This window comes from Lipophrys pholis, assembly GCF_963383615.2.
Source record: "Lipophrys pholis genome assembly, chromosome: 4".
NCBI classification, from domain to species: domain Eukaryota; kingdom Metazoa; phylum Chordata; class Actinopteri; order Blenniiformes; family Blenniidae; genus Lipophrys; species Lipophrys pholis.
This window is the reverse complement of record NC_137637.1, coordinates 22354780-22482509: the sequence shown is the minus strand read 5'-3', so window position 1 is coordinate 22482509 and position 127730 is coordinate 22354780. Positions and strand designations below refer to the sequence as shown.

Here is a 127730-nt window from a genome sequence, read left to right as displayed (position 1 = left end):
TTTCATGTGAAATTGAAAGTTATTCCTGATCCATGATGTGAGAGGGATTACACAACTCTGTTAAGGTGATAAACTGCTTAGCCCATGTGTACAAATCCCTTATATGCAAGATTTGTTTTGTTTTAAAGTCAGATTTTTGGATGATCATTGTTTCTCTTCTATGAGGTATTTTCATGTTTTAACTTCAATAACTGAAACAGATTTCAGTCTTTGAGGTAACACTGTCCTTCCTAATGGAATAGTTATTTATGTTATGAAGACTATGTCTTGAGGGGAAAAGCCAGAAGTTGTGACTGGTATAGACTGAGTGATGTAATCCTTTTTAAAACTCGGGGTTATGATGCAGTGGCAACGTCATGCGGTGTGACCATTAGGAATCTGTAGAATGGTTTGAGACTCTTACTGTAAACAAGGAATATTATTAAAATAGTGTGACACAGTTGACACTGTGTGCTGTTTTCTCCTCAACGTCTCCTCCATCCATCCACCTCCTTTACAGCTTGATCCAATTTATGGATCCTAATTGACAGTGAGTGAAAGCAGTGTCGACCCTGGAGAGGTCATCAGTCCTTCACAAGGCAAACACAATACAACCACACGCCTTTACATCTGCAGGGAATTTAGAGTAATCAATTAACCCTGAACCCAGAGTACCAAGATGAAACCAATGCAAGTACAGGGAGAACGTGTAATCTTAGGGCACAAATACAGCCTGAAGATGGAATGTGGAAAACGTGAGCTTAACCACGACAACGTTGCGCCCTTAGATATAAATACAAATTTTGTCACAGTTGAACTGTTTAATTTATTGAAATATTGTACAAGCGCAGAGCTTATTCTTAGTTTTTTGTTTTTGTGGAAGCCTTACTTATATGTAGTGCCACGAGTTTCAGTCATTGAGTGGAGCACTTCAAGCAGGGTTATGGATGGTGTATAAATACCCAACACCAGAGGGCACTGTTGTATAGCCTGAGGTTTGCCCCTTTACAAGAACAGGCTGTTTGTCCTGTCCGATAACGCTTGGTCTTATTTTTCCTTTTTCTTTTTTTTAAACGACAACGAAACATTCAGATAACACAGCCAGACTCATAGCACAAATTCTGGGTTATTGTATTTTATTAAGCATCAGTCAGTAAAAGGAAAAATGCTTCAAAACTCCTCATCAGAGACCTTTTCATACAGCTTTTTAGATGCTATTTACAAGTTCAGTGTGTCAAAGTTTAATAGCGCTACATGCTTGGAACCACGGGAAAACACAAAGATAATATTCTACAAAGTCAACTGGTACAAAGTATGAAACTTTACAAAACAAACATTTCTCCTGATACAGAAAGGGCAGCATCACAAATCTATTTGAGGTGAACAAAGAGATCGTTTCCCTGAAAAAGGGTGAAGAGTCAGGAAATTGGATTATTTGTCTGTATTTGGCTCAAACCTCTCATGTAGCAGATTGTTTTCAATGAAAAGGGTCATTTGACAAGTTGTAGTTTGTGCTTTGGATGATTGTATTGAAACCAAGTGTGTTTGCTTATACTTCTGTCACTGGACAGCAGAGGACTTAATTTAGAAATAGAAATGAATAAAGTGCAGTTTGTAAAACAAGGGCGAAATATAAAAAGCAAAAAGATCATTGTTATAACATTCATCGGACAGAAAAAGAAGTTGTTTCTGTTCAAATACACTATGGCTTGTTTATACGAGCGTCCATTGTGGTTGGATTCTCATTTTAGAATATTATTTACTGCATGTCCGACCGTTGTGTGATGAATGCTAATAAACCTTCATTTTTCATCATGTAAGAACTCTACCTTTTCTTTTTTTGCATCTGTTTGGTCTTTTCTTCTGTTCCTAACATCTTCGACGTGGAAAGCTGTGTGACCGTTCATCAGTTTGACATTTTTATCCCATTACCATGCAGCGTTAAGGGCAGGGCTGCAAAGCAAACATCCCACTCAGCAGTGACTGGGTAGTTCTCTGTAAGCCTTCACGCCTTCCTTCTTCACCCAAACTCTTTTGTTGCAAAGTTTGTTCAACTGAACTGCATGACACCATGGGACTGAACACGCTGTTGTAAATGAACGTTTCCTGCAGGCCCAGACTTTCTCTTTGCATGCCCAGGATGTTATTTATAGAATCCCAGTTTTGAGCACATCCTCAAAAGGGTGCTGCAACTCATCAGACACTTTTTTTTTCTTTTTTCGTTCTGCACTAAAGTAACTCAAGCTCTCACACACACGTGCTGTGTACACAACCCGGCTGTGTTTCTTCAATACAGAATATTAGGACAGGCATTTTCCAGAAGGAGTGGTTTACTCCTCTACCATGAAAGAATAAAATAGTTGTCAAGGCTCTGCTTTGAATGATCATCATGTGTTTGTCGGAGGGTTCTGTGGGCTGGGACTGAACACGAGGTGAAGGGGCGCTACAGCCATCATTAAGGACGTCACCTGAAAGCAGGCTGACAGTTCTGCCGCACAGCTGTCTCTGTCACACTACACGTGTTCCTATCCCAGTCGCATCTCACAGCCACTTCCTCCAGGAATGGGGGAGCTGAAGTGTTTGAATGCCATCGTCGCAATGGCACCTTGCGTTTCAGGTATGTGTTCACGCGCTGATTTATTTGCTGAAATGATTTCCCAAAAAGGGCGAGTGAAAAAAAAAGAAAAAAAAAAAAAAAGAGAGAGAGTGACACAGCAGTCTGATTGAAATGGTCTTCAGTCCAGTTTTCTGTTTACAAAACTTCTTCAGGCTTCACCACACGAAAGTCACAAGTGAGCAGGAAACCACTGAGATGAATGAGTGAATGCAGGTGGAATAGCCGTCTGTTTGCAATATGCTATTTGAGTCTTTAAGGACTCTACAAAATTAGGCTACTTGCTTGCATCAAATGTGAACCATCCAGTCTTCTCAAGCATCTCCATGGAAACAGTGGTTATTCACTGTCTGCACCTGTTTGTTTTTTTGCGGACTGGGCCTTTTTCATGTAAATGTTTGGTGCGTGTAAGTGTAACTGCACAGGGAAAAACATTAGCAGGAGGACGGCGGATGTCTAACATATCAGTCTGACAAGCTCATGACCCAGTTTTCTGTCGGTTTAGTTGCTGTACAGTTTGTTTAATTAAGCGGGGCACAGCAACAGAGTAAGAGTGCATGGTAGGGGTTTGTTAAAATGAAAGGCACATAAATATCTAACTAATATATTGTCTTATGATCCCAAACTATTGTACAGAGTAAATTCTTGTACATTGTTTAAGCCTGAAACGTTCACGATGGATAAACATCTCCGTTGTAGCATGCTTGCATGATATGTTGCAGAGTAATCTTGTGAAACCATGCTTGCACCATTATTGTAAGACAGCATGAGAGCACCATGCACACCCAGACTCATCGGTACATTGAGACGAGGAGGACGGGAAATATTCGGCGGAACTAAAGGGGCCTACAGACTGTATGTGCCACCGTGCTGCTTCTGTGCCTGAGTGGCAGGCTGTACATAGCTGTGAGGTGTCTTTAAGATTATGAGTGACGTCATGTTGGTTCACAAGAGAACAATGTGTTGAATTTTTAGGTAAAAAAAACCCCCAAACACTCACCACGATCCCTGTTGTGTAAATAATCTAATTAGCTTTTGAGTGTAAAAGAAAGTGCTGCGGCCCCCTGTTCTTTGACTTTTCTCCTTTTTCATCAATAACTGTCTTCCACCGAGGACGATGCATTATCTGGCTGACATATTTGTCTCAAATGCAAATTTTATGATTCCCTGAATCGTGTCAATATCTATGGTTCAGACAAGGAATGCTTACGGTTTTGAGATAAAATATTGAAACTGACAACTATCTGTATGTTATTAGAAAGAACAAGTCTTTGGTTCTTCACATTGCACAAAGAAACAAAGGGACAGACCATTACAGGGAGACAGTAGCAAACAATAGATATTTACCCATCACAGCATAGTGTCTAACAAATGCAACTCCATAAAATAATGCAGTACATACACTGAAATGCAAAACTGAGATTTGCACAATATATCCATCTAAGAGCTTATTCTTTTAGAAAATATCTTAAAAATATAGATAATTTAAATCTTTACCTTGTACAATAAATGTGTGTTATTCATCATAGACTCTACTTCTGTAGTTATACATTTACAGTATTCACACTCCTACAGAACTGGCAGATCAACGTTGAAAATCGACTGATTTTCTCTATTGTCTTTCCAGTTATAGTGATGTTTATTTCGTTTTTATGCAAAGTTCAATATATCAGCTACAACAGGAATGGCGTCTCCTCCTTGAGAAACTTTTTGAATAACACAAAAACTTTGTGTTTTTCTTCTAGATTTCAAAAGACTTCCAAACAAACCAATCTTAGGGGAATACACATACACTTAGAAACAACCAAAACGAGTGAACAGGAAAGAATACCACATTGTTTAGTCCTGTGTGTTCCCAAAACAAATGATGATCACATTAAGGTGCGCTCCCTTGTTTGCAGCACGACAGGAACAAAACGTGTACGGTTGCAGCCTCACAGTGTCTTTTTGCATCGTCCAAGTGTAATTCTGTGCAGTAAAAAATACAAAGGAGCAAAAGACACTAAACTCCTGCTTCACAGAGAGACTGATTCACCTAACAGTCGCAAATGAGACAAAAGAGCGCCAACACTACGTAATAAGTGGACTACACTTTAAAGCTAATAGTTGCACACACATGTCTATGCATGTAATCCATCTGTTCATCTCTGGTTTTACCTCACACATATATAAAACGGGTAGACAACATGAACTAAGGCCAATTTTGAAGAAAGATGTTAAAGGAAGCAAACTACACTTTTCCCATTAGTAATATGCTTTGTGTAAAGAAAAACTAAGTCTCCCCTCCGACCGCCATACAGTCATTCAGAATATCTCTGCTGCATGTGTCATGTTTCAATGCCCTTTGTGGTTTGCTACTGGCAGCCTTTGCTATAGTCGTAAGGTATTATTTAGCTTATAAAAACAATATACTGTGCTCTCATAATTAGCTGGTAATTATTAGATAACCATATAGGCTAAAACAAATGTATACATGATAAAAAGAATCACACTGCATTTATTTTCACTTTCATAACCTTTTAAAATCTTATGTCAAATATTCAAGAATCACTGGAAGAAGAAAAAAAAAGAAATAGAACACGAACTCCTCCCCATTGTCCACAGTTGTCTTTTCATAGGAGATGGATTGTGAATTGTTCAGTCATTCAGGGAAAAGGTTATCAGTGCCTTTCATATTCATGGGAAGTTCACTGTGCTTTTTGTTTCCTCCATGGTCTCTTTTTCTTTTTGTAACCTGAAGAGTTAAGAGTGACTCTCCTCTCCCTGAAGTGGCTGTAGTTCCTGAGCCACATGGTTCTCCTGCCCCTCTAATGGCTGTGTGCTCTTCCCCAGCTTTCTCTGGAGGCCCGCCGTGTGGTTGGAGCCCTGCTGGAAGCTGGAGAGATGGCCAACTCTGGGGCTGGCTCTTTCCAGGAGTCTTTGGGTTGTGTTGGCGCTCGAACCGTCATGCAGGTGCTCGTCCTCATCGGTGTCAGCGTCAATGAACTTATTGATGGACGCATCGTGGAATGTGAAGATACTGGGCAGTGCGATCTCAGGGCTCTTGCTGGGTGTCGTGCTGCTGGCAGTGGCGTAGACCGACACCTCGGGGCTCTGAACTGATGAGCTGTCTGAGACGACGCCTGTCCCCGAATCCTCCTCGCCTCTGAAGTTGACCCTGAGTGAACGACTTTTCAGCGGGTTGTTGCAGCGCAGGCCTGCAGGGCTGTCAGAATATGGGCTTGGCTTGGTGTGCTCCCCTGTGAGAGGCGTCACGGTGCCCTGTGATCCTTCATTTTCATTTTCCAAGGTGGGCTCCAGGCTGGGGTTGGTGCTGACCCTCCCTGTCATGTTGCTGATTGGGCTGTGGGAAAAGCGAGAGCTCTCTGGAAAGTCAGTGACACAGCTGATAAAGCTGTCAATGCTGGACATGCTCTTCATGTCCGTCGCTGCCTCCACTGTGCTCGAAAAGGCTTCAGGAGGAATGCTTCCCATCTCAAATTCAACTTTCTGCCGGGCAGATTTGGACAGAATTCCCTTTTCCTTGCTGTTGAGGTCAGGTTGAGACCGTGTCAGTGCCATCTTGTTGTACATCTCCTCCAGTTTCTGTACACTGAGATGCTGAGGGCTGGTGGATGGCTTCGCCTGCTCCTGATAGCTCGACTCCAGGGTCTTTGTTGGGCTGCTGTCGCTTGCCTGTGGCTTGAGTTTGGGGGTGCCTCTCCCTGGAAGAGGAGACACGTGGTTATCGTGCTCTTTCTCCATCTTTTCATTCGTTTTGTCCACCATCACATCCATGAGCTCTACGCTGCGTCCAAAGGTGTCTTTAATGTTCATAGAGACGATGCTCCCATTTCTTTTAGCCCTCTCCAGAGCCTCTCGTCTTTTGATGGCTTTTTCCTGACGCTTCTGCTCTTTGTAGAACTCAGAGAAGTTATTCACAATGATGGGAATAGGTAAGGCGATCACTAGTACTCCTGCAATACAACACAAGCCCCCGACTATCTTTCCCAACAAAGTTTTGGGGTAAATATCACCATAACCTACTGTGGTCATAGTGATGGTAGCCCACCAGAAGGAAGCTGGGATACTTTTAAACTTGGTGTCCTCTTCATCCTTCTCAGCAAAGAACACAAGGCTGGAGAATATCATAATACCCATGGCTAAGAAGAGGATGAGCAAGCCCAGCTCATTATAGCTTCTTCTGAGGGTGAAGCCCAGAGACTGAAGTCCAGTGGAGTGACGGGCCAGCTTCAGGATACGCAAGATCCTCATGATTCGGAAAATCTGAACAACGCGGCGGACGTTTTGAAACTGAAGCACGCTCTTGTTGGATTCTGTTAGGAAAATGGTGACGTAGTATGGTAGAATGGCCAGCAGGTCTATGATATTCAGAGGACCCTTAAAGAACTTCCATTTGTTGGGAGATGATAGAAAACGAAGCAGGTACTCCATGGTAAACCAGGCAATACACACAGCCTCCACATGGGCCAACTGTGGGTTGTCTGTCGATTGGCCAAACTCATCAGTGTCCTGCAGCTCTGGAAGGGTGTTCAGAGACAAGGCAATGGTGGACAGCACAATGAACAGGATGGATATGATTGCCAGGATCTGGAAGAAAGTGGAGAAAAAAGGCAAACGTTAAAATTTTTTAAACAAATAACAACAAATATCCAGTGGATTGCTACTAGATGCACAGAAATGAACTGTTCATGACAAATTCATGTCATACGCTGCCAGAACCATTACAGCAATTTTCATATTTTCCGATATCAGATCAAAACACAGATATGTATACAGTTTAAAATATCTAATGATGCAGCAACAGTCTTATTGTTTGGTTTTATTTAGCTTCTTTGAATAACTGATAATTGACTGATTTTACACATTTAAAAGCCATTGGTAAGCATGTAAATGAAAAGAAAGTTATTGCAAGCAAAATGTGGGTAACGTTTGCAAAACTGTTTTTATCACGAATTATAAACCAAATGTGTGTGTGTGTGTGTGTGTGTGTGTGTGTGTGTGTGTGTGTGTGTGTGTGTGTGTGTGTGTGTGTGTGTGTGTTTGACCTTATACCTTTCTGACCCTACTGCACTAGTAACCCGACAGTGATATAAGTGAATTCCACTTACTACTTGCTATTTACCTAAAACTCATAACAATGACAACATGAGAATATAACATGACTTGTAGAAATAAAAACATTGCAACTTTTTTTTAAGTGACATCTATTTAACAACAGATTACATTTTTTTTTCATGCCTATATTATAAAGCAAGCCAATATGAACTTTTTTATTCAGGACTCCTACTTTACAAAGAAGGAGAGTGTCGCCACTGTATATTGATGCACGTTTAAACTCCTTGTCACATTTCTTCAGTGTTTGCTCCTTTTTCTATTCAGCCTGCTGCGGTCCCTTGGGGTTCAAAAACACATTGTTTGACATCTTTTTTACAAAGCACACCATATCTGACTGGTAAATCCAACTCAAAGGCTGCTGGAAACTTCAGAAGAACTGAGCTACTGACTAATGATAGAATCTGCTGAGTACAATAGAGTCTAGTCACAGTGCTAGGGGATTACCCAGGTTGCACAGTTGTACATGTGTAGGTGTGCCCCACCTATTATTACTGTCCCGAAGTCAGTATGAAATCCAACACAAGGTCACTGGAGAGGCTCTCCCAGGTGAGTAGCAGGTAGGATTATTCTCTGGTACCAATCAGCCTCCATAAGCTTTAATTAATCTTGACAGGTGTACATCTACCATGGCATTTGAAGAGTGAGGGACTAAACACAGAGAAACCCAGCTGGGGGACAGGACAGGAGGAATACCAAACAGTATAAACTTTACATGCCAGATTGCTTACATGTTAGAGGGCACACGAATGATTCAAACTCTACCAGCACTGTCCCTGAAATAGCCTGCCCCCTGTTTTGGATCCCACAAGACACTAAATGATAAATGAAAACTATCAGGTGGAACCTATTCCTGGTGCTACTGGATAATCGCACTCAGGAGAGTAAAACATCCAAAGTCAATATAGACATTAGTAAAAGGTAAAAGCAGAGACTACGATTCCCAGTACTTTCTGAAGAAGTGGTGATCACAGAGTTTGTCAGAAAGCTCCATGGTGAAGGCATCAGTGGCCTCACAAAATGGATCACTGGATATATCATCTTCTGTGTGGATCTGGCATTATCCCATTCAAGTCTGTCCATCGTTATACTAACAAAAAGCCATGAATAACAAAGGCCATCAAGGCCATCCTCAACAAAAAGGAAAGGGCCTTCAAAGTTATTATAAGGAAGAGGTGAGCAAAATACAGGAGGAGCTGAGGATGAAGATCACATATGCAAAGGAAGAGAAATATAGGAGGAGGCTGCCGGAGAAGCTCCAGCAGAACAATATGGGAGAGATCTGGAGTGCCACGAGGACCATAATAGGGTACAGACAGAACACCAACAGAGGGGTGGGTGGATCTATGGACAGTGCTGGTGAACTTGATCTGTTTTTTTTTTTAATAGATTTGACACTGAGAGTCATTGTGGACATCATGGAGGACTAAAAATTGAAGGGGACTAAAATAAACGGGACTGGGTCAAGAACTCTGAAACCCTTTACAAAAAGGGCCAAAACAGGCAACTGAGGTCCTTTAACATCTGCCACACTATGCTGAAGGCGTTCTATGAGTCTGTCTGGTGAGTGGGCTCCTCTATGCTATTACATGCTGGGGCAGGAGGCTGAGGATGGTTGACACCAATAGGCTCAATAAAACCATCAAAAAATGCCAGTGACGTGGAGGAGGTGGAGATGAACTCTGTACAGGTGGTCTCAGAGAAGAATATACGTCCTAAATGAGGTCCATCCTGGGATCCATGAGATCCTTCATTTCTGTTGCCTTAAGACTCTATAAATCCTCCTTGTTAATAGTGATTGTTGTGTTTTTTCTGTTATTTCATTCTTCTGTGTCATATTGCTATATTAACTTCTATGCAATTTATTCTGTGTTCTTTTCTGTGTGGAATTATGCTACAATAATTTCCCTCTTGGATTAATAAAGTATTTCTATTCTATTCTATTCTATTCTATTCTATTCTATTCTATTCTAAACCTCCGAAAATGGACCAGGGAAGGAACACACGTACAGCAAGTGCACTGATTCAACAGCAGCACTTAACAATGAATTGCTGTTGCTCCTTGGCCCCAGGTTGACAATGAACTATCTTGTGGAATCCTCAGTTATCAGATCTAACCAGGCTAGAGTGCTGTTCATAAATCATGCTGAATGCCAAAGACAGCACTGAAACCAAACCCTCGCTGTGCTTGGTGTGTTGTGTAAAGGGAACACCTGAAGAATGGCCTGCTCCACCTCCCATCAAATTCTCTGTCTTACTCACCTTTCCCCTCCCTCCCACCTCCAGAGTAAGCCAAGTGGGGTCAGCCAAAGAGGAGATTACAGGGAAGTGATCTCACTACAGAGATACAGAGAAATTTCTACCGGTGACAAATCGGTGACAAAGAGACTCTGTAGCGAGCTCACCAGGTGCTTTGCAAAATGAATTTGTGAGTTTCCTCAGTCGGGCAACATGAGGTATACTCTATCCCAGATGAGGAAGCTCAATATTAATATTTATATTTTGCTGATAGAGCAGAGCAGGAAGAGAGGAAGAGACATCTAATGTGTGCTTTTGCATGCTTAAAAAGTCCCCCACAGCTAAAATGCAATTGAATGATCACATTTTGTAACAGGGGCAATAGGAAGCAGATGCACTGCTGAAAAAGAGTCTTATGCTTGGTGTTGCATTTCCTCATCAGCTCGTAATGACAAGAAGTGGGGTCATGGGGACAACTGGTCCACCTTCCTGTCTGCGTAAACATGAGATAAAGTTGCTCGAGACCTAACCCTCTGCTGCTTTTGCAAAATCACGGCACCCACTCAACTCTCCCAAACACTCAATAATATTCAAAACACACACTCGTGTGTATAACACACACACAGCACAGTAATTAGCCCCAAGGCTTCTTTCCACACAGGCCTGGAGAGAGGCAGGAGACTGAATATTTAATATCCTCCTGAAGTGCATGCTGTCCTGGAAAAGGTGTGCATGAGTAGGTCCTCACTGGGCCATGACGGTCTGCCGGGTCAGAGAGGTAGCCTAGTTTTCACAATACTTTCACCACTCAAGGTTTTGCTTCATGCTCGATCAAGAGAGAAAGGGAAGGGAAACATGAGTTCCTATGAGTACTTGACAAAGAAAAAGAAAGCGAGTATCCCATCAGGATCGAGGGGTTCTCTGGTCAAAATTTATTAACAGTTCTTCCCGCTCTGTCTTGTCATTCGTGTCTTATTTTGTGCTTTAGAGGCTCTACTTTGTAAAGTTGTAATTTAATGCAGAATTGTTGCAACTCCTCATGTGTATCACGAGAGGACATTTAAAGTACTACACCTTTAAAACAATTCAACCTGATGGTGGCGCTAGATTAAAAGTCATGGAAACATTCAAGTCGCTCCAACTGCTCAGGACAAAACTGGCTTTGAACAGTGGGGCAACCAGCCAGGAGAGATGAGCATTCAGAGCCCAGAGAAGAGAGCACGATAAAGAACGGAGGCGTGCGAGGATTATTAATAAAAACAGAGACACAAGAAACACAACTGACATTTGAGTCTGAGAACAGATGAGAGGAGGAACAAAGCGCCTTTGTCTTTTTGTCCATAATTTAGGGCTTTTCCCTTGCGTCACGAGGTGTGAAATGTTGATTCACTTGTCTGATCTCCTCTCAGCTGGATTTGCCCTTTTCACCACATGAGCTGAATCAATGCAAGTATTATGTCACACAGTGACTCACTGATTTTTTATTTTCAGTGGACGTGTTGCGCTCAAGATGGCAACTTTAATCCTCTTATTGTACTACTTCTGTGACTGGCAAATAAGTATTTTCCGGGCCTGTGTTGCTCCAGCCGGCCTACTTCCTACAGAGGCTGCTGTTGGTTCTGCAGACAATCCTGCTGTGGGAGACTGGATCAGGTTTTTGTTTTCAGGAGGAACTTCATAGGAGGAGAAAGTTTGAATTGTAGTGCAAGTAAACAAAGTGGGAAAGTCTTCCTGCAAGAGTGGAAATGATGGACGGCTGCTGAGACGGCAGTATAAACATTTCCCCTGCAGGCTCATATTCTTGAAACGTTCTACAAAGAGAGAAAAACTCTACAACAATCTGCTGATATCGTCACTGGTTACTATTGACCTCCATCACACGGGTAAAATTCAGGAAAAATCACAAAAGCAACATGGGAACATTTAGCATTTAGTTGTGTTTTATTATTTTCAATTTGCTCGTTTTGCAGAACCAAGACGCTACTGGAAGAACCCTTGACTCACAGGAGTGACTCGCAACTGAATGTATCGTGCATTGACTAAATATAAACCACTTTCCAATATTCATGTTAATGAAGGCCCGTGTCACATAGTGACATGTTTTCAATAGTTTCTGATTGAAGCTTACATCAGACCCACTAAATCAATTCACAGCAGTCTTTGATTATAAATAACCAAACAATGCAGTCAATCTATAAAATCCTCATTGGTAGAATCCCAAACTTTATGTACATGTATGTTTATGCTGAACCGAGAAAACCAATTTTCTATTTAATAGCATGACCTGGTAAATGGACAAAATTCAAATATCACACACTGACATTTACAAATGTTATGATTATTTTCAGAAACTTCAAAGTATTAATTCAGTATTGTGGTTTAATGAAACACAATGCAATTGTTTAAAGAAAATCTACATTTGGTCTTAAAGTGCTTCATTTGATTCTATTTTGATGTTGCATACATAATACACATTAGTAACAATCTTAATTGAAAATTCCACAGGAGACATAGTTATTAGAGTTTTCTGCAGGAGTAAAGTCCAGTGAAACTAACTCACCGACAATGTCACTGCAGAAAAAGGCTAAATGAGGCATTAAGAAAAAGAAACAATAACAATGATTCACTTACACAAGTCTCCCATTATGAGAAATATGAATTATTATAAAAACACCAGACAATAATCATGTGAGCTAAAGTTGTGGTTTTTCTGCTGGGAACAAATAAAATCAGATGTTACAGCTTCAAAATTACGTAAGTGCCCCCTAACGGTCCCATATGGTTGTGAACCAAAAAGGCAGTGCCATTAAGCATCTTCCAAATTGACAAGACCTCCTGTGTGCTGCACAGATGTGGCCTTGCCTCTTCTACATGTTTCACCTTGCTGAACAACCTTTTCTGTCCCACCTCAAAGTCCAAAGCAGAAAGCCTGTGTTTATCCATGCAATGCACCGAGGAGAAGGCGGCGAGATGGATTACTGTGCTTGCGGCTCCTCGCAGGATTTGTCCTTTTGAAAGTGTGAAGGTGGTGCTAAAATGATGTGGCACACAGACACTGTGCATTAAGTGTGTGTGTGCACTGACGTATGGCTTTTGCCGGCTTGCCGAGCTGCTATGAATCCATCATGCACAATGGTGGTAGGCGTAGCAAATTCTTCCTGTATTTGAAGCATGTCTTAATAAAACCAAGTTCAATACAACAGAATACTTTTATCCTTTTTCTCCTGGTTCCACATTTCTTTCCTTTTCTGCCAAACTGAAAAAAATGATGACAGTCAATACCTACAGAACTGTCACATGACAGTAATTACAAGTGTTCAATGCTTTTAGGCAAGAATTATTTGATTTTATTTATTATCTGTAAAGCATGTCTATGCATTTGCTCTGAACACAGAATAATAGTGAAAGTAACAGTATGCATGTTTTCACTAGTTATAGGATCCAACAACAAGACCCAATAACTTTTGTACGGTTTAATCAGAGCATTGATTTGTAAAATAAATATTACACTTTGCAAAATTATTTATTTAGAAGTCATGTGAGGGTGTACAGTTAACAAAGGTGGACCATTTAAAATGTTAATGTTTGTTTGACAAATATAAATGTAATGAAATATGTAAAAAAAAATCAATGTGCAACTATACAAGTCTTTCTGAGTCCTTTATGTCAGAAAATATCAGGATACGAGTAGGGGAGACAGAATGTAGAAATGAAGAAAGGTTACATGGGAAAGTGAAAAAAAAAGAAAGAAAGTGAGGAGGTGAGAGACTGAAAGAAGGTTTTTCCCTGTGGCTGAAGAACAAATCAGCACCAGCGCTGTTAGCCTGTGAGTGTCAGTCCCCTTGACAAAACATCTGTTCTCTGCACTGAGTGCAACAGAAAACCTTGACCCTGAAACATCTGGCGCACCTGTTTTATCAGGTGGACCCAGACAAATACACGGCACCAGGCTAGAGGAACAGATGTGAAACACCTTATAAAGAGATTAAGAAATTCTTCGGAGACTTTAACAGCTAAAGTATGTAATGGACAAGCGATGGCGCATGTGATGAAAGGTGAAGTGCGTAAAATGTGTTTTACCACAAAATCTTGGCGCATAGAGTTGACTTATATATAAGTATATAAGTGTGTGTATACGTATATATATATATATATATATATATACTCCACAGTTAAGCTATAAAAGTCTTACTAATAAAATAATAAAACACCTCACTATGATTCATCAATTTCCAATTCTGAGAATCCAAAGGTGTTTCTTTTCTGTGCAAGTGCTAAAAATGTGGCACACTGGCAAGAATCCATCGTGTCTCCAATCAGTAAAGACAGATCACGCCCAGTGGAAAATGACAAGTACTCAAAATCTGGCTTTGTTCTCGGTGCTTGTTTTTTCGCAGGCCGGAGCTCCAGCTGTCTCTTGTTGCTATGGTCTTTGCTCACACGGAAACTGGCAACGGTGTTGGCAAGAGAGAGGGGAAAAGACAGAATATACCCGGCTGGATTACCACCAACTCAGCCAAAATGTACCATTTGGCAGTGTGGCGCATATAACAAGACCACATTTTTTAAAAACCTGTGGTGTCGAGACGATATAAACACAAGACAGTAAGTACTGGAGGAGAAAGTAGTTGCAACAGCTTGTTGGAATTAACATGTCAACCAAGTCAAGTTTAATCACAATTCGAGAAGGTAATCAACTTCAAGATGCAGGAAGCCTAACGAGACACGGCAGCCACAAGACACCACTATCCAGTGGCAGCTGGTGATTATTTACCCGAGTAGAGGCCTCTGATTACATATTACCAATGCTGTTGTCTTAGCTCGGTGCAGCTATAGTAAACTAAGATTTACACAACAGAGCAGGAAAAACAAACGCACTTCATTCATTCGCTCAGTCTGGCTGTTTATTTAATCTCTTTTCTCAGTGAGTGGTGAGATCTTTGAGGAAGCAAATGAAACTTTGAACTCTTAGTTAATGGTCAATATTTTAAATGGACATACATGTTAAAATATTAATAATTTATGAGTCTAACAAAATAAAATCTGATGATAATGATGATGATAATGATAATAATAATAATAATAATAATGTATGAAACTGTTGACCTTTTGACCTGCACATACTGCCACTTGCTGCACCATGCGGGTGTCAACCAGGATTCAACCAGGGGTCATGACCTCTTACATCAGAGAAGAATCTCATGACATCTGGTCAGAGAAAGTAATTGATGAGACATCTTTCAGCTGAAGATGAGGATCTCCTGCCCTTCATCAAGCCCTGCTCTGTGCTTGACCGTCATCTCTATGACTACAGTGCACTGACCCTCATCACAGGGTCTTGCCTCGGACCTGAACCTTGATACAAGCCGCTGACATACAGTGGACACACAGTGGACACACACGGGCCGATAAAGTGGCTGTACTGGTGTGGCGTCTGGTGACAGCTGATTAACATTCACTCATTCCCGTCACCAGTGACCTCTAACTGTGACGCTACAAGCCTGAAAGGTGTTTACCATAAGGACCATATGTCACTGGCTTCCTGTGACATGATTGGGTATCAGCTCTGGATAGAGAGAGTTACCAGGTCTGCTTACTGGGGGCGCCAGCTGAAACAGGAGAGGCCTGATCGCTGACCATAAACCTACCTGATCCCTCATCAGGCCTACACTACTATTTCAAAACTGCACATTCAACAACATCCAATACAGACAAACGTGATACTCAGGTGTAATCGCTTTCAAATATATTGCAAAGTTGTTTACATATCTCTACAGTTTTAAGAAATTGCCCTCCTCGGGTTGAGTTTAATGGTGAAAATAATACAGTTTGTATAAATACAAAGCAAGAAAACGGTTGTATTTGAGCTCAGAGACTAGAACCAGAGAGATATTTATTTTGATTTTATTCTGAATGTACTTATTTTGATTTATTATGTAAATTGTTTCCTAGATACTTCATATTCATCAATCTTCAATATTCACCATAGGATTTGTGATTATCTGTCTCTTTGTTTTTGCCTCGTGATGGACTGGTGACATGTCCAGGGTGCAGCCTGCTCCGTCCCACTGTCAACTGGGATCAGCTCCAACAGATGGAGCAATACATCCAATATATATATAGAAGATGATGGATCGATGAATGGATCGGGTGGAGTGTTGACATTGATTACATGGGACCCAGGTTCAAATCCTGGTTTTGTCAGGACGTGCATCCGCTAACTATCTTTCAATAACTTGCTTAAACACTAAATAGATACTTCTCCAACTTGATTATTAGAGAAAGCAGAGATTTGAGTTGTGGAGGTACTGCTAACTGGACATTTTCATCTTTGGTCCTTTCAGGCAATCTGTCTTCCTCTGTTACCATCCATCCATCCATCCATCCATCCATCCATCCATCCATCCATCCTGGCAGAGTAAATCCTGGTCGCCAGTGTTAGCAATCTTCCTTATCTTCATTACAAATAAAAGTAAATTGTTTTTAACTACCATTCTGACTGACAATAGTGTCATCCACTATATTGTTTAATTGATTGCAAGAGTTGAAGTTGCATCCCCGGTAAGAGTTTTGCAACTAAAGAGTTGTGTAAAGTTTTATGTTCTCAGCTTTACCTTTTTTTTTCTGTTCTAGCAGGGAAACTCTGTCACCTCACTGTGTATGTGTGAATCTACTAAAGCATCAAAACTAAAATTATCCTAACGGGTCCCATTGTGCTAGGCCCACCACTCGCTGTAGCCATGACAACAAACTCACCCGGTTGTAATTATAGAAAGTGCTGTGCCACTGGATGTGTGGCAGAACAAAGTTATTTCCCCCTGTACATCTCCACTGTCCGTTTCAGTTTGCATTGTGCCTCTCCTGGTGAATATCTCACGCTCTTCTCTGACTGGGTAAGAAGACATGAGATGGATGACGAGCTAATTGTCGGTTGTAAAGCCAGATGGCACATTCAGTGTGCTCCATTTGACACTGTCAGCTCAATATGAAAATCTGCAATGAGTGAGATGAAAGCACATGGACAGAAACTGCCCGGAGTCTTGGTTTAAAGCACTTGAGCCTCAGCATCTTGTATGGAGAGATGATCAGCCAGCTGACTCAGCACTAAATGTCCTACTCGTTATAACAGCACGGCAAATTTCACCTCTCGATTTAGTTTTTTCACATGTGTTCGGAGGCTTTTCACCAGTGGTTCTTTCTTTTCCCCATTTTTTTATGTTTTTGTCAGAAATAAGAACAAGTTAGTGGTAAAAGTATTATTCATCATACATTGGTATCTTTTTGAAACTGAACACAATACAAGCGCAATGACAAAATAAGATGTAATGCAAATCTTTTGGTGTAGCAGGTCGGACAGCTGCAGACTATATGTAGAAGCCTTTTACTAAAACTGTAGGAAATGGTCAGTGTATCTTAAAAAGCAGTAGCGTCACTCTGTTTCTGACATGTAAAACACTTTGTGCTAAACATTTTGGTTACAAAAAGCTCTATCAGTGCTCTTTAAAAATGATTGATCAATTGAGAGTGGCTGTGGCTCGGTGGGTAGAGAGGTCGTCTCTCAATCAGAATGTTGCTGGTTTCTCCTGTCCTCATGTCGAAGTGTCCTTGAGCAAGACACTGAAAAGTAACAAATTACTGAGCGAGTGCGTGTGTAAATGTGTGTGTGAATGGGTGAATGTGAATAACTGTGTAAAGTGCTTTGGGGACCCCTCAAGCAGTGAAAAAAGTGAATGACCCCTGAATACTGAAATCTTCACAACCTCAAGATGCTTGTTGAATACCAAAGGGCCATTTATCACAAGGCTAATACAATCTAAGAATATTCATTTTTTACGCAACAAGGCTTACCTTAAATAACATAAAGCCAGCTCTTTCTCATTCAGAATCAGAATCATAAATACTTTTTATTTTGTTTAATTCTATGGAAGTGAAACTCCAGTCGCCAGTGTCCCTTTTGAATTATTTTGCACATAAAAACATCAACTCAGCAGTTGTTAAGCTTACATATCAGAAGTATGTTTGATTAATATGAGCATATTGACTTTCTCTTTGTGAAATGGTTAATTCTAAAGTAGTTTGTTCAGATAATATGATTAAAAGAAATTCAATCCACCCAATTTGAATAGATACATTACATTATCTCAACAAATTATTTTTGTGTGTCAGATTAAGGAATTTCCTGCTTGACAACCAACAAACAAAACTCCTTGCGTCTCTCTGCTCGAACAGTATGTGTCTTACATCAGTTTCAGAGTATTAAATGTCTCCTCGCTCTGCTTCTAATTGTCTAAATATCATTTACTCTGGATACCACAACACTCAAAACTGAGGATGCCCACTCATTCTCTCTGGTAGAGCGGGAAAGAAAGAAAGAAAGAAAGAAAGAAAGAAAGAAAGAAAGAAAGAAAGAAAGAAAGAAAGAAAGAAAGAAAGTCTGACATTTGGCAGGAGAACAGTCTTGAGGAGTCTAACCTTTAAAATGAACATTCATTCTGAGCTCAGAAGCCCAAGATACCAGGGGGAAAAAGCCATAATGCCTTTCGGTGCAGGCTTAAAAAGAACAAGAAGGCACAGTGGGAACAAACCTTACATTCAGTACACTATACAACACATTGTGTGTCTGTGTTTACAATGAAATATGAGAATGGGAGATTTTCGGCACACGCCAGCGCGCCACGGGGGCCTTTCAGTCATGCAGTAATAAGAGTGGACAGAGATCGTAATGAGACAGAGGAGCGTGCCCAGCTGTCTGCCACAACATATGGCGAGTGCAAACAATGACAGGCAGCTGCATGCGATCTGTGTGACTGGCTGGACCAGGATTTACACACTCTGTGATCAGAAAGAGGGATTTTTACAGGAGAAAATGAAACAGGCTAATCCATTCCTGGTCACTCTCACACACTCTCTCCCTCCTCACTCCTCCTCATATAGACATCATGTACACATGCACACACATGTCCTGACAGACCAGCACCACAGAGTGCACACACACACACACACACACACACACACACACACACACACACACACACACACACACACACACACACACACACACACACACACACACACACACACACACACACACACACACACACACACACACATCTCCAGGGGAAAGCACTGCAGCTTGGTGTACATCTCCACTGACAGTTTCGATGATAAAACCAGACTTTACAATCTACATCACAGATGTGGGAGGATATTCACAAATACCATGGAAAACAGAGGCCAGGGCTAATGTGATCAGAGCGGAAGAATTATAATTTCCCATTAGAACACGACACTCATGCAGTGACTTCTGGTAACACGATGATGAGTTTGGGTTTCGGTGAGACTACTTGATATAATTTGATAAAACAAATCTGTGAATGAGAAGATCCTGCCACTACAAAGTTAATAAGCTTGACCTCTCAAAAGTCATCATTCCAAAACTTTAAACACATAAATCACTAAGATAAGATAATGTTTGTGGCGAGCTGATCATAGCAAACACTGGATGGGAGGCAGGGTACTCCCTGCATGGTTCATCAGTCCAACACAGTGGCAAACATGGAGACAGACAACTATTCACCTCTATGGTCAATTAAGAGACATCAAATTACCGAGCATACGTGTTTGCACAGAGCGAATATGCAAATACCCAGAATATATCACTCACTGATGACGTGCAGGTTTGCTTTGGTGTCATTGATGAAGTGACTATTCTCTGAATGCGGGTTCAACAGTTTGATCTCCAAGCCTCTCATACGGACACGGAAAAGTCACGGCTCCTAATGGCCAGCAAGTGCTCTGCAACTTTAATGCCTTTGTGTGTGTGTGTGTGTGTGTGTGTGTGTGTGTGTGCGTGCGTGTGTGTGTGTGCGTGTGCGTGTGCGTGTGTGTGTGTGTGTGTGTGTGTGTGTGTGTGTGTGTGTGTGTGTGTGTGTGTGTGTGTGTGTGTGTGTGTGTGTGATGGATATGAGCAGCACATTCACAGCACCCAAACAGAACAATGTGTATCCATGAACAAAGGTAACTGGCAGGAGGACTTCTTTAGTGAACACATTAATCTTATAAGGCTGCTTGATGTGGTTTAGTGCTTGAGGGGGCGCTGGAGCCAAACCCAACCGATAATGAACTAGAACAGATTACACAGAGAACTTGATGTCAGTTGATCACAGGACCAACACGGAGAGACAGTCACACGCATTTTTTACATCTGTGGGAAAACGTGAGTCAACATGTAACGTCTAATGCATGTTTTTACACTGTGAGAAGTAACTTGAGGAAAAATTAGGAGCACAAAAAGAAATAGCAAACTCCACATAGAAGGGACTCAAGTCCAGAAATTAACTAGGGTATAAAATATAATTTATTTAAATCCATAGTATGTCTAATTTGATTTGGTGATTGTGTGAAGGATTGCCCTCTGTATCCAGTCAACACTTTGCTTTCATAATACTAGTTGTAAGAACTGTTTGGAAGCTGATGACACACAGGGGGTATCATCTGTATCATCTGGATCATGCTGCGTTCCAGTCTGGGATGGCCAAGCTGTTCCCAGCTGTGCAAGGCGATAATGACAATGATTTGCAAGTGGAACAAAACCCTAAATTATGGAGGGTTGTGTTTGATCTCACTGCCATACACAGGATCTTAAAGTTCAGACATTACACAGAAAGAGAGAGACACCAGCCTCTGATTGGAGAAGGTGTAATCTAATCACGCCAGACAAAATAATCCTTTGAGAAAATACACTACTGCCTCATAATAAGCTGCTCTCACTCCAGTTTCCCAGGCAGAGAGAAGCACTGGCTGAATAAAACGTTAAACAAACGTCAGACTGGTAGATGATGCTCCACACGCTGCCTATATCCATCCAGCCGAGCTGTAAACTGTCCGACAGTCAAGCATGCCGCCCCGGCCCATCACTGCCATACATGGACATTCTGACCCCAAATTATAACACAGCGAACACAGCTTCTGCTGCTCCTCCTGACCCTGTGCTCGCCTCAGACAAACATTACTGTCTAAATCTGTTTTACCTCCATTCCCACATATTTAAGATTAATCTTAATTTACCTAATCTGAACTCAGCTCCAGTTTCACACCACACATACAGCCCCGGCCACCGATCAAGCGTCTCTTTAGGCTGAATAAACAGCACTTTATGGTTTGTCCGATGGACCGTCACAGTGCTTCCTTTTATGAAAGAAATCAATCAGGGAGCTGTTTGTAATTCGCAGCTGTTATCCTTCCCACTGCTAATCTGTTTCATCTGTTGCCTGTGCAGCAGTCGTCCTTCCTACCAACTACAGTACTGGCTAATGTATTCTTGAGGAGCTGTAGTGAGCCTTGCTTGGTTCAATTATATGACTCATTCACGTTGTCTTTCAACACTGACTTGTAGTCAAGGTAGATCTTAAGATGGGTCGAGCATTGCTTCTGCCCAAACCCTTCTTTGGTTGTGATGTTTTGGTTGTGTTCTTGAAGGGAATATACAATTGTTAAATGTGAACAACCAAAATAAAACTTTATTTCATTTCATTTCAATCCGTATAACCAAGTTTGTGAAGTGAATCAGTAAAGAATCACGACGAAATAATAAATACTGGCCATGATCAATCACATCACTTGACCTTTCTTTATATTTCCTCATAGGTAATAATTTTACGCTTTCATCTGCCATTATTTTTTTGGTATTCTCTTAAAGTGCTAAAACCTATAATTCTGTCAGGAATCCATCACCACATACCAAATTATCTTTCTTGTTTCAGGATGGTCGGCTATGGTTGTATATCTAACAACAAGAACTGCAAGCATTTCCCTAATTACTTTTTGGCATTAGACTCAGAAAGTGGGAGATCACACCCAGATTAGAAAGCAAATCCACTGAGATTTGACAACACTCCAGTTGGCATTATCCACAGAGCCAAGGGTGCAATGGGAAAGCCCCTGGGATTTCCATCTAATACTGATTTTGATCTGGGTGGAGGGTTGATTAAGAAGCTCTAATAAGCAGTCTTCCGTCGCATTTCCTCACAGCCCCGTCCTGCTACAACCCCCACGGAATGACCCAGAGAGGATGAGTCTTGCATCAGGGCATAATAAACTTTCAAAAAGGATGTGGGCGCGTAAAAACCATGGAAACCTGCTTGCAAATTATAGAGTAAACTAATATCAAGCAACCCCACTAAAATGATTTGTAATTTAAGTTCTTAACTGTGACAATCCTATAAAAACCATTGGCAATGCAATCCCTTGACATTTCAACATTTATGACAATGTAACCCTTCGATCAGTTTTGATCATAAAAGGTCTGGATATTGTGCATAGAGAACATTGCATCTGTTTAAAAACAAACAAACAAACAAGCTGGTGTCTTTTTTTAACTGCTCAACATTTACCTTATGACACCAGCTCAGTCCAACACTTCAGATTTTGGGGGTTTTATTTTGAGTAGCCACACATTTTTTCATCATTTTCATATAGAATATGAAAGAAATTATACTCATTCAAAACAATAGAATACAGCATCCAGTTGACTTGCTTTAGATCATTGTGGAAAGACCTGTGTTCATCCATCCATCCATCCATCCATCCATCCATCCATCCATCCATCCATCCATCCATCCAGCCATCCATCCATCCATCCATCCAGCCATCCATCCATCCACTTCTCTTTCAGCCAGCAGGTTGATATGAGGCATTTTTTTGTTGTGAGGGCTCAAACCACCATCCTGTGATGTTACCTTAAAGGAGACATATCATGCTTTTAAATCCTTCCTTTTTACATATAAATCATACAGTTGTGGTCTATACAACGCGAAACTGCAATGCTTGGGTCTGAATTCCTCATTATTATAGCTCCACAGGCCCCTTTTCAACCCCTTTTCTGATGCGCTTCTGAGAGCAACTCGTTTTGGGGCGGTCTCTTCAAATGCAAATGAGACACTTCATACCCCGCCTCCTCTCCAGGTTGCAGAGGTCACACTCGGTTCAACGTCACCCTGTTCGGCCATCTTTGTAGTTTGATAGAACAGATACAATTATCTAGCGGCGCAGAAACTTTATATTCACACATTATTTACAAAATGTCAACAACGGAAGATTTGTCCATCCAGCCATACATGTTGGAGCCAGAGTCGGACCCGGCGGAGCGAGATGAAAATGACGATGATGCACCTTCAGAACAACGTCTTCATATGGATGTAACGCAATGGTGTGTTACTATATTTACACTAACTTCTCCATCCATGCCCACTACTACAATACTGCCTGTATTACAACGACTATTTAACACAGAAGTTACATTATAATCTAAAACGAGCACACAGCGCTAACATATGAAGACGGTGCAACTGCTAATGCTAACAAAACAATGACAGGGACGTCTTATCATCACACTTTTTAGCGTTATATACAGCTTACCGAAGTGCTCTGTTCGTCGTCTCCATAGATAGAAGGAACTGACCGCTCAATCAGACGAAGTCTTTCGGCAAATCCTTCTTTATACTGGCGGAGGTTGCTGAAGCAGTCGTCCTTAAAGTGCTTCGCGCACACAAAAATGACCTTACCCACAGATGTGGGTACATTTCTGTGAAAAATAAAACTCAACCAGGCACTTCGAAAAGGTTCTGATGCTGGGAGACGGTGTAACGAAGCTTGTGGGTTACTACATCCAACAACCGAACATTTCGACTTATCCTCTCGTAACTTCGGTTGGACTACAAAATCGCAGCGAGAAACAAAAATGGCGGATTGCTCGAAACGTCGATGTCCTAATTTGGCAGTTCCGCTGAGAATACTGTGACGTCATTGTTCAAAAAACGTAATAGAGAATAGAAAAATCGAAACCGATCGCAAAATATGACCAAAACAGAATATAAAGATATCAACGGAGCACCTGAAGAGACTACTTTGAACTTTTCTGTACTTCTAAACACTCTAAATATACACCAAAATGCATTTAAGGGCTAAAAAAGTGGATTTAGCATGATATGTCCCCTTTAATAAATATAGTCTGCCCAAAATGAAATGGTTCAAGAGCAGCTTGATAATATTTAAACGCTTGAACACAAATAAAAACACATTTCCTTGAGGTTTGCTCTATAAAATGTCATGAATACCAGTAGAGAAGCAGAAGAAGTGATCCCACAAGTAAAAAAAAAAACCATCAATGTGTCTTAATCTAAAATCTTGTAGCTATTTCAAAACGTTCCCCATATCAGCACGTGGACTTGAGAAACTGGTACAAATGGAGCACGAGTCTCATGGGTGACTGAGTTATTGCACAACAAGATAAGAATGGATGTATGTAGGCGTGCATGTTTCTCTCTTAACAATCAAAAGTAGACTTCACCAGTGAACCAGAAATCTAATCTACTGGAAAGTATGAAGCAAAGTCTGCAATGGAATAGGAGAGCACGGGACCCAAAGCATTGTCTCATCTGATTCTCAAACCTGATTCTGGCTGCCAATCTCACACATTGAAATAATGAGAATTTGGTGCTGAGAGAACCAACAGGGTGAACAAAAGGTTATACACAACATGTCATATAATACCTTAAAATTCACAATAGTTTTTTTAATCCAGTAGGAACGATAAATTGTAATTTATGTTTGTTAGTATCGCGCAAGTGTGTGATTACTGATAAGGAGAAGTGCTTCATTAATCCAGATCTAACTCTGCATTAGCCACCTAAAGATTAATTTCTATTTATATGCCTCCTCTATGCTTATTTTAAGAATTTAACACAACTTCAACAATTCAACAAACACGTGCGAAGAGGTGGTCAAATCGTCATGGTCATTTTTAATGAACTGCCATTTAAAATGATATGCAATGGTATAAACATGGACAAATCCCACAACAGAATATATTCATTTTAGGAATTTAATGAATTTTGAAACCTGATGGCATATGCTGAAGTAGGTATTTTTAATTTCAGCTTAAGCACCGTGCCAAACAAAGTGAACTGGGATCTATTCACAATAACATTATGACATTTGCTGTAAAAGATGTTGGCAAAATTAGTCAGATGGCTGCAACTCTACTGGAATTAGTCAGCAAAATAGAAGAACTTTTCTCTGTTTGCCTGAGTATTACAGTTTAAAAGAGTATTGTAAAAAATAAGATGAATGTGTGTTTGGCTGTAAGGATACATTGTGGCAGGCACACTTTCAATCTGTCTGCAATCCACTGAGATGAGCTTAGGTTGTTTAATCAGTTCTTCCTACAGTTTTCAGTGCTGCTCTCCCAGGTCTGGACACCCATTGTTTCGTCCCACAGTGCCCTGCATCTGGAACCACAAACGTGCTAATGTAACAACAAAGGAGTCGAGTTTCGCACAGATCACTAACCCTTTCAATTTACATCACGCTGCTCAGTTTACACAGGACCCTCGGACTCTCAGCTTCTTCTTCTTCTTCTGAGCTGCCTCAGGTGGTTTAAGAGAGAGGCATGACAAGCAGAAGGGAGTATCCAGAAAACACATTTCCGACAATTATGAGCTTAAACCAGCAACTTAGACTACATATTGTGTGACCATAACCTAACCCACTGATGCTTACCAGCATGAATGATTAAGTTGTCAGTCTGTTCAGGAGAAACATTATAAAAGAAAGTGGAGGAAATATAAGTTAGAAAAAGACTTTTCTCATGAAGTCTCCTATAATTTCATAGCCTGCAACCTGCAACCTGCAACCTGCAACCCATTTCCTCTCCCCTCCTGCTTGGCCCACTTATCTACTGTGCATGCTGATTATATGAGACCTATATCTCCCTTTCCAGACAGAGGTAAAGCGATGTGCGGCTTACTGGTGTAGGGTAGGTGGAGGAAGGCACGCGAGAAATGAGAGCATCACCATGGCTCAGACTCAAGACTGAAGAAAGGCACTCCTGGGACTGCTGCCTGGAGAATGGTATAGTGACCGAAACTCACACAGTCCTCCCCGCTATACACACTTGGCCTCACTGTATCTTGGTGTAATATCATGCATTACATTTGGAAATGCATTTAAATTCAAGTACATGCAAAGGCTTTTTTAATGAGAACCACCTGGGGGTCAGTCATCCCATGTGCTGAGTGACCACAGGGTTTCAGGTGAGTCACCCGAGGAGGTGTACTGCTGTCAGCTGCTCCCACAAGACTTCCTCTATAGTGTCGTCCTGGCAAGCAGTAGCGTTCCACTAAAGTGATCCCCAGAGGCTCGTATGGCTCGTCTATGGCTCTCCCTTCTCAAATCACTGCTCTTGAGAATAATTACAATAAATTAACAATTGCTCCCGCTCAGTCAGCACACCACAGGAATCCCATATAATTACCGTCAATATTAGCATACAAATGCGACGGGAAGGTGTTCCTTTTTTTCCACACAGCCATACGCTCAATTTGGATCACTGGATTTTAAGCAGACTTCTGCTCTCTCGTCTTCTCAACGCCTCTTCATCGCCTCTTCATCGCTGTGTGTGTGGTTGGCAGGCCCGGCAGTGGAGCTGTGGTCCGATTTGCTTCACGGTATGACAACTGAATTTAAAACCTGAAGGATGAAATACTCAGCTGATTGGCAGCAGAAGCCAGACTGTCACTCAGACAGGAACAATATGTCATTCTATTCTGTACTATATAGAAGGAAAATCAGCACAGTCCTTTGCTGTATTGACCCCGGCAAACTTTTTCACTTGTCGTATCACACTCTTTTGCTTGGATCCAAAGAAGCTGATGAAGACACACAACCAGAATTTCTTCAAGTTAATTTCACTGCATAATACAGGACACACAAAGGAATACATATTGCCGTACGAAAACAGGTGTTATTATCATTTGCAGTTTCATCTTCAAATATGTAACCTCTAAACAAATCATAAATGTGTGAGTTTTTAAAAAAAATACCAAGAAATATCTATTGTATTGTGGCCCTTTCTCCATCTATACCCTCCCTTTCCCGTCTCCCCTCCTTATTACTTCCGTGGGATTTCTTTGGGAAGTGTCTCATGAGATCAGTTTATCTCTTGCCAAGTGCTGTTCTGTGCATCCATTAGTTAGCACTTACAGCAAGCATTTGGCCTAAAAGCAAAAACAAAGCCAAAAAAGCTTGCTTGTACTTTTGAAGGACTCATCATTGCCTATTCTTTACTTCAAATAACTGTACAAATATTGGGAGTTATACGTATTTAGTTTTTAACAGGCAGCTGCAATCATTGCACAATTGCGGAAGACAACTCTTTCTCAGGCACGTTTTTTTTATTTTATTTTAATTTGATAGATTCCACATTGCTTTACACTTTCTTTAAAATTACACGAACGATGGTCTCAGAATATGTGGTTGAATTGTTATGCTAAATTCAATAGATAATATATTAGATAGATTTGACTTCCCTGAGCTAGATTTGCAAATTTTTGAAAAGAAAATGGCAATGCATGACACCTATACACCTATACATCTATACATTATGACAGTGGTATCAGCATAAACAAACAAAAAAAACCTTTAAAGTGTGAAACTTAAAAAGAAAACATGAAATAGAAACTATTCAATCAATTTAACTACCATTTCTACTATAGGTCATATTGTTTCAGTAAGAATAACACAGACCCAGAGATGATATGGCCCAACTGTATGTGGCTTCTGAACCGATTATTGTTGCTACACATTGAGAAAGTAAAGCTATGAGATCATCTTCCCACCTAAAACATAAACAAGAAAGTATTTGAAACAGGTTTTTTTTATGATTGAAAAGTAATGTGCAGTTCTTTTCTTGTCCTCAGGAACAGTGAAACCACCACCTTCCGACCACTTTCCATCTCCGTCGACACTGTGCGATCACACCAATTAGTTAAGTGTCAGCCTATCTTACATAAAACCTTCCATTCTCACTCCCTTCCTCTTGCTCCCTCTCTTGTGTGTGAAACTCCTCTGCTGCACCTTCTGCTGATTTAGGAACAAAACACACCTCTGAATGTGCCAGTGTGATGATGGGAAATTAGATGACTGCCAAACAGTTTGATGTAGCCCAACGAAAAGGTTCAAGCCCGTCACAAACGATCATGGAATTGACAAGATCAAGGTGTTTATTTAAAGATGCTCGTGCACATTCTCTTCATTGGGGAAGAATGAGTGGGAAAAGTAACAGAGTCGAGAAGAAAGCCGGAGACAAGGTGGGAAAATTTGCAACTTAGAGGATCCAGGTGTGTGTGTGTGTGTGTGTGTGTGTGTGTGTGTGTGTGTGTGTGTGTGTGTGTGTGTGTGTGTGTGTGTGTGTGTGTGTGTGTGTGTGTGTGTGTGTGTGTGTGTGTGTGTGTGGAAGCGTATTTATTTATAGAAGCCCCTCGGGAGTGGAGCGCCATTATCCTGCTAAGGTAGAAAATCTGGTGTGGCTGTGCCGGGATGTCACACTGAGGCAGTTCCATCGCTCCTCGCAGGCTGTGGCTCATTAGGGTGATCAACACCCTGTATAATAATAACAAGTGCATCTATTTTCCATTGTCCTTTTAAATGTCTTCTTGTAAACACTATTGAATAAGAAACGGCTTGTCAAGGGACTGGAGTTAAAAATATGTCAATGTCACTGTTTTCTGGACATTTGTGTGGGTTTTCTCACAAGCACGAAGAATTAACAGATTGTCAGATGTTTCATGCTGTCTATCATTAGTGATTGCCTTTGTGTGAGTGAGTTGTTCGGCACGTGGGAGGATGCATTGATCCAGAAATCGAATTGAACTCCCGGTGACAGTTGCTGTGGAATAGAGTATCTGAGTCCTGGTAACACACAGACTGGCTCCTGCTGCAGCTGCTGCTCCTTTTGAGTCCACTCAGGTAAGACGAGAAGCGAGGCGATCAACAAACACACAGACAAAGCAAAGCAAAGATCCAATCTCCCTGTCCTTTCTTAATCTGGGGCAATCGTTAGAGGTGGGGCCGCTGGGAAAATCCTCACACCTGACACCCACTCACAACGACCCGACCTGAGGCGCTGCATTATCTCTGCACAAAGCTCTGTGTGTGGTTTGATGAGTTCAACATCCTCGGGGTTCATTGTGCACCATATTTTCACTTTTCTAATACTTTGAATTTTTACACAGGAATGAACACAGCTCGGGCTGAGTTAGAGTTGTGAAATGAGAGCTGCGGATGTCGGGGTTTAAACACGAGTCCTGCGCTTTTTGCGTTCTCACTCCTCGTGCTGAAGATCAAAAGCTACTGAGTGGGACGTGCTGAAAGAACAATGGGCATTTCTAACATCCGCCTGTCATTTCAGTTCTCAACACATAATGAAGACGGCCCCAGTTTTTCCCTTTTTAAAGTTTATCATCTCATTTAGAGAGTCGGACAAACTGTACTTTTCATGTCTGCGCGTGCCACCAGCATCCATAAGAGCAACGCAAGAGGATCTGCTCACCACATCTGTAACCTGACGCCTTTTTTTTTTAATTCAGCCCGTCTGCCACGGCTGAGTCGATGACCCTCACAGAGAGACTAGAGGTGTTCTTGTGTTAATTGAACCCTGTTGTTGACTGTTCATCTATGCAGCGTCGAGGTGTTGGGTTCTGTATCAGGTTCAGGTAATTACTGTTTCTCAGTCTGGGAGCCTCTGGGAGCAACACCACCGTCATCGGTCATCAGATGCTTCTTCTAAGGGTAATTTCATTTTTAGCCAAGGAAATGCTGCATTTGGAATCTCTGCACACTGATACGCAGTGTTTAGCTTCTGTTCATTACTCGTGATGACGTCTGAGTCACTCTGAAAACATCCATGCATCATAGACGCCACTGATATTTTAGCAACACATTTTCCTTTTATTCTCCTGCAACAGAGCTTAAAGCATCTTGGGACGACACAACAACAGACGAATGGACCAAGTAGAAACGAGCTGCTTCAAATACATGCACTGAACCATACTTACCCCTGTACTGTGCATCACGTGACGACTCCATCACAAAGGGAAAGACCGATTACACAACCATTACTCAAAAGACAGAAACAGGAAGCCATTAAAGCAGGAAGAACCTGCAGGGAATTTTGTTGCCTTGTATTGGTCTCAAGACAAGAGGCAAGAGGGTAATGCAAAGCATCTGATTACTGTACTTGTGTCTAGTATTCATCTCTCATTTTGAGTGTATATTTCCCTTACAAATTTTTGCTTTTACACTTAAAAACACTTACATTTTCCACTCCTAAGGCTTTTTATGTTTGTTACTTCAGCTTCAATGTTGGTATCAATTGGAAATATATACTGTACTTATATATTTCTCCACCATTATTGCCCGTTGTCCCACATTCTCATTTACAGATACTCCAAAAGTAATGAATAACTGATTTATTTAACTAAACGTGAGTAAGTACTGGTTCCCTGGTGGTGAACATTCAGTCTGCAGTGAAGACCACACAAAGTGTTAGAATTACAAAGTAAATATAATTGAAAAACTTTTAACAAAAAATAAAGTGTTTGGAATTAATTCACAGTGGATCACACTGTTTGAGTAAAAGAATAGATTCTATTCAACATTGTAATTCAGAACAAACTAACATGCCTTTGCCAACATTAGCGAAACTTGAAAATGTCCTAAAACATTTCATCCATTTTTTAGTTTTTAGTTTTTGTAGAAAAATAAACTTTATTAAATATAAACCTTTTCCTCATACATTTTTAAACATCCCTCATTGTTGTTTTTAGCAGGTTATTATTCTCTTATTTCACTGGCCTGACCCATTTGATCTGTGACTTGTACTTGTACTTATTTACTTCCCACCTGACATGAAGAACAGAGATGTTCTGTACGGATCTTTTCGTGGAATTTCATCCAGCAGACACCAAAAGAAAATTATGTTAAAGATTGAATTAGATGGAAATTTAAAAAAAGAGTGAGAAACTGGACCACAGATAAAATATGTCTATTTAGTACGATGCCTGCGACAAGGAGAACGAGTAGTGATACGCCTGAAACCAGACAACAGTGACGACAGAGCAGATTGACAGCATCAAGAGAGTCCCCATCTTTGGACATATTTAAGAAAAATCTCTGAAGTTGACGGCTTGAGAAAGAGGCAGGGTTGGTACAAATGTCCTTCAAAGGACTAATTTTGCTTTTATGAATTTCCAAGCCTGTGCTGCCTTACTTTGACTTTAGTAGAGACGACTCAGAACTTCTTCTTCGACCATTCCTTAGACACCCATCTGTACTTTCACCAGAATCTGCATTCTTTTGTTACATCTGCTTGGGATTAAACTGAACTCAGTCTTAGGAGAAAAACGGACAAGGGATGACTGGGGTTTTTTTTTTTTTAGAAAGAGAACACTTTCAATAAAACATTACACTGAATAATAGCGCTAAAATGAAACTTAGGGTTTTTAGGGTTTTTTTCTTCAACAAATTAAAATCAACAAAAATTGTGAAAGAATGAATGGATGGTTTATTTATTTATGTATTGAAATATTCACATTACAACAAATGATCAAGAGTGTAATGTGTATGGATTCAAGAACATTGTTTACCTTGAGTTTATTTAAGATTTAGAAGGGGAAAAAAAAGAAATCTGGGTACACAAAATCTTATTATCATAAAAACTCAGTTGATCCTTTGCACTCCAGCCCCACACGTGGTCAAAGCTCCAGTTATAGTGTCATTGTGTTGTGTTTTGTTATTATTTCCTTGACAGCTTAGTGCCGGAAGATGAGGTGTACATGACAAAGATAGTTGGTTAAAAATGCATGAGGCATCTTTTTGTCCTGCTGTCAACCGCTGATGACAAGTAAGGCAAAGTGCATGTAGCGTTTGACTAAAGATGCAGGCAGAAGAGCATCAGTGAGTGTCACGTTAAGAAAAATCTATGAAAGCTCAGAGAGGAATTGCATTGATTTAGGAAAACACAAAAGATATAAAAAAAAAAAAAAAAAAACCTCTGCTGTCAGAAAAATGCATTGAACCAGCAACATCATTTGATTCCATTTTTCAGCCCTGGTGCCATTTCTTCAAGGCTGGCTGGAAACTGGAAACTGACCTTTTCAATCTCAGCTCTAAGTGGGCAATGGAAATCCTGACATGTTGCTGAAGAAGAAGTTTTTGCACGCAATGTTTGGGGTCCAGATGTTTGTCTCTCTGGAAAGTTTTACTCCACTCTGCGGATGACCACCAGTCCCCACACCACTCTACATCTTTCCTGAGTGATGTTCTCTTGCTGACAAGTCTGTCTGAATAATGAATGAAGTTCTGCTGCAAAGTAGTTCAGCCTCCATCCTCTTACTGTTGACCTCTCACCTTTTAAATGTCAGTGTCAGTGAAGACCTCCTCTGCTACGACCCTGGCAGCATCAATGTGTGAGGAATATAGAGGAAGCCAGATAAACACTGCGCTAAAAATAAAGGGTGTATTTTGTAGGTCTGTAAACCAAAGATATCCTGTAGTGAAGATGTGTGTGTGTGTGTGTGTGTGTGTGTGTGTGTGTGTGTGTGTGTGTGTGTGTGTGTGTGTGTGTGTGTGTGTGTGTGTGTGTGTGTGTGTGTGTGTGTGTGTGTGTGTGTGTGTGTGTGTCAGGCCGTGTTTCTCCAGCTGGCTTAAACGATAAGCTAATGTAGTGTCCAGGATCACCTCTCTCCAAGGAAACGGGCAATAAAATATTTCAGAAGGCAGCGGTCTACTTTTTTCTTGAAACCATATCTACTGAACTGGGACTATCAGAAAGAGTCTGTCTTTGCGTTATTAAACAAAGCTGACATATTTGATACTGGTCGCTTACATTCTCTGTTCAAACTCATACAGGCTACAAGCAGTAACTATGACTGTGATTTCATACTAGTGATTCATTTTAATTCCTGTTTAATGTATTATTTTCAGCTGTCCAGGGTGCAGGCTTTCTTTTTTTTCTTTTTTTTGCTCCAACACCGACAAATACTAATCTGGATTTAAAAAAAAGGTAAAGAAGATGGAGGTATGGTTGATAGTCATATTGTAGCTCCTCGCAATGAAACCAAAACAGATAGACTTCCCAGATTAAACTATCGTTGCAACCAACACAAAATTAGATCTAATCGCACATGAATTTTTGTCATCATTGATGAAAAACTCTTGGCTGCAAAGGAGAACTTTTTTTTTTTTTTTTTTTTTTAGAATATTTCGAATTCACAGAATGAAGAATGAATATGTTAGAGGGACCACTCATGTTGGACAGTTTGATGAGGAGGAGAAGGGCGAGGCTGAGATGGTTTAGTCATGTATGTGGGAGAGATGACGGCTATGTTTGGAACGTGATGCTGAGGATGGAGCTGCCAGGCAAGATAAAAGAGGAAGGCCAATGAGGACGTTGGTGGATGCAGTGAGAGAGGACATGCAGGTGATTACTGTGAGGAAGAAGGGTACAGGAGACAGGGGATATTGGAAGAAGATGATCCTCTGTGGCCACCATTAACAGGAAAATAGTGGAAAGAGGAAAAACTTCATCTGTCCATTATGGTCTTTTATAGCTTCATTTGTGGAATTCTCTGAGATGAGTCGGATGTTTTCCTGCCAAATAATTTTGTTCACTTGTTTTTTTGCACGTTGAAATTCAGTGTTTTGTGAATTGAAGATGTCTTAGTTGTTTGGTTGTTTCAGTTCTCCTCATGCTCGTTGCAACTTTAAGCTCACGTGCTACTTTAACCTTTTCTCCTCTTGCGGGTATCACAGACACCAGAATTCACAAATCAGATTCTTTTGGGTCATTTATTGCAATCTGTGCTATACAGCTTTCTGACAGGACACATGTACATGTTGAGAGCATGATTCTTCTTGTTTTTGACCAATTTGGGAATTAAATTGGACTATTTTACTTGTCTGCCTGTTTAAAGTTCCAACCTGTAAAGTGCAAAGCATCAAAGCATCAGTATACGTATATAAATGGCACATTATTTTTCTCTCCTCTTCATGAATTTAAGTTCATATTTCACTCTCATACGTGTGATTTCTATCTACAACTATTTGACATAAATAATTTAACTGTTAAATGTTTGACTGTGTCCATAAGCTGTTTTCAGAGTGTTTGTCAGCTGTTTCACTTCAAAGCTTGCAGCGTGTAATGGGTTTTCAGAGCTTTTCCTCTGAAAACAGCTGACTGTGGCGCGGCTGCTAATGAGAACGAGCTTGAGAATGAGCATTGTAAAACTTATCACACACATAATGATCTGATCAATTAATCCAAAAAGATATTGATACCAGTGACTTTAAAAGTTGTACTTTATTGGAACCCTGAACTGGATGAAGTGGTATGAAACATGGATGGATGTCATAACCTCTGAACTGGCTTTGCTATGTTCCTTGTTAAATCAAAAAATGAAGACTATTGTGCCTTTATATAACCCATAATCTTATATAACTTCACCCCTTTCATGGTGGTCCTACTGAGAATCTTCAAAGATACATGAAAACCTTTTCTTTCCTCAAAAAATACGCTTTCATCAGTCAACATATTCATCTGGGTTCTGTGTGCCAAAAGATGTGAGCCAGTGTCGGACCACACAGGGGAAATTAAATAATGTATAGCCAGTCTGTGTAAGAGGTCATTTGTGTCGTCACATAATTTGTCAGACATAGAAGAGGTCCGGAAGGAAAAGACAGTCGCTGGCAGGCAAATTCTGGTGAAACTGGCATCTCCGTCAGTGAGGGATTCATTTCTAAAAGAGAGGAGCTGAATCCTGTTTTTGACGCTGTTTTGATGCATAATTTCAGAGAAAATAAAAGAGATAAAAGCTATTTTCCCATTGGTAAACTCTACCGTTCCCCCAGATCTCAATTTCATTGCAAAGAGAAGTGTAACTTTCAAAAAGAGCTTTTGCACAACTTTGGATTGTATGCGTGTGGAACTTCTATAAGTCTCTGAAGTCTGTGATAAATCATTCCGGCTTAGGAGAGAAATGCATATGGAGCCCCCTCTGACCACTCCACAAACAATGTAATCCTTCTCCCTGCAGCTCACAGATGGGCAGATTTTCTCTATAGATTAGCAGCCACTCTGGTGGGATATGAAACTTCCTTTAGGTGAATTTCCACTCATGTGTAGCCACGTGCTGATTAAACAGCATCAAAGGCATGCTTCGGATCAATAATGCTAATATGGTTCTCTGTTTAGAGCACAGCTTCATCACACTGTATGGTTGCTATCGCACGAGGAGGATTTTCTTCCAAGTGAAGACTGAATGACGGTGAAGTTAAAAATAGATGAAACAAGAAGACAATCACAGGATTTGATATTGTAATGAAACACGTTGACAGTTTGGATATTTACCGCTGCTACTAAAAACTGATGTCGAAGGGCATAAACACAGTCAGCATAATGTGTGTAAGTAAAATGCATGTAGCTGTTTACATGTGCGTGATGAATGGCAACTTGTACATTCTGACTAGATTCAGACTTGGAATTGTCCTCTTCTGAAAGCTTAAAAAGCTGAAAACAAAACAAAACCAACAAAAAAACCACCAACAACCCTCCACCCCCCAAAAAAGAGGATTTTTCAATAAGCAATAATAAACACATTTTTTCTGTGTTTTCTAAAGTTATTTCAATCCTTAGGACAATAAAGGCCAAACGCTGATCAAGGTACTTGTGTTTTAATAATGGCAGGAAGGAATACAATGGAGGAAAACTAAAATCTGCAAATGGGATGGATGGCAGCCGAGCAACAGTGAGGATGAGAAACCGAGCGACTCCTTCTCTATGTCAATCTGCCAAACAATCCCTGTGACTCTCTGTAAAGCGGCTTGATGATACACGGAGTCACTCTGGCAGCTGGGAAACTGAGCACCATTGATTGTGGCTATTCAAAGCTCACCTAGAGCGCGGTGTCTGTCGCTGAGGAGCAGTTCTTGAAAATAACTTGTGCAGTGTCTGAAAGTCCCAAGCATGACTGCTCGCGTAAACACAAACACTCGCTTGTTTTCTGAGACTCACAACAAAGACCATAAAATCATTGTGACTTCACCACCACATCTCTCCCCATCCTCCTGCTGTTCCTGCGGCACACTGCTGGAGGTTCTTGTTTATGCAGAGCGACGAGAAGCCAGTGGTCCTCTGGAAGTCACACGTCGGAGTGTGTCCTCACTCAACCCAGCTTGCTTTACGTCTTAATGTCTTTGCCCTTGATTTTATTTTATTTTTTTACAAAAAGTGTCCAGCGGGGGCCATATGGGGAGAGTGTGCAGCAGGTAACGGTCAGTAGGGGTCTCACCCCAACCGGCGCTACACGGAGTCACGGCCCAGGCACACCGGGCGTTCCACAACTTCATGAACAACAAAGCAAAGTGCTTCCTGTGAAGTCGGTCGGGCATATCTGATGTGCAGAAAGGAGTGCAGTTAACTGCCTCTAGTCATGACAGTCTCTGGCTCGGTGGGAAGAGAAGTTTCCATGCAATTAGTTCAAATAGCCTCCACAGCCAAAGCAAGAGAAATAAGTGTCAGTTTTTATTGCTCAGTATCCTACTCTGGTCCAAAGCTCCAGTGGGTAGAAACAGCACTGCAAGGCTTTTAGGAGACATGAATCTATATCCCCACAGTGAGGTGTCAAAAAAAAAAATTAGAAAAAAGAAAAAAGAAAAATCTGTCAAGTGAAGGCTGTGAGTCAACATGGCTTTTTAATATCTCTGGAACCCAAAAGGGCTGCGATGACAAAACCTACGCTCTTAAAAGTTAAAATTAAAAATGAGTCTGCATCTCGTACCCCACAGAGAGTTAGAGACTGTACAGGATACACCAAAAATATAGAAAATCTTTCAACAATTAGCATGTGTGTCTTTAGATTGTCAAGGTGACTACTATAATTAGAGAAAAACTCAGACAGGCACAGAAGGGAAACGCAAACTGCACAGAGAAAAACTCCCCATCAGCTGTAGGAAGTTAAAGGCAGGAACCTTCTTGCTCACCACTCCCCCACTGGGCTGCTCCAATCATTTCACCAATCAGCAATCTATCATCTGATCATTTCTTTTCACCATTAATGTAAAATGTAATCATGGCTTTCCTCAGTTTTACAACGTCATCATTCACGATGAGTTGAGCTTGAGCTGAGTAGATACTCAGAGTGAAGCACACCATTTCTCAGGAATGTTGTTGCTTTCAGCCGATCATGTTAACCACCATGCCGGACTCATCATTTCATCATTCATCTCCTTCACCATTTTACCCAACTTGAGGTGACCAGTAGACTTGCATTAATCCCACTTTAGAGTCAAAGAAAAGCACACAGAACTGAGACCAAACCAGAGATGTTATTATTCTTAAGGAAGTAATCATTTCAACATTAAGCTAAAATATAAATATGATGTCTACTATGCTATCGTAAACTTCTAACCTGGCTTTGCTTTGTAAGTCTGAGCTACTGTAAAGTGTGTGATGAATATTTTAAAACGTATGCCTTTACATTGAGTTTTGAGCAATAAATTTATCATGACACATCTTAATTTATCTATTTTTTTTCTTCATTCTGCTTCATGGATGCCTTTATTGTAATGACTGAGTAATTATGTATTCACTGATCTTCTCTAGCTCTTCTATTCAGAGTAAGGCTGTAGTCTACCTTCTAAATCCTGCACAGATGTGTGTACAGTTATATTGTAGTATTATATATATATATAATGGCTTTGCAAACAGAGATACCTGGCCTTTTGATAAAAAAGAAAGAAAAAAGCCCCAGCTTCAGAGTTCATAACTCTGTCTGTTCCAATGCTCAACCCCCAGCTGAGTGATTTATCGGCTTACTGCCACCCCTCTGGGACAGACCTGCACCTGAGGGACAAATAAGCATCAGAGGCATGCTGAGACACACTGTGTTGCACAGGGTGGTTTCATTCACTACTGCTTACCCTCTCACATCACTGAGCCAGGCTACTGTAAAAAAAAAAAAAAAGACAACATAGGCATTCACTACCTGCTGTTGCATATCAACAGGAGCTCATTTTATATTGATGAAACCGTTGCATGCCAGTATCCTCCCTTGCTGCTCCCGCAAGAAACAAACAAATAAACAAAAAAAACACGTGGCAGATTCAGAAAGGTGGTGAAGAGTTCAAACTGGTAGCCCGACAATCGGTAGATGCTAACAATGTGTCCTTCATCTTTCATTGCTGCTTAAATTTATAAAAAAAAAAATTTTTAAGAACAAGACAGAAGGAGAGAGGTAATGACTCCGAAAGATCCAGATTTAAAAAAAAAAAAAAAAGAAAGAAAGAAAAAAGACATCCGAAGATAGATACTCTGGATTACACCTTCTCTCCCTGCCATTAAGTCAAGTGTTATTAATGTGCAATAAAAATTTGATCAGCACTAAAAAATAAATGAGGCAGAATATATGTTTGGTAACTCGCCATCGCACAGATGCAACCCTTTAATTAAACTGCTGAAACAAGACTGCATTTAATCGCTGTCATTTAGCCCCAGTGTGACATTTTGTTTTCCTTTTCTTGTTTTCCCTTCATCAAACTAAGAAGAAGTGATCCTGTTATCAAACACTGCCTGCTTATCATTCCCCCCCCCCCCCTCTCTCTCTCTCTCTCTCTCTCTCTCTCTCGCTCCCTGAAAACTTCCTCAGCCCCTAAACTGTACTCACTGTGCGCCAGGGAGAGCGCTTGTGCGTTGAGTTACGTATAACGGTTTGCATGCTAGTTTGACCACGGATGAAGGACAGAAATCGCGCTCCCATTTCCAACTCTACTGAACTGTGTAAATAAATGTGAGCTGAATGGCACAGGCATCAGAGATGGACGACACCGACCAGCACTAAATGCACAGTGAGGAATGTAAAGACCCTGGAGTCATTTCATGAGGTGGGAATTGTGCTTGTTAAGATGTTTTCCAAACTGCTGGACAATATATTTTCCTAAATATCACACGAAGAGAAGTGGAACAGATTGTTCATTATTGTTTGTTCAGCTGGCCATTACACAATCCTATTATGATTTGGAAATGTAAACATTGTTACATGATAAAAATCATTAAAACTTGGTATTTACTTCATGATCCCCCCTCCTCATCACTTGGGCTCAGTGAACAGCAGCAGAGCTGAGTAAATAGACAGATTCAAGCACACATTTGCTCATAAACTCTCGCTGCAGTGGCGTCGACTTTGAAATAGCAGAAACCAGCAAAACAAAGGATGATATGCACCTCTGAATTATAGTGGAAAAAATGACCCGCCTAAAGGATTTCTCATACAGTAATGTGTACATGATCAATACGAGTTTACATCCTTCACACCGGCTGGTGAAAGGTGTCTAAAAATACAAATGAGAAAAGTTTGATAACTGGTGTTACTATATAAAAGCTTTTATAGTCACTTTCCATTCACAGTGTATTTAATATTACGACTGTAATCACGGAACAAAGAAAAGAGATGCTATATCCTGTTAAATCTGGCTGTAAGTGATGTTTTTTCTAGCAGAAATCAAATATACTTACCATATCTCTATTTGAGATACTAATATATGTTGTCTGAAAAGCAGAAACAAGAAAAAAAAAATGGCCTTAAAGCCTTTGTGTCTTATCAACTAAAAAACACAGCCTGGGTGAATCCTTTTGAAGAGGGTTGTTAATAGGTGGGAAAACGTACGTAAATCCATGATTGTGTGGAAATACACGATTAAGTTACTAATTTAAAGGGACAGTAGATTCTAAAAGAGATTGAAAATATAACCTTTAAGTTGACTGTTAAAGTTATGACGCAAATAATTATAATTGTTTTTAAAGATCTCAGAATGGGCTGAACTGAATGTGGGTAATTATTCTGGGACTTCTTCATCAGCTTACAAATAAATGTGTTTACTTGAACGTACTTCCCATGTATAACCTCTGCATCTTAGATTATCTGTAAAAATTGGTATTCATCAAAGAATCTGACTAAGTTGAGCTCTCTCTTCTTGGTTTGCAACGTTTTTGTGGTGCTGGAAGCTTGAATTATGTCCGCAAATACAAATGAGAATGAAGGTTTGATAGCTGGGATATTAAATATGTTTATGGGAGAGTTCGTTGTAGACACAGTTCAACATCAAGAATTAATCAATATCATTTACTATAAATACCAAACCAATGGGTAGTCAGTCGCCACACAGTTTTGAGCAAACTAACTAAATATTTCAGAAAATTAGGTGGAAAATTCAAAGTCAGGAATAGAGCAAGTTCCTTGAGTGGAATATTTTTCTGAATTATATGAGGAGCACTGTGTAGAGGAAACGTTTTAAAACTTCTTCATGACACAGTTTGAATCAAATATGTTGCAACCATATTGAAAGATGTTGGTGAAATGTGTTGACGTCCTCCTTTATCTCTCTCTGATAATCGCATAGAGACAGGGTATAATTTCGTATTGAGCAGAATCCCCATAACAGTTGTTGTGGTAATATACAGCTGGGCGGCTATTTAACATTTTAAGTGAGTATTGACCCCGCCACATTTCCAGCAAGTTAGTTCGTTTAAAATTGCTGTTAACATCACAACAGTCATTGATCCAGCAAAGGGAAGTTGTCTTGTTCCTGGACTGTGAGCTATGAGCCTGTTAATGAGCTGGATGATTGAATACTGGACTGGAAATGAGGCAGGGGTGGCTAATGTAGCTGAGAGGGGAGAGTGTGGAAAGGAGGAGGGGTGTTATGTGATGGCGATGGTCTAAATATACATATTTTGCACAACAGGGTCATCGAGGATTCTGACATGGATTAAATTGAACAGGCATTAATCAGTGTTTATCTTATTTGTTGACCCAACAGAAACACCAAGAGGATTTTAAATTACCGAGTAGAAATAAGTACCGGCACAAGTTTGTAAAGTCATACGACTGCATGCGGAGAGACGAATAAGCTAAACTTTTGCAGATAGCTTTGGAGTTCACCTTCACAAAAACATGTTCCGCTCCACCCATCTCTCATCCTCCCCCTCTCCAGCTGCTGGAAGTGACAGATTAAAAGCAGTGGTTCAGGTTAAAATAAAGTCAGACATCACATCAAACCAGTTTCAAAGACAGACATGGACTAGCCGCTGGAAGGTACAGTGGATTTCTCTTGCCGTCAGTTTCTGGTTGTTGTTTTGGCTCAAATTTAAACTCCATTTATCAGGAACCCAAAAATACTTTGAAATGTAAGTAACTGAACACTGCTGGCTGCATGCCAGTGCCACCAGCTCTCAAGTTACCGACTACAATCACTTGATCTTCCCAGACAATGTGACACAAGTAAAATGATGAGGCGGACACTACCTTGGCTGCAAATGATGAACTCGGCTTCTCCAAGAGGTCCCAGAGTTTCTTCCTCTTCTCAGAACAACATGTGGTGGTAAACTCCTCGCCTTCCCTCTCTCTCATGTTCTCAGCTTCTCTTTTGAGCTCTTCGTTCATTTGTTCCTTCTTCTGGTGATACCTGGCCTGGCAGCAGGACTCCAGGTAGATCTCGTCGATGCCCCAGAAGTCCAGCTCTTGGCTGAACGACAGTGCGCACATTTCCTCCATCATGTGCAACTTCCCGGTGCGGTAGAAGTTCAGGATGGAGGTGAAGGCGCCGGGGTGTCGGTCGAAGAAATACTCGTTGTTATCCAAGCTGTAGTCGTCGCAAATCTCCATGATGGAGTCGTGGGTGTTGCAGTCCCTCAGCTTGCCCAATCTTGTGCGGGGCAGCCTGTCCAGCGTTCTCCACAGGACTTCGTGGAGAAGCCCGCCGACGTTGAGTTTCACCCGGCGGGAGTGGTTCTTGCTCCGGATGATGTCCATCGAGTCCGGCGGCACCGTGGTGGCCGTCCGGGACACCTGTTTGATCATGGTCGCTCTCTCTCGAGTCACTCAATCACTGGGAAAGACTGTAAGAGGCAGTCTGCTGGGTTAAGAAGACATAGTCCTGGAGGTGACCGCATCAGGGGTCCTGCTCTTCTCTTGTGTCTGAAAAAGAAAACAGAGAAAATAGAAAGTATATTGTTATTATTATTATTATTATTATTATTATTATTATTATTATTATTATGATTGTGGCACAGCTGACCGGGCCACTGCCGGTGTCCTACAGCAGCAATGTCAGGTGGTTTATCCACTCATCAGAGAACCAAATAGATATTTTAATCAGCTTTAAGAGGCATAGCCGCTTTTCTTGCTGACACGGTGGTGGTGGGGAGGGGACGGTGGGGAGGGGACGGGAGGGGGGTGGGGGGGGGGGGGTAAACTGGACCCGGCCGGTGCACGCGCGCGCTGTCCGGTGCTGAAAGCCGCCTGTCACTCCGCCGGAGCTGTCCGCGGTGCTGAAACGCCTCATTAACCGGGGTGGGACAGCGATCCCTCACGACTTAAAGCCACAACAGTAGTGTTGATATGATACAGTGCTGAAGAAATGTTCTCCAGAGTGCTATTAAGCTGGACTAATACTGACACCGATTATCAACTTTGATTAAGAGCCCGTAACCCGCTGCATGATCCTCACTGATCAGTGTGCACACTGCCCTCAGAGAAACCAGTGGTTTATGTCTGTTTTATGTAATGGACATTGATTTTAGACCAAAAACAGACAATAAAAACTCATTTAAAAAGTGTATTTATTTGAGTCAAATGCGCACAATTTGAATCACGCAACAGCAAAAATAATATTGATTTGAGATTCAAATAAAAATACCTGAAAACCGGTCGATATCTCGGTTTGAGATGCCCCCCCCCCCCCCCAAAAAAAAAAAAACAACAAAAAAAACGCAAAAATAGTTAAATAAACAAACCAACAAAAACCCAACATGACTTCTTTCCATAGGCTAAAAAGCCGCGACACTTAAAAAAAAAAAAAGAACTTGCAAAAAAAAAAAAGCAACTTCAGACTACAATAGACGCAAACACGAGAAACAAATGATACATACGTGTCTTCCTTATGTCCCGATTCACATTATGGAGCAACACCAGCAAGATTTCAAGAGTAAATAAGCTCAAACTTGTGCCTGTGCAGGTCCCCGGCTTTCTGCCGGGAGCTGATGGCGGCATCATGTGCGACGTACCGACATGTTGAAAGACGGATCTGTTTTACACCGATCTCCCGAAGTGCAGTTTGGTCCAGACGCCAATCAACAAGTAGATTCCTGACAGTAGAACGAGGATATCTCCCCTCCACCTGCAGGCAGTGTGTATGTGAATGTGTGTGTGTGCTGGCCGGGACTGTGAGACTGGAGCGGGATCCTGCAGAGCTGATTCCTCTGACGGCTCAGCCTGTGTGAAGTTAACCCTCACCGAGCCAGCGGACCTCATCTACATCTATTCTCTCTCATCTGCGGCAGCACACAACAATGGGAATATTTGTTCAATATTTCACCTGATCGTCGAGACCAAAAGTAACAAAAACAAACTGCCAACAAGTAAGCGTGGCAATCTTGAAGTCTCTCCAACAACATGGCCACACAATGTGGACCTAGAATCGCTGAAAATACATGGTAGAGACATCCTGGCTTCGTTGGTTTAGGTGGCACAGTGACGTTTACTGAAGAGGCACATTAAGAGGTGTTCAATGAAAATCTGCACTGTCTTAAGAGTCAAACCCCCCTACGTGTGTTCCCATTAGCTGCTTTTCAAACTTTACAGATCACTTGACAAACATGTCTGTCCTATAGCCATAACTTCTTCTCATAGTTGATATATCTTGATTTGAAAAGCAGTATGATACTTCATTTTCAGTTCAGTTGAGTTTATTTGTCTCCCTGAAGGGCAATTTTTGTTGCTGTATTTTACAAAACATAAATAACACACATACAGTACATACATTACATACATTACATACAACATTTAAAAATTCCAGGGGGTGGAGGAGGTAACAGAGTGTGCTGAAACAACATCAGTATTAGTGACACAGTAGAATAAATAAACTAAAAGCCTATCAGATATAAAATCAAGACTGTTAAAGTGCCACCAGAGCATATTATACGTTTGACAGAATGTTTCCTCTGTACATCAGTCAAGTTCTTATATTAGGAGTGGTATTAATTGCAATATGTCAACACAGCTAAACTGGGTAAAAATTGCCCATATAAGCTAAAAACACTCAAGAATAATGCCGCTACCTCCAGAACAAAAGTGAGGCTGTTGTATGACTGTGTCATGGACATATTTTCTTTCCATTCATTAATTCTTGTAGAATATCACACAGGCCGATCAGTGCCGAAAGTGCCCTGTGAAACAAGTGTGATTTACTCTGAAAACAGCAAGTGTGAGTGTGTGTGTGTGTGTGTGTGTGTGTGTGTGTGTGTGTGTGTGTGTGTGTGTGTGTGTGTGTGTGTGTGTGTGTCATGAAGAATATTTATTTTATCATTTAGGTTTCTCTGAAAAAAAAAACAACATGAAATAAATCTAGCAAATGTCTCCTATTTGAGGACCAAGTAAAGTCAACCAAATACTCTGTTGAAAACTCAAAATAAGTTGGGGAACATTAGATCAGAGCTATGCAATATTTACATTTATTGATAAATAAAAATGTATACATTAATATATAAATATAAAATATAAAAGTACAAAAGGTTTATTAACACAATATACAATGTTTCATACTTTGAAATGTTGATATTGTTAGTTTTTCCTCATTTTCTTGTGTTTTAGAGTGTTTTTCTTGGTTTGTATCGAACAAACAAGTCTCCATCAGGTTGCAGCATCCCAAATCCATAACGACTGGCATTTATCTCCGGCATGGAAGCATTGGGATCACAGAGCTCCAAGTCAAAGCTCGTCAAAAACTTGTATACAAACCTGAAAGAGTAAACCAAGACAAGACACACAATCAGTACATTCCAGCGTGATCAGTCACGAGTTGTAAAGTTATATAAATAAATCTAGGCCACTCACTGTCTGATGGTATTGATGGCAAACTGCTTCCCCACGCAGCCATTGGTCCCGGCACCCCATGGCATGGTGTAATATTTCAGCCGCCTCCCTTCTTTATAAAAATCCTCTTTCACTGATCCGTCCTCATTCAGGAAGCGATTGTATTTGAATTTCTGGAAGGCACACAGTTTTTTTTAAAAGGCAGTTATTATGTGCAAATAACCACAGTGGAACACCTTAATCACAAAATGGTTGTTTTTCTCGTCACTCTGGGTATATTTTTTGAAAAGCCTTACAATGTCCATCCCACGCTTATCAGCTGTGCTTCTGTTCCTGTGCTCTACTAATCCCTCAATCGCTCACAACTCTGGGACTGACCTCACTTTGACCAGTACAGGGTCAGCCTTGTGTAGGTGTTGATTCCACTTTACATAAACAACTACAGATGCTAATTACACTGAATGTCGAATGCCTCAGAAGAATCACTAAACTAATTACTATTCATACTGCTGCTGGAAGTCTTGGAATGTTTTGAGTAGAAATTCTTAAAGCAGCATTGGGGTTGTAAAACAAGACTGAACCAACCTGTGGCTCGTGGTGGATCTCAGGGTCCATTTGAGGGCTTATGAAGGGGAACAAACACACCCTGTCTCCTTTTCTCAGTAGGTACTCCCGGCCATCAGCCATGCGGAGGTTTTTTTCCTGCACTACCTCTCTTGTGATAAAGGGGGCAGCAGTGAGTCGGAGCGCTTCTTGCAAGGCACTGTCTGAAAAGAGACAGAGAAAAGTCATTACAATCAAGTAGACATATTCTATGTTCTAAAAAAAAGCCCCCACTTCTACAGTATTTCCATTCCTTTTGAGAATCATTTGCACATGGGCATACGACCGATTGTAGGAACAACCCTCAAGTATAGATCATATGATTGAAAAACCAATGAACCTTTTCACAATAAAGTCACAGAACTACCAATAAATGCTCCTCAGTTTATACAAACTGAGGCAAAGCCCTTACCAAACACCGGCGTGTTCATGGGATTGTCCTTGACAGGAATCTCTGTCGTTTCCTGTCGTGAAATCTGGCTAAACTCTTTCTTCACTGCTGCCAGAGCCTCGGGATTTGTCAACAAGTGCCCCAGCAGCCAGAATACAGCAGGGCCCACATTACCCTAAAAAACAAACAAAGGCACAAATGAGGACAGCGATAAGGTCTGTCTTTCTCTGGCGTTGCATAGTGACAGCACAGGTGGTTATTTGGAGAAAGCAAATAATCGCGTCAGATGACATCGATGGTTCTTTCACCCACCGTCTGCTGGAGCCATAAAAGAACGGTCACATTAAATCTAAAAGCCCAATCATTTTATTTAGTTTTGGCTATATATATATATATATATATATATATATATATATATATATATATATATATATATATATATATATATATATATATATATATATATATATAATAGTGTGTCTTTTCATGTGTCTGTGGATGAGAAGAAGGACCCTGGTCTGGATCGTTTTACTGCTGGTGAAGCAGAGTGCAGTGACGGTTTTCTTAAAAAGGAAAGCCGTTGAAAACCTGAGGTCTCCTGCCATCTGCCTGCATCCAGGGGCAGGACAGTGCAGCCATTAGGTTTTATGGAAAAACGAACACAGTCGAAAGACAACACAGTGAAAACATTAGAATCTATTAGGCTATTCAAATACCTGAAAAAGACTAATTATGTGATCATCAAACATAATTGTTGATGAACAAAGAACTTGTGTATGCATTTAAAGACATGAGCAGATTTGTATCTACAGACCTGAGTGTAAGAGACTTTCACTCACACAGACACATTTCACTTCTTTTTCAAGCTTGAAAGAAAAGCAGCTTATTACAATCCTGTTTATCATGTGCATAGCAAACCTTTCACACGTGTTAATTTAATTTCATTGACTTTTTAAGGGGATTTTGAAATGAAGTTAATGCTATACAAAATTAGTGTGTTAATAATTTGCTTGGTAAGGCAAAGTATTTAGTTTAAACTCTTTGACGCAATAAAGCCCCCAAGCTGTGCTGGTGGCAAAAACTTTCAGAGTAGACACCAAATTCAGTTATATGCAACACTCAACCCTCTAATGTGACAAAAACCAGTCATTGCATGGATATGCAGGTGTGTTGCTTTATGATGTGACCTGTACATCAAACAGCTCCATATCAGAAATACCTTCTCTTCTGGATTATAATGGCAGAAAATATATAAATAGCATTCTGAATTTTGTGATTTTTACCATATCTGTCCTTGCAGTGAAAGCCATCCAAAGCCGTTAAGAAGCATTCTGGCTGTAATAAGTGTTTGTAGACTGTTTTATTGAAACCTAATGGGTTCCCCACACAGAAGGGCCTCTAAAAGCAGAGGTAACGCACACCCATGTGGCAAACAGGAGTACTGCACCTCTGTGTCACGGTTTTACTAAACTCAAGTTGCCTTTGGTGAAAGGGTTTGCACTCCACAACAAGAACACCTCCAGGTCAAATCTGGGTTGGGTGGCTTTTCTATGTGTCATTTGCATGTTCTCCCTGCACATGCACGTGCACGTGGTTTTCTGGTTTCCTACCAAAGCCCCAAAACATGTTTGATGTTAGGTGGTAACATCAAAAACGCTCATTAATGTGAAAGTGAGTGCCAGTCTGACTTTGTGTTTGCCAAGTGCTGCCGCCCTTGGATAAAGCTGTACAGACGATGGATGGGCGGACGTTTCCTTTAAGACATGTGTGACAGAAAACAGGCTCACTGCGGCATCAGTCATTTGAGTGTGCAGGAAATTAGCCTAATCCCCTGATGTCATCTCCAAAATGAAAGACTTTATTGTAGTATGACTCACCTGTGTGGCCCAAAGTTGCATCAGCACAGCTTTTTTCTGCATCTCCCTGTCGACTCCCTCCTCCTGCAGGAGTTGCACGTAGGCGTGGAGCCAGGGGCTTGACTCCGAGTCTTCTGTCAGACCTGCTGGAGCCAAAAGCTCCAACAACCTCGCCCGGACACTGTGTGCAATCTTCTTCTCTTCTGTCACACATGGATAAACACCAGAAAGTGAGGTGGTGACAGACAGACTGACATTTTTGGTCAAAGTGAAAATCAGAGAATGAAATGTAAATCTCAACACTAAAAGGGTGAAATAATATGAAGTCATGACATGCAGGACTGACAGAGTTGAATGTGAGAGTATGAACAGTGACACAATGTGCAAAGATAGATGAAGCTTGAGGAAATGTGGTGCATGTTGAGACGCGAAGCTGAGCTCCTACATGTCTGATGATGAACTGTGAAACCCCCCCCATGTCTTCTGCAGTGCAAACACTGAGACACTATGTAAGAAGCTGACTAAGCGCTCCTCACCATGGCAATCACTAAACAAATCCAAGGAATCACCCATAAGTGATGCAAAATCACATTAGCCATGTCATAATAAACAATGAGGATACATAACCAAGAGTCTGACTTTCTCCTGACTCACACCTTCCAGAAAAAAAACTTTGTCTTTTCATTTATTGAGGGTCGAGTGCTTCGGAAGTGTCAGATGAATGGATGATGTGAATTAGAGAAAGTTCTGAAATGACGGGAAGGGTCTCTACCTGCTTTCAATGTGCCCCTCGCCAGTTTAGTCAAGAGGCCATCAAACTTCTTGTACTCCTCGTAGACACTTGACGGATCGGTGCCGTTGTTGTTCTGTTCACCTCCAAAGAGCGTCAGGTACCCCGCCCTGCGGAGAGACGTAAACTGTGGGAATGTGTGGGATGTATGACGCCAACTTTTTGTTTTGTTTGTTATGATGCAAAGATAACCAGCCCACACAGTGGTGAGAAGTCATCGTTTTCCGCTGTCACATCAACGTGCAGCTCACTCTCGTGCCGGAGGTCCCACTCCTCAGCGTCATCATATCGTTTCATGTTCGACATGAACTGCCATGACTCTTTTATCTTTCGTTTACTTGTGATCCACATCAGGCAAGACAAAATTTGGATTTACGTCTCCTGTGCTAAATTGGTCGCCCGGAACTGTGACCCTGAACATTTCTGTAAAGAGTGCAATCTCCCTACATTTTTCAATGCCACGTTTACAAACAGCACCGGCTGGTGTGTAAACTGTTTAGCTGAAGGCTTTTGAACCATGAATGCAGCGCTTTCCTTTCACATACTTAAGAGCATTAGTGTGTGGGCGTGAGTGCATGAGGTGTTTTTCTTTTTCATACTTAAAGAGTAAGCTGTAGCAGAGGTTGAACAGTCCTTCTTCTTTCCAGTCTTTCTGGTTCGGAGGCGTCTTGGCTTTCAGCAGGGCCCTCATGTGTCTGCTGATAATGCTGTTAAGGGTGACTACATTCATTCCAAGGAAGTGCCTGAGGGCAAAAAAAGGTTGAAGGGGTGAAGAGAAAGGAAGGTTAACCACACTACAAAGCAGGAAACTTGTAATTAAGGTGATGGAAAACAATGGCATTGTGAAAACAAAACAGTCGCTCACGGACAGATTAATACCATTTAGTTTGACGTACTTGGCGAGATAATATATCCCAAGGGCTATATTTAGCACATTTCTGCATGACAAAACAAAACATGAACAAAGGAAGCTGTGTTATATTTGTATATTCTGGTGGAGCCCATGCTCCTTTGAAAGTTCAAACATTAAAAAAACAAACAAAATCAAAGTTTTCCTTTGGATGCAGCATTGCACGCTGTATTTAAATACATTAGCGAGCTTTCTCTTCAGTAGATTGAGAAGAAACTTAATTTAAAAAAAAAGACTAAACAAAAATAGCTTCACTAAAATCACAAGGTTGTTACACATGATTATCTACAGTTACTCTATTAGTAAGGCATGATTTGGGTGTTTCCCACACATATTTTTAGTTCTACACTTACATGAAATGAAAATGGAAAAAGAAATGATACCTTTTCATCATCTCTTTCGCTTTCGCAGGCTGATCATGTGGGAGCTGCAGGCTGAAGATCCTCTCCATGAGCACCTGAGCATAGCGTGTGAAGTCCAGGGACTCAGGGTCACTGAGAACAGCATCGTAGGAGTGAGGATCCAGCAGCACGGTCACATAGCGGCCTGCAGCACGCACCTATACATCACCAGCCCGACAGGACACACATGAGACACATGATGCAGACATGTATTTTCTGTCAGACATGTTTGACCCACAATAATCACTAAATGTGTTTTATTGATATATTGACTAGTTTAAAGTTGTTATTTTGGCAAGTTTCTGCAGTATTCATTTGTTCCGTCAGCAAACTTTCACATGACTTTGGAATATCTGAGAATCACAGAGCAGCTTAATGGAAATTTATGACGCACAATTGCAAGTTACGTTTTCCCCCCAAATGTGAACATGTTTTTTTTTGTTTTTTTTTTTAAACATTTCAGTCAAATGTATTAATATAGAAACAAGACGAAACCTCCTAAAAAAAGACTGGTTTATAGTTCACTTCCTCTTATCAAATTTAGCTGGTCTCATACCAAAGCATGACATAATCTCGTCCAACAATTAAAGTTCCTTCTCTGAGACTTTCCCATGAGATTGTCCATTTTGTTACTTACAGTGAAAATGTTGCCGTGTTTCAACTTCATTCGAGTAAGAAACTTTGAAGCGTCTTTTCCAAACTCCAGTGCATGGCCCAACCAGGGGATAATCCCTTTGTCCAGAGGTGGCTCTCTCCTCAATCTGAGTGGATGAAACAATGAACAAGTCATTAAATGGATAAATAGTGCAGCACATTTTGCGTACTATCAAATGATATTTGACGTTGCTAAAACTCACATTTATTTAACACAAATGTATTTACACACTTTGGTATTTAATCGTTTATCTGTGATTTGCAAGATCATGGTTATGCAGGTAGTCTTTACGGATGTCAGGCTTAAGCGCTGAACAATAACAACGATTAGCTGAAAAAGATCATTACATCACAGATTTATTTTAGTTTTGGTAATGACCCCTCAAGACAAAAAAGCTAAAAAACAACAACAAAAAAAAACCTCCCAAAAAACCTGCTAGTTGTTAAGAGTCTTCTAAATTGATTTTTGTAGTTTACCTACATTCCAGAAACAAGAACAAGCCACTAAACAACTAAGTGGGTTTACTTCCTGGCTGTAAAACACGTGGTGCGTGTCATTATTATTATTATTATTATTATTGTTATTGTTATTGTCATTATTATCATTATTATTAAGAGTAATAGTAATTTGATATGAATAGGAATATGAATATTAACAACTTCACCGCTTCTTTGTTATCAGTGTAGATAAGCGCAGTGAAAGTAGCCACACCTGGATTTTTACACGAGAAATCACTGGCGTAACGCAAAAGACAAACGAACCAGAAATTAATAATCTGGGTTTAAAAGCAGGTGCATTTTGCAGCAACGCTCCATTGAGTGTGTGTTGGCGCAGGTGAAGCGCGCGGCCACGTACCTGGATCTCCGCGTGCGAGTGAAGAACAGCAGAACGAGCAGCAGCAGCAGCAGTGTGGTCAGGATCATGTCGCGTGTGTTTCCCTCTCTCAGCCCCGGGGAGTGATAGGAGTCCCCTCAGCCTTCACGTCGTCTTCTTTTATTCCTCGCCCACACTACGTCAGACCGGCTTCCCTCGTGTCATCATCATCACCGGCTCAATAAAAATATCCTCGAGTTACCTCATTATGGCTGACGTCATAAGGAACGTGAGAAAATCAATCAAATGTTATCCTTTCTTTATATACATGCCTAAAAGACAAACGCTTAAGAGAGATTTGATTCCGTTAAAGTGAATGGCCAGGTTGTGAATAATTAAACATATAAAATAAGAAAAGTATAAATGTTGGAAAACAAATAAAGAACTGTTGATGTATGTGAACTGCTGTTAACTGATTAAAATGATAGAAAACATAGTAATAGAATACTAGTAAATAAGGGGGAGGGATTCATTAGTTTCTCTACTTCTCCTTTTCAATCATTCATTTTGTTTCTTGAGGAAACATTTAATTTAAGCTTTGGTTCAAACTAAAATCATTCATTCAAAACAGTGTGTCTTTTCTTGGTATTCTTTTTTTTTTTTCTTGTAATGGTAAGTTTAGCAGTGCCATTTATTTTATAAACAGACATGTCTATATGAATACCTCCATGTAACATGAATGTAATGAATAAAGAACTAAATGATAAAATGAGCTCAAGTGAACATAACCATATGTTTAACAGTTATGACAGCTACCTGTTCTATGGATATTCTACTTACTCTACGGCTTTTGGACTATGAATACCAACAACAATAAAGTCCCCTGGTGTGAAATTCTTTATGAAGTCTGACAGAAAAGAATTTTAAACTTAGCTTGAGACTAAACCTGCAGAGTGTCAGCATGACCTTCACTCTCTGTGAGGTAACAACTCTGCTGGCTTCTTTGGGCTTCAGGAGACATTAATTAACCAGTGAATGACAGAGGAATACCCCCCCCCCCCCCCCCCCCCCCCTCCCTGTTTGTTCTAACTTAATGTCTTCACTTGCTTTACCACCTTGGAAAACACCTGTAATTTAATATTTTTTTTCCTGGAGCCTAGGTAAATATTCTCAGGAAGGATTTTCTGTCTTCATTTCCTGCTAGATGCCAAGCTTGGCAACTAATTCTACAGAATGTTTCCTATTTGGAAATCTCCCAAAGACCTATGACCCACAATGAGTTCACCAAAAAAATTTAAGGAAGTGCGGTTTCTGCCTGCAAGCGTTCACGTACCACGGAAAATGACACCTTCAGGATCACTGAGTCACTCAAACACACTGAGGCACAACTTCCTTTTGGCCATACATGTCCTGGACAGACATTGGCCAATTTCAAATTGAATGCCAGTGAAAGAGTTCGAAAAAGCTGACAGGGTGGGATGTTGTTGCAGCTGTAATGTTTTTACCTTCATGCTGGGCTTTGGATTGTAGCTGCTCACCAGTTGGAGTTCTCTTGTTAATAAGATGGTACTGGAACTGCAATACATGTTTTCAGAAGGTGTGAGGTCCAGAGTGTTAAGTGCAGCATGATGCAGGTATCAGTGTGGCAACTCTGTGTAGATATTATTCAGCAGCAAATGAGCCTTTCACGGTCAACCATAAGCTGTATTCAAACACACCAACATCACAGATGACTTTTAAAATAGTGTCTGGTAAACAATGTGGGAGGGTCTTCTACACAGAAGACATGGATTCTGGATATCCAAGAGTGTAACAGTTAACATTTTTGGGGGGCACTTTTGGATTTCAGTCCATTTTGCATGAATACGAACAGCTTCATCTCGGCAGTGTGTGAAGAGGTGGATTATCTTCTGCACAATTGCTTTCTGTTGGTATTTGTAGATGCACAAATAACATTTGATTAAATTCAATGACCTTCAGATTTTTGTTGGTTTTTGTTAACCCTGAATCGTGACTTGCACCAATCATTCATGAGTGTTTTTTTTATTTTTATCTCACTTATACCAGAGTTAGAAACTCTAACAGCCAGTGCTGGTAAGCTTAAGGGAACATTTATATGAAGTTACATTAAACGCTTGCACCATTCCTTATTTTTTAAATCCACATGCCACCCCTTCCTAATCTAATTATGTTACCCTCCCCTTGGCAATCAACTGGTAATAATTCCAGTCCTGTTGTTCTTTTCTGAACCTTTGAGATACCCGTTTTCATATTTTATTTCATAAGAATATTGAAAAGTTTACTTTTCATACCCTATATTGACAACCTGGGAAACAAACGAGCAGCAATAAGGCTGTTGATGCTGCTCCTTTTATACCATTAATAAATGATGGAGATACCAATTATTCACCTTTATTTTGAAAGTAGTTACCGAGCTACATCCATCATGCCTCACTAGTTTGCATTCTTTGGAGTTCTTATCTGCCTCGATATCCAGAACAAAGTTTTGCAAGAGGGTATTCATGTACTCTGCTCCCTTTGCCTGGAAATCTCTCTTCAAAAATCACCAAAATTAAAAGGAACACATCGCTACCGGGTTTAGTTAAACTTGTGTTAGTCTATTAGCCTTTGTTTCTAATGTTATTTTGGCCAGACCTTGCTTGTTTGATCTCAAGCACCTGCCTGGTAAAATCAAATTGTTATATATTATTTTAAGGTTCAAGCCGTTAATTGTATTTCATTTTCTTTATAAATATAGGATCTGGTTACAAAATGGCAAAAGTAGAATATCGGATCTTTTTTTAATCTAAAGTCACACTATATATCAAATATTAATATATTCCCTCTTGCGGCAGGAGATGAAATCTTCCAGGTTTAATGTTTTATCCCTGCAATAAATTGATTTTCACATTGTGGCTTGTCCTGTGACGGCGACTTGTCCAGGATGCAACTCGCCCTCGAAAAGATCCATGGATGACTAATTTACACCTTCGTAAGAGGCCTCTCCCCAGTGCAACATCTACCTGCATCACAGTTAATATTCACTAAAACAAACTTTCATGTTGCATGACTGAACCTTTATTGACCAGCCTGAAGGTCACATGAAGTGAAAACAAATCCCAGGGGATCTATGAAACGACTTTCAGTAGGTTTCTGAACAGCAATGACACAAATGAACAGTGTGGGAACCACAAACCTGATAAACACAGCCTTTGAACAGTTCTTAACCAATGCAAAATACAATAAAATTATAAAATAAAATAAAATACACATAAACTGCATTGGCATGCCTGAAGGAAGAACCTTAAAAAAAAAAGCTAACTTTGGTGAGACAATAAAGAGCAAATATTGGCGGCATGTAAACTAAGACGGCTCCTTATTGTCCATCTCGTCCCCTTGTGCGTTAACCAGTCCACGTGATTCATAGACATCCTCTGGAGTTTGGCCAATCAGACCTCCGGTCCGCTTAAGGAGGTAGACTCCGGCATGTAAACCCCCAACATTGACCCAAACAGTGTGCTGCTTCCTCCAAAGTCCCCCCATCCTCGAGATAGCCTGGAGAAAACATAAATCTTATGAGGGCAAACTAACAAGTGAGACATGTGTTTTATGTAAAACATGATCTTTGCTTAGACAAAATGCAGCCTTTAAAAGTCTGCTTCCGTGATGCAGTGACTGAGCAGAATTAAACTCGCATTAGTCAGACCATTGAGGGATTATTTAGAGATTATTTGGGGATGAATTGATATGACATGCAAGCTTTTAAGAGAAAGAGCAAGATTAGGTTGTTTAAAGTTTATAGAGGGCTGCATAAACATTAAAAAGTACCACTTTTACACAAGACCACCACTACACAATTACAAAAAACAAACCTAAGTAACCAAACATTGACTTTGATCCGCCTTAGCAGTCTATGCATGGAGAGCCAGTCAAATATTCCAATAGAAATATTTCAATTTTTATATTTTTTGTGACATCATTCACGTCCACATTGCTACTGTATAGTTAGGTAATAATTTCGATAAGCTGTGTTTGCCATTTTGAATTTAACTTGGCAGCACACCCTCGCCTCAGTGTCTCCATGAACCAGACAAAAGGTCAGAACTGCAGTCGGGCCGATAAATATCCCAACAACTATTGAACAGGCTGCTATAGATTTTCCAGACATGTCTGCACCCTAAAGGGGGAAACCCTGTGACTGTGGCGTTGGTGGTCTGGCGATTAGTTTGGCGCCATCATCAGGTCAAACTTACAACGTTCCCGCTGTAACTTAAGTCTCCGGTTGAGAAAGTATTTGGTATGAAACGATGACAAATGATAACGTTCACATTAAGACTAGTAAATGCTCGGTAAAGAAAGCTTTCAAGCTACAAATATTCTCACTAGTTTTTGCTGTGCTTTGTATTTAGACGCAAATAAAGACAACAAACTAAATGGATAATAAACGTTAGACCTGCCTCACACCAGCAGATTAATATTCCCACATTAGCGTATAGATGAGTCACAATGTTATGTAAACTTCTCACAAAAAGTACGAGATATTTGGCTGGAAAACTTAAAAAGTTAATGCTTCAGTGATATTATATTATTACATCATGAAATTAGTAAATTTAAATAGAAGCATGAAATGGTGATTTCAAAACTAAAGAAGTGGATTATTGTGCAGTGTGTGTGTGTGTTTTTTAATAGTGTCGTCAGCCAGCTGGGGAAGCACATGTTACCGATTACTACTGACTGGCCACAACCAGAAACAAATTGAAAACGTAACATTCATAGACTTACTGCATGGCAACAGGTTGTATATTTACACACAACATCGTACTCTATTTAGTCTGGACACGCCTCCTTGTCGCACCTAACGAGGTGTGTAGAAAGTAGAACAATAAAGGATAAATGGTGCCAAATCAAACCTGTATAACTGTGCTTGGGTGGAGCATGTTAAGTCTCTCTATCGTAGTACTGTCTGTACCGTACGCAGGATGTGTGTCGAAACGTCAGTGAGAGTCTGAGGCGATCAGGTGCAGCCGTGCAATCAGTAATTCAATACGAAAGTTACTGCGGTCAGTAGGTGCGTCTACATGTCCCTACCCTCTATTAAAATACCTGTTTAATAATGCATTAATACTCTGTTGTAACTGAGTTATTTAAATGAGAAATGCTGGTTAAGAATTGCAGTTCTTGATGGCCATACAGGATTAAAGTTAAATCTCCAAAATATTGGCGCCTTTTCTAACAGCTTCAACTGGATCTTGTTTTGTTTCTGGATCAGTGCGACAAAAGAACGAGCACGTTTTGGTTGCTTGTGATTGGCTCAACTGCAAACTGCTGCTTTTTAACATCGACTACGTTCTCCAGGAAGGGAGTTGCTCTACCTCTAACTGGAACTCTGACGAGTGTGGAGGCTGCCCACAACTGTGAATCCAGATTAACATTTGCATGAAGCAAGACGCAGCTTGTACACCTCTGGGAGATGACAGGCATGAGCTGGCACTCACTGTGAATTTTTTTCTTCTTCATTTTGAAGAAATGAGGCCTTATTTCTCAGGAAAAATTCAACCTTACCGGATTTAAGTTCCTGGCATCTCCTGAATCAACATGATTACCTTGGCAAAACATTTCTTGTCCTGGGTCAGGAGGATCGCCTTCCCTGAGCCTGGTCTGCACACACGGGCCATTTCTCTGAGGCATGATGGATACAGGTCCCAGTTCTTCTTCCTGGAGCCCATTCTTTTAACAATGACACACAAAAAACACAATCACATCTATAGGAAGAGTTCTGGTATATTGTTAAAACCAGGGCTCAACTAACCTAATCTAAGGAAAATCTTTTGAAATTTGCTTCATCTTCAGTTAAAAAAGGCTGAAACACTGAAAGTCTGTTGCTATATTTCAATCAGCTTATGTCGACATGCAAGAATAAACATTAGATAGTAGTACATCCAGATAATAGAAAGTTAATTTGCTTTTCTAGGTAACGACATAATTGCCAAAGTAACTTGTGGTTTGTCTCTCAGGATGTCTTGGTAACTCCAGATTAGTGTTGACAAAATAGACAGACAATCACTCACATTCTCATCTTTGGGCATTTTAGAGTCATTATTTAACATCAAATGCATCTCTTTGGACTGTGGGAGTAAACAAAAAAAAAAACCTGAATAAAAACCCAAGGATGCAAAGGGAGAACATGTGAACTCCACACAGAAATCTCTCCTCTAAGCCCAGCCTAGACTCGAACTGGGGGCTAGTATTAGCTACGACTCACTGAGGATAATATAGTATGTAATCATGTCATATATAGAAGTATATTTGTCAGTTCATATACTGATTGAACTACATTTGTGTGAATATTCTCTATGTAACAAAGTCCATTTTTACCTCGACAATGTGAGCTACTCAACTGTGGCCTGGTGAGCTAAACTCTAAACTTACACAAAGGGTTTATGTGTTCTTTAACATTTTTTAATATTTTGTAATACAATAGCACAAAAACACACAGACGGAGAACCACACCCACTCACATTCACCCCTAAAGGCATTTGAGGGTCACCAATTAACCTCACTTGCATGTTTATAAACTAGGGTGACTGTATATCCAGAGAACACGCAAACTCCTCACATAATAGGCTGGATTTGAACCCTCGACTGTGCAAAGAGAACACTTCGCACTCCACCGCCGTGAGGCCAGTGAACCGTCATGGGCCTGTAGAATTTGCTGTGAGTTTGAGCAACCCCTCAGTGCATCTATAGAGTATGTCAGCGCTGCTACATTACCTCTTTCCAAAGGGCATGTCAGTGATGATGATGTCTACAGAGCTCGTCTTTATGGGCAACTTGCACAGATCCCACTGCACAGTGTCAATCGGCAGGCCAGGTGTGCTGTTCAAACCCAAAGAGTTGACGACATGATGATGATCATCAGCAGCATGAAGACCAGTTCCTCGTCGGCTGGCCACGCTTACCTGCCCTTGTCTGCTCGCCGTTTCTGGATGTGACATACATTGTTGACTGTGCGGTTCACTGCCATGTCATTGTTGTCCCCGGCAATGTAGAAGGAGCTGTTAAATTCGATGGCACCCTGGAGAAGAAGAACAATTTGTATATTATTGCTCGCTCTTCTGCTCATTGGTTAGTAAGTTTAGTTTGGTAATTTCCTGCTGCAGCTGCATTTAGGTTATATAGGCTGTGTGTATATATATATATATATATATATATATATATATATATATATATATATATATATATATATATATATATATTATGAGCAGGCCCAGAGAGGAGAAGCATCAGACATAAATTACAAGCTTTAGTGCTGCTGAAACTTGGCGGAAAAATGTTGATTTTCTGGAAGCTTCAAGATGCAGCCTAATGTTGTGATTACAGCTCAACAGATGCGAGATAACTTCAAGGAAGCACACATGATATTTTTGGCAGCAATTACTCAAATTGTCATGAGAATTTACATGTTAACAGGTACAAGCAGGTCAGGTGAAGTTTGAACTCTGCTACCTCCCTGTATTCTCCGAGGGTCCGGACGATCCCATGGCTTGTAATGCCTGTGCAGATCGTTTCAGTGTGATGATGAACATCACATCACTGTTTACCACTAAGAAGATACATTCATCCAACAAATTCAACATCGAGTCTCACCTCCAGAGGTATAGCTCCAGTCCCACACATAGGATCAAGTATGATATCAGCTGGCTGCGGTTTACACAACCTGGTAAAAGTGAACACACCATGACTGTAACTTTCAAGCAAACACACTTTTGAACACATTTCATGTCAATCAACAGCTGCCAGCATTTATGCTCAATTCTCCTCCAACATTTCTATCACCTGCACTGTTTTCCCTTTCTGCAGTGCTGACACTGACATCACTGTAATGATGCATTCATTTCAGTTTTATTGGTCTAGACACATGTGAAAACATGCTTAAATGAGTGCTGCTCTAACTCGCACACACTTTGTCAACACTCTCTGTCAGGTAGATCTTATTAAAAACTTCCTATTTACTTTTTATCATCAAACAACATTTGTTTAACGTTTACCTCTTAAGTCAATTTTCACATTTCAAAATCCGGAAAAGCCATTGTTTGACAGCAGCTAAAAAGATCATGGGACCACAATCTCAGTGAGCGGTTTTATTATTTACATAGATTAAGTCAGAAAAAAAACACACATTATAATCTGACTTTCACAGTCAACATAATGTTGAGTTATTTTTAGATATTTAGCATTGTTTTTATTTGATACATAATTTTCAGCCACCAGTAGACACTAAACAGATGGAATATTTCATATATGTGGCTGAAGTAACATTTCAGCCACATTATTGACACTGCCATGTGTTGCTCTGTTCATCTATGGGAATTAACACAAGTATCTGTACTGAAATGTGTCAAGAAATACCTCAAAAGTTTATTCTGGATAGAATACTGACTGAACTGAAAGTTTAACTTTAACAAGACCTGACAGGAGGAGTTTGAGGGACATGACGTTTTCACAGAGGTGTAGCTTCTGTTGTTTTTACGTACACCACGTCTGAACCGCCTACTTAAGTAATGACTCAGAAGTGTTGGAGCTAATTATTAGCATTACTGATGGGAGTTAAAAACCAGCGTGCCATCCCAGCCATTTATTGTTTTTAAATCATCTTGGTGCTATTATTATTTGTATTGTCGAAATAGCTTTTAAACTTAACTGAGGCGCCAGATATCTGGCAATACCGTTGCTGATGAATCTGATGGCTCAGTCAGTGTAACTAGAAAGTCCTAACCCTGTGAATGCACTTATTGACAAATATTCAATATAACTCCATAATATTAACTGCTCAAAACACATTGTGACTGTCATAACTGGTGCTCGGACACCACTGGGAGTGAGTTTGGATTCAGTGTCTTCAAACCACCAAAGTGGACAACAGGAGATCCTTCTTGTAGCCAAAAGACTTGATAACTCCTCCATGTAAATAATGTTGGCTGTCATGGAAATGACAGATGCCCACTAATTCCTGACTCAATCTTATGACACAAGCTGAATCATGATCGGTGTCTTTGCCAGTTATCAAGCTGCTGTATCCACAAGTGGGAAAAAAACAACAACTCACTTTTTAGATGTGTGGCATTGTGCTGTTTGATAACCTGCACATTTTAAGGTGGCCTTTTAATGATTTCAGCCTAATGCCGTACTCACGCGGGATTAGTATTCTCTCTGTACCAATGGTAATTTGTGGATTCCCCCTCTACGTCTGTGTTTTTTGCAGTGCATTCGCACGGGATAAGCAAACTCTGTATTTATTGACATTACAGCCCGGATATGATGTCACATCTGTGCATGTCGCAACACCCGCTGTCGTCATGTGGTATGTAGTCGTCATGGCAACAGTAAACATGTCAACGCTGCAACGTAACTTCAGCACAGTGAGCGAGAGATATGTGTAGAAAAAACACGTCCTGCCGTCATCCTTCTAAATATCGCCCAACATTTCCCTCTTCTTCTTGGTCTCATTTTGCCATTTCTTCAAATGGTTCATAGGCCTGTTGTGTATCAACCTACTCCTTTTCTACTCAAATGTATGAATATTTAGGCTTTTCGTATACATAGAGAGATTAAGAGCTGTATCGTGATTATCCAAATTTTTACTTAAAAATAAAAAAGCTCAATCATCCGTCAAACATATTTCTTGTCTGTGAAGTCAATAACAATACTGTAAATTTTGAGAAAAACAGGAGGCAAAGTTCAGAGTTGATACTTGAGTTTCACTGTCAATACAAAGATTTGCTGGAATGATTGTTGGTAGATGTTTGTGGTAGAAAATACAATGCGACTGCAACATTATGAATACGGAGTTACCTGAGCATGCCATAGCACAAGGTGGAGCGCAGGGTGGTGGGTCCAAAGTGACTGATGTTTCTCCTGTGCAGACTCTCCTCAGTGAGAGCAATCCCTATCACCACCTCTACGTTATGGATGTTTAGTAGGACCTGCAGGGGAATATCAGGAATCATCCATTATTAGTGAAACATGCAACACATTTTAATAATGATTCGCTGAAGTGACAGAACAGAAATGCAATTGTTTTAATCATGGATTCATGTTTTTCCTTATATGTTGAGAGACTGTATGATAACTGATATTTATGGTTTATGTGCAAAACGTAGATGGAATAAAACTGAAAGTTCTTTACATAAAGTCGAGCCAGGTTATTGTCGGTTTTCAATTAGAAAAATTATTTTGTTAAGACTTGCATTGTGATGAGTGAAAACGCATCGTTAATTTTATATTTAACTTTAAAACAATTGAGAGATGCATGTGTATTACTTGAGCAACATTCCCATCATGATAGGCCTCCATCCCTCGTTCACAATGTACTTTCCAACTAGTCACATCAAAGCTGAAAGTGCTATTAATGTTAAAAGGGACTCACTAAAGTGGTTAGTCTTTCTTTTGTTAACGCCCTACAAACAACATATTAGCTCACACCATGCAAGATTATCAGAACCTCCAGAGTTGTTTTTGGCCTGTGCGATGTTATTCACATTACATTAGTGCCTCCTGAACAAGCACGCCTACCTCAATGTCAAACTTCGTCATGTCTGCTTTCCACTGGAAAAATTCCTGTACGGCTCCACCAAAGTCTCTGGCTGCCTCATTAGAGGAAAAGCTGTGTTTGTCACCGGCCCTGTTACACGTCACACGGAACTTGATGAGCTTGGCCTCGGGTGCTGCCTTCTGCGTGTCCGGTTCACAGGCGCCTGATTCAGGCACGCTGTCTGTCTTCGTGAGGCCTTCGTCAGCAGTCGCCCCCGGATGTTGTTCTTGTTCGTCAGTGTCGGCGACAGCTGACTCGCTGGCCTCACCGTTGGGTTTTGCTTTCCCTCCTCTACGGTGGCCTTTCTTCTTCTTCAGGGCTCTATTTAGCTTCCACACCTGGAGGGCATTCGTCCAGGGGAGTTTGGAGGCAAGTTGCTGTAACTCCTCCAGTGTCTCCTCCTGTACAAAAACACCCCAATACACACAAGGGTTACAGTGACATGCATATAGAATGTTGTTTTTCAAAAACTCAAGAGGAATTGGGAAAACCTGGACTTTGCAGAAAATGTCATTTCATTCATTGAAACAGTACGAGTCAACTGTGAAAATGTATTTCTGATTGATGCATCCTGTCATCACATTGTCATCAGTAGTCTCCAAAACTAAAATGACAGTCAATACAATGAGCAACAACAGGTTTCGGAGTCACTACCAAAGTTAAATTCTTCCCATTTAGCCAACATAGTTCCCTTACTGTTGTGATGTGACAGCAAAGAGAGAAAACCGGTTTGTTTACTGACTTCCCAAGTTAGTTCATATGGAAGATGGCCCCACAGATGAACACAATATTATCAATTAGTGCAATAATAACATTGAGTATTTTATAGTATGATTTGCGACAAATAGAAAAACTTAATTCTATGATGTTTATGTCTTTGTGCTTTGAGATTTGTTCTTAATAATCTTACTGCTAACCTACACCAGCTGTGACTGTTTTTTTCCAATCACATGTGCCTTTGCAGTTGCAGAGAAAGGAAATGACATGACTTGATTCTAATTGGCTTTCTTGTTTCTAACTTCTGCTCAGTGGCCACTATTTATGAAATATTTAAGGCTGCCAACTAAAATATTTCTAAATGGTTAATGGGACAAATGTAGTTAATTGATTTTTCAGCCAGTATATTGTGGATGCTGATATCAATATATGTACTTGTCATTTACTGTACAGCCTGAATGAGGGTCACATTGTGAATGCTCTCAGTTTGTAGATGTGAACTCACTAACACAAGGTCTTACCTTTGAATCTTTAAACTGGTAATGATCATATTCCTCAACCACGACAAACAGGTTGTCGACGGACTTCAGAAGATGGACCTGCAGACAGACAGAAAGACAGATGCAGGTTTTAATGGAAACTCTTAAGATTCCACATCAACAGCAACTTCACCTGGATGCAGCTGCACATTCTCACCTGGAAAAGCTTGTCGGTAGTTATTGGGAAGTAAATGCGGCCGCGGTCTTTGCTGATTCGTGCATCTACCCCGATCTTCTCCTTCACCTCCTCTGCTGCGGTCTGTTCAAAGCCCGTGGGCACGGTGGCTCCCACGGTGACACTGATGATTTCTTCCCCGATGGCCTCCAGCTCGACGGGAGGACACGTGCCCGGCTCTGCGGCTTCATCCCCGGGGGAAGACATGCTGGACGTGCGGGCTGAGGGCAGGTGTGGCCGGGGAACAGGTGAGAAAAAGCTCTGCAGGTCACCTGGGAGAGAATATTCAAACTGTCAACTCTGTGTATTAAATAAAGGTCCACGTTGAGAATCTGGACACTGAATGAACCTCTGCTGTCAGTGCAGATGCTAACGTTAGCTTGAAGGAGCTAAAAAGTTGTTGACAGTGTGACGTCAGTCTGTGTTTCGGTTTTTGAACTGAACGTCTCCCACACATTCATGAGTATTTACACACTGAGCCGCCCGGTGCACGTATAACAGATCATTACAGTTTTATGAATCAATGCGGCTAACTGTGGGACCAACCTGTCACACACGAGGCGACAACAAGCTTCCTTCCTACAGCCGACTTCCGGTTCAGGACTTTCACAGTCAAAGCATCACCTCCTGAAAGCTGTTATGAAACAAGATTATTATTATTATTATTAAAATGTTAAAGTTACAGTATTTAAAATCTGATACTTTCAGAGAACATATCTAACGCATTGGAAGTTATTCTATGTTAAATGGGCGATGAATAAAGAATACTTGGATAACAGGTTTATAAAACGACATTGATGAGATAGATTGGTGTGATGCTTGTCTAAAAGCAAACAAATTAACAATAAACACAAGGTTTCATCTACTGCAATACAAATTGTCGATGAGAATTTACAGAACCCCTGTTAAACGCCACCATATGTCTGTCAACACCCTGGATGTATGAAATAAACCTTTATTCTATTGTCTGAGGAAATGTGATAGGGTCCAACATTTTTCGAAAAAGATCATACAACGTTTGTCAGAGATATTTCATCCCAAGATGCAATGATAAACTATGTGTGCTCGGGAATATTTTTCCAAAAACTATATACAAAACAGTATAAAGTTCTGGACTTTGAGAGCTATTGCACATTGTTGGAAGAGTATGTGTAGAGGAAACTTTCCATCAGCATCAGACTTGAAAGGCTGACGTACATTGCCAAAGGCAAACCAAAGGATTTTTTTCTTTTCTTTTCTTTTCTTTTTTTTTTAAACTTTGGCAACTATACATGAACATCATTGATGATGAAAACATTATGAGCTGAGACACATCCTTATCTTCTCAATAACATCAATAAATAGGCAACAATTGTGAAAAATATATACTAATTCATAATTATTCACTGCTCATATCTCAGACATAATCGAATACAAACAACATTTTGAATATTAATGCAAGACCATTTATTTGACCGATAGCTGGAGTTTCAAATTAGGTAAAGTCTTTCTTTATTAATATTTGTTGTATGGTGTGTCAGACATTTACATTCAAACTGTTTAACTGTAATGCTATACTGCTGGGAATTATGCAGTATGTGGCTTTGTTAAAATATGAAAGGCATTCCCTTGAGGAAATTCCCTCTCTAAATGATAAGTATGTATGGGCTTAGTGCTTGTTTTATTTTGAAAGTCTAAACCAATAGCAGGAAATCTGTGTATTGTAGACTGGATATCGGATGATCATGAGTGGACCTCCAATCTTTCACAGGGAAAACTTCCGGGTATATTTTACCATAAGAAATAGACAGGGGGCGCCAGAGCATAAAGTTAGGACTTTACGCGCACGAAACAAAAGGGGCAGAATGAGAAAGGCTGACACATACATTGTGATCTTCAAACGCCACAGTCATACACTGAAGCTGTCTTCAAAATCAGACTCGAGGTTATCAAAGAATCAGTTCCTAAATCCAGTCAGTACAAAGACTAAAAAATAAAAATAATATTTCTGTCACTGTCCTCGTGAATTTACGTCACGTGGCATTAATTTCCACCAGGGAATAATAGTGAATTCTGATGATTAATGATAGTTTATAATTCATGCTTTAGTTGACAGAGAAGGAAATAGTTTCCGTGTATTTAGGTGATATATATTGTTCATGTGACAGTGTGGTCAGATACAATTTCATTGATTGTTACAATAAAAATTATTCTCCGGTCTCATGACCACTGCTCACATCTCAGACCTCATCCTCTACAGTCAGCCTCCATCTTCTCCAGCCATTAATCTTGTGTGATTGATGGACTTCATACAGTGGGTGATAATAAGAATAAATGCCATCCCAGTTGTTCCACATTTCCTGTCTGTGATTAATTGAGTCTCAGGGCAGTGGCCAGTCAAAGATAATATCCACGCCCTTTTCACAAACCCTTTCCTTTTCTGTCATTGTCTTTAGGAACAAAGGGCTTCATAAATCCTACTTCGCTGTTTATCTGTGGAACTTACAATAGAAAGACGAGCGGTTGCATGCTGTACTCATTGAAAATGTTTTGTTGATCTCTAAGTTCTTCTTCCAGGTCAAATGATGAGTCAGTGTGAAGTTTTAGGGACAAGTGGGCGTTTGTTCATCTCAAGGAACAAAAAGTCCGACACAGCAGACGTCCAGTCAGTGTTACAAAGTACAGTCAGTGGAAAGAATTTTTCTGAACCTGTTTTTGTTATTAAGACAGTGGCAAAGACAAATCTGTGCACAAATAACTTGGATAACGATGCGATATTTTTGTGTTAGCCGAGCACTACACAAACCTGACGAGATGCTCCCTTTCTCAGCTGCAAGAACATGCAACCTAAAGGAAAGGCATGAAACCCGAAAGAAAGATTTGCAAGAAGGGAATATTATCAGAGCAAGCATGTGAAATCCTGTGGGATTATTATTTTTTTTTTACCAAGCTTCTCTCCTGATGTTGAGAGAATCCTTGCTGTGATTATTCTTCAGATCCTTTTATTTGGCACCACATTTCCTGATGTAACAGGAATATGGACCTACTTGTTGGTAGAAGACAATCCAGTGCACAGATCATGAAGTGCTTGATGACTGAAATATAATAGTGTAAGTCTAAATCAAGACATGACTCCTGAACCATTTTACTAATGTTAAAAAAAAGGTCTCCTGTAATGATAAATAAATGTATCATATTTGATCCTGTGACATCATGTGAACAAACCATGTAAAACAGACAGATTACACCTCTATGATGTTGGAAAACTTTAGGTTTCAAGACTAGTTTTAGACATCAATGCTTGTAAATGACGTTGGAAAGTGTGGCAGTTTATTTTGAGGATTACAGTTTATTTCATTGGAATACTATGTATTACACATGTACCTAGATATTTGTATTGGATTGTGTAGTCAAAGACTATTCCTGCTGCTTTTCTAGTGTTAAACCTGAAATGGTAGAATTACTGCCACAAAATCACAAAAACTGCAAAGTGCCTTCATGTAGCGAAATCCAGTACAAAAAACTGTATGGTGTACACCTTGTAAAATGTGAATATCAAATACTCGCTAATGTTGTTCTGATAGAAAATGTGAATATTCATGATTATAACACATTTAACATGAGACATTGATGACTCCCATCGTAAAAGGCTGCATTGTCGTGGTTAAAAATCTCCCCTCACAACAAGAAGACTCCAGCTCAATTCTCAGCTTAAAGGCCTGTTTAGGTGCACTTAACTATGCACATTTCCTCTTAAGTTACTCTGGTATCCTTCCACTGATGTGGGCATGGAAAGTGTTCACTAAATAAAGGCTCTTTTGATGCAGGTGTGACTGTGTTTGTGTGGTTATTTCTGTGTTTGCCTTCACCCATTGTCAGCTTGGATCAACTCCAGCCCCGCCATGACACTTTCATTAATAAAGCAATAATTCAAAAGAACTTAAATCACTAAACTATACGGCGGCATTGCCTCAATTGGCAGAGCGGTCATCGACCAATCGGAATCTTGTAGGTTCGATTCCCATTTCCACCTGTCCACATGCCAAAGTGTCCCAGAGCAAGTCACTGAACCCCAACTTGCTTCCAATGGGTTGCTCACGCAGCTGAAAAAGCGCTATGTAAGTGAAGTCCATTTTATTTAAAATGTGGTCATAGCTACACTGCCACATTCACCAGTAGACAGTGCATGTCTGATAAAACTGAAGCTTAATATCCAAACAAATCCAATATTCTGATCCAGAAACTTTCATCCTCAACTCCTATTAAAGAAGTTGAAGTGGCGCCTCTTAGGAATACCTGCAGGACTGGGTGCATTTTGAATAGATGGACTTATGGATTGGCAAGGCAGTTTAATAAATCTTCACATTTTTATTCCACACTACCTACTTTTTTAATATGTTTTTTTAATACACTATAGTTTAGGTATTTTTAAAAAACTGAGCAGAGATGTCTGAGCATCTGACATCTGTCTGAGCAGCAGACCAGCATGTTTTTAAGGATTTAAATGAATCTCTAATCATTGAGCACCACAGAGGAATAATAACAACCCATTCTTCTTGATCAGCCATCCAAGAGCAAAAAGATATTCAAACCATGCAGCGCAACATCTCCAGAGACATCTTACATGTGCTGTCACTTTTGCTCGGACTGTGCCGTCGAAATTCCAAATACAATTTTAAAACTGTACAGTAGAGGATGACCTGCAGGATGTGGCGAGACTGGCAAAGGGACACAAACACACAACTACTCCTTCAAAGATATATACAGGCCAACTGTAATCTGCAAAGAAATAAAATAGAACTACTTCATTAGTAGTGGTAGAGCATGTTTGCACAACCAAACAACCTGAACTATATACAACGAGCGAGAGAAGAGTAACCTTTTACCTACTTCTCTGTGGTAAACACAAACAGGCACAATCCACCGTGCTGTCACTGCAGCCCCGTCTCAGTTGGTGTGTCACGACTGAAGTGCCAGCTCTCTCATGGCTTCACTCCTCAGATGTGTAGGTGACAAGTAAGGTCTGGGGGAAAAAACAACTTCAGCTCACAGCCAAACTGTTGCAGTAAAACTCAGAAAAGATTCTAACCCCTTTTAGTTTCTCTTTAATGGGCTCATTGAACGCAGACATAGACACAAACACCAACACCTACACACAAACACTGCTAAAGGGCATGTGACGCTCTTTAGAGACTTTCAGTCTTGTGAAAAGGATTCCGCCTGCATATGGCATTTCACTTGAGAAGACTTACAAAGAATGCAAATCTGATTTTTTTTTGTTTTGTTTAGTTATAGGGTAGATGAGGCTGGATATCTCAATACCTGTTTAATTTATTTCTCAAGACAAAATAAATCACATTAATCAATTTGGTTGAATTATAAACAACATGAATAATGTTGAATTCCAAAAACAAATCATTACCAACAACCTTTTAAAGGTTTTTCTGCGACTGAGAAGGTGTTCATAATCTAAGTATAAGTATAAAGATATGATCTTTTGTTATCGCATGAATGAAACAGGTTTCACAGTAATTTGGTATTTGCGTGTATTATGGTATTGAGTTGCACAAAAGGATATTTTTCTTATATCTTCTGTAATAATTGTTGAATTAGGTGCATGCAGGGTGACTGACTTACTGTTCCGCCTAATCTGTGCTGCATAATACCTTCATATTTCATTGTCTTTTAAATTGGTGTCAGTGCCAGCATACTAATTAGAATCTCTGGATGACTGTGAATGTTTCAAGCAGATAAAAATAATATTTTTTTATCAACTAATTTCACAGGCTAAAACAGACTTCCAAAATATTAAATCCTGTCAGCCAAAAATCTGAAACTAATAGCACCATGCACGCTAGATGTATGATATCCTCATTAATGACTGATGAATCAATCACTTAGCGTTAACAGGGATCAATTATAAGCCTGCTTTAACAACAGGAGAGCGATTTGATAGATTAAGAAATATTGTTGCACTTGTTACAATAGTGGCAGGGCTTACATCAAAACTCTGTCATAAATTTCTTTCCACCTGTCAGCTCGAAATAGACATTGACGCCTGGAAGGTGCTGGTGCGAATAAAATAGCGAGATCCTCTCCGGCGTGCTGCATGCAGGCGTGCGCCGCCTCATTGTGAGTCAGGTCCGATCTGAGCTGAGAACAGCGAAGGTGGCAGACAAGATTTCTGGACTGTGTGAAGCATCCAGAAGAGAGTATCTGTCACAAGAGACACGGTTTCTGTCAACACAATGCTTAAGGAAGGCTTCTCCTCCTCATGACATGAATTTAAATCCTCCACTCAATGTAAAGAATATAATATTGCGATCAGGTAGGCGGGAGTAGATGTACGTGATTTATTTCAATAAAAAACAGAAGAAATACAAGCCAACCTTTCTGAAAATAGCATCTGCTTTGCAGTCATGTTTTTTTTTTTTAAATATGTATTGATTCTGCTCAACTAATGTTTTGAAAGTAGCAAAGAAGTAATGCTTCCTGTGTACAGTTTATTCTCGTCTTTATGGATTTTCTTTTTCTCTTTTCTTCATATCTTCTACAAAGAAGGCAAAGCACGTTGCTGTGATTAATGCCATTGTTACTGTCACACCACAGGCACATTTATCATTTCTCTTAGTGAGAACAGGTGGAGTGACAGTGCATACAGCAAAAGCAAGAACATGTCAGTTGACAACTAACGAAGAAGGTGCAATTTCATTTTGTGAGGCCATGGCTTCAGGGGCACTCTCGCCTCATATTGAACAGGTCTCCCGGTCCAACCTGGGTTTGGAGGGGTAGGTTTCCTCCAGTGCATGCCAATTCATACTCCACGTTTCCTCCCACCATCTGAAAACATACATTTGAGTTGAACTCATCAATAAATTTCAATTCAGTGTGTAACTGTGAGTGTGTGTGGTTGTCTGTCTCTGTGTGTGCTCTATGACGGTCTGGCAACCGACCCAAGGTGTACCCTACCTCCATCCACGGTCGGCCCTCGGTATTGATAATGTATAGATGGAAGGTAATGACTTGTGTGCATTTGCATGTAAAACAGCAGCTCCCTCTTTGATTGGATATTAAATCACTGGTGTAGGAGAAGCTTGTAAGTTATTGAAGGCGAACCAGTTCTTCACCATCCACCAGGCTTCTCACTTTTCCAAGGATTGTCCCCTGAGATGTGCTACACTGTGTGTGTGTGTGTGTGTGTGTGTGTGTGTGTGTGTGTGTGTGTGTGTGTGTGTGTGTGTGTGTGTGTGTGTGTGTGTGCGCACACACGTGTGTGTCAAACTCCAAATGTCAAGCAACGCTGACATGAGGATGTATGGAGAAGGAGAAAAGTAGAGAAGCTCAGCGCATCAAAGGTCTCCCACTAGTCTAAAGCCCAAAGCTGGTCCAGGCCAGCACTCAGCATCATTTTGATCCAGTAGGAAAGCTTGAGCCTAATTATGAAAGTAGAAAATGTGGGAGCATGCTGAACTGCAACTGTAATAACTTCCAGTACTCAAAGAAAAGCTGGGTTATTATGGTTATTACTGCTCTGTAAGTAGTGACGGAGCCTGGTTGGTATGAACTTGGAATTATGATTGGAATGTTTTGCATCCTCCTGTTGATTTTACAGAGGGAAACCAATATGGAACGTAAGATCTGTGTGGCTCGTTCATCAATCACCTGTTGTTAATGAAAGTGGACAGATGTGACAAAAACACAGGAGCTGGTATTTGATTGAAAGCAATTACTGTTGGTCTCTCTATACGGCTCCACAAGTAAACTTGTGCTTTATTGTTCAGACTTGTACAAAGATTCATGGTCAAAGAGACGACGTGCTGATGCAGCGCATGTTTGAATGGTCACTCTTGAGAGGAGCAGAAAATTGTAGCAGCATACTGAGTAAATGATCTTCTGTCCTCTGGTAGAAGATCCAGTGGTTGAGAGTGCAGACTGAAGATGCTTTATACTGCCCCTCTCTCCATGAACATCCTCCACAAAATGATCATGGCTGTTTGATTTGACTAGTTTTTGAGTCAAATCCACTTGTTTTGACGATAGTAACGTTTTACATTTGGGGCCCAATGTACTCAAAGGATTAATTAAGCAGTTTTTATTGCATATCAAAAAGATGTAAAGATTATCATGAGCATATTGAGTTTCTCTTTGTTAAATGGTTCACCCTAATACATGTTGTTCAGATAATATGATTAAAAGGGATTTAATCTACTTAATCTGAATAGATCGACATGTGTGATATGATTAAATTCCATTAACTCAACAAATTATTTTTGTAAGTGTCATTTTAATGCAATTCATGACATGCACTTTATAATATTGGTGCCACAGCTTTTTTTGTACACAAACTGCACAATTTTTGCTAAAATGTTCTTATGTACATGCGTACTATTTGAAATGTTTTGAATTCGCTTGCAGTGACTGCACGTTCTGCTGAGCTATTCTAATATGGACTGAATGTGTTATTAAAGAATATATTTAGCATTTGCACCTTCCCAAATTGAATTTCCACAATAAAGTGCATCGTGTTGTATTGAAAAGTTGTATGTGACTGCATCTCTAACTTGAGAAAATATTTTACCTTTTTTTTTGTTTTGTTACATTTGTTACCTCCAATTACCAGACAACTGTGAATTTGCAATTCAATAAAAAAGTAATGTTGGCTGAGGGTGGAACTAGACAGCTGTGGTTAGTTAAAGTCCTCTGAAGTGATGGAGAGTGGTCTGTGAGGGGGGGGGGGCGGACGGGTGGAGGGGGTTTGACAATGTGAGGAGCCTCACGTGACACTCTTTTAAAATTCCTGTTTCCCTGCAGCGCAATTTGTCAGAGTCTGAATTGTGTGCGGTTTCCTCACCCCCCGTATACGCATGCCTGCTCGTCTTTTTTTTCTTGCGGGCACAGGACGCACGAGGACGATCTGGACTGCTTGAAACCTTCAAGCGTCGCTCTGCCGCCTTCATCATGTTGTTGTCTTAGTTTTGCGTCCGTTTCTGTCTTTGATTCTCCCCGCGAGACCTCTTTCACTTGACTGGTACCAGAAGGAGACGGAGGAGGAAGAGGAGGAGGAAGAAGAAGAGGACTCCTGCCCCAGAGAGCACAGTCTGAAAGAGAAGAATGCAACACGGGACTGACGCTCAAGTCTTCGCCCCGCACTGATTTGAACGAGAAAGGAGATTTTGAAGTGAGCAGAGCAGCGTTTTGGTCATTGTTGCTACTGGAGAGAAAGACCCGGAGGAAAAAAAAAAAAAAGAAGAAGAAGAAAAAAAAAAAAGGAGGCTCGCGCTGCAGGCTTGCAAGTCGGAGATCGAACCTACAGACCCGAGAGCGAGTCCTCGTCCAACGGGGTCTCACCCTGCAAGCACAGGAGCCATGTCATCCACCAGATACAAGAAGGATAAGGAGATCATCGCGGAATACGAGACCCAAGTGAAAGGTGCGGCGTGGATCTGGGGTTTGTGTGCGCGGTGCGCGCATTGTCTGTGCAGAGCTCGTCCGTTGGTCACATCTTGTGTTTTCATTTCACTCCTGCTTTTTTTTTTTTTTCCTTCCTCTTAACAATAGGTTAAAGGGAATTCACTGATGTGTGAGTGTTCCGTGGTGAAACAGAGCCACAGCAGTGTGAGACTCGCTCCTTCAGATGACAAGTAAACCGTGACAGTCAATTCAATGACACGACCCCCCCCCCTCTTTTTTTAATTCCCACGTTTTCTTCTTTTCCTCCTTTGCAAAGTCTATCGCTTCACAAATTCATCGGCAGCCGATGGAATTTCTTGCCTGCTGATTGTTCATTTGTCACGGTGTGGTTGCAGGGCTGTGCTTCTCCAGGCTTTGTTGCTGGGTAAGATGATCAGTGTTGAAAACAGTGCAGGATGGAGGTCTGCCTGCTTTATTGCCCCTCGTTCTTTCATACAGTGGGGCCCGATTTGGCTTGTTGTGGCAGTCAGGGGGAGATGCAAAAGACATATATCTTGCACTCAGTGTTTATTAGCTTTCCATGTGCTAAATTGTACATTTTTATTGAAGTTCCACTCATATATGGCAACATGGATAATAGTCAGAGTTAATTATTTGATTGAATGAGGAGTCTAATACTGTGTGTGTGTGTGTGTGTGTGTGTGTGTGTGTGTGTGTGTGTGTGTGTGTGTGTGTGTGTGTGTGTGTGTGTGTGTGTGTGTGTGTGTGTATGTGTGTGTGTGTGTGTCATCTTTATATGTCAGCTGGAAGCCAGACTATATATTGCATATTTTTGTTTAGAATGATTTTTTTGTTTTTTTTAACATACATTTGTGAGCCTAATATACTATACAAAATGTGAAAGGTACTCTAGATTAAATTATTTTCTGATGAGTTTTGTTAAAACGATGAGAAAACAACACAGATGGTTCTGGTGAAGAGGGAACAATTTACCAAAGCCGGGTTGGATTCAGTCTCAAGGTCTTGGCTGATTACCAGCTCAGTGCCTGTGGTTTTACTTTGGTTGACTCCGTGGGATTTTAGCAGATCACCCTTTACTTCACATAGCAGCCATTGGATGCTGGATGTTTCAGATGTGCAAATTATTGGACACAAAAGACATTCCTGTTTGTGTGGACATTCATTAGATTTTAGTTTTTAATTAGAAAACATTCCCCTCCTTGTGTTTGGGGGCTTGTCAGTGTGCCAGGGCTCATCTAATTCACTTGCACTCCACTTTACTCCAGGCTTTTTTTTTCTTCTTGTTATTCAGTCATCATTTATTCAGCTTAGATCTCACTGTGTCATGTGAGAGTAGCTCTGATTTCAAATTTGAAGCTCTGTCTGGTGCCTCTTTGCATTAGATTGGGTCATTTAGTTGTGTGAGGAAGAAGGATGATAATTTATGGAGAATGGCGCCTAGTTCTCATTCACAGCTGGTGTGTGGCACAGCCTACAGACACAGAAGACTCTGGACTTGACATCCGCCACCTCAAAACAATGGCAATGTTCTGACTTAAACCAGGCAGTCAGTAAATGGTAATGAAATTCAGATTGGAAATTGCACCTGTCTCATTCTGAGTTATTGCATTGTGGTTAATGTGTACATGGCAGAAGAGGCCAAATCATCAGTGTGCCATTGATTTGGTCATAACAAGATGGAAGACTTGCTTTATTATGCATGAGGACTAATATCCATATGACAAAATAGGAAATACTTGGTTTCACCAAGTATTAATAACAAAGAAGATTTATTTTTCATGCATCGATATTGCCATTAAATAAAGATTTATGTCCCCTGTTACAGTGTTCTGGTAAACCACTGTCTTCAATGAATTCCTGACAATCCCTGAGAGTGGCTGCTAAAGCCAGGGACTCTGAAGGACCCTTGGAGATGTTGTTCACTTCATTCAAGCTGCTCAGCTGCTGGATTTTTGCATTAGCATGTCAATAGTGAGGATCCATACACCAGAGAGAGAAAGACTGAGTGAGGACCTTGGACTCTGTTTGTGGATAACCACCGTGCAGTTGTTGGACTGCAGCTCTGCCTCCTCCTTGTTACCGTTTTATTGCCTGATTATGAAGTGGGCTCAACCACCAGCAGGTTGCAGCACCATTGACAATGGGACCTTCACAGGATACACCAGCACCTCCCCATTATTTATGTATACATTTGTGGTTTATAAGCATTGTGTTGTAGTTTAGCAAGCTTTCAAATCAAACCTCAACGCTGTCTTTGAGAGGACTTATTTTGTCTGTATTTATGGTTTCATTGTATTGTATTTTGTCCCAATGGAGAGGAGTTGCCCAGATTTCAACTCTGCAATGAATCATCAATGCCCAGGATTGACTTTAATGCGTTTCTTTGTTACGGTCATTTTCCTTCATACTGTCTCAGTAGTTATATATCAGTAATTTACTGCACGTTTGTGTAATGGTTAGCACTTGGGGAGTCCTTAACAGGCTTTTTTTTATGGCTTTTACTTGTCCTATCAGTGTTTTTTTTTTACTTTCCTGAGTAGTCTGGTTTCCAACCACTGGCAACCTGTCCAGAGTGTATCCTGCCCATAGCCCATAGGAGTTTTGTGATCGAAGGGTATCAAATTTTCTTAAGGCTGAACAATATATCTGAAATTTATCATCCTCACAATATCCACATTAGCAACATGTAAACTGAAGAAGACTGAAATGTACTACATGCACTGCACTCGCGCCAAGATATGTGGCAAAGGAGCGAGAGCTCTTCTTCCTGTAAACAAAAAGCAAACATAAAACCAAAATTCTATTCAAAAAGTGGCACAGTTTCATCAGGTTAAAATAGGATCCAATGAGAAAAAGACCACTATCATTTGGAAGAACAAATCCTAAAAAGCTAATATTTTAAAGTGTTTGGTCTTTCATTGAAGTCATCATGTGATTGCAATTCAACATAACTATGTAAAACATTTAACTAAAATCATGCATCCCTAGATTTTGTGAGGAATTTCATTGTGATCACTCTCTTCAATTGATGGCTTAGTCCAAATGTATATGGCCAAATCCACATGTGTATCATATTTTTGGTTACTTCATTCATTAATGGTAGCCATTTCTGTACAGCTCGTATTGGTAGTAATTTCATAGTTGTAACGATTATTACTCTGACTGACTGAATACATCCAAACAGGCCCGGAGACATACACACATTGCTCATATTACCTTTGGACCAGCACAGTAAAGTGTCATTCAGTAGAATTGCAGGTTTAATGTGATGCAGATTACTTGTGACTTCCATTTGTTTCTCCATGCCTTCTCTGATTGCAAACAACGGCTCTGATCAGAAAAATTAATGCAGCTACTGCTCATGGAAAATGTTCACTTTCCTCCAGAGATGCACATTAATGCCCACCCACACCGGGCAGACACCTGAGGTGATTGTGCAAAAGAAGCATGTTTTCACACCTCTGGGGTCAAGTTTCCTTTTGTCATTCATTGGTCGTCTCCACTTTACCCAGACAAAATGCAAACAAATTCAAATATCCTGATGAGAATATCACTTTTAATGGCACACCAATTAATTCTCATATTACAGCATCATGAATGAAACAGCCCTTTGAAGTTACAACATCAACTTGCTGGTCATTATTAAACTAGCTTAGTGTGGTTTATTTCCGTCCAAGACACTGTTATCAACAGAAACATGTCAAATAAATTGTAAAATGTCACATGTGTGACGTTAAGATCAAATGTTATTATTTATCTATATTAAGTGAGACACCATACTGTATGTGTAGTGTGTCTCTGTTTGTTGTCGCTGCAAGCGATGCAGAGTGACTGAGCACTTAAATGCTGGAAAATGCCGTTTGGTGATGTTTATTTGCAAAGCAACGATCATCACTGAATATAACCTCACTGTGCTCCCCCCTGCAAACTGACACTGGTTGAATTGGCATTATGTGCACACTGTTTTTTCAGTGATATGAACTGATCAGCCGACGCCGGTGGTGTGTCTGAATGCCATGTTGTTTGATTCGCGATAAAGAGATTTGGTTAGTCACCAGTCAACATCCCACTGAGCAGCAGGAAGCTGACTGTGTAGCGGCTGACATGTTCAGAGTTGAAGAAATGGTCACACTTAGTCGGTGTCTGATGATCCTCCAGCTGTCCGGTTGTGTAGCCAACCAAGGAAAAACATCTACGGGCTGTTATTAAGGAAGAATCATCCTCATGCGTGGGACAGCCTGTTTATTCTGTGGTCCAATAAATGTTGGACTTTATTCAGGTTTGGGTTGTTTGTGCGCGGAGGCAGCGCTAAGTGGAGGAAAGGAGGAAACACAAACACGTCGTAGGCTTGTCCAGTGAATGTTTATATTCAATAACGCACCTTATCATGCAAATGCAAATATTTTCGAAACGATACACACAAAAAATACGGGTTATATTTGTACAAGGTGTGGAAATGGTTTAGATAAGTCGAAAGACAAAGAAAAAAATGGATCGCATCACAAGGCCTAATAAAAAAAGGTCATAGCTCCTCTTCTAACTTATCAACAGTTTTATGTCAAATATCACAATGACTTTACTACTGGCGTCTCCACATTTTAAACTCAAATTTGAAGATGCAGATACCAAAAATTTCAACTTCTATTTTGTTCTTAAAAATAAAACAAAACATCTGTTCGAGAAACATATGATGTTGATTGACAGAAAGTGTATTTCTATGGTACCAACAGTGCAACAGGCACCACCGTGACTAAATCATTCTGCACAACCTATCATTTAGGCTCGTTGGGCTTTATTTTTGTTGCTTGAGCAGTAAGAAAAGTCAACATATAGGAAATAGAGCAAAGATACAAGAGAAACATCATTGTCTGTTCGATAAAAAAAAAAAAAAAAAGAAAACGTGGGTGGGGTTCTTACACTTTTACAAAAGTGGGTTGATGAACGACAGAGTTCAAACCACATTGTGCAACCCAGCCTCCGAAACTCTCGTCCCCGACACCTTTCTTTCTCTGGCCAAAACAGTAATGTTTCGTTGACTGGCATATTTTCCAATGTGTTTTTCACATTATATGATATTATTGTTGAAGGCTGTGATGGGAAATAAAAGCATTTTTGGTAGGTATTGACCCATTGTCGCTGTTGAACTTTTTCTTTTTTAAAGACTTAATTTATAATTCCAATTGGTTTCTATTACATTTCTGTTTAATTCTTTCTTGAAAATATTTCTTTTGATGGTATAATGAATTTTTCCCCACCATTTATTACTTTGGAGCATATTTTTTGCTTAACAATTGAACAGAAATAATCATTTAAAGAGCAAGTATTTTCTCCCCGCTCAGGGGAGACTTGACCAACACTTTGAAAAGCACTGTGGCATCATCCTGGTACCCGCGAATATAGATTTGTTTCCGAGTTTGTGCAACTTTGTCCACTCTTCTCTGGTCCCTTTAAACTTGGTACGATGGACGCAGCTGTAACTCGATTCACTGAGAGTTTATTCTCACCATTTCCAAGTGTTCAGCGCCATAATTGGCCTTTCATGGAACAACGGGTCATAGATGATCATTTAACACAGGCTCAGAGTAGGTTTTCAGTTAATGTGCAGACGTTGATGAAGTGCACAAAGGTCCATTTAAAGATAAAATGGGTTTCATTTCCTTGGCTGTTCAGTGCCAGTCAGTGGATGATTTCACTTCTCATTGAACTCCTTTGTCTTTGCAGATTTAATCTTCACTGTCTGGAAAAGTAGCTTTTAATGACCTTATTTGATTAGAGGTCCAGTGTTACACTGTTGTTTGTAGGGGACTGAAGCTCAGTTTCAGACTTTCTACACATTTAATCTACAGAGTGATCAATTTGACAGACAGAATCTGTTAATCACAAAGTATTCTACCCTCCTTTAACCCTTTTCTTGTAATCGGTTGATCTGACAGTATTTGTGGAAGTGCAAGGTTTATGCTTGAAATATTGTATTTTAAAATTGAAACCATTTTGTCTACATGTTTGGCCGCGTATGAAGATTTTGTGAAGTCTCAGTGTCAAACATGAAGGAAGGAAAATGAGCAAATGTCAGTTTGGCAAAGTTGTGAAATAGCTGATAGAAAAAATATATATATCTCGGTTTCGAGAAGGTCTTCCTGCTGAGAAAAACTCTTCCTGTGCGAGGGAGTGTTTTCTTGTCACTGTCACTTATGCTTGCTCATGTTGATTTGTTGGGTTTCTCGCTGTAAATAGCACCTAGAAATGACCGTTTTCTATTTGGTTCTACATAAATAAAGCATAAATTGAATTGAATCGAGAGACTGTAACCTTAGAAAATGAGGAAATAGGGCAGCTTTACAGAAATAACTGCAGCAATAGTTTGAAGAAGTTAGTATTTGGTGAAGTAATTAGTTTAGGTCTTTCACTGTAGGCCTGGGACCTGTCAGATTAACTTTATCATGTATCGGTGTCCCACAATAGACCTTAGATAATTACAGAGTGCACCTATTTGCAGCTCCCAAATCCCTCTCATGCAGCGCTGATGGTAGAAATAGAAGCTTATGTGGCACAGTCTCTCTATTGGCTATTACAAGTGCAAATCTGTGCTATATAGAAATGTGCGAATGAAAAGTTTACTGTAAGACAGCAACAAACAATTATTTTCACTAGCAGTTATTCATGAATGTGTACTCACTAATTAAGATCTAAAATGTTTTTTTGTCAGATCAATAGCCCCAAATCCCCACATTGCTGTCATTGTAGATGCTGAACCGCAGAAAAGGGCAGTTGAAAAGGTATTTTCTTGCTATTTGCAATGCTGGATCAAACTTTAAATGTGGGTGACAATGCAGGACAAACAAAGGTGACATGTATCACCTCTGATTTCCAGGTTTTCTATACTTTGTTTCACTTTGAGCCAGTAAAACACCAATCTGCTTTTGGTGTTTTGGGAAGCATGCGCACTAATTACAGCTAAATATTGTTAAAAGAATTCAATCACTTAAACACTAAATATCTTGGTGCGTTCCTAAAGACTCTGTGCTGAGGGAGCTTTGATCTTCATTATTTTGGTATTAGTGCTCTGAGGAAGGTGGGAAATGAGCTTTTATTGCTTTGATCAGAGGCTGCCGCGCTGTGTTTACTTTATCACCTCCAATTCTCAGATTTACGCAATTTGTCATCGTGCACACAAACAGCACATGCCTCTTTACTCATTGCTGTCACCTATCCACATCTATCACAGTCCACCTCTCCTCCAATAAGCTGCTCCTTGGGGACTGGTGCACGCCCATGTTGCCATGGAGACACCTCTCAGCCTGGTCCTGCAGAGTTGGATGCTGGATACAGAGAATGGTAGACAGCGAGAATGTTAAAGGATGGTTCCCAAGCTCATGATTGGGCTTCCCTGCAGTATACGCCATGATGGTATTTGAGAAGAGATGATCGGGAGGTCGAGGACGATCTTTCTGTTTTTTTCAACTGTGAAGCAGAGCAATTATTAAATGTCTTTTGTTGTTATAATTGTGTTTTGTCCCCCAAAGTCTGCAGTTTAAGGTTTTTCGTCTTTGTGCAGTGAGTCTCCTGCGATCACATTGGTTATCACGTGTTTGTTTCAGATGAAAAGAGAGTTTGAGGTAACATAAATTTGTATTTCGTGGGAATTAGAATAGGAAAAGAAATAATAGGGGAAGATAACACACTTAACATGAAGTTTTTCACAGTAGAATTGATTTTTGATTTGAAAGAAAGAACAGCCAATAGAAAGTCCAGTAAACCAGCAGACAATTGGGAAGGTCGACCCAGAGACTTGACAGCTGACATTGTGCTGAAGGAGGCTCCATCAGCTCATCTCTGTGCAGCCATTGATTGGTCTCAGCTTTTGTTGTCTTATCTTTGACTACATGTGCCGCTGCACAGTCTGAGCTGAAGGCGAGATAGGGACTAACTGAGAGGAACCAGCACTGACATGAGGAGCATGCCCTCATGAATCCAAAATTGTGTTAATCATTAGAGGATTAAAACAGGACACAGAAGTGGGAGATTAGCTCAGCGGCTGGAACTCATATAACGAGACTCCGTATGAGGGGCAGAGAGCGTGAATTAAGGTCTGGCTAAGGGTTGCAGTTGTCTGTGTGTCTTCTTTTCAGTTGAGTTTGGCTCTGCAGCGAGCAGCTCAGATACTGCAGAGCTGAGTTGGGGATTAAGTTAGACAAAATTGGCTCGGAGTTGCTTTTGTGAGCGGTGTGTGTGCATGTGTGTGGAGATATTGTACTTGTGTGTGTTGCTGCATGGTGATGTAAATGCCTAAAGACATTATTTTCAAAGTATTTAATACCTTCTGAGACTGGCTATGATTTATAATTTATACTAAATGCACAGAGAGGGACGTAGTCCTTGCCTCAACACTTGCTGCACCAATATTAGTGCAATCCCCTTTCCCAACCCCTTATTTGTATAGACTGCTGACTGTAACTGAGACTGGTAACCATGAAGCTCCACTATATGTCAGCTCGTATTTTAGTTTTATTTTCCTGCAGTGGGGTGATCTATCTCTCCTGCTCCTCCCAGGTCCGACTTCCCCTGCTGCCCTCAGCATGCTCTGCAGAAAATCCCTCTCATTCACTGCACTCCAGTTTTATCTCGGCCTCATTGCGTCAAAGTGTCACATGGTCTTCCCAAACAGCACCTTTGCAGTAAAATACTGCACCAGTGCATCGCCTCCGGTGTCCCTAATTGACTCCTGAACAAACTGCAAGTCTTATGTTTTTAACTATGTTGAACACGATAATGTTAGCTGGTTCCTATTTTTGCAGAAAGAAGACATTTCAAAAGTTGCTGCATTCAGATGAACCAAACTTTTGATTTAATCATTGGGAGACAAATGATGTAAACTTTTTAGACAATTCCTGAAATCCATTTCTCTGTGTTAGCTGATGCATTATATTTTTGGAGAAAATAAGGTATGTTACCTCGACTTCGATCACTCAAACAAACAAAAACAAAAAAATAGCAGATGTTGTCTGATGTTTTTGTCCATTTGGTTTGTCTGTAGGACAACTTGAGTAAGAATGGCCAAAAAGCTGTTGGACAATGAAAAGCTGTGGGTTAATGTAAACACGACAGGTAGTCCGGTAATGGACTTTTTTCTTACCCAGTCATGTAAAAAGTATAAAAAAAATTTCCTTGAATTTCACACACGTGAGGAACAGTCAGACAACTGCCCACCGAGGTCTCCAGTACATTTTTTTTTTTATCCAGAGGACTCTACTTTACCTGCATATTGAGTTCCACAGCAATCATGCAACTTGAGTATTTTGCTGCCTTCACCTTAGAGACCTGTGACTGATAAAATCTGATGTGATCTGCAGAAATACAGGTGGGAATATTGAAAACTAATGTATTCAGTGTTAAAGGGCACAGCATACAAATATACAAAGCAAGAAAATATAACGTAATTTGCTTGATGGACTACAAAAGCAACTGAAAGCTAACGTCCAACTGTTATTAACCTTGTTGGTTTTTTCTCAAAGCACTGCATGGAACATTTTTAACAGACAATTCAACAGAGATGACTGTTAATAAGATATTTTGGAGAAAAAAAGCTACAAAAGTAGCTTCAACCTATCCCTCATTTCATGGAAGAAAGCCAGAATGTCTGTGTGCTGTAACACAGCTGTCAGTGCAGGATTGTATCGGTGGGCATCAAAGTTCAGAGATGTCCCACAACCTTCTATTGTTCTGAGGTTTTCCTGTTCAGAAGTAGAAGAGACAAGTGCCCACTGTGCCTTCAGTTCCTGTCCATAATCGTTAGAGGATAAATTACACTGTGGAACAGGTGTAGAGTGTCGGAGCCCGTATAATCACGATGAAAAAACTGAAGTCAAGAATGTAAAGTGTCTGTAATTTTCATGTTTCACATAGAGCAGCTCTGGTGAAGCTGGTTGGATATTTGTAGACGGAAAACGGATCCATATTAGTCAAATTACCATGAATAAATGTGTCTCTGCAGACACACACATTCTGTTTTAGGCCAACAAACGTTCAAGTCATTAAACAACATTTAAAAACAGATGAATTATGCTTCAGTTGTTTGCAGCTTTTGATTTGGGCATCTCAGTCGGTTATGTCAAAGTATTTAAGGAGCCATGATTAGAACTGTTGTTCCATTAATGCTGCCTTTCAGGATTTACTGTTTGTACAACATTATTGCAACGCTTGAGGTTAAATTAGAGGCCTTAATTATAGCTGAAGGATCAAACAGCTTAGGCACGGGGTTTGGTATTATTAAACAACAAGTGATAAACAGGCAAAAACAATAGATGCACATTTCAGAGGATCATTTGTTTTCATTACTTATAAATGAACCAGTGACAAAAAGTCTAAATTAGACTTAGCTTTACAAGCAAAATTAGATTATAAAGCTGCTGTGTATTGGTTATTCAATTACAGACTGCTAAAAAACCTTGAGGGGAAAATCTATTCTTCAAATAGTTCTAGCGCCTTTTTTTGATCCCATTGTTTCATCTGCTTCAGGCTTGCCCCCCTTTTGTGTCAGTCTTTTTGTCTGATGATAACCCCCCACCTTCTGACAAAAAAGGAGATCTCTCTCTCTCTCTCTCTCTCTCTCTCTCTCTCTCTCTCTCTCTCTCTCTCTCTCTCTCTCTCTCTCGCTCTCTCAATAGAAACAGCAGGTCAGCAACAGATATTACCTACATGCCTAATCAAGCATCAACAAAGTACTGAGATTAAAGGTTTGACTTGCTCACTGTGAATCAGGGGAGTTGTGTTCTTGGTAAGACGCCCAGACAGTCCCACCTAAACTGTGGTAGTCCCCCATCTGTTGCCCAAGAGTGTGATAATAAACACGTTTTCCTTTCAAATGACAGATTAACAGCTTCAAATATGCCTGTGGTATACAACCCTGTGCTCCTTGCTCTTGAAATTAAGTCTTGAAAGTCATAAATGTATTTAATGTCACAATTATATTTGAGCAACAAAACCATCTTTATGAAAACCAGAGCAGCTAAGCCGAAAGTGGGGCATCCATGTTTAGTATGTATAACCAGAAATCAGTGGGTTCAAAGCTTTGTTACAGGCAGGGAAGTATAGCACGAGAGGGTGGTGTCACCTTTCTGTTGTATTATGTGACACAGATAAGACAAATAAAAGAGCGAACAAGTAGAGACATTAGATTTGTTGAAACGGCAACGACTCCTTAAAGCATTGCCAGGTTGAGTCCCAAATTGGTGTTTCATCTATATCATAATTGGTGGTATTTTCCCTCATTTGTTAACTAATCAGTACAAAGACTGTTATGTTTATCAGAAATATGTATTCATGTAAGAGGTGGTAGTTGTTTCCATACGTAATGTTTAAAAAGAAGATATATTCTGTGTTCCTGCTTCTCACAAATTGAAATAAACCAAGGAGGGGTCCTTCACTCTGAATAAAACCCAGCAAATGAAGCTGCACATGGAGCTGGGAATACTTAGGGTGTAATTCTCCAATTGCACATGGTTTCTCAGAGAGAAGGAAGCAGTGCTGGTGTGCATGACCTATTTTTCCAATCTCATCTGTCAAAACCATGGCTGCAGCTGGTGGTGCAGAGTTCCCTTGTTAAATAGTGTTTTTAAAAGTCCTCCCTGTCACTCACGCAAGTCGTTGTCACAATTTTTTCAGACACATTTCTTGGCTTGTCTGATTCGGCGCTGCTTGTTTCCTGTTAGAGTAAAGGAAAAAAAACAAAATAGTGCAAACGGTGAACGTAACTCCATGCCTGGCAAAGCGAGACATTCCTGACAGGACTGAAGTAGTAAAGCGGTATCGGTCCCTGAGCTTCCCTCGAGAAACTGAGCTTTAAGGCCTTCGAGATGGGAGAAGAGGGAGGCCCCTGGATGACGGGGAGGGCTGGGACAATGGTTAACCACAGAGTGGAGCATGCTGCTCGGGGCTGAGGCCAGGCGGCACGACATCACAGGGAGAGCAAAAGGCTCCCCCACACAACACGGCTGTTTCCCCAGCAGTCAGAGCCAGCTTATATCCACCACCGGGGCTAGGCTGACAAAATTACACCCCCGAACGGCCAGAAAACACAGTGTGTGTGTCACTGCTGTGGTTTTGCCACTCAGCTGCAGTTCATCTGCCTGCACGGTGTTACTGCCTGGGTTCAAATACTTGGATTCATCATCTCAATATTTTTTTGGGGGGGTTTATAACTTGCAGTGAGTCATGCTGGAGCTGAAGGATGTTACAACATACTTACTAAGAAGTACTAATACTAAGAAGTTACATGAAGAAGTTACATTTTCAGTTATTGCTCAAGTACTTTTCCATGCAGCTCTTTTTGGAGAAAGAAAACAACTGAGCAGAGAAAAAGTTAATTAGTAAATAAAAAATGTCTTTACAACAAGCACGAGGACTTCGAATAATATTATTGCACAAATTCTTGTGTGTTGCAAAAAAACCAATAAATAAATAAAGAAATCCTGAAAAATAAAAAGGCATGTATGGTTGTTGATATTCATTTCCACATTTGCCTCAACAACTAAGGAATCCTTTCTTTTTAATGTGGCAGTAAAACAACTTCAATCTTTGGATGCGTCTTATTTCTAGAGGTTTCCTTCCTCTTCTGAAGTGACACTTCTCATCCTGTTTACGGCAGCTCCTTCTGTAAAGTCGTGTTTTTGTTCTGCAGAATAGGCCTTTTGCTGTTCCTGAGTCGAGGCGATCATTGCTGCTGATGACAGCACTATAAAGAGGAATCAAGTTTCGCTTGAGGCTCCCACTGGCACCGGGGATTTGTAGTTATCCTCGTAGCATCAGGTTCCCCGCCAGAAGTGTTGCATCGTCCAATCTGAAGACTGTTTTAGCTTCTTATTCAGACACTTTGCTATCACAGCACATACACACACAGCCCATATTATCAGCATCTGTGTTTATAGTTTTACCTGGCACTAAATGCTCTAAAGTACTTGGGGGGGAAAAAAGCACCACTGAGTATACAAATGACTTCTGCAAGTCAACTTGTTTGGGGCATTGCGATGGACCTGCCCGGGGTGTACCCTGCTCATTGCCTGATGTCACCTGGTATAAGCGCAGCCTCTGAGATCTGAACCTGGATAAACAACGGTATAGAATATAGATAGGGTAGATGTTCATATGGGAATAGGTGATGCGAGCTCAAGCTGTCACATATCTTTGTAGTATTCGGAAGTGCAACAGCCTAATTTACTGGGTGTATCCTTTTTTAGACTGCAAATTGCTTGAGGATAATACTTATGTGACTCATAATCAGAATCTTGAGTCAATAAGCAAAGAAATGTATAAACTTGAAGACGAGCAGAATCTGTGAGACAGCTGCTGGAATTAATTGACACCCGTTGAACAGATGCCTCACTTTCCTATTTATGCCGCACCAGTGTCTCAATAATAAGAAACTACTCATAAAGTAGAGACAGGCTTAAAAGAAATGCCTATGGAAGATCAATGCATTTATTTTGAATATAAACCTCTGACTAATGTCTTTTCTTTTTTCTTTTTTTTTGGGGGGGATGGACAGAGATCCGCAACCAGCTGGTGGAGCAGTTCAAATGTCTGGAGCAGCAGTCCGAGTCCCGTATCCAGCTGCTGCAGGACCTGCAGGAGTTCTTTCGCCGCAAAGCAGAGATTGAACTGGAGTACTCCCGCAGCTTAGACAAACTGGCTGAGAGGTTCTCCTCCAAGATCCGCAGCTCCAGAGAACACCAACAGTTTAAGTGAGTTTCTCTCGTCCCGGAGGGCTGACAAATATGCACGCAATCATACCGAAACTGTGTTGTGTATATGCATTTGGGATTTTGGAAGCGTGTGCAATTATTTTGACGGAGTGCAACAGGGCTTTCATGTTTTACTTTACCTGCTTCTGGTTTGAACACAGACGTGTCTAAAAGCTGACTGTGGGATCAAGCCTTCATGCGAGCACAGGAACCACATTTGATCTCAGTGTATGATTAAATAATGAAACAGGCAAGCTGTCAAATTCCAGCATGACAAGATAGTTTATTAAGGAAGCTATAGTGTGCAGCAGGGTGGGGAAAAAGGCCTCTATTTCACTTGGTTTTGTACGAAAAAACATTAGTGCAGCTTTATTATTGCTTACATTTGGAGTCTTATTCAAGTGAGATTTTCCTCAACGTCTACATCAAAAACCCGAGATCTAATTATTAATTCAAATATGGGGCATATTTATTCGGAGATATTCAAAGAAGTTACATGCACGAGATGCAGTGTACCGTAATCTGTAATATAACCAATTTGGTTGATAATGTGAGGGATATTTGTTGGCATAAGACACGTTTCTATTACTAGTCATTATAGATGGACACAGTTTGAAAAGTACTTGGTGAAGTTAGTGCATTGCATAGAAGAAGACAATCCCATGATATAATCACACATGCAGGTTATAAAATTGGCATCGTAGATGAAGTAATTGCCTTTTACCTTTTTGAACGCTTTATTGATGGAACATTAATTATGTGTCATAACTACAATGGTAACAAGAGCATAATGCAAGTGTGATAAAAGCAGTGGATGAAGAAGGTCACCAAATGTCATCACGTCAAAATCGGGCCACCGGTTGCTTTGACCCATTTAGATGTGTAGCCCTGGATATGTGGAAGCTTATGCAAGTACAGAAATGAGACTTAATTTGCCCTGAAATCACTACCAACACATTGGTGCTTGACTCATGCAGGGCATGAAATTGAGTTATGCCGCTCCCAAAATCAAGCACCTCAGGCAAGTGGGCGAGATTAGTTCAGTTGGTTTTGGGAGCTTTAACCCAGCTGTGATCTGGAAGTTGATCTCAGACATTAAGACTGCATCAGAATATAAAGTATGTAGTTCAACACCAATTCCAATTCTTCCAAATGAAAATAACAATCTTTGAATTTTAGATTTTGCTTGCTATTTTTTATTTTTTTTTGAAACATCTAACCGAGTTTTGTGTTTTCCTTAAATGTAAAAAATACCTGTTGGCAGGAAGTCGGTATTAACCTTTCTATCATTAGCAGTGTTCTTGACTGTAACTTAAACAATAATTAACAAATAAATAACAAGCAAGCAAAATGTCATTTATTGAGACTTCCGGGAGTAGCTTGTTTGTAGATGTGCATCCTGGACAGGTTCAGCCCATCTCAGAGAAATCACAGTCACACACATGCTCACATTCAAACATATGGGTGATTTAGAGAAACCAACTTTAACCGAATACCTGCAAACTGGGAAACGTCCTGCAGTGAGGTATGAGCGTTAACCACTACACAAGAGTGTAGTTCATTGTTTGTAACTGAAACCTCTGTAATGTTATTAAATATTAAAGACTATACTTTTTATTATTAAGGTATTACATATATTGATTTGGAAAAAGCCTACAAATAGTATTTTGTTTAAGTGTAATAGTCTGGGAGTATTATTAGAAGAGTATCATTTGTGAAAGGATTAATTATACTCAATCAATCCTCTTAGTGTTATGTCTCTATATATTATTTAATAGGTGGTAATGCTGCATCAGAGAACATGAAGCCTTTTAATATTCTACCTTCCTTCAGTGACTATCAGTTTTATGCAGTTGCATAAATGAGGCATTTTTTTTCTTTGAAAATTGTAAAGTCATGTTTGTAGGTACAGTTTGAAGACAAAACATCATGCCTCTACTTCAAATATACTTTATTCACGATGTCACAAGCAAGATCACTGGAAGCTTTTTTAAACTTGTAAAGTACTGAGACTGTCGTGACAGTGTAAGGTTGTGTCGTTACAGCATATGCACATGTGGGGGATGCAGGAGAGTGATGTTTGTGTGAAGTGAAAGAGGATTTGCCTGGATAATTGGATCCAGCTGTGTGAGACTAGTCAGCTTTCGCTCTGACGACAGACTTGGCTGATAGTCAACAGAACTGCACTGCTGCTGCTGCAACACACCAGCTTAACCTTTGGACTGAACAGTTGATCTTATCCACACAGTGTGGAGGAGGTGTTAGTAAGGCACGCCTAATGCTGGGACACATGTTCACATAATACTTTACACTGCTGAGATCACTGTGTCTTTACAAAGACCATGAATACAGACACACACATGAACTTGTGCAGTTGCAGAGTCATACAATTGTTACTACACAAACAGCCAGGTTTTTAATGGCATTACCATAATGTGAAAATATTTTAACCTGGATTTTTCAAGATGGTGCAGTGGGAAGCATTCTTGCCTCACAGTGATAATCTCCCTCGTTGTAATCCCGGCTGGGCTTGAGAGCCTTTTGGAAGCTTGCATGTTCTTCCTGTGTGTGATTGGGTTTTTACTGGGTATTCATCCCACAGTCCAAAAACATGAATTCAAGCTTATTTGGTGTCTGCAAATTTGCCCGTAGGAGTGATTGTAAGTGTGTGTGACTGTATGTCTCTTTGCTTTCCCTCTGATGGACTGGCAAGTTGTCCAAAGAAATCTTTACCTTTGCTCAAAGTCATCTGGGATCAGCTTCAGCCCCTGACGGGCATCAGTCGAATTCAGTTCAAACCAACACGGCATCCAAAGTAAACTGATAAACCTTTGATGAAGCTAATGAAATGTTTAAAACATCAGTGCCATGAACTCCTAACCTGCAGGCGTGCAACCACAAATCTTGGTAATCAGCTGTGACTCGCCCTTTACTATGCCTGCCCTACCAGTTCCAGCTACAGTATTTAAGTTAATGACGTGCGACTGAAATCCCAAATGGACTTGAGCATGAAAATATTTACGATTGTCCAATAAAAACATTCTTGCAGGCATGCAGCCCACTCGTGCAGGCAGCACCATCAACAACTCAGAATCCTTCAATTCTGACTGTTATCATACACAGTTCTTTATGTTTGCAATAGAATGGAGAGAATAGAATACAGTATATCCTTCACTTCTGAGAGGTCCTCCATAAACAACTTGTTTGAGTATGATACTACACTACTAAGAAACATGTAAGCTAAACTAAAGGGATCTTGACTAGGATGAACTTCGATGTATCCTGGCTCCGGTCCTACAGTCTACTGGCTGAACTCTTCCAGTGCAGATTCATTAGCTCGCTGAATGCAGCTGTGATTTACAGCTACTGCAGCTCCAGCTACACCGCAGCAACCAGACCGAGAATCATTCTGCTCATTTACTTCACCTCATTTGCCACAGTGAGAAGAAACATTGAATGGTTACTTAGCTGCTCTGTGCTCCAGTTGCAGTGCTATTGTCATCTCAGTGGATCACAGTTATGATGTCAAAATCTGATTTAATGATAAATATTAGAGTCAGCTTGTGCAACATTGGATTATGACCAGTCTGAAAGAGATATGATAGGGTGTAAATTTGTGTGCGTTGACCCAGTAATTGCTCGAAGAAGAATATGAGGAAAACATTGTTTAGCTTCTTAGTAGTCTGAGGGCTTTGGGTATGTGAGATACTTTAGTTTGAATTTCCCATTCCAGTGGATTGATGTGTCTGTTCATGTCATGGTCAGTGGATACTGCTGCAGGTTCCAACATCACATATTGCACCGCAGCTCATGCTCAAGCACGCACCTCTTTTAAGGGCCTCTAAAAACCATTATATGCACTCCGGTTGCAATATGAACTAGTGAAATGAGTCGTAGTGATACAAAGTGGTCTCGTGGTTGCCTCACAGCGAGGGCATTGGTTTTCCATTGACTACTCTAGTTTCCTCTTACAGACTAAAAATGTGTGATTAGGGTTAATTTGTGACACAAAATTGTCCTGTGGTTTGAAGATGTGTAATTGTTTTATTACATCTCTGTGTTTGATGTTAACTTGGAATTCAACACTAAATTCAGCACTAAAACACCATAAACGCCATAGTAGACAGGCTCCCCACTGAGTGTATCTGTGTTTTTGTTAATGACTCTTCACTGGGCTGAAGGTCAAAGGGTAAAGCAGTCTCTCTCGAGACCTGGCTTTTCGGACCATGGCAGTCTATACCCTGCTCCTGTCATGTTGAAAACTCCAGCTGGAAGAAATGGGAATACAAAACATCTGCAGCGTTGCCGAGTTGTGGTTTGCCTTTTAGCTCTTGTCAAACCAACGTCTCTTGTTCACTAATGCTGCAACATACTCTGCCGTGCTCTGGCTCATGTGTCTGTGCAGCTGTGCATTATCAAATGCTGGCAGCATGCTTCCTCCCTAAAACAGGGAGGAAAATTGCTAAATGTTGTGCAAATCAGCAATGTAGCGTATTGAAGCCCTGCTTAGAAACCGGGGCAAAATGAATATAAATGGCTAAACCAGTGGCATGAGCCTAAGTGGCCCTTGTCTTTTGAAACTGTTTGGCTCTTTCGCCTTTCATTGGATGTTTCATTGATAAGCAGCAGGCAGGCAGTGTGGAGGGGATTAAAGGCCTTTCGTAGAGCCGAGCTGTGGTTTGATAAATACACACTTCCTTTCTTGAAATCCTGGCTCAGACACATCAGAGGCTGTGGGTGATTAGATGGTGGCATTCAGTGCAACCGTGACTGAGGCATGGGCACCATTCTATACAATGCTCACTTGTTCAGGGTATGCACATTATGGAGACAGCTCGCGATCAATTTATCCTTGAATCAAAGGATTTTTACTGTATTTTCCTACCGTCTGTCTTTGTTTCCCCTTTTGCTCACATGGTCTTTGCTTCATGGTCATCAGGTATTCTACAGATTATGGAGCCTGTTTCATCCTGACAGCGATGGGGAAGGAGAGCGGGAATCGTAAAAACCATGCAGACAGTCAGACAGTGCTTTGCAGGATGAGACGGATGTAATAGGATGCCAGAAAGCTGCACTCTTCTCTCCTCCTCCTCTTCCTTTTCACTTCTCTAGAGACTCTCGGAGCTCATCGTTTGCCTTCTGCTGCATGTTAATGATATCCTGTGGATAAATACCGAGGGCACAGAGCCATCCTAAACCAGCTCGTTTGAAGCCTGAGAGACTAATTGACCCACAGGTTCTCTACTGATATTCATCCTTTGACGGGAAATCAGAAAAGGAGCAGTGGGAGTGCAGACTTTGAGATAGTGCCTGTCTTTTGCGATAGACACACCTTTGTAAAATAAAGACTATAGACGAGATGCTTTACAACAAAACAGGGTGCGACATTTGGAACAATGTTAACTCCCTCCCGGACATGTGGTGGGTACAGAGGCCTAATTACTGACCTTCTGCTCCTAATTCCTGTAAAATGAGGGCAGAAGTGAAAGGAAAGACATCCTGTTTCCGTTGTCTTTTTCTTTCTAATATTTCCAAGGGTGTAACCCAGAACATTAGCAATATGTACCCTCCTCATTTTCTTCTTTTAGCATTTCTCTCCTTGGATGGCTACTTTGGTACATTTAGGTTGCTCTATCTGACTCATTGCAGAATATATGAAGATGCATAGAAAATTAATCTATATCTTTTTTGACACTTTAAATATGTGGCTCTAGGGATGATTTGATCTACTTCTTACTGAAATATCTAATATATAATAGCTGAAATCTCTTCATGACGGTTCTCACAAGGTTTCGTTGGAAACTACAATCTACAGGATTTAAAGGCTCACTAGCTTTGCTGTAGTGTCTCCAAAATGTAAATGTATTCACCTATCAAACATAAATTTTGTATAAATTGAAAATGCTTTCATATGAATCCATTGATCTGAACACTCCTTTCGCCACCATCAGGTTGATTTAAATATAAGTGAAACTAAATATATCACAGGTTAAGGAAATAGGATACTCAGAGAAAACCAGGAAGAACATCCAAACTCCCCACAGAAAGGACTCGGTCTGGGGATATGTTGGCCGTGAGGTGAGATACAGGTTTTGTTATTATAGTTCCATAATCTCCCTGTCCTGTCCCAGTCCAATTTAACACACATTAATGTAAAAGAATAAACGGCTGAAGGGTTTTATCTGGGACCAAAGGTCCACAAGCACTTTAAATCATCAGAGGAAGGTGAAGGATTTTCTGTGGACAGTGTGCACGGCTTGTAGTAAAGCTGATGCAGATAAAAAAAAGGGACTCAAATAAGAGCTTGGCTGTGCTTTGGGAGGAGATGAAGCATCTCGGAGCATTTTTAAGGATTATCCAGGAGTAGAGGTGCTTCTTCCCTAAATCTCTTTACCACAAGCAGCAATTATACACAAAGGGGCAGCTTCACTTCCAGGCAGAACATTCAGAACTGGTTCAAAATGAGAGATGGTTAGACAGGAGAACTGTGCCAGACGAGTTAGGAGGAATATGTTCATAATCCGGCTTGCAAATGTTGATGAAACACAAATTTTACTTGACTTTTACAGAAGTAGTGATATCGTATTGCTATGCTAAACAAAATTTAGCTCCCTTGTATTTTTTGTATTTTTCACATGACAGTTTGAATAAGATGATGACCGACTTGTAGCAGCTGTTTTAAACGGTCCCTACATTGTTGCAATCATGAATTGATAGACTGGGACTATCAGACAAAGTGCATCTCGGAACACCACGCTCAGTCAGCATTGAAGAAGCAATGAAGTTTTCTAGCTAGGTTACCCTATTTTTTTAAAATTTTTTTTCAATTCACACTAATGTTATGAGGGTGATTTGCTGAGGTTTGTGCCAGGTCAGCCTGGTGTAAGTGTGTTTAGGTGCAGAGTTGAGTAAAGACATGATGGTGAAAGCACTCTGGCGTAGCTAGATATCATCTTCATTAGATGTAATTAACATTATGGAAGCTCTCTCTGACGGGGACGTCTTTGATGTTGGTGCTGCTCAACCCTTTCTTCTGCCTCACAGTGAAACACTATCCCCCACGCTGCTCTGGTTCTCTCCCTCTTGAGCTCTCATTTCCCTCCCTGTCTTTGTCTCCTCCTCAGGGCTGGCGGATTGATTAATGCTTAGATAGGATCCAGACAAGGGTATGGGCTTGAGAGGATTTTGTGTGTGTGTGTGTGTGTGTGTGTGTGTGTGTGTGTGTGTGTGTGTGTGTGTGTGTGTGTGTGTGTGTGTGTGTGTGTGTGTGTGTGGCCTGATGTCTATGTGGCTTGGACTTTCCTATTTCAAAGTGCTGGGGGCAGAGACAGTTTAAAGTGATTATGCAGCAATCAGGGCTCAAGCCTCTCTGGATCATTATGGTCACCAGCATTGTAAATTTAAGGAGTTGATGCTTTACCAGTCGTAGCATTGTTTGAAGTGATTTTTGTGGGGAGGAGGGCAGCATTAAGTCAGGCAAAATGGAAGCAGATGAAAGGTTGTGGGATTTCATGCCATAGCAGGTTATCTATGATGATCTTATGATATTTGACGAGAGTTGTTTTTTTTTTTTTTCATCAAGTGATCTCTTTTTTATTCAAACCTTAATTTAGTGCTGACAAAACTCATTTGGCGTGGATTATTATGTTAAGAGATAAAGAAAAAACTATTGAAACATTATCATCATGATAGTTGTTAAACATCATTGTGAGAACATTAATATATTCTTGTTTTCTTTACTTTTGACAAGTTTTTTTTGTATAGTTGGAAGGCCCCGTCTTACATGGTGCAAAGCATGGAACAATCCTTTTACCTCATTTCCAAATAGTGATCTGTTTGTGGTGTACCCATGGGTCTGATTGTTAGTGGTCAATTGCTATCTTGGGGCAATAGAAAGCAATGGTGCCACAGAGATTATACAACCAGGTTCTGATGCCGGGTTTTCATGTATTATCAAGAGCACAGAGCACAATAAAGTAGTGATTTATAAGTCATGGACACTCTTACACTTGAGAGTTTTACCAAAATATAATCTGAAGCTGTGTTGGTTTATTCAAGCCGTTTTTGTTCGTCGTTTCTATGAGTTTACTAAATACCTGTTGCAGAATTTCTCTGTGTCTCTACAGAACAGGGGAGTGTGTGTTTATGCATGTAACGTCATTGTTTACTTACCCCAAACATGGGGACAGGATCGAAAACAGAAATATCATATTTCAAACACTACTGCTGTCATTAGTCTTAAAACTCAGATGTCTCTTTCATTACTCTTTGTAAAATCCGCAGTTGAAGTAGCAAGTTTCTGCAACATTATGAACAATTTCTGCTTCTGATTGACTTAGACAATGAGCGTAACTCTGTTTCACATTACTCAGATATTATTTGTCATTAAAACAAAGCAAAGACAAATGTTGGACTTTAGTTTATTTTGTTTAAATCACTAAAAACAGGCCTTGATAATTGTTTCACTTGGGATCATACTCACGGTGATTTTAGTCTCAGTTTGCTTCCTGCATTTGACTTGTTTTCAATCTAAAAGATGTTCCTACAGTTTTGTATTTGTCATAATATTCCAGAAAAGACCAGCACTTGCTGTCATCGGTGAACTGCTGGTATTTGGTGCTGAACCAGACGAGACGGGAGAGCCGGGACCACGCCACTCTCAGTGACATCTACACCAACAACGTTATCGTTCGCCTGGCTCAGATCTGTGATGACGTCATTCGCCTCTTCAAGAAGGTCAGTGAAGCAATCACCTATCCCTTTATTATTGTTTCCAGCGACACTGTACAATATACAGATGCCAAAAAGCTGTTGTGGAATTGAAACAGATTTGAGGGAATCCACACTTTTCCCAATGCCAGTTGGAAGAGTAAGGCTTACACATAGAGTTAGTAATATACCTGACTTGTGCATGGCGTACAGAGCAGTAAATGAAGCTGGGACACCTCCAGTCCAATACTATACAGGCCCCACCTCATGTGAGCAACATCTGGCACACTGTCAGCACATAGCAGAGATGACTGAGGTCTTATCCAAACACCAGAACCCTGTTTTCACCTTGCAGGCCTTCCTGTAGGTGAGCTCCACTCCTCTTACTAGGCTGCATTCAGATACTCTGTGTGTGTGTGTGTGTGTGTGTGTGTGTGTGTGTGTGTGTGTGTGTGTGTGTGTGTGTGTGTGTGTGTGTGTGTGTGTGTGTGTGTGTGTGTGTGTGTGTGTGTGTGTGTGTGTGTGTGTGTGTATCTGAATATGGAGACTCTATCTTTTTTGAGTCAGGTGGTATTTGAAGCTTGTTACATGTTTGAAAATATGAATGGACAGCTCTGCTACATATTACTGGCAGTGGTATTTAGAGGCAGTGAGTAGCATTGTGCTCTGGAGACATCCATTCATCCATCCATGGCCTAAACCTCTTTATTGGAGTGAAGGTTGCGCAGTGATGGAGCCGATCGCAGCTGAATATGGTTGAAGGTAGATTACACCCTGGACAAGTCGCCAGTCCATCAACAGGCAATCACAGCGACACAGACAACCACACACACACTCACATTCACACCCTTGGGCTATTTTGAGGGACCAGTTAATCTCAGAAAACAGCCACAATAAGCTTTTGTTGAGCTCACAGAGTGAGCCAGAACAGAGTGGCTGAGAAAACCTTAATCAACAACAACAACAACAACAAATAAAGACTTTCTGGGCTTCACAGTGACGGATCATTAGACACATAAAGAACACATGTTCGTGTTGTTAGTCAATGTGTGTGTTTCTCCCTTTAACCCTCTTTGCAAATCATTCCACTACCAGGGTGCACTGTCCGAACATGCAGTTTTTATTCCCACATCCGTTCACACCCTTGAACCATTAAAAACCAACCACATGGAGGAGAGTATTCGGTAGCTTGCTGAATTTAAAGGGATAAAAGCACTGTGGTAGTTTGGAATTTTACTCAGTTTTGCTTTGGAGACAAAAATCAATAGCTGATGTGTCATGGCTTTGTTGAAAGACTGATTAGAGCTTAAACACTTTGTTCAGAACAAGAAAGAAAGATTGCCGCCCATAATTATCTAGGTGTGGCAAGCATGACTGTACAGAAGGCAGCGTTTCCCTGCTGTCTGCTCAGAGTTCCATCGCGTTCACCAATTGCTTTCAGAATGCATGACAACCTACAGTGGGTCAAAATATTCCGCTTTGTGCCTTTCATCGTAGAAAGAAATATTAAAAATGTATTACAGGCAATTCCACAAAGGCTGCTACTGTCTGACTTGCCACAGCTCTTACAGTGTGTTGCATCACAGTTGTTCACTCAGTGAATGAACCCTCCCTACTCTCCCGTTCCTCCGCAGTGCACGCTGCAGTCTGTCTCATTTCACAGCCTCTGATGCATACAGATGCCATTCACTAGTTGCTGGACCCCCACGACGTTATGTCCCATTCATCACACTCAGTCCACTGCTTGTTGGAGGAAGGCTGAATGCTTGCTTTCAGATAAAAACCAAACAAAGACATGACAGCTCTTCTTGAAGAAGGATGTACCATAATCCTGTTTTAGGGCGAACATGAGTTTATCCTTCTTTTGATAATCATTTGAATTACTGAGTCATCAGTTGCACGTTTTTTTTTCAAGCACAGTCAGTAAAGCCGAGCAGGGTGTGGACAGTCAGGTTCACTTTTATGTCTTTGAAACGTGAGTCTGTATGGTTGGATTTGATGTGCGTGCATGTAATTGTAGCTGTTTTATTGATGTCACGAGGACATGGATTAATCACAAACTCACACTCACATTGTTAGGTAGGTTATGCCTCTTTGGTAAAGTCGGAACATGAAATGTGGTTTTATTAGGTTTAAGGCTGGTTTAATTCTGGTCTGTCTGTCTGTCTGTCTGTCTGTCTGTCTGTCGATCTGACAGAAATTGATACATTTTGATATATCAAGTTACAGTTTTATACACAAAAAAACAACAACAAAAGATGTGTCTCAAAACATAGTATGCAAGGTTTTTTACAAAGCATTTCTATGCTTTTAAATATCATTTCTAACAACAAACCACTTCAGAGTGAAGCATGCAGAGCATCAGCTGTTTTCAGCCATATACTTACAAGTCACTTATCTAGTCTGCCTAAGCTGTTGTCTCCTGCTCATCTTTTTTTGATTCATAAACATGGAATATTATTGTACTCATATTAGTGAGATGTTATCGTTCATCCACCCAAGCTGCTTTATTCATTTTCGGCATTGTTGGGTCTCGAGCCAATCCCGGCTGGCATTGGGTGAAGGCAGGGTCCATCCTGGACAGGGGCACCAGTCCATTACAAGGCAAACACAGCGAGACAATCACAAACATTCACATTTACTACAACCTACTATTTACATCAAGTTAGACTCAGTGGAGGACATGTTTTGAGACTGGGAGAAAACCAAGAGAAGACCACCCGCTCTACCGCCTGAGTCACTGTCGATGTTTTTGTGTTTTTGATTCCTAAATGTTTTCTATTTGGGACTACCGAGTTGATTTTTCACTCTCGTTCCAACACGTCAGGTTCCAACAGCTCAGTGAAGTTAGTAGAAATGTGGCAGCCTGTGCTACTTATCCCACATCCCTTTAAAATAAAGGCTTCCTGTCTTACTCTTACGCAAATAAATGTTCTTACCTTTGTTCTGTCAGTTATTATCTCCGTGTAGTCCAGGGGTGTAACATGTTTTTGAACACAGGTATGTTCTTCAGTTGGGTGACTGAGCAACATTCAAAATTGTCTTATCACCTTATTACTGCTCAAATAAAATATTGAAATGACAGTTGGAATCCTTTGCTGAAATTGTTTTATTAAATTAGCATGGACTGCTAAATGAATTTAGACAGTGAGAAAACTTTGTACACCAACACCCGAAAGATGGCCGGCCAGAGTTACCAAAAAACACAAAGATTTAAATCTGCTAATAAGAAATGTCTGTTTGTTTAAGTTATTGAGTACATATTCTAAGTGTTGTATCTGTGCTGCATACCATATGAATATTCTATGGTTAAACTCTCATAACACCTCTGTATCTTACAGTTTTGGACCTGAGCTTTTTGTTGAAGCTTGCTGATTCACAGTACAGTAAATTCTCTGCATCAAATTGCGGTGGCCATCCATCCAGTAGCTGTTGGGGCATTTCTCTCTGAGTCGCCGAACTCCTTGTGTCAGCATAATTGACTGAGTTAGTTTCTTCAGCTCAGGTTATTTTTTTTTCAGCCCCGTTTCTTCTTGTGACTGTTTTTCAGAGCAAGGACATTGGGATCCAGATGCACGAGGAGCTGGTGAAGGTGACAAATGAACTCTACACTGTAAGTAATGGAGTGTGTCTCCTGCAGATTGATCTTTCACCTCTGGTCTCATCACAGAGATCATCCAACGAAATATTTTCCCCCTCTCTATTTTTGACATTTTCTTTTATTTATCTTATTGTTTTATTGTCTTTCACTCTTGCTTCCACTCCTGTCTTTTTACCATTTCTCTTAACCTATCTTACCTTTCTTATTTATTTGTTGGCTTTGAGTGCTTGTACTGATCTTGCTTTTAGTCCTGATTTGAAAGTGTTTTTCTTTTTTTAAATATAAGAAATATTTCTTTCTCTGTTTTGACCACTCTGGTGGTGTTGAAAATTACAAGAACCAGCAGCAGGTCTGGACTCTGTCCTTATCATACACATATCCATCAGTTTACCGCTATGTTCTTAGCAAACGGCCAATCAAACTGCTCTGCGGGAGGCTCCCGAGTGCTTTCTGCAAAAACATCATTAGTTTATGTTCCTATCAGAACTTTGTTTCTTTGTTCTTGATTTACTGTGCAGCTGAGTTGGAACGGTCTTCAGTTTATTAATTTGCAATTCACTGAGTAAATGTCTCAGTTTAGCGTATCAAAGACAGTCCTGTGACTAATCCCCCAGTAATTTCTGTCTTTTATTTCATACTTGCTCAGTACGAATGGCTTGATGATGATTGATGATAGCAAGTGAGTCAGGTTGGTGCAATTGATGAAAATAAATGTCACATTTCTCTCTAATTTGAACATCTTAAATCACTCTCTCATGGCTCCTTGAGCTCTGGTCCCGATTCAGAGTTCACTGCTGCAAAGTATCTCCCTGCATACACAAATACTGCACAAACTGGAGAAATGTTTTGTCATATTTCAGTGGGTTTGTTCCTGTTTAGTGTGTTTGTTGTCTGGGATATCTTTACCGGTTTGTATTAGGTATGTAGCTGCTGTGACAGCCCTGCTGGTAAGCCATGTTGTTTTGATATTCCTTGTGAAGCTTCACTTCAGAATTGTTTGAGGAACAGTAGCATGTAGCCCTTTTTTTTTTTTTTTTTTCCATCGGAAGCACTTCTCAGGCATCCTGCAGCTGCTTCCCATATGTTTTAATATAAAGAGGTAACATTGAATGGCATTAATGATTGACGTATCCTGTTGTGCATTTTAGCTATAATAGGACAGCTTTCTCCCCAAAAGATGCAATGATATTAATATTTCATTGTGTTGATGACTACGATTTGGATTGGGTGGGCATCCTTTTGACAGTTTTGGTTATCATAAATCAACATAACTAGATCTAATTAAGGATTCATTTAAATAAATAAAGCGTGTCACCCCCGATGACCAATTAAGTCTTGAGCTTGACTGTATTTGACCTGGATTTAAAACCCAGTTACCGCAGGAAGGACCTCCAGGATATAAACTATCCAAGTCCACAGATCAAGTTGCAATGGCTTGCTGTGGTTAGCCGTGTAAAAGACAGCAGCAGAATAGAAGTTTATCAACATTAACACAAGACAGCATGATTTCCATGTAGTTTTTTCCGTGCTGTAGTTTTACTCTCACTCAAGCTCGTATCAACAGTTCCCAAAAAGCTGGATGAACTTCAAGCAAACTTCAGCAATCTTCTACCCTTGAGGTGAAACCAAAGAGATGGCAGGCCTTCGTTTTATAACATTCATCTGTGCAGTGGGATGGGAGTAGAAGTACCAAAGGGCAGAGCTGGAAACATGCCCTGATTGAGCCATCTGTAGAATTGGACCCAACAGACAGTGTTATTTATGGGCAGCATATGATTACCACAAGTGTATATATGTTAATCATATTCAGACACATTTCTATGGTCAAACACTTTGAAGCAAGTCACCATCACTGCTATATTCAATGCACTTGAGAATCAGTGAAAGTGCATTTATTCTCCAGCTTCTGAGGAGTCTGCCGCCATTTTTCAGTCTGGCTTCAAGAGTGTATTTCAGAATTACTGTTGCATACATTTTACTACATGGTCATTCACCCCTTTGAGACTGAGTAATAAAGCTCACATGGTTCAAATTTTAGTGTTTCAACTATTTCAACTGCTTTCAACTGCAATCTGGCAAGCCATTAAAGGTCTGTATGTTGGTTTGCTTCTGTAGGCTTGATATATTGTGAGTGTGAGAAGGATTGTCGGTGTGTGAAACTCACAGCTGAGGTGAAGAATTGAAGGCTCCCAACAACACAAGTAGAGCTCTTATGAAATGATTGATTTTAGGCTAAACCATGTTCAATAGTTGTTTTTCTCACTGTATCTACATGTCACATAGTTATCTGTACCTTCAGGGTGTCACACCATCACTGTGCCTTCATGAGTCCTTTCTTCCTCTAATGACTCTGCGCTTCCTTGCCAATGTTATAAGGCCTCTATTTAATTTTTTTTTTATCTGTAATGTTGCTACTGTGTACATATTTACTGTAAAGTAAGCGTAAGTGTATCCAACTGTGATAAAATGCTATAAAATGTACTTTTTTTCATTATTTTTTTTAAGTTGTTCGTTATATTGTGTCATAAATTTGGAGGGCTACGGAAATTAAGAATTTTCCAAAACATGCCCAATCCTGGTGACCGGGTGGCAATAGTCAGGAAAAAAGACATTGTGTTTCATAGCTGTGATCCTTGCATGTGTTTCTTTGTACTGAAATAGCAGAACCAATCATGTGGCCACATGGTGGTTGCCTTGTGGTATTTTCCAACACTTTTCTCTGGCTGCCAACCAAACAAATTATGCTGGAGAAAACTGTGAAATACTGTTTGGATGTCTGGCAGCTTGGAGAGAGGTGAGGCGAAGATGTAGCTTCTACAAATATTGTTTAAAGGATGATGCTGCACTAGGAAGTATCGATGGGAGTGAGAGTGTTATTGTCTGTGGCTTGATAATAATAACAACCCTAAAATGAGAACGAGTGTCCAAAAAAGTCAGGCGGGTGCTTCCTGATGTTGCTTTCACCGACACGTTTGTGCCTCCACGTGTGTTAATTTCCTGCCATACCGACCTAATATCCTCACTGGGATCAATAAAGCTTTAGCTTATCTTATCCTTCTGATCTCCCATGTTGTGTCTGATGTCTGCTCTTCAGTCTCGCTCACAGCTTTTCATTTTGTTTTCCAATAACAACAACGCTGGTTCTGAAGCTGTCTGTTTAGTCATTCATTGTTTCCCTGAAGCCGTGTTTAACAACAGCATAACAATTCAGTCATGATATAGTCGAGTCACAAAAATCTATTCTTTTTTAAATTCATTATTTAGACACAATATTTTTTATGAATTATTTTCTGAAGCACAAGCATCATATGCCACTCCCAGATGGGTTTTTTTTCTTCTATATTCTAGTCAGAAGGGAAAACATTTTGAGTTGAACTAGGGATAATACATACTTTGAATCCAAAAATAATCATCACCATGAGAAAAATCTATATGTTTTTCCTCTGCTTTAAACATCAGCTGTTCTCCCGCTGTGTCTGCCCCCCCCCCCCCCCCAAGACTGTGCAGAAGAGTGATATAGCTCTGGGCTGTTGTCAAAGGACTCTAACTATGCATACATCTCTTGTAGACACAGCTCAAGCTGGCTCTTCTTGCAAATTATTCTGCCTTTAGCTGCAGGTCCTGTAGTCAGATGGTTTAACGACAGCCAGCAATTTAGAGTATTTTCAGATGAATGTAAAAACAGTTTGACAGGCTGCAGAGGGACAGTGGGTTAGCTTTTTTTTTGCCGTTGTCCCTGCGTAGCTACGTTACAGTCACACCGAGAATAGACTACTCTGCTTTCTTCGATATATTCCTTTTATGTTCAGGTGTTCTTAGTCATTGTATTCTTGAAAGTTCTGCGTTACTGGGAAACAAGTAGTACTTATTCCAGCCGAGACAGGGGACGATGGAATCATTGATTGATAATGACTTTCCAGGGTTGGAACTCACTACGGGGTTATAGATGCAAGTGACCCAAACATGTGATTTTGCTCGGTAGCAAAATGTGACAGGAACCCTACCGTTTTAGTGCAGCATCCAGCGAGCATGCGTCGCTTGATCACAGGAAACAAATAAATTACTGTTTATGTTGACTGTCTTGACATCCTGAAATGTTCATGGATCATCATTAATGCTTGAGACGTTTGAAGATGGAGCTCACATCTGGACGTTTCTTTATGAGGCTGAAGGAATGGGCCTCTATGAGTAGAGACTCTCAATGAGCATCTGTGACGAGTTAAAGGAGACCAAGGTTGCTCCTGTCATGTCATACGAGGGCTTTCTGTCACTACTGCCTTGTCATCGCTGTGTTGTACAAGAGGTGGAGGGTGTTGTGGTTTGGGCGCTTAAGTAAAGATCAAAGTGAAGAAGCAACTGCAGAGGAAACGGAAAACAACGCTGTCACTTCGCTTCACAGAGAGGCCAGAATGAGCGAGCAGGAGGTAATGAAGAGTTACTGTTGAAATGATGTGAAGGGCAGGAAAACTGCAGTGACGAGGGTCAGAGGGAGCACGTTGGGAATTTGACAGCCGTGAATAAGCCACATGCAATCCCAGATTTACTTAAAATCTTCCACATGTAGTGACATCTGTGTTACCGCTGTACTGACGGACCAAACAGTTCGTCAAGGCTTTCATGAAAAACAAAACCAAACAACTCAATTTGAGACAGATTCTTTAGACTTAGGAAGATTTTGAGAAAGCTTTTGTTTTTTTCTTGCTGTGGCTGCAACATTATTATTTTTTTGATAGGTTTCTTATGTTTCTATGTTTCGTTCCGCGAGACACTCCTGATTGTTCTGATGTATTGTATTGGATAAAAGTGTTTGTCTGATGAATTGCCAATAAAAAAAAAAACAGATTGATGTTTGGGGCCGAGACATCACATCATGTTCACAGAGGGCCACAACTCATCATACATGCTTTGCACAGCTTGATGATTAAGGAGAGCTGAAGTGGGGAAACTCTTTAACCTTTCAGTCCAGGACTGTGATCCTCACCCTAAACCTCTGGCCTGGAAATGCTTTTTGAGTTTTTTCACATTGTAAATTCAAGTAATGCCACTTTGCAGTGTGGTGGATTGCATCGTAGGCTCACTGTGACAAGCCCATGATTTGTTCTTATCATGTGTGGTTTGAATGACAATAAAAGGAGTCAGGGTTTTTTTTTCCGGGTGCTCCAGCTTTCCCCAACAATCCCAAATATTGCATGTTCAAATAAGTGTTGATTCAAATGCCCATTGGTGTGAATGTGTGCAATAGCCATGTGACAGACTATTGACCTGTCCAGGATTTACCCTGCTTTTTCCCAGAGTTGGTATAACTTTCCTCTCCCCACGACCCTTGGTTAATTAAAGTGTTTATGAGTAATGTCATCTCATCTTCCTCTTGTAGGTGATGAAAACATACCACATGTACCACACTGAGAGCATCAGTGCGGAGACCAAGCTAAAAGATGCCGAGAAGCAGGAGGAGAAGCAGTTCAGCAAGTCTGGAGATCTCAATGTGAACCTCCTGCGCCACGAGGACCGCCAGCCGAGACGCAGCACTGTCAGGAAAATAGAGAAGATGAAAGAGAAGGTAGGTGTATCCAAGACTGGGAATGTTCTTTGTGTTCACAAGCACACACCTGAGCTTTGTTCAACATGAGTAAATCCATGACACTTCAGTTGAGTAATCAGGTTCGGTAAACTATTAAGAGGCTTCCCATCAGTGCTAAATGTTTCACAAATAACATTTTATAAATGGAGAATATATAATCTGATTTCACTTGGAAAGTGTGACATAGGAAAGCCAGAAGCAAACAGAACTCTAATGTCAGAAACTCCCAAGAGTGTACTGTGTTTCTGCAGCCAGACACATACTGAGCATAGTGCATGCAGTACTCCTGGCCAACAAGACGACTCCATTTCCGTCTTATGCAGATTCCCAGTTTATGAAAAATCTTCCTGCCAGCAGCGTCAGACCTGTGGTCTCTGAAGCACACTGTACTTCAGATGATCGCATAAATCTTGTTCTATTCTGGATTCTTCTCTGGAAATGTTTCATGCAAATGAAACTTGCGTTATAGCTCAGGTGCAGGAAATCTAAAGGCTGTCTGTACAGCAGTGTTTCTCCCACCTCGGGCTGGTATCCTCTGAGTTGAAGCTGAGCTTGGGAGGCACACATTTTATTTATAACACAGCATGGCGATGAATATTCGTGTTTCTCCCGTGCCTTGCTTCTAAGCGTTTGTCTCAATGCTCTGCGTCAAACAGGTTGGAGGAAAAACATGAAGGAGCGGAAGTTAATCTGTTTTTCTGTAATGGACTGCTCGAATTTGCATCATAATGGCTTTGTGAAATTGGAAATAAAATGGCCGTTTATAGCAAAATGTGCAAACAATTCCAATGATGGTGAAGAGTTAATGCATTATAAGTCTGGTGCTTTGTTTGCATTTCAAACAGCAGTAATGCTTGTACCTGAACCACTGTGTTACTAAAGTGCCAATTCTGTTGTCCTCGTGTTGTCACATAATAAACATTAGAAATACATGTGATATGTAATGTGTTTTAATTTTTGTTTTGATGTTATAAAATGCCATAACATAAAGCAAAGTAGTCTAAAAGCAGATTTTTTTTGTTGTTTGTTTTTTAAACGAGCCTGAATATATAAAAAAAAAAATTTCCTAGTAACTTTGACCCTTCTGATATTATACCCGCAAAGAAAATTTAAAGTCTAGTAATTACTGAACTTAGGAGGTGACGATGGGGAGTTTCTGTTCCCATTGTTTCCAGACTTGCTGCTCATCAAGGCAAAGTGACTGCTTGTTCCAGCTGCATAGTTTAACAGATTTGTTTGCAAGAAAACAAATAATCTCTCAAAATAGCAACATATTTCCTAAACGTAGCAATGCTAAGATTTTGAACACCTCAAGTTGGAGATTATTAACAAAATGCACGCCTGCTTGTGCAACTTCATACATTAGTATCTAGGTAGCTTCTCTGGAGGCTCTCTAAACTTTCAGCATCATCTCCACCTGTGTAATAATCCCCGAGCTGCAGCTGCCTGAGCACACACTCAACCCCCGCGACTGCTTGATTTTCCTGCACTGATGGTTTTTCCTTTATCTGCTCTGTCTCTTCTCTCCTCCCCAGAGGCAAGCCAAGTATTCAGAGAATAAGCTCAAATGCACAAAAGCCCGGAATGACTATTTGTTGAACCTGGCAGCTACGAATGCAGTGGTGGCAAAATATTACATCCATGACGTCTCTGATATGATTGATGTAAGTATGCGCACGGCACATGTGTTTGTTTACATCTCTCAGCTGGGACTTCTGATGTTGATTTAACTCCACAGCACTGTCACTTTTCTCACCATCTGTTCCTGTGTCTCGCCCGCTCTCAGCCTGTTCGCTGCTTGTTTTCAAGCTGCTTCATTGGCCCCACTGAATGTATTTGCGGTGCTTTTCTTCACCAATGATTTCTACTAACAAACTTAACACTGATAACACTGACTGCTTTTGCCATAAACATTGCTTCTGCAATGACTCTGGAGTTATGGAAGGTTTCCTCCTTCAGTTTTTAAAATACACACACACACACGCACGCACGCACACATCCACATATGCACACACACAAAATGTTTTCTTTGTTCAAACAGCTTTAAGTGTTAATTTCAAATTTATTTATTTCAAGAATCAAATGTAGAATGGTATATGCATATTTCGCCTCACAGCAAGAAGGTTGTGGGTTCAAGTACGGCCCGGGGCCTTTCTGTGTGGAGTTTGCATGTTCTCCCCATGTCTGCATGGGTTTCCACCGGGTACTCCGGCATGCATGTGAGCTCAGTTGGTGATGCTAAATTGGCCCCTTGGTGTGAATGTGAGTGTGTAGTTGTCTGTTTATGCATGTGTGCCCTGTGACAGACTGGCGACCTGTTCAGGATGTATCCTGCGCATAGTAAGCTGGGATTGGCTCAAGCTCCCCACGACCCCAAACAGGATAAGTGGGATAGAAGATGAATGGATGGAAGAACAATGTTATATTGATACAAAGTAAAATATTTTATAAAATTTAGACAAGCTGAAGGATGTTCATTAAACCACTGATGGTTGGAAGTCAGCTGGTGAGCAGAGGCTCTCTCCATGCAAGCATGACTGTAGTTAATGTGGTTGGCAATGGTCTCTCAGCCTCGGGTGACTTGCTACCAGTCACTTCCTCCCTCAAAAAACAGACAAGGATGAATATGCTGGTTTAGACTTTTTTTTTTTTTTTTTAACACAAAACGCTACCATGGTTATACATTTGCACACATCTAACTTCTGCTTCACTGTCCTGTATTGTTTTCATTGTACTGTCATTGTCATTTGATACTTCATTGTCCGTTTTGTTTTCATTGTACTGTCATTGTCATTTGATACTTCATTGTCCGTTTTGTTTCTTCTTTGTTATGTTCTGCCAGGCTATTGTGTGATTTACACACATCCAACACAAAACCAAACACCGTTTAAATCTCTTTTCGTTTTTCAGTTCCCCCTAAATATTACACTTTGGAGTTAGTTCCTTCTTTTTTTTGAAGGTTTCAGGACTAATGCATTGTACATATTTGTATGTAATGCCATATACCTATTCTCTAAGGCTTTACAAATTGTGTTTTGTGTGTTGTTTGTGTATTTGATCTGTTTTATAGCATTATAAAAAGTTATGTTTTTGATTGTTTTGTTGTAAAATCTTATATTGATTTGGTCTCTGTGAAGCTTTACCACTTAGACAGTTAATAGTGCAAAGTATAGGTGAGGAATGCAGTAAATTGTGGGCTTTTACTTAAACATTAAAGTAGATTTTAATTTTTATTTTTTTTTCTTTGACATTGACAAATGTATTAGCTAATGGCCGAGTTGTCACATTTTTTGCTTGAGGCCAGACCACCACATGGCACTACAATAGCCATGTTGATAGATGTACTTTTTCCAGGTCAGTCATAATAATACATGGATTAATTTGCTAATACTATGAACTTAACTTGTGTGTCACCCTTTGAGATTTAGTGTGATGACAAGTTAAAAAAAAAAAATAGAAACCTGACTTGTAGCTATTTCCTGCTCCTGTCCTGGACAGATTTTATGGATCCAGAGACCGGAAACTCAGAGGTTCATGTTTACCGAGCTGTAGAGAGAGGAATTGTGGACGTGTGCCACATGCAGGCAGAAGGAGGAGAAGCTTTGTTTGCCATGTCAGAGAATTAACTCATCGTGCATTCAACTGGACATTTGCACAGGAAGGAAGCGAGCTTTGTCAGCCAGCATCATGAACTTGAGCATGTAATTTATAACAACCTGTTCATTTTTATTCACTTCTCTTTGGGGAAATTCTGATACTTGAGTTGAATCTGTGGTGTGAGCCCGCCAAAAAGTGTTTCCTCCTATTGTAAAATAAGATTTGCAGAAAGCACTATTATATATAATGAGATATTCAACTCACTATAACTGACTAGTGACCTACAGAAGTGGTTCTTTTTTTCTACAAAAGGATGAGGATTTCATCCAATCTCAGGTTTCACAGTGATGTTCTGGCAAAAAAAGAAAGACAGGAAATTTGAACTGTGAAAAACTGATTTTGGCAACTTTAAAGCAAACAAAAACTCTTGTCCTCGCTGTGTCCTCTGGCGCTTTTACACAAGCGCCTTCGACCACAGGTTGGAAACCACTGGCCTGAACAGTATGGGGAAGGTTTTTGTTTAACAGTGTTTTGTTGCTGTCTGTAAAGGCTTATTAGATGAAATATGTTATGAATTGTTGCTGGTAGAACATGTGTTAACATTTTTTTAATATATGATTATGAAAATAAAATGTGTAAAATCTAAAGAGAATAGTTAAAACCAAAAGGTCATCAAAACTTCCGAGAGCTTCTTTTCTTTAAGCCTGATGCTACAGAAAATAAAATAAATTAAAACTAAACTGTTTTCATTATGTTTTACTTGTTTAAAACAGGCCGACACCCTTCAGTCATTAATCTTCAAACAGTGCCACAAGGCTCAAAGTATTCAAATAACTTTCCCAGGGCTAAAGACAGGTAAAAGAGTGCTGAGAAGCATTTACTTAGTGATATACACAGCTGTCGATTGCCTCAAGCTCCCTCTGAAGCACCTCACTGCCATGCGCTGCCTAATTAGGTTACTTCATACAGCTCTGTGTGATACCACTCTGTAATTATCCCTGGTGTCCTACTGCGCCAGCTCCTGTACTTCTATAAAACTCTTTCCTATTTTTGAAAGGTAACCTGAAGCGGGTCATAATTCAGAATTCAATCCAATAAAAAGGTCGTACAGTGCTGGAAGGTGCTCTGAACAATATACTACGTAGCTCATTTTCTGTCCGTTCATCTTCCACAGAATGTCAGAATGTGTGAGGATGACCCCACCCTATAGAGTAGAACCGCCAAATGCTATATTCCACCCCAAGTAGTAATTTTAGGTTGAATGCGGGAGTTCAGATGTTTCTCACGTTACAACAGAACTAAGCAGCAAAGAGTATTGATGGATTGATATTGCTCTTTACAACTGTTGGATACTTTATATTTTAAATCTCATAAGTCTTTTTATCTAGTCTGCAACTATTGTTGTCACAGTTATGGTTTTGCACTAAAGTGTATTTATAATTTTATTGTGTCTAATGTTAAAGAAATTCAACAAAAGTATTTTAATGAAATAATAGATTCACCCTTCACCTATTTATTTACAAGGCATCCCCCTACCCCCCCCCCCCCCCTTTTTGTTGTTGCTGCAACTTCATGAATCTCTCTGTTGTCTGGCGCAGAGACCTGCCCCAGACTTTTAAAATCACTAAAGCCCCCAGTGGTTAAATGTCTCACCGTTTGCTTTAATGTCGAAGTACTCTCTAGGTTATTTTAAGAGATTAGTTGTGAAAAGTTGAGTCAAAAAGAATTTAGAATTTAATATTTTACATATTTACATGACTTTTAAATGTAGAATATTTGTTGTATTTTTTATATATTTTTCCACACATATGACTCCACTTCTTATCTTAAGTGTTTATCTTATTGATATAATTTTATTATCACAGTGCTGTGATCTGGGCTACCATGCAAGCTTGGCTCGCACCCTCAGGACCTACTTATCTGCCGAGTACAACTTGGAGACATCGCGCCACGAGGGACTGGATATCATAGAGAATGCCGTGGACAACCTGGACTCCCGCAGTGACAAGCACAAGATCATGGATATGCATAACCAGGTGTTCTGTCCTCCCATGCGCTTCGAATACCTGCCACACATGGGGGATGAGGTAAATACAGCGTTATTAAAGAATGCTTTTCTACCACAGCGAAGGAAAGTACTGTTGCACCGTGCAAAGAAACTCCAAACTTTATTTCCTCCTCCCTAACCATTGTCTTTCCTTCTTATTCCCTTCCCCCTGCCCTCCTCAGGTGTGCCAGGTCAGTGCACAGCAGCCGGTCCAGACTGAACTCCTGATGCGCTACCATCAACTGCAGTCGCGCTTAGCAACACTGAAGATTGAAAATGAGGAGGCAAGTATTTATGATCTGCATCTGTCCAGCATCATCAGACCCCTTTCTCCCCCCCCCCAACCCCTTCTCATTTACCCTCGAGCCATCACACCATCCGAGGGCAAATCACCAAGTAGGAGGGCCACATCACCATCTGTTCTCTTTGCAATTACCCTCCGATGACCCCTTGCTCTGCAAGAGCTGAGCATATATTTAGACTGTCACAATGTCAGTCTTGTTTTCTCTGAAGTCATATGTGAAAATGTCTGGTTTTTGATAAAGAAGGGGTGTTAATGGTGGAAAAAAATGAATGGGGCCTGTTTGACTTGCAATAACAATGTCTCTGTCCTCTCTACCTGTAGTTGTGTGTTGAGGTAGATAATGGATGAGCCGCGCCAATCCTGAAGATTAACTTTATCAATCTCTGCTTGAAACACAAATCCAGCTTCAGTAATTGCATGAACAGCCCTCTCTGATGTATACCCAGTGATCTATGCTATCTCTGGACTTGTATTTTGATGATATGCTGATATTGGTTTATTTCAGCAGTCGAATTGTTGTTTTTTCACCAATTTATCAATTTCAATCCATCGATCTTCAGTGTAGATTTACTGAACCTGAACGCAAAAACACAACTCACTTGTAGCTTTGAAAATCTCATCAGTGACTTCAAGTTTTTCAGAGAAAAAAGTCTGTAAACTTTAAGACCAAGTATAAGATAATGTGCATTGTTTGTCATTATCTTTCTGTTATATACCCTCCAAACTACCCAGGTGAGGAAGACCTTGGATGCTACCATGCAAACTTTGCAGGATATGCTGACAGTGGAGGACTTTGATGTGTCGGATGCCTTTCAACACAGCCGCTCCACTGAATCCATCAAGTCTGTGGCCTCCGAGTCCTACATGAGCAAGCTTAATGTAGCCAAAAGGAGGGCCAACCAACAGGAGACGGAAATGTTCTACTTCTCTGTAAGTTTATATTAACTTCAGTGGTCCAAATTGTTAATGGATGGTGGCTATAAACTAGTTTTGTGCTGCATTTTCCGTATCGAACGCTCAGTCATCATTCGTTCTGAGAACAGCAATTAAATTAAAAGTGCTACAAATTGCATTTATGCGGATTCGGGCGACGCTGAATTGTTTGATGAGGCTCATGTCACACTGGATTAGACCTGCTGTGGACTCACTGCTCCCTTCCTCTCTCTGTTCAGAAATTCAAGGAGTACCTAAATGGCAGTAACCTCATCATTAAGCTGCAGGCCAAGCATGACCTACTGAAGCAGACACTGGGTGAAGGTGAGGAGCCTTTGATTTGTTTGAGGTGCCTTTTAATGGTGTGCACATTGACCCAGCGTGCCATCCTGTGATGTTGGCTCACAGAATCCTCTCATAGCTCTGTTCAAATGGTTGGATTCCGATTTACATGGCTTATTTAATGGGCCACAAGAATTCAGGTAGCTGCTAACATTAGGCTTTTTTATTCCCTCTCTGCTCAGTTCCAATACCTAAATTATTATCCAGTCAGTTTCTTTATGGTGTAGACACTGGGAGGCTTTCCATCTCTAGTCTGCAAAAGAAAGGTTTTCCTTGGCTTCCCCTCTTCCCCAGGGGTCCCCTTGTCACCTCAGCCGTGAACAGTTTACGCCCAATCAATCAGCTGGACCAAACCGGGGCCCATTCCTGCAGCTGCTCCTGCATCAGAGGTCCATCTAATAGGAAAGGGCATAAGGTGCAGCCAGCTGAGGCTTTGCTCAGGCAACCTTTGCATATTTATGGGTTTCACACTTGGGATGTATTCATTGCTTAATCATTTATTTAGTTTTCAGGACCTCACTTTGTCCTTGTGATTCCCTCTGAGCTATGTGTCAAACAATCACCTGCATGGTGTTACGGTCATAAACACTCACATTATAGTTCAGTGTCCACATTGGAGCAGCTGAGAGAGTGTATGAACAGAGCATATGGCGTCTCCAGGTACCACCCATGTTTAATTATTTAGGTCATCAATCAGACCCGAGTCGTGCTCATTAGCTCTTTTCCTGTACACTTGAAATAATGTGTTTGTGTGTGTGGTCGTGCGCGCGCACGACAGAGGGAACAAGATGAGAGTGGTGAGCGCCACATGGCGTTTACGTTGTGCTGCATGCATTAATAAAAACATATTGTCAAGCATTGGCAGCAGACAAGATGGCATTAGGATGTCTGCCAGAGGTGTTTACCAAAAATATAGTAATCAGTTTACTTCTTGCAGAAAATTTGATTGCTTTCACGTTCTCTGTTCATAAAATAGATATATTCACGTAAGCTTAAGCTTTCTCAGCTTTGCAGATTTGAATGTTTAAGAATATCAAAGGAGACTTCTCACCCTTGCTTGCAAAACTCTTAATTTTAAGGTTGGTTAACCCAAGGTAGCTTTAGCTCTGTGTCATGATGTTAGGGAATAATGTGCTGTTGTTTCTTCACATCGCTGCTCTGCCAACCTTGCTCTGCTGGAAAGATGTGTTTAGAAATGCCTTCTTTATTTCTTCCACTGGTAAGATGTGCGAAACAAATAATGTTGGATACTTTGGTGTTGTTGAACAATGGCACATTTGTACTGTCAGTTCATAAAGACTTGATCAACTGTGAACTGAAAGCAACTGCACTGTGTGTGGATGTGTTCTCTTTACTTCAGTTAGTCAAAATATAACAATGTAGATGTACAATATGTGCAAGTGTAGTTGGAAGCCCCTGAACAAAAGACTCAGTGAGCCAGCAGAGTCATTGTTCAGTGTCACTACTGATAGACCCCCCCCCCCCCACACACACACACACACACACACACACACACACACCCAGCCCCCCCTTTCCCATCATATAAACAGTGCAGCTGCCACCCCTTTTTCTTTGCTCTTAGGAAGAGGAATACAATCCTACAGGGTTCTCCGTTTCCCCTGAGGTTTCAGTGACGACTGCTCACTGGCTTTGTCCATTGAATGGTGTTAGCACTGCGCTATTCATCTCTGCCTCAATAGCCATGTTGTCTCTGATGAAACCATTCACTGATGCTGGATACTTCCTCCAGTCTGTATAATGTGTGCCATAAAGACACTAGTATATGACATGTTCCCGTTGTGGTTTTTTTTTCCACAGGGGAAAGGGCTGAATGTGGTACAACAAGGTAAGATCACACTACAGTGAACTGTTTTCTCTAATCTGACTTTCGGTCATGATGATTCTGTTTCTTACACTCATTTGTAGTTTAAGTTTATCTGAGTCCACTCCAGATAATAAAAGCTAATATTTTTAATAGTTGCTGGAGAATACTTTTTAGAAATATCATCATTTAAAATATCACCGCCCTTTATGTTGATTCATTCATTCAGTTGTTTATTGCTGTTTATTAGATATTAACAGAATGTACACAAAAACTAGTAATTGTTTTTTTTTTTTTTTTTTTTTTTACAAATTTCAGTTGCGTTATATGAACTATACATATAACTTCAATTATTAGTGTGTTCCTGCCTTTTAATGAGTCAGCGTTTTAACGAAGATAAAGACTTCCTCCAACTTCATCAATTACAGAGCTACACTTTGTTTTGTTGCTCTGTTTTGACAATCGTCTGCTTTATTCCAGATTTTGAGCCCTCATTGGTTTCATAGTTTCACAAAATGTGGTGTTCTTGTTCCCTTTGTCCATCATCCCCAGGCCCCCCACCCTTCCCCCTAAACCACAGAAAATGCGGAAGCCTAGACCGCGCTCCATGTATAACCATAAGCTGTTTAACGGCAATATGGAGACCTTCATCAAGGTACCCTCTAGTGATGCTGTTGTTTGACTGAGCAGCCCCTGTGTGCAGCAGGAGAGGAAGGCGGCTAAAGCTTTCACTCTCATTCTCTTCCTCACTTTAGCCTTCTGTTCCTCCCTTTTCCAGCTGCCCTTAATCATGATATATCGCCTCTGTTTAACCTCTAATCCTCCTTCCTTCTATCGGTCTGCCGGTGTAGACAGACAGAGCAGTAGTCAGCTGTCTCTTTATTTGCCTCCAGAACAATTTAACATTTCTGACTTTCTCTGTGAATCCATTCACTCTTTGGATGACTGAGAAGCAAGAGACTGCAGTGCATCTGCTTTGTACCTCACTGCACCCAATCCTCACCGCACTTCTATATCTTTCCTATCGCCAGCCCCTGTGCTTAGCCGTGTTTAACCTCCAGCGGGGTTATTTGTCATTTGAGCTTTTCTAACTTTGTGCCTCTCTGCCCCCTCTTCCTCTGCTTCTCTGTGCTTTGCTGCTTTCTTTCCCAGAGGAAGAAGGAATGCCCGTACCCGCATTCAGGTACCACTGTTAGACAATATTGGATTCGGATTTACTTGCTATTGCCTGCGCTACAGTTGCATGCTATTAATTTGCACAACTCTGTGAATCTGTTTTTTTTTAACTGTGTTTTGATACGACTCCTGTCCTGTATGTCTGAAATGATTTTGTTCTACAGGCAGGATTTTCACAGTGCGGGAGCCCAAAACCCCAAACTCATTCATCACTTGCTACATCCAAAGAATTGTTTTTAGAATTATGAGATATTGTTTTTAAATGCAGTTAGACATGTTTATTTTTAGAATTCATGGTACAACCAGCCATACATGATGAGATTGTGACTATCTCAGATTGAAAATGGGCAATCACAGCAAAGTGTTTGGTCTTTGGTCATACAGTGAGAGAACTTCCTGGATAGCCATCATTTATGATTGTGTAACATCAAATAGCCTAAGAGAATCTACTGACAGAGTCTCTGGAAAGTGTTACTGCTGTAGCAAGTTACAGCTACTGACCAATAGAAATGCAGCAAAAAATCATGTCAATCAAAGCAAATGCTGCTCGGCTCTAGATTATAATTTGCACATTTCTTAGAGGAAAAACGAAGAACTACATCCTCATTCTTCATCTACTTCCATGCTTGGAATTCCTCTTCACATGAGTGCTACCAGTGCTACCATCATTAAATTCGTTCTTTTTTTTTTTCGGATTTTCCATTGGGATGATGTGCATGGGATGTTGCTATTCTAACAAATTGACGTTAGATCATCACATTAGCTCATGAACTTAAACTAAATCACAGAGTGTATAGGAGATTTCGGCTTGTACTAAAGCTTATGTCATCATTTCAATTTGCCTCCATTACACCTACAATAATTTAGGTTTTTAACAACGTGTGCTTTATGAAGCAAAAACATTTGTTTTAATTCAATAATATTTATGTCCTCCATTCAATTTGAACACCTTTTTGTTTTTTTAAATATCAACATGGAAAGTATTCTGCTAAAAGGCATCGACCCTCCCAGTGCTCTCTGGTGCCCCCAGAGGAAGTTTGCGCCTCACTTTGAAAACCACTGATCTGAAGCAATTAATTCATTGTTTTTCTTTGCTTAGTTCTTTTAAGACACTTGATCTTTGTTGTTATTTATCTTATATTTATTTTTATACAATATCTTTTCAGGATTCAGGCCAACCAATTCCGCTTGTTGTTGAAAGCTGTATCAGATACATCAATCTTTACGGTGAGCCCCATCACATCTTGCTCTCTTGCCTGCTTATTCTGAGTAAGAAATAGGGCAGAAAAAGCACTATGAAGTCCTTTGAAAACCCCCTTTGGCCTCAGAAGGAGTGACAGCAGCTGTTGGATGAGGCAATCTATTTCCACAAATAGCTGCAGGTAGAGAGTTTGACCTGCTCTGCTCTCCAACTCTGCGTCTGAGGCACTCAGCTGCCTCGCAGAGATTTGACAAGCTCATAACAATAGATCACACACACCGAGTTTTGAAAGTCCCATTGGTCTTTGTTTAGTCAGTTCAGCCACCACAACCCTCTTTATAACTCCTCCCTGTCTACCTTCACATCTGTCTTCGGCTCATTGCCGTAGCCCGCGGGTCTTTCCTCTGGATCTGGACCTAATGAAACTGCAGAAAACTGATTAGAACCGTCTAAATGAAACCATATGCTGCAGGCTTACTGAGGGGCCCTCTCCTGGAAAAATACGCATCTCCCTTTATGAGTAGATTACATTTCCTGCTCTGTGTTCTGTGTTACCAGTGGGCTTTGGTGAAACTGGCTTGGGGGTTTGGAGATAATGGCCTCTAACATAACTCTAATAGCAGAAATTCTGGGTTGTACTTCATTTAGGGTTGCAGCAACAGGGCATATTCCGCGTGCCAGGATCACAGGTGGAGGTCAATGACATTAAGAACTCATTTGAGAGGGGTGAGTCAATGTTCTCATTTTTTAATGTCACAAAAACATTTAGAAGATTTGTAACACATTTGGCCATTTTTTTAAGTCCAACAAATGCAACTGCTAAGAGCACACATTTCTCTTCTTAAATAGGCGAAGATCCCTTGATCGATGACCAAAACGAACATGATATAAACTCAGTGGCGGGCGTACTGAAGCTGTACTTCAGAGGGCTTGAGAACCCCCTATTCCCCAAGGAGCGCTTCCTGGACTTCATCTCGACCATCAGTAAGTCAACAGAAAATATTGAAAAGAGGTGTCAGTGGAGTGAATAGAAAAGTGAAAACACACATTGTCTTAGAACATCTGCTTTTGTGAAAAAGAGAAGATTGTGCAGCACATGGAAGCAATCCTGCACAAGCGTTTTCTGGAGACATAACAGAGGGCCAGTAGCAAGATGAGAGTGTGGACGACGTCAGTCTGCCGTGTGCAGATTCACCACAGCATTCACTGCTGGCTCTAAAAGTTTGATCACTCTGTTCAGTGGGGAGGAAATTAAAGTTTCAAATTGCAGTTTTCAGAATCTCAGCGAAATTTTGCTCTGCCATTGTAGCTGTACTGTTTTTTTCAAAGCTGTATTTGCTCTTTCTTAGTAAACCAGAATGCTCTCCACCGACTTTGTGTTTCAGAGCTGGAGTCTGGAGCTGAGAGAGCACATCACATCCAGCAGATCGTTGTGACTCTTCCTCGGACCATCATAATTGTGATGCGATACCTTTTTGCTTTCCTCAATCAGTGAGTGACAGCTTCAACCAATAACACTGTACAGTGTTTTGTATTTACATAATTGTCATGGGGGAAAAAAGGGACATTTAACATAACACACACCTCACATACAAATGTATTTCATATATTGTCTGAATTGAATAAGCAACCCAATGCAGTGTCTATTGCTGCATTTGTCTGCACTCAGCGTATTGGAAGTTATTTACAGGTTTGGAAACTCATACCTCACACCAGTAGTATATCCGTCGCCTGATAATAGATGTTATTAATGGGTGTTTTATGGAGCTCGCCTGCAGAATAAACTGTTTGATTTGATATCCTTCTTTGGTGGAGCCTCCGCAGCTGGGTGGTGCTGCTCAGCTTCACATTGTTGATAGCATGCAGGGATTGTTTTATGACTTCCTCTCGCAGCACTGGGTGGTTTTGTTACCAAGGGTTGGGTTGTGGCATGTGTCCGTTAAGTTGATTTGTTGAAAAGGTTGATTTGCATGCCTTGGAAGCAAATATCTCAGCTGTGCAGTGATGCATGCAAGACTGTAGGTACAGAATAAATTGATTTCAGACTCTTTGATCCTCTGCGCACACAGTACTTTCTTGAAGATCATGAAACTAAAATTATCTTTGATATTTCTTTTTTAAAGTGGAACTGCATGGGTCCCATATATGACTCGCTATTCTGAGTTTTACAAAAGTAGTTTAGATTTTCATGCTAATGTTTAAAAATCCACAAATGCTCAAATCATTCAAAATTCACCCCCAAGAGCCAGTACGGAAAGAAATAGGGTAGAGACCAAAAAAAGAGCTAAAAATGTTGATTTACATTCGGGTTAACTTCAGTCTGAGTGATGGTGACGTAATTATTCTGTGACTGTGCTGAGATCTTTGCCCGTATCTACTGCAACGGTCCAAAATCAGTCCGAATATCTGTACAGTAACCACCAGTCGACATCTTCATATCTTCATAACTATCTAATGTAAACAGTAGTGCAGCTGAACAATATTGACATTCCTGAATTAAAATGTAGCTATCATTCCTCCTAATTACATCTACCGGCCATTGTCTGTCAGTGGATGAAAAGTTAATATACACATGCTCATTCTCATGTATTCTCCCGTGTGCTGTCTGCCAGTCTTTCCCAGTACAGTGATGAGAATATGATGGATCCGTACAATCTAGCTATCTGCTTCGGTCCAACCCTGATGCCCATCCCAGACGGACAGGATCCTGTTGCATGTCAGGCACATGTTAATGAGGCCATCAAGACCATCATTATCCACAATGAAGTTATCTTTCCAAACCAGCATGAGCTGGATGGGCCAGTTTATGAGAAGTGCATGACTGGGGGAGAAGAGTACTGGTAGGTATTCTTATTACATTTTTATGTATATTATGATTTTGTGTATAATGATCTGTCCACCAAAGACAGAACTATGACCTCATTAGCTATATCTGGGCTTATTTATGCTTCTTATTCTTAAAACAAGGCTTGTTATCCTGAATCTACATGTTGATGTGTTTTCACTCTCTGTGTGCCGCTGTAGTGACAGTCCCCACAGCGAGCCAGGAACCATTGATGAAGCTGATAATGGGACTGAACCACACACGAGCGATGAAGGTTAGTATATCTTAATAGGCTGCTTCTTGTCTTTATGAAGGGGTTTTATTATTTGAAGAGTGTGTTTAAAAAAAATTTAAGATTAGTTGTAATTATGTCACTGTTATGCTGTCGGTCAGTCATTAAATTCATTCCAAATTGGAATATTTACCTAAATGAACCGTTGACGATTATTTTCCTCTCTGCCTGAAACAAACATGCTCCTATTCAAACAGAAATATTCTCATTGACTTTACTACAGTAACATTAAAATAAATAGACTTTAGCACTATCATTTAAAAACTCAAATTGAAATGTTTACCCCACTTAAAGTTAAATAAAACCTAAATGGAATAGAAGCTTTTGATTTGAAATCTGAATCAGATAGAGCCTGTGTTTTCCATGAAAAGCAATCCAAATGGAAAATCTCATTGATTCTAGTCCTCAAAGATTGTGCCACAATAAGCAAGTGATCCTCTGATTTTATCTGTGGCACAACCCGATCTATGCCCCTTAACAGCTACATGAATCACCATTAAATTCAGTGCAGAAGACGTTGGTACTGTCAGTAACATGTTACATTTTTAGAGGTTTTTATATAACTGTATAATCCGGCCCAAATCTTAGTTTGTTTATTCATTCGCTTTATAATCAAGATTCCTACCAATTAAAGAGGTTATCACATCCAACACTGGGCGATAGTTAAGACACACCATGGACATGTTACTGGTAAATTACATTGTTAACTTACAAATGCAGATATTTAAACACGTTCACATCCACCCAGAATGCCTATCAATCAAATGTATAAGTTATACAGCTTAGACAGTTGATCCCTGCAAGGCTCTTTGGAAAATCAATTGTCTAAAACTAATGCTATAATCAATATTTTCCCTCTTGAAATTGACTACATGACTGTAGATGACAAGGTGCTCTCAGTTGTACTGAGGTTAAGATCTAGTCTTTGCTTCAGTCTCAAAGACTCAGATATTTCCCTCAGGAGTTGATAGAGACCAATCATGAAGCTGGAAGAAAGCCTTTGAAGATTCGCCATATAATTTGATAATCATATTATTCTTCACACAAGAAGGACCTAACCCAAATTTGAACCTCTTGCTGTGATGCAACAGTGCTAACCACTGAACCACCGTGCCGCTCGACATTCATTTCACACAAAAGTAAGACGTGAAGTGATTTTTGATCTATCTGCGGATGACACAGCCGTAAGAACAGCCTGACCTTTTTCATTTGATTCTTTTGACTGAGAGGTGAGCAAGTTTTGCTCTGCTGCAGCTTCTGATCGCAAAGGCTTATGTGATGTTTGAAGCTGAAGGCGAGTTGAGTAAACAGTATTGGCATGCAGCAGTGCTTCTTTGATCCATGTTTCTGTGTGTGAGTGAGACCCCCCCCTTTCTCTCTCCTCTCCGTGCTCTTTGTTCAGTGTTAGTCAGTAATTCTCCTGGGACTTTCTCCTTTGTGCAGTGTTTCCCCCGTCCTCCTTTGAGCTTTGAACACATAACTGGGTCATACACAAAGGCCAAAACACAGGTAATGCTCAAAACCATTTCCCCGGTGCTGCTGGTGGTGTGCGACCGTAAAACTATCTGTGAGCTTCATCTGTCAGCTGGGTTTATTGATAATGAGCACTGACCTTTCAATATTTTCTCGCTCTCAATTGGAAACAGAACAAAGGCTGGCTGCCTGGTGCAGTCTGTGCTCTTGCTGGCTTTGAGGCTGTTATATAACGTTGTGTCCTGGAGAACTGCGGCCACTGTGTTTTGGGAATGGTTGAGTTTTATTGAAAGGCAAACAAATGCATCTTGTTAGATTATGTGTTTTACCACCTGGAGTACTAATGGAGGCCTGTCTGTTGTCAATAGTTTGAGAAATTTTTTTAACAAAGCTGCATTTCAAATATGTTGTCACTAACTATTATTTTTAGTATTTATTAAAATCACTGTTGAGTTTTCCAACACATTTTTCCAGGACCATAGCAGGAGCCAGAGCTGTCAAACCTTTATTTAATTCACACTGACCCCTGCTGGCCGCCTGCTGGAAAACAGTGTAGACTTATTCCTTTTCTTTTTTTGCAAGATAAAATAATAAAAAATGAAGTTGCCTTAAATTTTCTCATCTTACCATTGCTTTAACTATGACTGTATCTATAATTCCATAATGAAGCACGCCTAATGTTTATTTTATTTTGGATTAAATCAACAGCCTTTACAAGTTTGATGTACCTGAGATGCTTACACCATGAACAGAGATGTAATCTGTTGATTCATTTGAATATAATGCTGTGCTGTGATAAAATAAATAAATTCAAATGTAAGAAATAGGCAAGCATATCGATCTCAGTAGCAGTATCTCTCAAATTAACATCACAAAAGTGGTGAAACGGCAACAGGGCCGTGGCTCAGGACCGATTGCTACTGTAGCTGCACAACTTAATGATTGTTGCGACAGAAATGTGTCCAAAGTTAATTGCAGACCAGGGGGACCTACACAACATCATGTCCTAATGGTATGACTAATTGGTGTATTTTGTGTCTTTCAGAAGTTGAGCAGATTGAGGCCATCGCTAAGTTTGACTATGTGGGCCGGAGTCCCAGGGAGCTGTCATTCAAAAAGGGAGCCTCTCTGCTTCTGTATCATCGAGCGTCTGAAGACTGGTGGGAGGGACGTCACAACGGCGTGGATGGTCTCATCCCCCATCAGTACATCGTTGTACAAGACCTGTATGTAACATATATTTTACCAATTGCTTATCTTTTGATAAGTGTGCTATAATCATTATAATTTTGTTCTACATTTTAATTGTGTGTACAATTATTATTTGTTGTGCATTGTTACTGCAGGTATCTATGTAGACTACATGTGTAACTTGCACTCACTTCAGCTTCTTCACTCTTTCAGGGATGATGCTTTCTCAGATAACCTGAGTCAGAAGGCAGACAGCGAGGCAAGCAGTGGACCATTGCTCGATGACAAGGGTTCATCCAAAAATGATGTTCCATCTCCATGCGAGCAATCGCCTGATTACAACTTTGGAGGAGTCATGGGGAGGTGGATACAATTAGAATGAATTTATTTATAAGTGTGAAGGTTTCTTAGATGTTGTATAGGATTTTCTCAACGGTTCTTATATGTCCATAGGGTTAGACTACGATCTGATGGTGCTGCAATACCTCGTCGCAGGAGTGGTACAGACACCCACAGTCCAACTCGGGGGTCAGACACACCACCTCGGGCTGCAGCGTGCCCCAGCAGCCCTCACAAGGTGTCCATCAACAAGAGTCGCATGGAGAGCCCAGAAAAAAGGCGGCTCGGTACGTTTGGCAGTGCAGGCAGTATCAACTACCTAGACCGGAAAGCCTATCCTGAGGGCCACCCACTGAGACCGGGGCCCGGAGCCACCCGGCACAGCAGCCTCGGGGACCACAAATCACTGGAGGCTGAGGCTCTGGCTGAGGTAAGGCTTTGCCACAAATCTTTAGTATGTTTTATTGCTTTGGTTCATTTGTTACTATAAAATTTTTGATTTTTTCATTTATTTTTCATTAATTTTCATGTATTTGTCTTCCAGCTGTTTGTCTGTCCAGTAATTAGCTCTAATGTTAGATTGTATCTTGTCTTAAAAGGGAAAATATTCATTGAGAGTATGCACTAGCAGTTCATTAAATCGGGAATGGTTTTGTATGAATGTAAAACAAGGTTGGACAATGAAATAGAAGTTGTCACCTATTTTGCATCAGACCAAACAAAGTGTGCTACACGTCTAGAATACAGACGGGGTGTGTTTTGGTGAGCAGAGCAAGGCTCCCTGCTGCAGCTGGGACCTGGAATAAATGTCAAGGCTGAATTGCCTCGCGGTGATAGGCACACCTGAGCGACACTGAGGCCAAGCATCAATAACATGCTGAAGAGCACAGAGGAGAGCGTCTTCAAGTTCTACTCATCAACTAATGGCTGCAGCTGTCACTGTGGCTTCTACATGTGAAATATAATAATATAATTTTTTTTTAAACTGTCGAAGTATGGCAGTCTATCACAGGAATTCTAATTTGAATATAGTAAACTATCATTTCAAATGATTATTTCACACACCGTTGTTTGGCTTCTGGGATATTTAGCGGATAGCACAGACATTAGCCGTTTGATTTTAAGTGGCTATAAGGTATTGGAGTACAGACTACATCCGCTTGTGATGCGACAGCCTTTACATCGAGCTACATGATATAATACAGTTCTAATTTTAAAAAGACCATTATCAATATCAACTCAAGATGGAAACATGTCATTTGTCCCATTATGAGATAACCTCTAACTTGGCTGTTGTTCTTGAGAATTCTCACCTCCTCATCCCCATCTCTACAGGACATAGAGAAAACCATGACCACAGCGCTCCACGAGCTGCGCGAACTGGAGCGTCAGAATACCGTCAAACAAGCCCCTGACGTGGTGTTGGACACCCTGGAGCCCATGAAGAACCCCGTCAGCTCAGAGCCTGGCAGTCCACTGCACACCATTATGATCCGTGATCCAGATGCAGCCATGCGCCGCAGCAGCAGCTCTACCTCTGAAATGATGACCACCTTCAAACCCGCCCTCTCCGCCCGGCTGGTTGGGGCTCAGCTGCGACCCCCACCCATGAGGCCGGTTCGCCCGCCTCCCACGCAGCATCGCTCAAGCAGCTCCAGCTCCTCAGGGGTTGGCAGTCCTGCTGTGACTCCCACCGAGAAGATGTTTCCGAGTAACAATACATCAGCCGGCTCAAACCTGAATATTTCTGGTGATGGTGGAGATAAGTCTGGTACCATGTAGCAAAGGTGGAGTGTGCAAGGTTAGTGCAAAGTGACAAAAGAAAAAAAAAACAGCTTATGGGAGTAGGTGCTGAGGTGTGGAAGACAGATAGGGATATTCCCGTCTCTGCTTTCTGCTTGACTTGATTCATACATTCAGGGTGTTTCCAAAGTATGTCACAATGATGATAAAGTGGGAGATGAAACTGTGTAAAGGTGTGAGTGTAAAGCTGGGCTCTCTTAGAAAACTTGATTTCGCCACTGTAAATGTGTACAGGAATATGTGTCTTTCTGTTTTACCTCAGTTTCAACAAAAAGAGAGACACACCGAATGCAAGTGAAGCAATACTTGTGTGTCATTTGGTTTCCGCCCATCGCAGTCAGTCCAGACGATATTTGGGTCACTTCTGTTCATTAAACCTCACATTAACTAGTTTAGGCAGTGTTTACCTTTTGGCCACAGACCTTATGGCTGCACATGCCGACTTACTTGAAGTCACCATATTTTCATTGGAATTATAATTCATGGATTGTTTTTCAACAAAATAACGTTATGGTGACACGTAGTTCTGCATGCAGGTATCGGGGGAAAAAACAAGACAAATATCGAAGATTCTTGCTACGACTGAGAGGAGAGGTGTGATGATGATCACGATTTTTTAACCTCTGTAAAGATTTTATATTAGTTTGAAGCCTTATTCACAAGGGTGAGAAGTATAGGAGGAAAACTAAAATTCAGTATGACATGTTCTAGTATTTGACAATATAATATCGTCTATCATGAAGTGTCCAAACCGTTCTAAGAAAAAGCAAGCATCTGGCGAAGCATCTTGGCATGAAAATGATCATTAAAACTCTTACACAATATTAATCGGTACTAAAACAAAAGCAAGTCTTCCCCTCGCATCATGCACGGTTGACCAGTGGGCAGACTGAACATGGCTTCCTCCATGATCCTTCTATGTACTGTATATGAACTGCAGAAGACTATTGCACCAAGTAATGTAGGAATCCTGTGGTAAGCTTGTAAATAAAAAAAAAATAGCTAGTAATTTATAAGTGTTAATTGTGTACAGGTTAATACAAAAAAGGTAAACGGTCAGTGTGAATGGCACTTGTATTGAGCATAAACCATCTGTATCATCTCCAGTAAACAAACACCGTTCAGTTGTAAAATAGAGTGAAAAACATTTACCATGTCATGTGTGCTTAGAATGCATTTTGTAATTTTACTGTAAAAAAAAACAACCTGATTGCTGTTGAGCTGAACACAAAGGCTGAATTTAGTTTAAAAAAAAGTTGTTTTTTTTACCATCATGGTGCAATTTGCGAAACTTCAAGTATTTCCTTTGCTAGTTTCACTGGTCAGTTTTAGTATTACTGAAAGAAAGTGAAATGTAACCTCTCACGGTTCCTGTTCAAACGCTGAAAACTACTGTTTGTAACATCCTGTTATCAGAGCAGTCTTCTTCCTTTCTGCCTTTAACTATGCTGAGACTGTAGAAACTTCTTCTTTCATGAGCGTAAAAGTAATCAAGAACATTTCCGTGTTTGTATCTACTGTACACCTTGTCATTCTGACAGAATTAGTCTAGAAGCCTGCAGCAGTAAGGATACCTCTGTATCCCAAAGAACCTGCTCTGCTCTGCATGTTTTGCGCTGTAATGTGCAACTCATATTACGTCACACTCGGTGGCTGTATGTGGTGCCTTGCCTTGGTGAAACGCACAAATTATTTCAACATTGGATTATTTTTTTTATTTTTATTTTTTAAATAAACTGGCCTTAAGGTTTATCAAGTTGAGAATATTGAATTAAGCCACTCGAATAAAAGTTTCTGAAATAAAAGTGAATGACAAATATTACTGCCTGATTGAGCAAAAATAATATACTAAATAACTTAAATGCATGTAAATCAGGCACTGATTCCAAGGCCAATTACAAATACATGCTGTACCTTCAAATATCTGCTTGTTGGCAATGTATTGTTTACTTTTTTAACAGATGTATCAATGTTTATGAAATGAGGATGATCAAGATTAAAGAGCTGACTCAGCCAAAAAAAGCAAAAAAAAAGCAATATAGCATTTAAAGCAACATCTACATCCTCTGCTGGTTCGTGGTGGTACTGTCACCACTTGCAGGCATTATGAATATTATCTAGAGCTGATATTACAATGCCGAAATTCATTCAGAGTTCTCATCGTCTCATAGTCCTGATTACAATTTTGCATCTGTGTGAATCTATGAAGGTATTGTGACAAAACAAGCATTGAGTTATTAAAAAAAGCACACAATTGTAAAGGTGAAATCGTCATTTATTTAACTAGATTTCATTTTATAATTTATAGACACTTAAGTGTAAGTGTAGCAGGCAATTTGAGTGCCTTTTGTGCACAACGTCAATTTTTATTAGACTTATTATTATTTTTACATTTTTTAACTGTATTATGTTGCCTATAAGTTAAACTGATGTTGCCTTTTAATCGCAAGTTTTTTTCTGCTTCTTATTTTCTTTTAAACCAACCATCCCTCCTGAAACGCAAAAGACTCATCAAGAACTGAGTTTGTCTGGTTGAACCATAAAGAATTCAAGTGGAAGTGACTACTGTATCCATGATCTACTGAATATGTTCAGTTGAAAAATCTCCGAATTTTCTTGTCATATTCTTTTGTTTCCCCTGTGAACTGGTGTGCTGTAGTTTAGTCTTTCATTCTTGTCATTTAGCTCCTTACATTTCGGAGATAAAATCATTGCAGAAGCTGAAGTGACACTCGATGTGGAGGTCATAAGGCACGCGGGCTCATTGTCCCTCTGTGTGACGCTACACTGATGTTTTCTCTCTTGGAATATGTGCTGTGATGGGTTACACTGTTTGTCCGCAGGCGTGAGATGACCGTACATTATTATTCAAAAAGTACATGGCAGTGAGAGAGCAGAATGAGACCCCGCTGGGTGTGAGTTGCTGTCAAACTGTTTACTTTCTCTTTAATTGTTTGTCTATTGATGCTGTTTGTTGATGAGTGTCTGAGTGGTTGAAACCTGTGCTGTAATGTACATCAGAACACTGACTGGAGCGTGAAATCTCCTGTCTCCAAATAAAACCATTATTGCTCTGTGATTTGGATTTTTTTTTTAGTTTTGTGTGTGTGTGTGTGTGTGTGTGTGTGTGTGTGTGTGTGTGTGTGTGTGTGTGTGTGTGTGTGATATAGACATAACTTTGCATCACTGGTAGGCCAAAATATTCACATGTACCAAAACACTCTAGATTTAACTAAAGAAGTCCAACAGTCTTGACTGTATTATGGATCATCTCATAAATTCAACAGCCTCTTACTATATTCAAAAGTTAATTGTTAAATAGCTTGCTCAGTCATGATCTGCTTATTGGACTCATACTTTCAATAATTGATGATTAATTAACCCAATTATCTGAACGTTTTACGCCTATTTCGTCACCATTAACTGTTTAACATGCCTACTTCTCCTAACACCATCACATAGACTGTTTATTATATCTACAAAATTCAAACAGGCTCTTCACTGCATGAGATGATTAGAATCATTCATTGAAGCTGTGACACCAAAATTAATTGTCAGAATCTCATCAATCCCAACGTCTTCACTTTAGTTCAAGTTTAGATGATCGTATCAGTGACAATAATTGATTGAATTAAGAACAGTAGTTTTTTCATGCAGACTTCAATGGTTTTAATAAATGATTAATTGATTAAGGAACATTCACCAAATTGTTTTGATTATTAATTTATTGCTACAGTATACTGGGTGTGGGTGGTTATTGTGTTTTTTCAATCGACATTCTTCAGGTCAGAAAACAAAAGGTAACTTTGCTGTTTGTTTGTTTTTGATATATGGAAGATGTAATAAGGGGAAGCAGGTTAAAGCTCTTTGGAACAGAAGAGGCTTATATTTACAAAAGGCCAAAGGGGTTTCCACAAAAGATGTAAAAAGAATAAATTTCAATTGAGAGAAATAGTTATAAAATCGATTTGAAATTAACATGCTGGTATTTGTATCGTGCGTATTCATAGTGCGGTGTAGTTTAAGGAATAATTTATTTCATCCTACAGTATTTAAACCTTACAAAAGATAAAAAATGAATCAACCTTTTAAATTTCTAACATTAAATTGGAGACAGCCATCACCTAGAAGCCCTGGTTGATGCAATTCATTTAATGGCCACATGATGGTGAAACTGCAGCAGAGGAGCCTGTCTGCTTAA

At 40.4% G+C, this 127730-nt stretch overlaps 4 protein-coding genes across 5 annotated transcripts; 1 reads left to right on the top strand and 3 right to left on the bottom strand.

Annotated features, from left to right (window-relative positions):
• Positions 1-4161: 4161 nt before the first annotated feature.
• Positions 4162-43058, bottom strand: LOC308108385 (potassium voltage-gated channel subfamily B member 1-like). The gene is made up of 3 exons (XM_080461248.1): positions 42900-43058; positions 41140-41811; positions 4162-7183 (listed from the first exon to the last, which is right to left on the bottom strand). Exons 2-3 carry the CDS (start codon positions 41692-41694, stop codon positions 5336-5338), a joined length of 2403 nt encoding a protein of 800 aa, XP_080317374.1. The 5' UTR covers positions 41695-41811; positions 42900-43058; the 3' UTR covers positions 4162-5335.
• A 1265-nt stretch (positions 43059-44323) lies between these two features.
• LOC308108116 (prostacyclin synthase-like) lies at positions 44324-51333 on the bottom strand. Its single transcript, XM_080460838.1, has 10 exons — positions 51168-51333; positions 50295-50418; positions 49640-49815; positions 48946-49089; positions 48329-48456; positions 47578-47759; positions 45722-45875; positions 45292-45473; positions 44728-44879; positions 44324-44631 (listed from the first exon to the last, which is right to left on the bottom strand). Exons 1-10 carry the CDS (start codon positions 51233-51235, stop codon positions 44481-44483), a joined length of 1461 nt encoding a protein of 486 aa, XP_080316964.1. The 5' UTR covers positions 51236-51333; the 3' UTR covers positions 44324-44480.
• Positions 51334-53522: 2189 nt separating this feature from the next.
• thumpd3 (THUMP domain containing 3) lies at positions 53523-63746 on the bottom strand. 2 transcript variants are annotated; one of them, XM_080461800.1, is made up of 10 exons: positions 63694-63746; positions 63130-63419; positions 62955-63032; positions 61698-62117; positions 60978-61108; positions 58773-58842; positions 58085-58200; positions 57897-58001; positions 56729-56852; positions 53523-54680 (listed from the first exon to the last, which is right to left on the bottom strand). In XM_080461800.1, exons 2-10 carry the CDS (start codon positions 63352-63354, stop codon positions 54489-54491), a joined length of 1461 nt encoding a protein of 486 aa, XP_080317926.1. In that variant the 5' UTR covers positions 63355-63419; positions 63694-63746; the 3' UTR covers positions 53523-54488. The 2 variants fall into 2 exon arrangements, with proteins under 2 accessions (XP_080317926.1, XP_080317927.1); XM_080461801.1 differs by having other exon boundaries at positions 53524-54680; positions 63130-63368; positions 63694-63722.
• An 8469-nt stretch (positions 63747-72215) lies between these two features.
• srgap3 (SLIT-ROBO Rho GTPase activating protein 3) lies at positions 72216-125544 on the top strand. Its single transcript, XM_080461996.1, has 22 exons — positions 72216-72556; positions 86099-86294; positions 94868-95030; positions 98554-98616; positions 103979-104164; positions 105721-105849; positions 109648-109869; positions 110012-110113; positions 110866-111063; positions 111306-111390; positions 113227-113254; positions 113783-113885; positions 115573-115633; positions 116256-116333; positions 116457-116591; positions 116993-117098; positions 118220-118447; positions 118632-118705; positions 121242-121422; positions 121601-121750; positions 121841-122156; positions 123062-125544. Exons 1-22 carry the CDS (start codon positions 72493-72495, stop codon positions 123506-123508), a joined length of 3315 nt encoding a protein of 1104 aa, XP_080318122.1. The 5' UTR covers positions 72216-72492; the 3' UTR covers positions 123509-125544.
• Positions 125545-127730: the final 2186 nt, after the last annotated feature.

Bases quoted from the DNA above. Each gene is read 5' to 3' on its own strand.
- LOC308108385 (XM_080461248.1), bottom strand. From the start codon at position 41,694: ATGATCAAACAGGTGTCCCGGACGGCCACCACGGTGCCGCCGGACTCG. The intron at 7,184-41,139 runs GTAGTGTCCGCC...ACTTTCTTCCAG, and splicing joins GTTCATCATTTGCAGCCAAG to ATCCTGGCAATCATATCCAT.
- LOC308108116 (XM_080460838.1), bottom strand. From the start codon at position 51,235: ATGATCCTGACCACACTGCTGCTGCTGCTGCTCGTTCTGCTGTTCTTC. The intron at 45,876-47,577 runs GTGAGTCATACT...TTTGTTTTTTAG, and splicing joins TGCAACTTTGGGCCACACAG to GGTAATGTGGGCCCTGCTGT. The intron at 44,880-45,291 runs GTTGGTTCAGTC...TGTGCCTTCCAG, and splicing joins AGATCCACCACGAGCCACAG to AAATTCAAATACAATCGCTT.
- thumpd3 (XM_080461800.1), bottom strand. From the start codon at position 63,354: ATGTCTTCCCCCGGGGATGAAGCCGCAGAGCCGGGCACGTGTCCTCCC. The intron at 63,033-63,129 runs GTGAGAATGTGC...GTCTGTCTGCAG, and splicing joins CTACCGACAAGCTTTTCCAG to GTCCATCTTCTGAAGTCCGT. The intron at 58,843-60,977 runs GTAACTCCGTAT...CACTTTTACCAG, and splicing joins TTGTGCTATGGCATGCTCAG to GTTGTGTAAACCGCAGCCAG.
- srgap3 (XM_080461996.1), top strand. From the start codon at position 72,493: ATGTCATCCACCAGATACAAGAAGGATAAGGAGATCATCGCGGAATAC. The intron at 109,870-110,011 runs GTAAATACAGCG...TGCCCTCCTCAG, and splicing joins TGCCACACATGGGGGATGAG to GTGTGCCAGGTCAGTGCACA. The intron at 118,448-118,631 runs GTAGGTATTCTT...GTGCCGCTGTAG, and splicing joins ACTGGGGGAGAAGAGTACTG to TGACAGTCCCCACAGCGAGC.